This window comes from Hyperolius riggenbachi, chromosome 2, assembly GCF_040937935.1.
Source record: "Hyperolius riggenbachi isolate aHypRig1 chromosome 2, aHypRig1.pri, whole genome shotgun sequence".
NCBI lineage: Eukaryota > Metazoa > Chordata > Amphibia > Anura > Hyperoliidae > Hyperolius > Hyperolius riggenbachi.
The window spans coordinates 18,745,876-18,890,054 of NC_090647.1; the positions used below are offsets into that span (position 1 = coordinate 18,745,876).

General features: G+C 48.2%; 1 protein-coding gene across 2 annotated transcripts; it reads right to left on the bottom strand.

Annotated features, from left to right (window-relative positions):
- Positions 1–10,856: 10,856 nt before the first annotated feature.
- Positions 10,857–101,806, bottom strand: LOC137542537 (ecto-ADP-ribosyltransferase 5-like). 2 transcript variants are annotated; one of them, XM_068264541.1, is made up of 4 exons: positions 101,120–101,806; positions 73,896–73,940; positions 66,787–66,822; positions 10,857–10,971 (listed from the first exon to the last, which is right to left on the bottom strand). In XM_068264541.1, the coding sequence occupies exons 1-4, from the start codon at positions 101,775–101,777 to the stop codon at positions 10,874–10,876; spliced, it is 837 nt and encodes a 278-aa protein (XP_068120642.1). In that variant the 5' UTR covers positions 101,778–101,806; the 3' UTR covers positions 10,857–10,873. The 2 variants fall into 2 exon arrangements, with proteins under 2 accessions (XP_068120642.1, XP_068120651.1); XM_068264550.1 differs by lacking the exon at positions 73,896–73,940.
- Positions 101,807–144,179: the final 42,373 nt, after the last annotated feature.

Below are 144,179 nucleotides of genomic sequence, written 5' to 3' on the forward strand. Positions count from 1 at the left end.
GAGCATGGGGCTGCCTCCTGTGTCCCCTCCCTTCCAGCTATGGTGACGCCATACATGCCTGCAGGGAATGAGGAAGAGAGGCATGGTGGGTAGAAGTCCAGGGTGTAGAGCATGGTGCTGCCTCCTGTGTCCTACCTGGGTCAGGTGAGACCCCAATGTGTGTCCCCTCCCCTCCAGCTATGGTGACCCCATACATGCCTGCAGGGAATGAGGAAGAGAGGCATGGTGGGTAGAAGTCCAGGGTGTAGAGCATGGTGCTGCCTCCTGTGTCCTACCTGGGTCAGGTGAGACCCCAATGTGTGTCCCCTCCCCTCCAGCTATGGTGACCCCATACATGCCTGCAGGAATGAGGAAGAGAGGCGCTATGCCTGTGCAGTACAGTCCGAATGATGTTAGAACGACTGCAAGAGCCGCTCATGCAGGCGCAGTAGATGCCAGCCTGGTGAGGTCGGCATCTGCACCAGAGGGGACCCCCAGGCCACCGAGGGCACAGGACGGCTGGCAGGAGCTGCAGGAAGCCCCAGGTAAGTAGCTCTCTTCGGACATTCCCTCGACCATGCACAGAAGCCGCTGACCTGGCTGGGTTGGTTGCTGCTACGGAGGGGACCCCAAGAAACTGGCTTAGAGCTGGGCTGCAGCAAGAGACACCTAGGCTTCCATGGGCTGGAGGAAGCACCAGGTAAGTAAACCTGAATCTGATTATATTTTATTTTATTTGCCACATGTACCCTTTAACCACTTAAGGACTGCAGTCTTTTCACCCCTTAAGGACCAGAGCCTTTTTTCCCATTCAGACCACTGCAGCTTTAACGGTTTATTGCTCGGTCATACAACCTACCATCTAAATGAATTTTACCTCCTTTTCTTGTCCCTAATACAGCTTTCTTTTGGTGCTATTTGATTGCTGCTGCGATTTTTAGTTTTTATTATATTCATCAAAAAAGACATGAATTTTGTCAAAAAAAATGATTTTTTTAACTTTCTGTGATAAAATTTGTCAAATAAAGTAACATTTCCGTATACATTTTTGTTCAAATTTATTGTGCTACATGTCTTTCATAAAAAAAAAAAAAAAAAAAAAAAAACCATTCAGCGTATATTTATTGGTTTGGGTAGAAGTTATAATGTTTACAAACTATGGTGCCAAAATACTTTTTTGAGCACCTGTCATGTTTCATGAGGTGCTTGAATTCCAGGATAGTATAAATACCCCCCAAATGACCCCCCAATTTTGGAAAGAAAACATCCTAAATTATTCACTAAGAGGCATAGTGAGTTTATAGAATATTTTATTTTTTGTCACAAGTTAGCGGAAAATGACACTTTGTGACAAAAAAAATAAAATAAAAAAAAAGTTTCCATTTCTGCTAACTTGTGACAAAAAAATGAAATCTGCCATGGACTCACCATGCCCCTCTCTGAATACTTTGGGGTGTCTACTTTCCAAAATGGGGTCATTTGTGGGGTGTGTTTACTGTCTTAGCATTTTGGGGGGTGCTAAATTGTAAGCACCCCTGTAAAGCTTAAAAGTGCTCATAGGACTTTGGGCCTCTTAGCGCACCTAGGCTGCAAAAAAGTGTTACACATGTGGTATCGCCGTACTCAGGAGAAATAGTATAATGTGTTTTGGGGTGTATTTTTACACATACCCATGCTGGGTGGGAGAAATATCTCTGTAAATGAGATTTTTTTTTATTTTTTTTTACACACAATTGTCCATTTACAGAGATATTTCTCCCACCCAGCATGGGTATGTGTAAAAATACACCCCAAAACACATTATACTACTTCTCCTGAGTACGGCGATAACACATGTGTGACACTTTTTTTTCAGCCTAGGTGCGCTAAGGGGTCCAACGTCCTATGAGTACCTTTAGGATTTCACAGGTCATTTTGAGGCATTTGGTTTATAGACTACTCCTCACGGTTTAGGGCCCCTACAATGCCAGAGCAGTATAGGAACCCCACAAGTGACCCCATTTTAGAAAGAGGACACCCCAAGGTATTCCGTTAGGTGTATGGTGAGTTCATAGAAGATTTTATTTTTTGTCGCAAGTTAGCGGAAATTGATTTTTATTGTTTTTTTTTCACAGAGTGTCATTTTCCACTAACTTGTGACAAAAAATAAAATCTTCTATGAACTCATTATACACCTAACAGAATACCTTGGGGTGTCTTCTTTTAAAATGGGGTCACTTGTGGGGTTTCTATACTGCCCTGGCATTTTAGGGGCCCAAAAACGTGAGGAGTAGTCTGGAAACCAAATGCCTCAAAATGACTGTTCAGGGGTATAAGCATCTGCAAATTTTGATGACAGGTGGTCTATGGGGGGCCAAATTTTTTGGAACTGGTCATAAGCAGAGTGGCCTCTTAGATGACAGGTCGTATTGGCACTGAAGTGCAGGAAGCGTAGGATGTTTTCAAATCGTGACCTGGACATGGTAGCAGAGAACATGGGCATGTGATGTATTGGGTGCGTAGACCAATAAGACCGTCTGCAATACATTCTTTTTGACTAGACCCATGTTAAGGAGAAGGCCCCAAAAAATGTTACGTTCGGAAACTTGGAGTGGTTTCCACCGAAAAGGCTGGGCATGGTAGCTTCTTGGATTGGCGGTTGCATATTGTGTGGCATAACGGTTGGTCTCAGTCACAATTAAGTCGTAGAGGCCAGCAGTGATCAGAAAAAAAATTCTGTCACTGCGATGGGGCGGGTGAGGGTTTGGCCGGGTGATCAGAAGTCCGCAGGGGGCAGATTAGGGCCTGATCTGATAGGTAGGTGTGCTAGCGGGTGACAGGTGGTGACAGGAGGCGATTTATGGTTGTCTCAGGGTGTGATTAGAGGGGGGAATAGATGCAATCAATGCACTGGGGAGGTGATTGGAAGGGGGTCTGGGGGGGATCTGAGGTTTTGACCGAGTGATCAGGAGCCAAAACGGGGCAAATTAGGGCCTGATCTGATGGGTAGGTATGCTAGCGGGTGACAGGTGGTGACAGGTGGTGATTGATGGGTGTCTCAGGGTGTGATTAGAAGGGGAAATAGATGCAAGCAATGCACTGGGGAGGTGATCAGGGTGGGTCTGAGGGCTATCTGAGGGTGTGGGCGGGTGATTGGGTGCCCACAAGGGGCAGATGAGGGCCTGATGTGATGGGTATGATGGGTAGCAGAGACAGGTGGTGACAGGGGTGATTGATGGGTGATCAGTGGGTGATTATAGGGGAGAACATAAGTAAATAAAGCACTGGAGAGGTGATAGGGGGGGGGTCTGTGGGAAATCTGAGGGTGTGGGCGGGTGTTTGGGTGCCCGCAAGGGGCAGATTAGGGTCTGATCTGATGGGTAGCAGTGACAGATGGTGACAGGGGGTGACAGAGTGATTGATAGGTGATCAGTAGGTGATTACAGGGGCGAACAGATGTAAATAATGCAGTGGGGAGGTGATAAGGGGGGGTCTGAGGGCAATCTGAGGGTGTGGGCAGGAGTTTGGGTGCCCGCAAGGGGCAGATTAGGGTCTGATCTGATGGGTAGCAGTGACAGGTGGTGACCGGTGGGTGACGGGGTGATTGATAGGTGATCAGTAGGTGATTACAGCATAGAATATACGCAAGCAATGCACTGGCGAATTGATAAGGGGGGGGGGGGGGTCTGAGGGCAATCTGAGGGTGTGGGCGGGTGATTGGGTGCCGGCAAGGGGCAGATTAGGGTCTGATCTGATGGGTAGCAGTGACAGATGGTGACAGGGGGTGACAGAGTGATTGATAGGTGATCAGTAGGTGATTACAGGGGAGAACAGATGTAAATAATGCACTGGGGAGGAGATAAGGGGGGCTCTGAGGGCAATCTCAGGGTGTGGGCAGGTGTTTGGGTGCCCGCAAGAGGCAGATTAGGGTCTGATCTGATGGGTAGCAGTGACAGGTGGTGACAGGGGGTGACGGGGTGATTGATAGGTGATCAGTAGGTGATTACAGCTGAGAATATATGCAAGCAATGCACTGGCAAATTGATAAGGGGGGGTCTGAGGGCAATCTGAGGGTGTGGGCGGGTGATTGGGTGCCCGCAAGGGGCAGATTAGGGTCTGATCTGATGGGTAGCAGTGACAGGTGGTGACAGGGGGTGATTGATGGGTGATTGATTGGTGATTAGTGGGTGTTTAGAGGAGAGAACAGATGTAAACAATGCACTGATCTGATGGGTAGCAGTGACAGGGGGTGATTGATGGGTGATTGATAGGTGATCAGTACACTGCTACTGCCTACTGAGTGCGCTCTAGTGGCTGCCTCGCAAGCACTTTGAGTCCGACAGGAGAAAGGCGCTATACAAATACTGCAATTATTATTATTATTGTCAGTGGGTGATTATAGGGGAGGATAGATGCATACAGTACACGGGGGGGGGGGGGGGATCTGGGGAGGATCTGAGGGTGTGGGGGGGGGTGATCAGGAGCCCCCAGGGGGCAGATTAGGACCTGATCTAATAGATAGCGTTGACAGATAGTGACAGAGGGTGATTGATGGGTGATTAGGGGGGTGATTGGATGCAAACAGGGGTCTGAAGGGGTGTTCAGGGGGGGTCTGAGAGGTGCTGTGGGCGATCAGGGGGCAGGGGGGATATCAGTGTGTTTGGGTGCAGGGCAAGATGCAGCCTGTATAATACACTTTGTATACATTACAAAGCATATTATATGCTTTACTTGCGGCAGATCAGGGGTTAAAAACCCGCCGTCGCTTCCAAACGACCGGCGGTTTGACGTTGCGGGTGGGCGGAGCGTATTGCCGGCGGATGCGCACGCACATAGCGCGCGATCCCCGGCCAGCTAGTTCGCAACGAGCCGCTGCCGATGGGCGTATTGCGGTCATTGCGGACACCACTTTGCCACCGCCCATGGGCTGTGGGCGGTCAGCAAGTGGTTAAGTGCAGGAAAAGGAATCCTCTGCTTGGATGTGGCCCTTTAGATGCTCGTTAGAGAACTGAACATGCGGTGCTTAGAGATCTTATGTATGCACCACAGAAAGAAGTTTTGTGGGTAAAATAGAGACATAATATTTGCCTTGACTTACCTGTCTGGGGACCGATGGCTGAGTGCCCAGTGTCTCTGCTAAGGTGCATATATATATATATATATATATAAATATATATATATATATATATATATATATATATATATATATATATATATATATACTGTATATATATATATATACACAGCCGTGGCTCCATTCAGTTTCACTTACAGAAATAATTGACTTTTGTGCAATCTTATCTCACTCCACTATTCTCCAGATGCTGGCCGCACGTAATCTCCACTAACCACACTCTCCTCCTCACCTTTCTCACCCTAGTTCTCATTACCGCATACAAGACTTCTCTCAAATATTCTCACTACTACTTTTTTTTTTCGTGAGAAATAGTTTTACAGGTTTTTTTTGTAAAAAGAAAAAACAGAACAGATACCAAACAACATGACCCTGACAGTCCCCTGCGGTCGGTGAGCCCCCCTCCACTCGTTTCAAAAAGACATGTGTCATTTAGTGGCGTAACTAAGGAGCTCGGGGCCCCAATGCGTGTTTTACATGGGGCCCCAAGCACCACTGGCAGAGCAATAGGCATTGCAGAAGTTGCAACCGCATCGGGGCTCTTTAGCTGGAGGGGCCCTGTAGGGCCCTCCCTCAACTGAAGCATTGGTTATTTATTGGTCCTGTGCTTGTAATAATCACCTCTGTAAATGCTTTGAATGGTAGTAATCATTAATAAATTGTTCCCAATACCCTTTTTGCACCTCTAACCCTGTGGTCAGGGCCGGGCCAAGGCAGAGGCGAGAGAGGCTCCAGCCTCAGGGCGCAGTGTAGGAGGGGCGCAGGCTGGGCTGAGGCAGAGGCGAGAGAGACTCCAGCCTCAGGGCGCAGTGTAGGAGGCGTGCAGGCTGGGCCGAGGCAGAGGCGAGAGAGGCTCCAGCCTCAGGGTGCAGTGTTGGAGGGGCACACAACTCACTCAGTTATCATTCCCCTATTGTGTTTGAAGCAGAGAGAAATAAGAAAAGGGGATACATGGCAGTGACTGCAAGCCAGATACAATGGGATGCGAAAGTTTGGGCAATGTAGTTAATCATCATGATTTTTCCTGTATAAATTGTTGGTTGTTACGATAAAAAATGTCAGTTAAATACAGTATATCATATAGGAGACACACACAGTTATATTTGAGCAGTGAAATTAAGTTTATTGGATTTACAGAAAGTGCGCAATAATTGTTTAAAGGACTACTAGGACTGTAGGGGGGTAGGGGGAAAAAGAGTTGCACAAGGAGATGCTGTATGCAGAGGAAGCCTTTTCTCCGCCCACTGCACAAACTGAGCCACTTGTGGTATGATAAAGCACATTTGGACAAGCCAGCTTCATTTTGGAATAATGTGCTGTGGACTGATGAAACTAAAATTGAGTTATTTGGGCATAACAAGCCCCTTGTTATACATGGAGAAAAAAGAACACAGCATTCCAAGAAAAACACCTGCTACCTACAGTAAAGTATGGTGGTGGTTCCATCATGCTGTGTGGCTATGTGGCCAGTGCAGGGACTGGGAATCTTGTCAAAGTTGAGGGACGCATGGATTCCACTCAGTATGGCCTGGTGCACACCAAAACCCGCTAGCAGATCCGCAAAATGCTAGCAGATTTCGAAACGCTTTTTTTTATTTTTCTATGGCGTTTTGCTAGCGTTTTGCGGATTGCTGCTGCGGTTTTCAGTATAGTAGATTTCATATATTGTTACAGTAAAGCTGTTACTGAACAGCTTCTGTAACAAAAACGCCTGCAAAACCGCTCTGAAGTGCCGTTTTTCAGAGCGGTTTGCGTTTTTCCTATACTTTACATTGGAGGCAGAAACGCCTCCACAATCCAAAAAATGCCTCACCCCGGGAGTATGCGTTCCTGCAAAACGCCTCCCGCTCTGGTGTGCACCACCCCATTGAGATACATTGACCAAGCAGATCCGCAGCCGCAAGCGGATCTGAAAACGCCCAAAAAGCCGCTCGGTGTGCACCAGCCCTATCAGCAGATTCTGGAGACCAATGTTTCGGAATCAGTGACAAAGCTGAAGCTGCAACGGGGCTGGATCTTGCAACAAGACAACGATCCTAAACACTGCTCAAAATCCTTTAAGGCATTTATGCAGAGGAACAAGTACAACATTCTGGACTGGCCATGTCAGTCCCCAGACCAACTGTCTCTGCGTCCCATGACCTGCACTTACTGTGTGTGTGTGTGTATGTGTGTTGTGTTTTGCGCTACTGCGCATGTGCAGGGAGGAACGCAGAGATTGAGGAAAGCTGAGGGAGGACAGGCGGGCTGCGTGCACGCGGCAGACGCGCTCATGTGCGGTGACTGCGCGGGTCATGGGAGAGTGGGACTCGAGCGGAGGGGAGGGGATTCAACACAGACCTAGAGCCTGTTTTGAAACGGGCTTAGGTCTACTTGTATGATATATTTAACTGACATTTTTTATCATAACGACCATTGATTTATACAGGAAAATCATGATGATGAACAAGTTTGCCAAACTATCACATTCCACTGTATGAAATAAAACATACTTCATCAGACAAGACCTCCGTCTTCTAATACTCCATGGTCCATGTCACATGACCAACCATTGCAGGTGCTTTCAGCAGTGGACAGTGGTCGCCATGGCCACTCTGTCTAGGATGCAGCAATGGTCTGTGTGTTCAGTAGCTTCCTCTCATGGCTAGCATTACATACGTCAGCTACTTCCCCAACAGTAGTTCCTCTGCGGGACCAGACAGGTTTGTCTTCACCCCCCGTGAACAGGACCGATTCTGACCATTTTGGCGCCCAAGGCAAGGCAACTGTTGCCTGCCCCCCACCCCTAAAACTTATTAATAGAAGTCTTTGTAGAAAGCAATGACAAATTTTCAAAAACAGACCTGGAATAGGCACAAATTTTTGGGCTCCCTAGACTTCGTACTCCATGAACCCACGAGTCCCCTCCAAAATCGTAAATGCACGTATGCTGGCTGGCCCAGCTGTCACCTCTGCCCAACTTAGTTAGCCACAGGTGCCCCTTAATATTGAGGGTACTTCTGACAACCTAATACTAAGTAGCTAGATGTGCCCTCAACTGTTAGGTAGATAAAGATGCCTCAGGCTGAAAGGAGATCTCATCAGTGGAATGCATTGAGCCGGTAGAGTAACCTCTCATTTTTGCTCTGCTGGGGACTCTGCATAGGGAGGGAGGGAGGCACTAGGGGAGGGGAGTGAGCCGCCTTCCCTTCATCAGGCGCCTGTAGGCACATGCCTACAGTGCCTTATGGAAAATCCCTCTCTGGACAAAAATATTGTTTCTCAAAAAAAGTCTATAAGGATATACTGTACATATTATTAGCAGGCCAGATGAACCTCACTGGGCCAAACTGCTCAACCCACCTATCAAATCCTTCTGTAAATGTTAAGAGAGATGTGTAGCCACTGTTTTGTAAAGCTTGGGTCTGTATAGGCTGGAATATTGCCCTGGAAATCCAGAAGAGTTGCAACAACAGTCAATACAGATCAACTTAAAACAATTACAGTTTGATTAGCTCATGAGCAGTACCAGCCATCCATTGTTATGCTATTGATTGGTAGGTAAATAATGGCGGAATCTGCTGTACAATTCACCCCTGTTGCCCAGTCCCGCTGTCCGTGCACAATGAAGTCAGCATATCTCCGCCCTCCTCCACAGCTCCAACCGATGAGTGGAGTGGAGGAGCGGGACACTACAGGGTCGGACCGCTGAGCCAGGACAGAGGAGCACACAGCAAGGGGAAGTCTCGCTGCACCGCTGTGCCTGATGTTCAGGACATGCCTCAGGGTGGAGTGCGAAACACCCTGAAAAGTACCTGCCACGGTCAGGAATGCCACATATGTGACAGCGGGGGATCTGATCTAGGAAGGCCCTTAGGGCCCTTTTACACTCAATGCGTTGGAATGCGTTAGTACGCGTTAGTCAGTGGCATAGCAATAGGGAGTGCAGAGGTAGCGACCTCATCGGGGCCCTTGGGCTAGAAGGGCCCCGAGGGGCACATTCTCAACCACAGTATTAGTTCTTTATTGGTCCTGTGCTTGTAATAAATCACTTCTATAGATGCTTTGAAAAGTAGTTATCCTTAATACACTGTTTCCCATCCCCCTCTTGCACCGCTGATACTGTGGTTGTCGTTGGCAGGTTTTGGTGCGCCGTATCAATTGTTATGTACTGCATGCTTGGGGGTCACAATGCCAAACTTGCCCATAGATTCTTAGCTATGCCACTGGCGTTAGTATGTTTTTTTTTCTATAGCAGTGCATTGTGAAAAAGATTTCAGTTAAAACCCGTACTGGGCTCAATTCTCTAAGCTGTGATAACTGCTAAGACAGCAGTTATCACGCGATCTGCCGCGTGCAAACCTTTGAAAAGCACACGTGATCGCGCGCAAACCTTTGCTTATCACGCAAAGTAACGATGTTTGCATGCGAACCTTTGCGCGTGGCAGTTCGCGTGAATCTTATCATGGCTTAAAGAATCGAGCCAATAGTGTGAACTCTGCCATAGGAAAACATGGATATTTCTCTGAAAATCAGTTTTATTTCAGTTATAACTGATAGCAACTGATTAAGTGTAAAAGGGGCCTTACAGGCCAGCCTTTACCACCCAAGGCCCTGCCCCATCCACCCACCCTGTCTGACAACAACATTCTCGCCATCATGCTTCCCCTCCCCCAACACTTTTTAACCCCTATCCCCCACCCAAACCCAGGAGGATGGGGGGGTTAACCACTTAAGGACCAGGGGATTTTCGGCTGATCTGTGCTGCGTGGGCTCTCCAGCCCGCAGCACAGATCAGGTTTGCTGCAGGGCGATCAGACTTCCCCCCTTTTTTCCCCACTAGGGGGATGTCCTCCTGGGGGGGGTCTGATCGCCGTTGCTCTGTGTGACCGAGTGGGGGGGGGGGCTCCTCAAAGCCACCCTCCGCAGCGATTTTCCTCCCTCCCTCTCCTTCCCTCCCTCTCCCTCACGCTGTGGGCGGCACAGGACGGCAATCCTTTGCTTTAGCCTATCAGATGCCGGCGATCCCCGGCCAATCAGAGGCTGGGGATCGCCGATCTCCTTTACGGCACAGCAGCGCCGTATTGATGTAAACAGCAGGGATTTCTTCCCTGCGTGTTTACATTTCGCCTGCGAGCCGCGATCGGAGTTTCGCAGGCAGTTCACGGAGACACCCTCCGTGAACTGACATGGAAAGGCCGCTCGAACGAGCGTCCATTTCCATGTAAAACCACTTAACACCTAGGTCCGCCGATCGGCTGACCGTGGTCGTTAAGTGGTTAAAATGTGTTAATGGGGAGGGGATACTGTTGTCCAAAAGGGGGGTGGATGGTGATGGGCCCTGGGTGGTAAAAATCCAGCCTTGTCAGGAACAGAGGAAAAAATGTATTTTATAGAACATTTTACTCTGGGACAGATGTGCAACTAATACATGTGTATTTTAAATTATACATTTTTTTTATAATTTGTTTGCGATAACTGCTAACTTATTAACCATTTAGCAACTGAGTGATTGTAAACCTTTACCACCCATTAGGCACTTTCTATAATAAGAGTATAGTAAACTCTCTGGATGTGACCGGCGGGACATGTGTGTTGAAGATAAGCGAGTTTCCCTCTCCAGTTTAGTTACAGGGAGCAGACTTCAGGAAATGAAACTCACAATTCAGTCCAGTGTAAAATTTCCATTGTCATTTATCAGTATGTGCCTGCGCTGTTTTATCTGTACAGAGGTCACTCCTGGGGACAAAGCTGCCTAGTCACATCTGCTCAAGCTTCAGTCTAATATGATGGTCCTTTTCTTCAGCAAGTCAGAAGATTCATAGCTGAACTGCAGACAATACTGAGCCCCACCAGAAGGGGCGCTGTCACGGCACTGATGGTCTGAAGCCCTCCTGGAGCTGGAAGACAAAACAAAACAAAACAAAAATGTAATAAATGAGTATTCAGAGGGGATCACATGACATTGCTTCTGAGTTCACGATACGAGTCCCACAATCCTCTCTAGGACTCTGCACTAGGGATGGTCTGTGAGATGCAAATAATTTCAAGTTGATGCATAATTATGCAAATGTTGTATGCAAATTTATGCAGCTTGAAAATGGACCAATCGGATTTTACCTCAGCAGGATTTGATTTCCAAGCTGCATATGTTTGCATATAAAATTTGCATAACGCTGCATCAAAACAAAATGATTTCCATCTCATTGACCATCCCTGCTCTGCACAGGCGTGACTCAATCAATGTGCTCTCCTCAATCTCTCTCCCCTGTACATCTCCTCACTAGTCTACAGATGGCAGCCCAACCAAAATCTCAGATCTGCACACAACCTTCTTCTGTCCTCTTCTAGAAATACCTCCCCCCATTCACGTAAACAAGATTTCTCATGTGCTTCACCCTTCCTCTGGAATCCCCTTCCACATCGCATCTGTCACTCTCCAACCTTTGACATCTCTTTTTCAAACAAGAATATACTCTAATTTGGGTCGTCCCCCCCCCCCCCCCCCCCTCAACCTCTGGCCAAGTTGTACTTCTTACTAAATATAACCTAAAAACGCACTGCCCCTAGGTATACATATTGTATACAGGTAGTTCCCGGGTTAAGGAACACCCGACTTACGAACGACCCGCCGTGATGACGTCACGCAGCCAGGGACTACCTCTTCTGCTGCCGTTTTTTTTTCCCCAAATAGTTTTTATTGGATTTTTTTCATGATAATACAGCAGATGAAAATGAGGCAATAAACATTGCAACGCAAACTTTTACAATTGAGTTATTGAGCGGCCATCACAATACACGTGCTTAATTGAAATGTCACATCACATAAGACTGCGTTGACTCTAAATATTGGTTTTGGGTTCTGGTGGATAGGGCATCCCCATGATACACTAATTGTTTATGAAAGTTCAGGTTAAATTTTAGTTATTAAACTTTGTTATTAAACTTATTCTCACCTATGATAGATGTTAAGTGGAGGAGAAAGTATGTATATCCCCATAGGGGCAAAGGCCAACTACCCTGCGGGGGACAGGGTGAGAGGAGCGAAATTATAATATTGGGATCCCGTAGCAGGGGATGGATCCCAACATAATGATCTGATTTATAGGAGAAGTGGCTTAGGTAGGGGGCCTTCTGGAGATGGTCCAGTCCACCAGGCCTTCATAATTAAGAGAAAGGAAATAATTTCTCCCAATAAAGAAGTAAAAGCAAAGGAAAAGGAAAGTAGGTTAATCAGGAAGAAAGAAAAAGAAAAAAGAAAGACAAAAAAAGAGAACAAAAGAAGTGAACCCACTCTTCCTTATTAAGGTTTCAAACTGAAAAACATAGTTTCTTTAGCATGAGGTATTACAATTATACTAAAAAATGAAGTAAACTGCACCGCCTTAGTAATGCACGGTTTAAGTAAATGTTAGGAAAGTTTGTTCTTATAAATAAGTTCCATCTTTTTTTTCATATTAAAGGCTTTATTGAACAGATTATCAATTTTAACATCATCCGATGCCAGTCAAATAGCACATCAATTATACAAGTGATTTGTATAGAGAGTCTAATTAACATAAACTAAAAATAAAATAAAAAAAAACAAACACAAAACAAAAAAACATAAATGCAGCCGGGGAGCTTGGCCCGTAAAAATGGACCATTCAACCTGGGAAATGGGGCACAGGGTACCTCCAGCTGAGATCCCAGGGATTGGTCCTTCTCGAAGATCTCTAAACACAATTAAGTTGCACTCCAGCACCGCACATAAAAAGGAAACAGAACAAAAACCTCAGCTTAACATTATATCCACAGTATACATCTACTAGAAACAGGAGTCCTGAAGTATAAGTTACCTGTATGACTAGTTAAATGCAGTATACGCACATGTCCAGGGGCGACTAAAGATGTCTATGAGCCCTCCAAAGTTCCCAAATAAGATCAAATCTGGTCATGTTCTCAGTACTATGATAATACACTCGATCCATCAACATCATAAGGTCTAGACGTTGGGTAACCAATGCTAAATCAAGGTCAGTGGATTTCCATTTATAAGCAATGGACCATTGAGCAGCCAATAACATGTATCTGTATAATGGCCTAAATTTACCTGGGACATCATCATTCTGTGTATACAATAGGGCCTGGGGAGCGTTTAAGGACATCGGAAAGCCAAACACCTCCTTAGTCATAGATTTCCATGAGTTCCAGAACTGCTGTGCAACGGGGCAATCCCAAAAAACATGTAACAATGTGCCTTCCATACCACAGGCCCGAAAACAGGCCAATGGGACCGAAGGATAGATTTTATGTAATTTAGACGGTGTATAATACCAACGAAACAAAATCTTGTAAGCCGTGTCTTTCACCATGCTTGATTTGATCACCCCAGAGACAGCAGTCCAGACAGAAGACCAATCAGTGCGGTCATATTGGATACCTAAATCCCGCTCCCAAGCTCTCATATATGACATTTTATCATCATGATCACGCCCTAGCAGTAGAGCATAAAGTGTTGAAATGAACCCTTTTCTACGAGAAAAACCAAAAAATAATGATTCAAACATAGTAGGGTCATATACTGGAGATGAGGAAAAGATTGAAGAGAAATAGTGTTTAATTTGGCAAAATCGATATGCTTCTTCCATAGGGGCGTCTCTACTAAATCTGAGCATGTTAAAAGTAATCGGAACATCACTTATCCAAAACCTATTTGCTGTGTGGAGATCTTTATCCCTCCACCAGGAGAAAACCTGCGGGTTCCTAAAAGCAGGAACAAACCGAGGATTACCGAAGATAGAGATCCTGGAGGAGGGAAAAGTCATAAGTTTATATGTGGAAGCTATAGAAATCCAAAGTTTGGCCAATGACGATACAATCCTATTCCTGCCAGCAAGGACTGTCAAATCCTTCTTGGAAACTATCGTGACTAGTGAGTTGAGGTGGAAAGGAAAAACTGAGGTAGATTCCAGCTGATACCATGCCGGAGGCTTTGAATCTATGTTCCAATCTAACATTTGACTAAGTTTGGAGGCAAGGTAATAATGCCATAGGCTCTGCAAGCCAATTCCTCCTTGCAAGAGGGGTCTATAAAGAATCTGTGCCCGGACTCTAGCTGGCTTACCGTCCCAAATAAATTTATTGATTTGTGATTGGATAATAGATATGGATTTTTTGGTTATAGTTATAGGAAGCATACGAAACAGATATAATAATTTGGGAAGGATAATCATCTTACAAGCAACATTTCTGCCCAGCCATGACACCTTATAAGTAGACCAAATCTTCAAGAGTTGTGTAATTAGAATAGTTGTATGTGAAAAATTGGCTCCATATAGGTCCCCAAAGCAAGGTGTAAGAAAGATACCCAAATATTTAAATTTAGTGTGACTCCATTTAAAACTGTAAGTAGAATCTAACCATCTAATCGTATGTGGATATAGATTGATCGGGAGGGCTGTAGATTTGGACGAATTAACTTTAAGCCCCGAAAAATTTGCAAAAGTCTCTAATAATTGGAAAAGATTAGGTAAAGAGGTTAATTGTCTAGTCAGGAATAGGAGAGCATCGTCAGCATATAAAGAAAGCTTGATATTATCAATACCATATCCATAGATATTGGGATGTCGTCTAATCGCCACCGCCAAAGGCTCTAACGCAAGGGTGAACAGCAATGGGGAGAGAGGACACCCCTGACGGGTGCCTCGTTTAAGATGAATGGGAGTGGAAGTTGCCCCAGGGATGCGAATCACGGTAGATGGAGAATCATACAAAGCTAAGACTGCTGTAATGATGGAACCGGTTAGGCCAAAGCTCTCCAGGGCAGTGATCAAATATTGCCAACCCACAGAATCAAATGCTTTACTTATATCAAGACCCAACATCAGAAACTTTGATTTCTTAATCTCTGCATCTTGTAAAATGTTAATTGCCAATCTCACATTATCAGAGCCTTGTCTACCAGGGATAAAACCAGTCTGGGAAGGAGCAACCAAATCACCCACCAAGTTACCTAATCGCGATGCCAAAATTTTAGCAAAGAGTTTGATATCATTATTCAGGATTGAAATTGGTCTAAAACCCGCAGGGGAAGAGTGGTCGGCATCTGGTTTAGGAAGTAGGGTCATGTTCGCCAGGAGCATTTCTGAAGGAAGTTTCTCACCCTGTAGAATAGCGTTAAACATAGAGATCAAGGGGAGTGACAATGTGTCAGCAAATTTTTTATAGTATAGCGGGGAAAACCCATCTGGGCCGGGGGCAGTGGAAGATTTAAGAGATTTTATTGTTGCTATTACTTCTGTAGAGGAAATTGGAGCATTGAGGGATTGTAGTTGTTCTGAAGTCAATGTGGGCAACTGAAGGGAATCCAACCAAGATTTAAAGAGACTCTGTAACAATTTTTTCAGCCTCAGTTCTTGTGTCCTATAAGTTCCTATGCCTGTTCTAATGTGCTGGGGCTTACTGCAGCCTTTCCTAATTACACTGTCTCTGTAATAAATCAATGTATCTTTCCCCTGTCGTGTCTGTCCGGCAAAGGCTTTGAATGTGTGGAATGTGCAGGGCTGCTTGTCATTGGATAGAAGCGATACACACCCTCTGCAGGCCCCCTGCAGGCTCTGAATGACTCACACACTCTGTATATGTGATCCTATTACAAGCTGGTTAGTTTGTTTGTAAACACTGCCTAAAACTGTTAATTACAAGCCAGGATTGCAGCAGAGAGTGGCAGAAACAGCACAGAGGGGCACAGGAGAAAATAAGGAATAGAATGGTATGCTTTTTAGTGTAAGAATATTAGAGTACAGATTCTCTTTAAGCTCAGTAGTATTAGATGTTATCTCTGTCCCTAGAAGGTTTTGATAATATTCCTCAAAGATTTTTAAAACTTTGGGAGGTAACACTTCCTCAATGCCTCTAGTGTTTTTCAATTTATAAACACGTGGGGGTTTATAATGTTGATTAAGCTTGCGAGCAAACTGGGTAGAAGGATTATTTCCACGCAATAAAAATCTAGCTTTAGAAAACTTCAATGCTCTAGCATGCGAATTATCAAGAATAGAATTCAGTTCAGTTCGTTTCAAATTAATCTCATGTAAAATCTCTCTAGAGGTAGTCCCGAAGTGGCGCTTATATAATAGATCCAGCTCAGCCGATAGTGTAAGAATTTTTTGCGATCTCAGTTTTTTAGCCTTAGTAGCCTTTGCAATAAAAATGCCTCTCATGACTGGCTTATGAGCTGCCCATCTTAGAATGGGAGAAGTATTATCTTCATTATTAAAAAAAAAGTATTCCTCCATCTCACCCCTTACTAAAATTCTATCTGATTCCTCCGCTAGGAGGGAGTCATTAAGCCTCCAGTTACCAGGACTAAAGGGCAAGCCAAAGCCTACCAAGGATGATAAAACCATGTGATGGTCTGACCAACTACAGGTGATAATGTCTGAAGTGGAGGAGTTGGATGCGATTATAGGAGATAAATAAATATAGTCTAAGCGGGCATAAGATTGACGGAGATGAGAAAAGAAGGTGTACTGTCTGCAACCAATATTATATGATCTCCATATATCGATAACCTTAAGTCTTGATAGAAGGCTAGTGAGTCTTCTCTGGAAAGTCTGAGCAAAGGGGGACTGAACTGATCTATCTAAGCTGGGGTTAGCTATAGCATTGAAGTCACCTGCTATAATCAAATGCGTAGAAGATAGTCTTTCCAATTGAAAGGCCAATAATTGCAAAAAAGCTGTCTTAGAGGCATTGGGTGCGTAACAATTGACCAACGTAACAGATTTACCCTCCAGGATACCCTTAAGGATCAGAATTCTACCATCGGGGTCTGCATAAGAATCTATAAGTGAGAACGAAATAGAGTTATGAAACACTATGGCCACTCCCCTGGATTTTTTGGTGAATGAGGCATAATAGGACCTGCTATACGATCTATGTAGAAAGGTGGGTGATTTGGACTGTATAAAATGGGTCTCTTGTAGAAACAAAACTGATGCTTTTAAGCTCTGATAATGTTGGAAGGCTTTTCTACGTTTGAATGGTTCATTCAACCCCTGGACATTGTGCGTAATCAAAATAAACTGTCTAGGCATGATAAGAATATGGACTTAATCAGCAAAACTTCGAGATATATCAGTGAATCACGATTTTGACCATTCAGGACTCTTGAGAAAAATAAAAAAAGCAAATAACACAAACAAATAAAACTGTGCATAGTACCAAAAAGAATAGAAGAAAAAAACATCAATGTCAACATTTTGTCTGGGCAACAAACCTCCTCACTGTCCCACAACAAAAAGGCCCAGATACTCTCAGTGGCTCAATTAGGACCACACTGAGAGGGGGGGGGGGGGTAATACCCGTAAAGTTAAATTCACTACGGGAAAGAACAGAAAGAAAACACCTAGGCAGGGAGCTATATCCCAACCTCTTCAGGAGTTAGTGCGCCAGGTGCGAGGGAGCCTATTCAAAGGTTGTTTGCGGTGTGCTTCCAGCTAATCGAGAGTCACCGGCAGGCTCATGCTGTTAAGAAGAGAGATTCCTTGCTCCAATGTAGTAATAGTGTGGAATTTACCATCCCGAGAGAGGAGAAGCTTTGTAGGAAAACCCCATTTATATTGGATCTGCTGCTCCCTGAGGTACGCTGTCAGTGGGGCCAAAGATCTACGCTTTTGTAAGGTAAATTGCGAAAGATCGGTAAAAACTTTGATGCTGCTATAGGGTTCCGGCAGTTTTCCATGCTGTCTCATGAAAAAAGAAAAAGCATCTTTAACGTGATAAAACTGAAAATAAGCTATAGCATCTCTAGGAACTCTTTCTGGCAGATGAGCAGGCTTAGGCAGCCTGTGGGCTCGTTCTATGGTGTATTCAATGTTGGAAAATTGAGGCACCGCTGATTTCACCATATCAATTAAAAATTCCTTAAGCTGTGCGTTATTTACTGTCTCTTCAATACCACGGAATTTAAGGTTGCAACGGCGGTTACGATCTTCTAAGTCTGCAATTTTCAATTGCATCGATTCTTCGTTCGCTTCACAGCGATCCAGCTCAGAAACTCTTTTATTATGCTCGTCTATCAATTTAGCAACACAGTCCTCATTACAAGATACCCGAACTCCCAGATCATCCACTAGTGTTGGGCGAACAGTGTTCGCCACTGTTCGGGTTCTGCAGAACATCACCCTGTTCGGGTGATGTTCGAGTTCGGCCGAACACCTGATGGTGCTCGGCCAAACCGTTCGGCCGCATGGCCGAACTAAGAGCGCATGGCCGAACGTTCCCCGAACGTTCGGCTAGCGCTGTGATTGGCCGAACGGGTCACGTGGTTCGGACCCGAACGCGCTCTGATTGGCCGAACGGTCACGTGATTCGGGTAAATAAATACCCGAACCACGTCATATCTCCGCCATTTGTCTGTGGGTTTAGCTTTGGGTAGGCAGGCAGGGTAGTTCGCTCTCCAGCCACGCTAGCCAGGGTCCCCCCCCAGTCATTGTGTGTCGCTGATGGGAACAGTAGTACACCGCTCGCTCAGCCACACTATATATAGCATTGTTTACTGCCACTGTGTACCTCGCTCAGCCACACTATATATAGCATTGTGTTTACTGCCACTCTGTGTACACGGCTCAGCCAGACTATATAGCATTGTGTGTACTGCCACTCTGTGTACACGGCTCAGCCAGACTAAATAGCATTGTGTGTACTGCCACTGTGTACCTGGCTCAGCCACGCTATATATAGCATTGTGTTTACTGCCACTCTGTGTACACCGCTCAGCCAGACTATATATCATTGTGTGTACTGCCACTCTGTGTACACGGCTCAGCCAGACTATATAGCATTGTGTGTACTGCCACTCTGTGTACACTGCTCAGCCAGACTATATAGCATTGTGTGTACTGCCACTCTGTGTACACCGCTCAGCCAGACTATATAGCATTGTGTGTACTGCCACTCTGTGTACACGGCTCAGCCAGACTATATAGCATTGTGTGTACTGCCACTCTGTGTACACCGCTCAGCCAGACTATATAGCATTGTGTGTACTGCCACTCTGTGTACACCGCTCAGCCAGACTATATAGCATTGTGTGTACTGCCACTCTGTGTACACGGCTCAGCCAGACTATATAGCATTGAGTGTACTGCCACTCTGTGTACACCGCTCAGCCAGACTATATAGCATTGTGTGTACTGCCACTCTGTGTACACGGCTCAGCCAGACTATATAGCATTGTGTGTACTGCCACTGTGTACCTCGCTCAGCCACGCTATATATAGCATTGTGTTTACTGCCACTCTGTGTACACCGCTCAGCCAGACTATATAGCATTGTGTGTACTGCCACTCTGTGTACACGGCTCAGCCAGACTATATAGCATTGTGTGTACTGCCACTCTGTGTACACCGCTCAGCCAGACTATATAGCATTGTGTGTACTGCCACTCTGTGTACACGGCTCAGCCAGACTATATAGCATTGTGTGTACTGCCACTGTGTACCTCGCTCAGCCACGCTATATATAGCATTGTGTTTACTGCCACTCTGTGTACACCGCTCAGCCAGACTATATAGCATTGTGTGTACTGCCACTCTGTGTACACCGCTCAGCCAGACTATATAGCATTGTGTGTACTGCCACTCTGTGTACACGGCTCAGCCAGACTATATAGCATTGTGTGTACTGCCACTCTGTGTACACCGCTCAGCCAGACTATATAGCATTGTGTGTACTGCCACTCTGTGTACACGGCTCAGCCAGACTATATAGCATTGTGTGTACTGCCACTCTGTGTACACCGCTCAGCCAGACTATATAGCATTGTGTGTACTGCCACTCTGTGTACACCGCTCAGCCAGACTATATAGCATTGTGTGTACTGCCACTCTGTGTACACCGCTCAGCCAGACTATATAGCATTGTGTGTACTGCCACTGTGTACCTCGCTCAGCCACGCTATATATAGCATTGTGTTTACAGCCACTCTGTGTACACCGCTCAGCCAGACTATATAGCATTGTGTGTACTGCCACTCTGTGTACACCGCTCAGCCAGACTATATAGCATTGTGTGTACTGCCACTCTGTGTACACGGCTCAGCCAGACTATATAGCATTGTGTGTACTGCCACTCTGTGTACACCGCTCAGCCAGACTATATAGCATTGTGTGTACTGCCACTCTGTGTACACGGCTCAGCCAGACTATATAGCATTGTGTGTACTGCCACTCTGTGTACACCGCTCAGCCAGACTATATAGCATTGTGTGTACTGCCACTCTGTGTACACCGCTCAGCCAGACTATATAGCATTGTGTGTACTGCCACTCTGTGTACACCGCTCAGCCAGACTATATAGCATTGTGTGTACTGCCACTCTGTGTACACGGCTCAGCCAGACTATATAGCATTGTGTGTACTGCCACTCTGTGTACACCGCTCAGCCAGACTATATAGCATTGTGTGTACTGCCACTCTGTGTACACCGCTCAGCCAGACTATATAGCATTGTGTGTACTGCCACTCTGTGTACACCGCTCAGCCAGACTATATAGCATTGTGTGTACTGCCACTCTGTGTACACGGCTCAGCCAGACTATATAGCATTGTGTGTACTGCCACTCTGTGTACACCGCTCAGCCAGACTATATAGCATTGTGTGTACTGCCACTCTGTGTACACGGCTCAGCCAGACTATATAGCATTGTGTGTACTGCCACTCTGTGTACACCGCTCAGCCAGACTATATAGCATTGTGTGTACTGCCACTCTGTGTACACGGCTCAGCCAGACTATATAGCATTGTGTGTACTGCCACTCTGTGTACACCGCTCAGCCAGACTATATAGCATTGTGTGTACTGCCACTCTGTGTACACGGCTCAGCCAGACTATATAGCATTGTGTGTACTGCCACTCTGTGTACACCGCTCAGCCAGACTATATAGCATTGTGTGTACTGCCACTCTGTGTACACCGCTCAGCCAGACTATATAGCATTGTGTGTACTGCCGCTCTGTGTACACCGCTCAGCCAGACTATATAGCATTGTGTGTACTGCCACTGTGTACCTCGCTCAGCCACGCTATATATAGCATTGTGTTTACTGCCACTCTGTATACACGCCTCAGCCAGACTATATAGCATTGTGTGTACTGCCACTGTGTACCTCGCTCAGCCACGCTATATATAGCATTGTGTTTACTGCCACTCTGTGTACACCGCTCAGCCATACTATATAGCATTGTGTGTACTGCTACTCTGTGTACACCGCTCAGCCAGACTATATAGCATTGTTTACTGCCACTCTGTGTCTGCTGGGAACAGTAGTACACCGCTCACCCGCCACTGTATATCATTGTGCTCTGTGTCGCTGCTGGCAATAGTGGTACACCGCTCACCCACCACTGTATAGCATTTCTGTACTGCCACTGTACTGCTGCCAGTCAGCGTGTACTTTAAGGATAAGTGAAATGAGGAAGAAATCCGGTGAAAGAGGGAGGGGCAAGGGAAGAGGTGTTTCCCCTGACGGTTCACGTACAGGCCACAGGGGAGCACCCAAGAAAACCCACTCAATACCGCCCATGTTGTCCAGGAGAACAACCCTCACAGATCCAAAAGAACAGGACCAGATAATTACTTGGATGACCTCTCAAGCGTCCAGCAGTGGGTTAAGCAGCACCAGCACATCACGCACGAGGTCCGAGTCCTCAGCCAGTTACAAGGAGCCAGTGGGCACAAAGCTGACACAACCGGCAGCGACACCACGCACACAACTGCCAGATAACCAGTCCGATGAATTACCTCAGGACACAATGGGGTATTCGCAGGAGCTATTCCCAGGCCAACAAACTTCCACCTTTGAAAGGTCAATGGAGGAACAGCCAGAAATGTTGTGCCCGGATTCACAACCATTAACTGTGGGAAATGCACCGCACACTGAAATGCAAGGCGAGTCCGAGGAGGACTCGGAAACCCAAATCCCAGAGCAAGTTGGGCAGGAGGGGTTGCAATTGCAGGAGGTCGGCCGACAAGATCTGGAAGACGACGTTGGAGTGAGCTGCGCAGAGGTTGTTCTGGGGAGCTCTACTCCACGGCGGCGGCCCCCCACAATGACATATGACGAGTTTGAGGAGATGGAAGAGGAGGGTATGGACAATGTGGACATAGACCCAGATTTTGTTTGTGAACGAGAACATCGCCGTCGTAGCAGCAGCACAGATGAGTCTGTTGAAGAACCCACTGCTGCACGAGTTCGCCTTGTGCCACAAGGTAGGCGGCGCGCAATTTCAGGCACCACAAGCGTGGAAGTTCAAGTGAGAGGCAAAAGAGGAGCAAACAGAAATCGCCAGCAAGGCAGGTGCTCCAAAGTCTGGGCTTTCTTTGAAGACTGCACTGAGGATGTTACCATGGCGATTTGCAAGGTGTGCAAGACCCGCCTGAGCAGGGGGAAAAGTATTAACAACCTCTCCACCACCAGCATGAGCCGCCACATGCTATCCAAACATCCCACTCTGTGGGCAAACGCGGCAGGACAGGGTACCAGCAACACTGCCTCCCTTGGGTTCACCAGACTCACCACCAGACCCGCCTCAGCAGCAGCAGTAGCCCAGCCATTGCGTGGCTCACAACATTCACAAACATCAGACGACGCTGACACTGTCACTTTCCGGACTAGTGCTCTTGAGGTCTCCCAGTGTTCATCAAACACAACAACCAACAGCCCTTCCGTGTGCAGCGCTACGGTTCAGTTGTCTGTGTCGGAGATATTTGAGCGCAAGAGGAAATTTCCAGCAAATGACCCCCGGGCCGTGGCAGTAACAGCCAGCATAGCCAAGCTTCTGGCCTGCGAAATGCTGCCATATCGAGTGGTGGAGACAAACAGCTTCAAGGGCATGATGTCAGTGGCCATCCCACGTTACGTGGTTCCCAGCCGCTACCACTTTGCGCGCTCTGCAGTGCCTGAGTTGCATGAGCACGTGGTCAGCAAAATAACCCGAAGCTTGAAGAATGCCGTTGCCTGCAAGGTTCACCTCACCACTGACACCTGGACGAGTGCGTTCGGCCAGGGTCGATACATCTCCCTTACCGCGCACTGGGTTAACCTTGTGGAGCCTGGCAGTGATTCCTCACCTGCTACGGCGCGGGTGTTGCCCACGCCGCAAACAGCTGCACCGCCGTCCCTCCCACTGGATAACAACAGCAGCACCTACCTCTCTGACTCCTTCTCCTCCAACGCATCTCAAAGCTGTACCTCATCCGGAAACACTAACCCAGCACCAGCAGCAGTAGGATCGTGGAAGCAGTGCAGCACAGCTGTTGGCATGCGTCAGCAAGCGTTGCTGAAGCTGATCTGCCTTGGGGATAAGCAGCACACAGGGGAGGAAATTTGGAGGGGAATAAAGGAACAGACGGATTTGTGGCTGGCACCGCTGGACCTGAAACCGGGCATGGTTGTGTGTGATAATGGGAGTAATCTCATTCGCGCTTTAAGGTTGGCTAAGCTGACACACATCCCTTGCCTGGCGCACGTGATGAACCTAGTAGTTCAGCGGTTCCTGAGGACATACCCAGGCGTGGCCGATCTTCTGTTGAAGGTGCGTCGAGTGGCCAAACATTGTAGAAATTCCAGTACTGCTTCGGGGGCACTCGCCAAGATGCAGGAGCGCTTCAATCTCCCCCACCATCGCTTGCTGTGTGATGTCCCTACGCGCTGGAATTCTACGCTGCACATGCTAGCCCGCTTTTGCGAGCAGAAGAGTGCAGTGGTCCAGTACATGACGGCGCAGTACCGAGCCGCATCCGGACAGCTGCCAAGCTTCTGTGGATCCGATTGGGCCAACATTTTGGACCTCTGCCAAGTCCTCCAAAATTTTGAGCAATCCACGTTGCTTGTGAGCAGTGACAACTCTTCAGTCAGCATTACCATACCACTGCTGTGTTTACTGAAGAGGTCAATGTTGAAAATCAAGGAAACAGCTGTCATGATGCAACTGGGGGAATCTGAAGGAGAAAACGATCAGCGTGATGGTACCAACATCAGGCCATCCGCCTCAGGGAACGCTGGCCCCAGCAGCTATGACGAAGAAGAGGAGGAGGAGGAACAGCTGGAGTTGGAGCAGGAATTTCATGCCACCACTGATGAGGGCCAGAGTGGTGCACCTTGGACTTCCACAATTCAGCGCGAATGGTCAGCAGAAGCAGACCAGGAGGAAGGTGACGACTATGATGCATCACAACAACTATCACAACGCTCACAAGAGGATGATGAGGATTCTGGTAGGACTCTGGCACACATGGCTCAATTCATGCTAGACTGCATTGAACGCGACCCACGCATTGTGCACATTCTGGACAACACCAATTACTGGGTTTATACCCTTCTGGATCCACGGTACAAACACAATGTTCCAAAACTGCTTGAAGAAAGAGTCAGACAGGTCAAAATGGAAGAATACCAGCAGGCCCTTGTGGAGACTTTAGAGAGGAGATTGACATCCTCCCCCTCCTCTAGCCAGTTGTACGCCGACAGACTGACTTCCGCAAACCCAGGACGACCAGGAGGGCAGCAAACAACGCAAGCCGCAGCTAATGCCCAAAAGGGAATGGTATCAGCAGTGTCCTTGGAGTGGGAAAATTTTCTGACACCCATGCAGCAGCAGCCCACTGAACAGCAAGCGTGCAGATCCACCTCCAACACCGATCGCCTGGAGAAGATGGTCAAGGACTACATGTCAGATGACGTAGCTGTGTCGAACAATCCATCTGCACCCTTCAACTATTGGGTATCGAAGCTAGACACCTGGCACAAACTGGCAATGTACGCAATAGAGGTGCTGGCTTGCCCGGCAGCCAGCGTTATGTCGGAACGCTGTTTCAGTGCTGCCGGAGGCATCGTCACAGATCGGCGTATCCGCCTCTCCACAGAAAATGCAGACCGTCTGACTCAAATTAAAATGAATCAATCCTGGATTGGAAACGACTACGCAACACTCCAGGACCCCAACCAAGTAACATGACCAATGAACATCTGGGATGGTTTAGCGTTTCCGGTCCCTGTTTATTGAACCTCTCATCTGTATTACATTTATGACTGCATGGCGGCAAAAAGCATTGCTGCTATATCCGCACGCTTTTTGTCCTCATGCAAGGCCTGGGTTGTTGTGTCTCAAAAAGCATGGCCTTCTCCTCCTGCGCCTGCTCCTGTTCCATCACGTCTGCTGCTGCTGGGTTAGCGTTGCCGCGTGGTCCCTGTTTATTGAACCACTTATCTTTATTACATTTATGACTGCATGGTGGTACAAAGCATGCTATCCGCACGCTTTTTGTCCTCATGCAAGGCCTGGGTTGTTGTGTCTCACAAAGCGTGGCCTTCTCCTCCTGCGCCTCCTCCTGTTCCATCACGTGTGCTGCTGCTGGGTTAGCGTTGCCGTGTGGTCCCTGTTTATTGAACCACTTATCTTTATTACATTTATGACTGCATGGCGGTACAAAGTAAACTATCCGCACGCTTCTTGTACTCATGCAAGGCCTGGGTTGTTGTGTCACAAAGCGTGGCCTTCTCCTCCTGCGCCTCCTCCTGTTCCATCACGTGTGCTGCTGCTGCTGCTGGGGTAGCGTTGACGGTCCCTGTTTATGGAACCTCTTATCTTTATTACATTTATGACTGCATGGCGGTACAAAGCATGCTATCCGCACGCTTCTTGTCCTCATGCAAGGCCTGGGTTGTTGTGTCTCAAAGCGTGGCCTTCTCCTCCTGCGCCTCCTCCTGTTCCATCACGTCTGCTGCTGCTGGTGCTGGGTTAGCGTTACCGGTCCCTTTTCCTGGAACCTCTTCTCTGTATTACATTTATGACTGCATGGCGACAAAAAGCATGTTACCTGTGCAAAGAAACATGACATTTTCCACATTTAAAAGACAGTTTTTCCTTTGAAATTTTACAATCAATTTTCTCAAAAACTATAAGCTCTTTTTCAAATATTTTTTTTTCCTCTTGTACCCACTCCCAAGGTGCACATACCCTGCTAATTTGGGGTATGTAGCATGTAAGGAAGCTTTACAAAGCATGACAGTTCGGGTCCCCATTGACTTCCATTATGTTCGGAGTTCGGCGCGAACACCCAAACATCGCGGCGATGTTCGGCGAACGTTCGCGAATCCGAACATCTAGGTGTTCGCCCAACACTATCATCCACCGATCGCTGCAAGGAGTTAGCTATCGCCACCATTTTGTTAGTCATGGAACGTTCCAGGGCCATGATCATGTCACGTAGAAAGGCTCGGTCTATAGGCAAATTATCATCCTGGGAGGATGGTTGCATGCTGCTAAGCTCTGAGACTGCAGCCAGCTGTGGAGAGGATCCTGCCTGTGAGTCTGTAGGGCCCGAAAGCCTGGGCCTGGATTTAACAGGGCTTAGGAAGGTGGGAGAGGGGGTGCCTGAGTCTGTATCTTCCAAGGCAGATGGGCTGTGAGTTAGGGCTGCGTCAGAGGCCTGTGAGGCAGAAGTGTGGGAGACATCTGTGTCGCTGGATGCGGAATTCTGTACGCATGATGCCTGTTTAAGTGTATGGGATGCGTTCGGCATGCGTACTGGTATGGCGGACTTACGCGTCCCGGCGGTGCCGGCGCCATCTTGCTCACCACGCGGCCCAGGCCTCCGTCTTTTAAAGATGTCAGGGATCCTCTGCGGGCGTTGGGTGTCGGCTCGCTGGGTCCCCGATGTCTCCATGTCCTCCCCCATGGCTGTTGGGATGGTCTCCTCCGGTCCTGGCATGCTTTAAAGTCGCTGTATAAGAAGGCTGGGATCAGGAGCTCTCCTCTATGCAGCCATCCACTCTGCCGGCCCAAATAAGTTCCATCTTAAGGTTGCTTTCCATTGTGGCTTGGATAAGTGTAGGCGTAGGAATTGATGGTGTTCCCCAATTTTGTAAAATTAGTTGTCTGGTTGCACAGAGCATATGCGTTATGTGTTTACGGTGTTTTAAGGGGATCTCTCCAGTCCTATATGTAATAAAGCAAGATGGGGAGAGAGGATAACAGGAGATTGGATTTTGTTAGATATAAATTGGTTAATAATGGTCCAAACTGGAGAGATTAGAGGGCACTCCCATAACAGGTGTTCCAGTGTACCTATATTTTGGTGGCATCTCCAACAAAGAGGACTTTTGAGAGAATCTTGCCAATTTAGATGGAGTTAAGTGCCACCGCAGAATAATTTTTTGGAGAGATTCCCAATGAGAGTTATGAGCGGAGTATAAGTACTGACTCAGAGGCTTTTTTTATAGATTGGAGGCCTATGTTGGGATGGAGAGTCTGGGACCATTGACTAATAAATTTGTTAAATCTTGTTGTATAATTGCTTGTAAGGTGCTCGTACCACTGTGATATTCCCCCTTTAAAGAGAAACTCCGACAAAGAATTGAACTTTATCCCAATCAGTAGCTGATACCTTCTTTTTACATGAGAAATCTATTCCTTTTTACAAACAGACCATCAGGGGGCTCTGTATGGCTGATATTGTGGTGAAACCCCTCCCACGAGAAACGCTGAGGACCATGGTACTCCTGGCAGTTTCCTGTCTGTGAACCTCATTGCATTGTGGGAAATAGCTGTTTACAGCTTTTTCCAACTGCCAAAAAAGCATGCAGCAGCTAGTGTTGGGCGAACACCTAGATGTTCGGGTTCGCGAACGTTCGCCGAACATCGCCGCGATGTTCGGGTGTTCGCGCCGAACTCCGAACATAATGGAAGTCAATGGAGACCCGAACTTTCGTGCTTTGTAAAGCTTCCTTACATGCTACATACCCCAAATTAGCAGGGTATGTGCACCTTGGGAGTGGGTACAAGAGGAAAAAAAATATTTGAAAAAGAGCTTATAGTTTTTGAGAAAATTGATTGTAAAGTTTCAAAGGAAAAACTGTCTTTTAAATGTGGAAAATGTCATGTTTCTTTGCACAGGTAACATGCTTTTTGTCGCCATGCAGTCATAAATGTAATACAGAGAAGAGGTTCCAGGAAAAGGGACCGGTAACGCTAACCCAGCACCAGCAGCAGCACACGTGATGGAACAGGAGGAGGCGCAGGAGGAGAAGGCCACGCTTTGTGAGACACAACAACCCAGGCCTTGCATGAGGACAAGAAGCGTGCGGATAGCATGCTTTATACCGCCATGCAGTCATAAATGTAATAAAGATGAGGAGAGGTTCCATAAACAGGGACCGGCAACGCTAACCCAGCAGCAGCAGCAGCACACGTGATGGAACAGGAGGAAGCGCAGGAGGAGAAGGCCACGCTTTTTGAGACACAACAACCCAGGCCTTGCATGAGGACAAAAAGCGTGCGGATATAGCAATGCTTTTTGCCGCCATGCAGTCATAAGTGTAATACAGATGAGAGGTTCAATAAACAGGGACCGGCAACGCTAACCCAGCAGCAGCAGCAGCACACGTGATGGAACAGGAGGAGGCGCAGGAGGAGAAGGCCACGCTTTGTGAGACACAACAACCCAGGCCTTGCATGAGGACAAGAAGCGTGCGGATATAGCAATGCTTTTTGCCGCCATGCAGTCATAAGTGTAATACAGATGAGAGGTTCAATAAACAGGGACCGGAAACGCTAACCCAGCAGCAGCAGCACACGTGATGGAACAGGAGGAGGCGCAGGAGGAGAAGGCCACGCTTTTTGAGACACAACAACCCAGGCCTTGCATGAGGACAAAAAGCGTGCGGATATAGCAGCAATGCTTTTTGCCGCCATGCAGTCATAAATGTAATACAGATAAGAGGTTCAATAAACAGGGACCGGCAACGCTAACCCAGCAGCAGCAGCAGCAGCACACGTGATGGAACAGGAGCAGGCGCAGGAGGAGAAGGCCACGCTTTGTGAGACACAACAACCCAGGCCTTGCATGAGGACAAAAAGCGTGCGGATATAGCAGCAATGCTTTTTGCCGCCATGCAGTCATAAATGTAATACAGATAAGAGGTTCCATAAACAGGGACCGGCAACGCTAACCCAGCAGCAGCAGCACACGTGATGGAACAGGAGCAGGCGCAGGAGGAGAAGGCCATGCTTTTTGAGACACAACAACCCAGGCCTTGCATGAGGACAAAAAGCGTGCGGATATAGCAGCAATGCTTTTTGCCGCCATGCAGTCATAAATGTAATACAGATGAGAGGTTCAATAAACAGGGACCGGAAACGCTAAACCATCCCAGATGTTCATTGGTCATGTTACTTGGTTGGGGTCCTGGAGTGTTGCGTAGTCGTTTCCAATCCAGGATTGATTCATTTTAATTTGAGTCAGACGGTCTGCATTTTCTGTGGAGAGGCGGATACGCCGATCTGTGACGATGCCTCCGGCAGCACTGAAACAGCGTTCCGACATAACGCTGGCTGCCGGGCAAGCCAGCACCTCTATTGCGTACATTGCCAGTTCGTGCCAGGTGTCTAGCTTCGATACCCAATAGTTGAAGGGTGCAGATGGATTGTTAGACACAGCTACGCCATCTGACATGTAGTCCTTGACCATCTTCTCCAGGCGATCGGTGTTGGAGGTGGATCTGCACGCTTGCTGTTCAGTGGGCTGCTGCTGCATGGGTGTCAGAAAATTTTCCCACTCCAAGGACACTGCCGATACCATTCCCTTTTGGGCACTAGCTGCGGCGTGTGTTGTTTGCTGCCCTCCTGGTCGTCCTGGGTTTGCGGAAGTCAGTCTGTCGGCGTACAACTGGCTAGAGGAGGGGGAGGATGTCAATCTCCTCTCTAAAGTCTCCACAAGGGCCTGCTGGTATTCTTCCATTTTGACCTGTCTGACTATTTCTTCAAGCAGTTTTGGAACATTGGGCTTGATTCACAAAAGAGTGCTAAGTGTTAGCACGGCCGTTTTCGCGTGAATTTTCGCATTGCGCACGATCGCGAATTTTCGCGCGAAACAATAACGGTTTCGCGCGCAAACGCGAATTTTCGCGTGAAAACGATATCGATTTCACGGTAAAATTCGCGTTTGCGCGCAAAACCGTTATCGTTTCGCGCGAAAATTCGCGATCGCGCGCAATGCGAAAATTCGCGAAAAAACGGCCGTGCTAACACTTAGCACTCTTTTGTGAATCAAGCCCATTGTGTTTGTACCGTGGATCCAGAAGGGTATAAACCCAGTAATTGGTGTTGTCCAGAATGCGCACAACGCGTGGGTCGCATTCAATGCAGTCTAGCATGAATTGAGCCATGTGTGCCAGAGTCCTACCAGAATCCTCATCATCCTCTTGTGAGCGTTGTGATAGTTGTTGTGATGCATCATAGTCGTCACCTTCTTCCTGGTCTGCTTCTGCTGACCATTCGCGCTGAATTGTGGAAGTCCAACGTGCACCGCTCTGGCCCTCGTCAGTGGTGGCATGAAATTCCTGCTCCAACTCCAGCTGTTCCTCCTCCTCTTCTTCGTCATAGCTGCTGGGGCCAGCGTTTCCTGAGGTGGATGGCCTGATGTTGGTACCATCACGCTGATCGTTTTCTCCATCAGATTCCCCCAGTTGCATCATGACAGCTGTTTCCTTGATTTTCAACATTGACCTCTTCAGTAAACACAGCAGTGGTATGGTAATGCTGACTGAAGAGTTGTCACTGCTCACAAGCAACGTGGATTGCTCAAAATTTTGGAGGACTTGGCAGAGGTCCAAAATGTTGGCCCAATCGGATCCACAGAAGCTTGGCAGCTGGCCGGATGCGCCTTGGTACTGCGCCGTCATGTACTGGACCACTGCACTCTTCTGCTCGCAAAAGCAGGCTAGCATGTGCAGCGTAGAATTCCAGCGCGTAGGGACATCACACAGCAAGCGATGGTGGGGGAGATTGAAGCGCTCCTGCATCTTGGCGAGTGCCCCCGAAGCAGTACTGGAATTTCTACAATGTTTGGCCACTCGACGCACCTTCAACAGAAGATCGGCCACGCCTGGGTATGTCTTCAGGAACCGCTGAACTACTAGGTTCATCACGTGCGCCAGGCAAGGGATGTGTGTCAGCTTAGCCAACCTTAAAGCGCGAATGAGATTACTCCCATTATCACACACAACCATGCCCGGTTTCAGGTCCAGCGGTGCCAGCCACAAATCCGTCTGTTCCTTTATTCCCCTCCAAATTTCCTCCCCTGTGTGCTGCTTATCCCCAAGGCAGATCAGCTTCAGCAACGCTTGCTGACGCATGCCAACAGCTGTGCTGCACTGCTTCCACGATCCTACTGCTGCTGGTGCTGGGTTAGCGTTTCCGGATGAGGTACAGCTTTGAGATGCGTTGGAGGAGAAGGAGTCAGAGAGGTAGGTGCTGCTGTTGTTATCCAGTGGGAGGGACGGCGGTGCAGCTGTTTGCGGCGTGGGCAACACCCGCGCCGTAGCAGGTGAGGAATCGCTGCCAGGCTCCACAAGGTTCACCCAGTGCGCGGTAAGGGAGATGTATCGACCCTGGCCGAACGCACTCGTCCAGGTGTCAGTGGTGAGGTGAACCTTGCAGGCAACGGCATTCTTCAAGCTTCGGGTTATTTTGCTGACCACGTGCTCATGCAACTCAGGCACTGCAGAGCGCGCAAAGTGGTAGCGGCTGGGAACCACGTAACGTGGGATGGTCACTGACATCATGCCCTTGAAGCTGTTTGTCTCCACCAATCGATATGGCAGCATTCGCAGGCCAGAAGCTTGGCTATGCTGGCTGTTACTGCCACGGCCCGGGGGTCATTTGCTGGCAATTTCCTCTTGCGCTTAAACATCTCCGAGACAGACAACTGAACCAAAGGGCTGCACTCTGAAGGGCTATTGGTTGTTGTGTTTGATGAACACTGGGAGACCTCAAGAGCACTAGTCCGGAAAGTGACAGTGTCAGCGTCGTCTGATGTTTGTGAATGTTGTGAACCACGCAATGGCTGGGCTACTGCTGCTGCTGAGGCGGGTCTGGTGGTGAGTCTGGTGAACCCAAGAGAGGCAGTGTTGCTGGTACCCTGTCCTGCCGCGTTTGCCCACAGAGTGGGATGTTTGGATAGCATGTGGCGGCTCATGCTGGTGGTGGAGAGGTTGTTAATACTTTTCCCCCTGCTCAGGCGGGTCTTGCACACCTTGCAAATCGCCATGGTACCATCCTCAGTGCAGTCTTCAAAGAAAGCCCAGACTTTGGAGCACCTGCCTTGCTGGCGATTTCTGTTTGCGCCTCTTTTGCGTCTCAAAGGAACTTCCACGCTTGTGGTGCCTGAAATTTCGCGCCGCCCACCTTGTGGCTAGTGTTGGGCGAACAGTGTTCGCCACTGTTCGGGTTCTGCAGAACATCACCCTGTTCGGGTGATGTTCGAGTTCGGCCGAACACCTGATGGTGCTCGGCCAAACCGTTCGGCCGCATGGCCGAACTAAGAGCGCATGGCCGAACGTTCCCCGAACGTTCGGCTAGCGCTGTGATTGGCCGAACGGGTCACGTGGTTCGGACCCGAACGCGCTCTGATTGGCCGAACGGTCACGTGGTTCGGGTAAATAAATACCCGAACCACGTCATATCTCCGCCATTTCTCTGTGGGTTTAGCTTTGGGTAGGCAGGCAGGGTAGTTCGCTCTCCAGCCACGCTAGCCAGGGTCCCCCCCAGTCATTGTGTGTCGCTGCTGGGAACAGTAGTACACCGCTCGCTCAGTCACACTATATATAGCATTGTTTACTGCCACTGTGTACCTCGCTCAGCCACACTATATATAGCATTGTTTACTGCCACTCTGTGTACACGGCTCAGCCAGACTATATAGCATTGTGTGTACTGCCACTCTGTGTACACGGCTCAGCCAGACTATATAGCATTGTGTGTACTGCCACTGTGTACCTCGCTCAGCCACGCTATATATAGCATTGTGTTTACTGCCACTCTGTGCACACCGCTCAGCCAGACTATATAGCATTGTGTGTACTGCCACTGTGTACCTCGCTCAGCCACACTATATAGCATTGTGTGTACTGCCACTCCTTGTACACCGCTCAGCCAGACTATATAGCATTGTGTGTACTGCCACTCTGTGTACACCACTCAGCCAGACTATATAGCATTGTTTACTGCCACTCTGTGTACACGGCTCAGCCACACTATATAGCATTGTTTACTGCCACTCTGTGTACACCGCTCAGCCAGACTATATAGCATTGTGTGTACTGCCACTCTGTGTACACCGCTCAGCCAGACTATATAGCATTGTTTACTGCCACTCTGTGTACACGGCTCAGCCAGACTATATAGCATTGTTTACTGCCACTCTGTGTACACGGCTCAGCCACACTATATAGCATTGTTTACTGCCACTCTGTGTACACCGCTCAGCCAGACTATATAGCATTGTGTGTACTGCCACTCTGTGTACACCGCTCAGCCAGACTATATAGCATTGTGTGTACTGCCACTCTGTGTACACCGCTCAGCCACACTATATAGCATTGCGTACTCTGCCAGTCAGTGTGTATATTGCTGGGATCAGTAATACTCCACTCACCGCCAACCACTATATGAGCTCACCATGAGTTCCTCAGAGACCTCCGCTGTGAGCAGCACTCCCAACAACAGCAACAGCCAACGCCCCACGCAAGCTATAACATCCACCCCAGCAGCCAGTGGTCAGCAGCAGCCCTCCCCGGAGGAGAACATTGTGTCCATCGGTCCGTCGCCAGAGCGATTAATGAGGGCTGCCATTGAGGAGATGATGGGGCCTGATGTGGAGGAGGAGGTCTGGCTCAGGCCAGCATCCCAAGTTAATGTTGAGGACGATGAGGGGTCTGTGTCTGGGGATGTTGGGGTGGCAGAGGTGGTGGGTGGGTCAGACTCAGGAGAAGAGTTGTATGATGAGGATGATGATCGGGACCATCTGTATGTGCCTCAGAGTCCGACCCCGGAAAACATGTTGTATCGTGTGTTTAGGTACTAAAATCTGCGTTCCCAGTAGTGTTGGGCGAACAGTGTTCGCCACTGTTCGGGTTCTGCAGAACATCACCCCGTTCGGGGTGACTATATAGCAGACTATATAGCATTGTGTTTACTGCCACTCTGTGTACACGGCTCAGCCACACTATATAGCATTGTGTTTACTGTCTGCTGGGAACAGTAGTACACCGCTCACCCGCCACTGTATAGCATTGTGCTCTGTGTCGCTGCTGGCAATAGTGGTACACCGCTCACCCACCACTGTATAGCATTTCTGTACTGCCACTGTACTGCTGCCAGTCAGCGTGTACTTTAAGGATAAGTGAAATGAGGAAGAAATCCGGTGAAAGAGGGAGGGGCAAGGGAAGAGGTGTTTCCCCTGACGGTTCACGTACAGGCCACAGGGGAGCACCCAAGAAAACCCATTCAATACCGCCCATGTTGTCCAGGACAACCACCCTCACAGATCCAAAACAACAGGACCAGATAATTACTTGGATGACCTCTCAAGCGTCCAGCAGTGGGTTAAGCAGCACCAGCACATCACGCACGAGGTCCGAGTCCTCAGCCAGTTACAAGGAGCCAGTGGGCACAAAGCTGACACAACCGGCAGCGACACCACGCACACAACTGCCAGATAACCAGACGATGTTGAAGTGAGCTGCGCAGAGGTTGTTCTGGGGAGCTCTACTCCACGGCGGCGGCCCCCCACAATGACATATGACGAGTTTGAGGAGATGGAAGAGGAGGGTATGGACAATGTGGACATAGACCCAGATTTTGTTTGTGAACGAGAATATCGCCGTCGTAGCAGCAGCACAGATGAGTCTGTTGAAGAACCCACTGCTGCACGAGTTCGCCTTGTGCCACAAGGTAGGCGGCGCGCAATTTCAGGCACCACAAGCGTGGAAGTTCAAGTGAGAGGCAAAAAAGGCGCAAACAGAAATCGCCAGCAAGGCAGGTGCTCCAAAGTCTGGGCTTTCTTTGAAGACTGCACTGAGGATGTTACCATGGCAATTTGCAAGGTGTGCAAGACCCGCCTGAGCAGGGGGAAAAGTATTAACAACCTCTCCACCACCAGCATGAGCCGCCACATGCTATCCAAACATCCCACTCTGTGGGCAAACGCGGCAGGACAGGGTACCACCAGCAACACTGCCTCCCTTGGGTTCACCAGACTCACCACCAGACCCGCCTCAGCAGCAGCAGTAGCCCAGCCATTGCGTGGTTCACAACATTCACAAACATCAGACGACGCTGACACTGTCACTTTCCGGAGTAGTGCTCTTGAGGTCTCCCAGTGTTCATCAAACACAACAACCAACAGCCCTTCGGTGTGCAGCCCTACGGTTCAGTTGTCTGTCTTGGAGATGTTTGAGCGCAAGAGGAAATTGCCAGCAAATGACCCCCGGGCCGTGGCAGTAACAGCCAGCATAGCCAAGCTTCTGGCCTGCGAAATGCTGCCATATCGAGTGGTGGAGACAAACAGCTTCAAGGGCATGATGTCAGTGGCCATCCCACGTTACGTGGTTCCCAGCCGCTACCACTTTGCGCGCTCTGCAGTGCCTGAGTTGCATGAGCACGTGGTCAGCAAAATAACCCGAAGCTTGAAGAATGCCGTTGCCTGCAAGGTTCACCTCACCACTGACACCTGGACGAGTGCGTTCGGCCAGGGTCGATACATCTCCCTTACCGCGCACTGGGTGAACCTTGTGGAGCCTGGCAGCGATTCCTCACCTGCTACGGCGCGGGTGTTGCCCACGCCGCAAACAGCTGCACCGCCGTCCCTCCCACTGGATAACAACAGCAGCACCTACCTCTCTGACTCCTTCTCCTCCAACGCATCTCAAAGCTGTACCTCATCCGGAAACGCTAACCCAGCACCAGCAGCAGTAGGATCGTGGAAGCAGTGCAGCACAGCTGTTGGCATGCGTCAGCAAGCGTTGCTGAAGCTGATCTGCCTTGGGGATAAGCAGCACACAGGGGAGGAAATTTGGAGGGGAATAAAGGAACAGACGGATTTGTGGCTGGCACCGCTGGACCTGAAACCGGGCATGAAGCTAGACACCTGGCATGAACTGGCAATGTACGCAATAGAGGTGCTGGCTTGCCCGGCAGCCAGCGTTATGTCGGAACGCTGTTTCAGTGCTGCCGGAGGCATCATCACAGATCGGCGTATCCGCCTCTCCACAGAAAATGCAGACCGTCTGACTCAAATTAAAATGAATCAATCCTGAATTGGAAACGACTACGCAACACTCCAGGACCCCAACCAAGTAACATGACCAATGAACATCTGGGATGGTTTAGCGTTTCCGGTCCCTGTTTATTGAACCTCTCATCTGTATTACATTTATGACTGCATGGCGGCAAAAAGCATTGCTGCTATATCCGCACGCTTTTTGTCCTCATGCAAGGCCTGGGTTGTTGTGTCTCAAAAAGCATGGCCTTCTCCTCCTGCGCCTGATCCTGTTCCATCACGTGTGCTGCTGCTGCTGCTTGGTTAGCGTTGCCGGTCCCTGTTTATGGAACCTCTTATCTTTATTACATTTATGACTGCATGGCGGTACAAAGCATGCTATCCGCACGCTTTTTGTCCTCATGCAAGGCCTGGGTTGTTGTGTCTCAAAAAGCATGGCCTTCTCCTCCTGCGCCTGCTCCTGTTCCATCACGTCTGCTGCTGCTGGGTTAGCGTTGCCGCGTGGTCCCTGTGTATTGAACCACTTATCTTTATTACATTTATGACTGCATGGCGGTACAAAGCATGCTATCCGCACGCTTCTTGTCCTCATGCAAGGCCTGGGTTGTTGTGTCTCACAAAGCGTGGCCTTCTCCTCCTGCGCCTCCTCCTGTTCCATCACGTCTGCTGCTGCTGGGTTAGCGTTGCCGCGTGGTCCCTGTTTATTGAACCACTTATCTTTATTACATTTATGACTGCATGGCGGTACAAAGCATGCTATCCGCACGCTTCTTGTCCTCATGCAAGGCCTGGGTTGTTGTGTCTCACAAAGCGTGGCCTTCTCCTCCTGCACCTCCTCCTGTTCCATCACGTCTGCTGCTGCTGGGTTAGCGTTGGCGCGTGGTCCCTGTTTATTGAACCACTTATCTTTATTACATTTATGACTGCATGGCGGTACAAAGCATGCTATCCGCACGCTTCTTGTCCTCATGCAAGGCCTGGGTTGTTGTGTCTCAAAGCGTGGCCTTCTCCTCCTGCGCCTCCTCCTGTTCCATCACGTGTGCTGCTGCTGGTGCTGGGTTAGTGTTACCGGTCCCTTTTCCTGGAACTTCTTCTCTGTATTACATTTATGACTGCATGGCGAAAAAAAGCATGTTACCTGTGCAAAGAAACATGACATTTTCCACATTTAAAAGACAGTTTTTCCTTTGAAACTTTACAATCAATTTTCTCAAAAACTATAAGCTCTTTTTCAAATATTTTTTTTCCTCTTGTACCCACTCCCAAGGTGCACATACCCTGCTAATTTTGGGTATGTAGCATGTAAGGAAGCTTTACAAAGCACGAAAGTTCGGGTCCCCATTGACTTCCATTATGTTCGGAGTTCGGCGCGAACACCCGAACATCGCGGCGATGTTCGGCGAACGTTCGCGAACCCGAACATCTAGGTGTTCGCCCAACACTACTTGTGGCACAAGGCGAACTCGTGCAGCAGTGGGTTCTTCAACAGACTCATCTGTGCTGCTACGACGGCGATGTTCTCCTTCACATACAAAATCTGGGTCTGTGTCCACATTGTCCATACCCTCCTCTTCCATCTCCTCAAACTCGTCATATGTCATTGTGGGGTGCCGCCGCCGTGGAGTAGAGCTCCCCAGAACAACCTCTGCGCAGCTCACTCCAACGTCGTCTTCCAGAGCTTCTCGGCCGACCTCCTGCAATTGCAACCCCTCCTGCCCAACTTGCTCTGGAATTTGGGTTTCAAAGTCCTCGGTCTCGCCTTGTATTTCAGTGCCCGGTGCATTTCCCACAGTTAATGGTTGTGAATCCGGGCACAACATTTCTGGCTGTTCCTCCATTGACCTTTCAAAGGTGGAAGTTTGTTGGCCTGGGAATAGCTCCTGCGAATACCCCATTGTGTCCTGAGGTAATTCATCGGACTGGTTATCTGGCAGTTGTGTGCGTGGTGTCGCTGCCGGTTGTGTCAGCTTTGTGCCCACTGGCTCCTTGTAACTGGCTGAGGACTCGGACCTCGTGCGTGATGTGCTGGTGCTGCTTAACCCACTGCTGGACGCTTAAGAGGTCATCCAAGTAATTATCTGGTCCTGTTCTTTTGGATCTGTGAGGGTTGTTGTCCTGGACAACATGGGCGGTATTGAGTGGGTTTTCTTGGGTGCTCCCCTGTGGCCTGTACGTGAACCGTCAGGGGAAACACCTCTTCCCTTGCCCCTCCCTCTTTCACCGGATTTCTTCCTCATTTCACTTATCCTTAAAGTACACGCTGACTGGCAGCAGTACAGTGGCAGTACAGAAATGCTATACAGTGGTGGGTGAGCGGTGTACCACTATTGCCAGCAGCGACACAGAGCGCAATGCTATAAAGTGGCGGGTGAGCGGTGTACTACTGTTCCCAGCAGACACAGAGTGGCAGAAAACACAATGCTATATAGTGTGGCTGAGCTGTGTACACAGAGTGGCAGTAAACACAATGCTATATAGTGTGGCTGAGCGAGCGGTGTACTACTGTTCCCAGCAGACACAGAGTGGCAGTAAACACAATGCTATATAGTGTGGCTGAGCGGTGTACACAGAGTGGCAGTAAACACAATGCTATATAGTGTGGCTGAGCGAGCGGTGTACTACTGTTCCCAGCAGACACAGAGTGGCAGTAAACACAATGCTATATAGTGTGGCTGAGTCGTGTACACAGAGTGGCAGTAAACACAATGCTATATAGTGTGGCTGAGCGAGCGGTGTACTACTGTTCCCAGCAGACACAGAGTGGCAGTAAACACAATGCTATATAGTCTGGCTGAGCGGTGTACACAGAGTGGCAGTAAACACAATGCTATATAGTGTGGCTGAGCCGTGTACACAGAGTGGCAGTAAACAATGCTATATAGTCTGGCTGAGCCGTGTACACAGAGTGGCAGTAAACACAATGCTATATAGTCTGGCTGAGCGGTGTACACAGAGTGGCAGTAAACACAATGCTATATAGTGTGGCTGAGCGGTGTACACAGAGTGGCAGTAAACAATGCTATATAGTCTGGCTGAGCCGTGTACACAGAGTGGCAGTAAACACAATGCTATATAGTGTGGCTGAGCCGTGTACACAGAGTGGCAGTAAACACAATGCTATATAGTCTGGCTGAGCGGTGTACACAGAGTGGCAGTAAACACAATGCTATATAGTGTGGCTGAGCCGTGTACACAGAGTGGCAGTAAACAATGCTATATAGTCTGGCTGAGCCGTGTACACAGAGTGGCAGTAAACAATGCTATATAGTGTGGCTGAGCGGTGTACACAGAGTGGCAGTAAACACAATGCTATATAGTGTGGCTGAGCCGTGTACACAGAGTGGCAGTAAACACAATGCTATATAGTCTGGCTGAGCGGTGTACACAGAGTGGCAGTAAACACAATGCTATATAGTGTGGCTGAGCGGTGTACACAGAGTGGCAGTAAACACAATGCTATATAGTCTGGCTGAGCGGTGTACACAGAGTGGCAGTAAACACAATGCTATATAGTGTGGCTGAGCCGTGTACACAGAGTGGCAGTAAACACAATGCTATATAGTCTGGCTGAGCGGTGTACACAGAGTGGCAGTAAACACAATGCTATATAGTGTGGCTGAGCCGTGTACACAGAGTGGCAGTAAACAATGCTATATAGTCTGGCTGAGCCCCGTGTACACAGAGTGGCAGTAAACACAATGCTATATAGTCTGGCTGAGCGTGTACACAGAGTGGCAGTAAACACAATGCTATATAGTGTGGCTGAGCGAGCGGTGTACTACTGTTCCCAGCAGCGACACACAATGACTGGGGGGACCCTGGCTAGCCTGGCTGGAGAGAGAACTACCCTGCCTGCCTACCCAAAGCTAAACCCACAGACAAATGGCGGAGATATGACGTGGTTCGGGTATTTATTTACCCGAACCACGTGACCGTTCGGCCAATCAGTGCGCGTTCGGGCCCGAACCACGTGAACCGTTCGGCCAATCAGAGCGCGTTCGGGTCCGAACCACGTGACCTGTTCGGCCAATCACAGCGCTAGCCGAACGTTCGGGGAACGTTCGGCCATGCGCTCTTAGTTCGGCCATGTGGCCGAACGGTTTGGCCGAACACCATCAGGTGTTCGGCCGAACTCGAACATCACCCGAACAGGGTGATGTTCTGCAGAACCCGAACAGTGGCGAACACTGTTCGCCCAACACTAGCAGCAGCTACATCACCTGCCAACAGTAAAAATGTCACCATGTAATAAATGTCAGACTGTAAATCAGGGATTTAAACGATTTTACAATGGGCAAACACTGACTAGATCATTTATACATAATTATTGAAAAATAAAGCACTTTTTTTATTACATTATTTTCACTGGAGTTCCTCTTTAAGGGGCAATCGACTGTTTAAAGAGACACTGAAGCGAAAAAAAAAGGATGATATTATGATTTGTATGTGTAGTACAGCTAAGAAAAAAAACATTAAGATAAGATACATCAGTGTAATTGTTTCCAGTACAGGAAGAGTTGAGAAACTCCAGTTGTTATCTCTATGCAAAAAAGCTATTAAGCTCTCCGACTAACTTGGTCGTGGAGAGGGCTGTTATCTGACTTTTATCTCAACTGTAATTGAACTGTTTACATTTCCTCTGCTAGAGGAGATGTCATTACTTCACAGACTGCTCTGAAAGACTCATTTTGAATGCTGAGTGCTGTGTAATCTGCACATATTATAGGATAATGCAATGTTAGAAAAAAAACTATATACCTGAAAATAAAAGTATGAGAATATTTTCTTTGCTGCTAATCTTCTAGTAATTATTCATAGTACACAACCAATTCACTATATCATATTTTTTTTTCGCTTCAGTGTCTCTTTAAGAAGGAGCATAGGGATCTAGGGAAAGAGGGGAGGAGATGAGATTTATTCCTGTTGAGGTGAGATATTTACAAATATTGGATAGTATTTAGATCTGTGAGATGATATTGTTCCTTTAGGTGTGAGAATGTTTTGGATTTGCCTTGATTGAATAAGTTGTTTATATAATGGATACCTGCATTGCGTCATGTTGTTAAATTCAAGTTGGGGATGACGTGTTGGAGAGCAAGGATAGGGAGTTTAAGCGGGATGGGGTCTTCTAATGAGACATCAGCGGAGCAAGCACACCTCCATGTCTGGATTGTGGTCTTGAGATAAGGGAGAGTTAATTTCCCCTGTTTTGTGGGCATTCCTAGGAGGTCAAGTTCAATATCAACTCAAAGCTTTCGGTCTGTTGATTCCCACCAGTGTTTGCTGGTGTCTAATATACAGGCGTGGCTATATGCTTCAAGGCATGGGATACCAAACCCTCCTAATTTTGGGGGGATCTGCAGGTATTTTATGGCTATTCTGTGTTTTTTGTCTTTCCAGAAGAAATGGGCTAGCGTCTTATATAGATCTGTAAGGAATTTTCTAGGAATAGGGATTTTAACCGTTCTGAATAAATACAAAATTTTAGGAAGCATTTGCATTTTACCCACTTCACCACTGAAGGGTTTTACCCCTTGAGCACAGAGCAATTTTCACCTTTCAGCGCTCCTTCCATTCATTCGTCTATAACTTTATCATTACTTATTACAATGAAATGAACTATATCTTGTTTTTTTCGCCACCAATTAGGCTTTCTTTAGGTGGGACATTATGCCAAGAATTATTTTATTCTAAATGTGTTTTAATGGGAAAATAGGAAAAAATGTGGGAAAAAATTAATTATTTTTCAGTTTTCGGCCTTTATAGTTTTTAACCACTTCCCGGCCGCCTAACGCACAGAGGCGGCCGGGAAGCGGACCCCGCAAAGACCAGCTCATGCCCAAAGGCGGCGGTCCTTGTAGGGGCATGGGCGGAGCGATCGCGTCATCCGTGACACGATCCTCCGCCGGGGATCGATGGCCGGGCATTTTGCCTCCGCTCGCCGGCCACTTAGCAGCGCCGGTGAGCGGAGGAATATTCGGAATCCAACCAATCAGTGCGTATAAGGCACTTTGTTAGGTAAACAAAGTGCCTTATACATGCTTCCTCCTCGCCTCGTGGTCTCATTGTTCCAGAGACCACCAGCGAGGAGGAAGCACTTGCAAGTATACTGCACACAGTTGTTTTTTTTTGTTCACAGCAGCCCTGATCTCCCACCCCAGGCTTCATACCCCCCCGATCACCCCAGCAGACCCCTGCCCAGCACCCTTGCACCCCTCTAAACCCCCCCCCCACCTGCCACTAACTTTTGACGCTATCCCTTAGATTAGGTCCCTAACTGCCCCCTAATCGCCCCTGATTCCCCCCCCCTACCTTTAGATCACACCCAGACCCCCTCCCAGACTACCCCCCTGTATACTGTATACATCTGTATACAGCTAGCTTACCCCCTGATCCCCCTCTGATCCCCCTCTGATCACCTGTCTATCACCTGTCCATCACCCCTCAGCACCCCCACCCATCAGAGCAGACCCTAACTGCCCCGCGGGGGTAACCGATCACCTGCCCAGACCCTCGATTGCCCTCATACCCCCCTCCTGATTACATCCCCTGCGCATTGTTTACATCTGTCCTCCCCAGCAATCACTAACTGATCTGCGATCAGTAACCCCCTGTGTCTGCCTCTCATCAGATAAGGACTCAGTCTGCCCCGTGCGGGCTCCTGATCAACCCCCCACCACCTCAAATCGCCCTCAGACCTCCCCCCTATTCACCGTCCGAGTGCATTGTATTTTACTGTGCTGTGATTGTATTCAATTGTGCTGCGATTGTATTCGATTGTGTTGCGATTGTATTTGATTGTCCCGTGATTGTTTGATTGCCTCTGAGACCCCACTTCCCAACAACCCCCACCCCACCACCACCCCCACCCCCCATCACCTTCCGAGTGCATCAGATTTGATTGTGCGGTGATTGGATCCGATTGTGCTGTAATTGTATTTGATTGTCCCGTGATCTGCTTCGATTGTCCCGTGATTGTTTGATTGCCTCTGAGACCCCACTTCCCGCCACACCCAACCCCCCCCCCCCCCTCCCCCCCCCCCACCACCTCCAACCACCACCTTCCGAGTGCATCAGATTTGCTTGTGCTGTGATTGGATTCGATTGTGCTGTAATTGTATTTGATTGTCTCGTGATCGGCTTCGATTGTCCCGTGATTGTTTGATTGCCTCTGAGACCCCACTTCCCGCCACACCCAACCCCACCCTCCCCCCCACCACACCCAACCCCACCCTCCCCCCCACCACCTCCAACCACCACCTTCCGAGTGCATCAGATTTGCTTGTGCTGTGATTGGATTCGATTGTGCTGTAATTGTATTTGATTGTCCCGTGATCTGCTTCGATTGTCCCGTGATTGTTTGATTGCCTCTGAGACCCCACTTCCCGCCACACCCAACCCCACCCTCCCCCCCACCACCTCCAACCACCACCTTCCGAGTGCATCAGATTTGCTTGTGCTGTGATTGGATTCGATTGTGCTGTAATTGTATTTGATTGTCCCGTGATCGGCTTCGATTGTCCCGTGATTGTTTGATTGCCTCTGAGACCCCACTTCCCGCCACACCCAACCCCACCCTCCCCCCACCACACCCAACCCCACCCTCCCCCCACCACCTCCAACCACCACCTTCCGAGTGCATCAGATTTGCTTGTGCTGTGATTGGAGTCGATTGTGCTGTAATTGTATTTGATTGTCCCATGATTGTTTGATTGCCTCTGAGACCCCACTTCCCACCAACCCCAATACCTCTCAAATACTCCCTTTTGCTAGGTAGGTGCTCTTTTTTTCTGGGTAGTCTTGGAGGAAAACCCCATAAATTTAGCAATCCACAATGGCAAGAAGGGGGCTTTCCGATGACGAGGTATACAGGTACATGGACCAGTCGGATGAGAGCTTTTGGGAAGACTCATCCGACGAATCATCCGGGTCCGAATTTGAACCTGTGGAAAGCAGTGGTTCTCTGACCGAAAGTGATGACGAGGCTTTGGTCCCGGCTAGAGCCAGGCGTACCAGACCCCATGTCGTTAGACCGCAGGTGGCGCAGGATCCGCCTCAAGGGCAGCAGGGTGGTGCTAGCGCTGATGAGAGTTTTCTTGGTGAGGCAGGCACCAGCAGCGCAGCATCTCCTGGACTTAGTACCAGTAGTTCCGTAGACCCTGGTGAAGTGGTGAGCGCCAGCATGGAAGTTGAAACTGGTACGGTGGCAAGTGCAGTAGTACCCCCGTCGCAGCCACCAAGAAGAAGACGGGCCCGTAGTACCCATAGACTCCCAGAGGTGCTGGCACATCCAGATTGGCAATCCCCTGATTCCGCCGCACCCGTAGTGCCCCCTTTCACCGCCCAGTCTGGAGTCCAGGTGGCGACAGCTCATCTAGGAACGGCCCTAGACTTTTTGCAGCTGTTCATCACCCAGGTTCTCTTGGACTTAATTGTGGTTGAGACCAACCGTAAAGCCACACAATTCATCACCGAGCACCCGGAGAGCATCTATGCCCAGCCTTTCCGGTGGAAACCAGTCCAAGTTTCCGACATTAAAATCTTTTTGGCCCTTATCCTTCACTTGGGACTAATGAAACAGAATGTATTGCGGTCGTATTGGTCTACGAACCCAGTACATCATGTTCCCTTGTACCCTGCTGCCATGTCCAGGACACGATTTGAGTCCATCCTGCGCTTCCTGCACTTCAACGACGACAAAACCTGTCATGAAAAGGGCCACCCTGCTTATGACCGGCTCCACAAAATTCGGCCCCTCATAGACCACCTGTCATCAACATTTGCAGATGCTTATATCCCTGAACAGAACATCTGTGTAGACAAGTCCCTCTTACGCTTTACCGGGCGCCTTGGCATCAAACAGTACATCCCAAGCAAGCGCGCTCGGTATGGGGTGAAACTGTATAAGCTCTGTGAAAGTGCCACAGGCTATACATGTCGTTTTAGGGTCTATGAGGGAAAAGACTCAAAATTGGAGCCGGTCGGATGCCCTGACTACCTGGGGAGCAGTGGAAAGGTTGTGTGGGACTTGGTGTCACCCTTGTTCCAGAAGGGGTACCATCTTTATGTGGACAACTATTACACAAGTGTGGCCCTCTATCAGCACTTAAAGTTAGAAGGAATCCGATGCTGTGGCACTGAGCGGCCTAGTGGCCAGGGCTTCCCCCAACGGCTCGTTACCACCAGACTTGAACGGGGGCAGAGGGCCGCCTTGCGTACTAAAGACCTGCTCGCGGTGAAATGGAGGGACAAGAGGGACATTTACTTTCTGTCCACCATTCACACAGACACGACAGTCCAAATTCAACGGGCAACTGCGGTCATTGAAAAGCCCCTTGTCGTCCACGAATATAATGTCAACATGGGAGGGGTGGACTTCAATGACCAGAGGTTAGCGCCCTATTTACTTTCCCGGAAAACAAGACGCTGGTATAAGAAAGTGTCTTTTTATCTGATTCAATTGGCAGTTTACAACAGCTTTGTTCTCTACAGTAAGGCTGGGAGAACTGGATCTTTCCTTCAATTTCAGGAACAGATCATTCTGGACCTCCTGTATCCAGGAGGTGCCAGGCCCCCCCCCCCCCCCCAGATGCAACTAGCCGACTGCATGGAAGGCATTACGCCTATCAGCTTGACCTCACCATTCCCCTCATGGAATACCTTGTTGTGTATTTTTTCCAAAATGGGGTCATTTGTGGGGTTTGTTAACTGTCCTGGCAAGTGGGCGGGGTGCTAAATTTTGAGCACCCCTTTAAAGCCAAAAGGTACTCATTGGACTGTGGGCCCCTTAGCGCAGTTAGGGTGCAAAAAAGTGCCACACATGTGGTATTGCCATACTCGGGAGAAGTAGTATAATGTGTTTTGTGGTGTATTTTTACACATACCCATGCTGGGTGGGAGAAATACCTCTGTAAATGACAATCTTTTGATTTTTTTACACACAATTGTCCATTTACAGAGATATTTCTCCCACCCAGCATGGGTATGCGTAAAAATACACCCCAAAACACATTGTACTACTTCTCCCGAGTACGACGATACCACTTTTTTGTGGCACTTTTTTGCACCCTAACTGCGCTAAGGGGCCCAAAGTCCAATGAGTACCTTTAGGATTTCACAGGTCATTTTGCGGCATTTGATTTCCAGACTACTCCTCACGGTTTAGGGCCCCTAAAATGCCAGGGCAGTATAGGAACCCCACAAATGACCCCATTTTAGAAAGAAGACATACCAAGGTACTCTGTTAGGAGTATAGTGAGTTCATAGAAGATTTTATTTTTTGTCACCAGTTAGCGGAAATTGATTTTTATTGTTTTTTTTCACAAAGTGTCATTTTCTGCTAACTTGTGACAAAAAATAAAATCTTCTATGAACTCACAATACTCCTAATGGAATACCTTGGGGTGTCTTCTTTTTAACCACTTAAGGACTGCAGTCATAAAACCCCTTAAGGACCAGAGCCTTTTTTTCCATTCGGACCACTGCAGCTTTCACGGTTTATTGCTCAGTCATACAACCTACCACCTACATGAATTTTACCTCCTTTTCTTGTCACTAATACAGCTTTCTTTCGGTGCTATTTGATTGCTGCTGCGAGTTTTAGTTTTTATTATATTCATCAAAAAAGACATGAATTTTGTCAAAAAAATGACTTTTTTAACTTTCTGTGCTGACATTTTTCAAATAAAGTAAAATTTCCTATACATTTGAGCGCAAAAGTTATTCTGCTACATGTCTTTGATAAAAAAAAAAACCCATTCAGTGTATATTTATTGGATTGGGTAAAAGTTATAGCGTTTACAAACTATGGTGCCAAAAGTGAATTTTCCCATTTTCAAGCATCTCTGACTTTTCTGCGCACCTGTCAGGTTTCATGAGGGGCTAAAATTCCAGGATAGTACAAATCCCCCCCAAATGACCCCATTTTGGAAAGAAGACATCCCAAAGTATTCAGTGAGAGGCATGGTGAGTTCATAGAAGATTTTATTTTTTGTCACAAGTTAGCGGAAAATGACACTTTGTAACAAAAAAAAAAAAAAAAAAAAGTTTCCATTTCTTCTAACTTGCGACAAAAAAAAATGAAATCTGCCACGGACTCACTATGCTACTCTCTGAATACCTTGAAGTGTCTACTTTCCAAAATGGGGTCATTTGTGGGGTGTGTTCACTGTCCTGGCATTTTGGGGGGTGCCTAATTGTAAGCACCCCTGTAAAGCCTAAAGATGCTCATTGGACTTTGGGCCCCTTAGCGCAGTTAGGCTGCAAAAAAGTGCCACACATGTGGTATTGCCGTACTCAGGAAAAGTAGTATAATGTGTTTTGGGGTGTATTTTTACACATACCCATGCTGGGTGGGAGAAATATCTCCGTAAATGACAATTGTTTTCTTTTTTTAACACACAATTGTCAATTTATAGAGATATTTCTCCCACTCAGCATGGGTATGTGGAAAAATACACCCCAAAACACATTATACTACTTCTCCTGAGTACGGCGATACCACATGTGTGGCACTTTTTTGCACCCTAACTGCGCTAAGGGGCCCAAAGTCCAATGAGTACCTTTAGGATTTCACAGGTCATTTTGAGAAATTTCGTTTCAAGACTGCTCCTCACGGTTTAGGGCCCCTAAAATGCCAGGACAGTATAGGAATCCCACAAATTACCCCATTTTAGAAAGAAGACACCCCAAGGTATTCCATTAGGAGGATGGTGAGTTCATAGAAGATTTTTTTTTTTTTGTCACAAGTTAGCGGAAATTGATTTTAATTGTTTTTTTTCACAAAGTGTCATTTTCTGCTAACTTGTGACAAAAATAAAATCTTCTATGAACTCACCATACTCCTAACGGAATACCTTGGGGTGTCTTCTTTCTAAAATGGGGTCATTTGTGGGGTTCCTATACTGCCCTGGCATTTTAGGGGCCCTAAACCGTGAGGAGTAGTCTTGAAACCAAATGTCGCAAAATGACCTGTGAAATCCTAAAGGTACTCATTGGACTTTGGGCCCCTTAGCGCACTTAGGGTGCAAGAAAGTGCCACACATGTGGTACCGCCGTACTCAGGAGAAGTAGTATAATGTGTTTTGGGGTGTATTTTTACACATACAGATGCTAGGTGGGAGAAATATCTCTGTAAATGACAATTATTTGATTTTTTTTACACACAATTGTCCATTTACAGAGAGATTTCTCCCACCCAGCATGGGTATGTATAAAAATACACCTCAAAACACATTATACTACTTCTTCTGAGTACGGCGATACCACATGTGTGACACTTTTTTGCAACCTAGGTGCGCTAAGGGGCCTAACGTCCTATTCACAGGTCATTTTGAGGCATTTGGATTCTAGACTACTCCTCACGGTTTAGGGTCCCTAAAATGCTAGGGCAGTATAGGAACCCCACAAGTGACCCCATTTTAGAATGAAGACACCCCAAGGTATTCCGTTAGGGGTATGGTGAGTTCATAGAAGATTTTTTTTTTGTCACAAGTTAGCGGAAAATGACACTTTGTGAAAAAAAAAAACAATACATATCAATTTCCGCTAACTTGTGACAAAAAATAAAATCTTCTATGAACTCACCATACTCCTAACGGAATACCTTGGGGTGTCTTCTTTCTAGAATGGGGTCATTTGTGGGGTTCCAATACTGCCCTGGCATTTTAGGGGCCCTAAATCGTGAGTAGTCGTCTTAAACCCAAATGTCTCAAAATGACCTGTGAAATCCTAAAGGTACTCATTGGACTTTGGGCCCCTTAGCACAGTTAGGCTGCAAAAAAGTGTCACACATGTGGTATCGCCGTACTCAGAAGAAGTAGTATAATGTGTTTTGTGGTGTATTTTTACATATAACCATGCTGGGTGGGAGAAATATCTCTGTAAATGACACATTTTTGATTTTTTTTACACACAATTGTCCATTTACAGAGAGATTTCTCCCACCCAGCATGGGTATGTGTAAAAATACACCACAAAACACATTATACTACTTCTCCTGAGTATGGCGATACTACATGTGTGACACTTTTTTGCAGCCTAGGTGCGCTAAGGGGCCTAACGTCCTATTCACAGGTCATTTTGAGGCATTTGTTTTCTAGACTACTCCCCACGGTTTAGGGCCCCTAAAATGCCAGGGCAGTATAGGAACCCCACAAGTGACCCCATTTTAGAAAGACGACACCCCAAGGTATTCCGTTAGGGGTATGGTGAGTTCATAGAAGATTTTTTTTTTGTCACAAGTTAGTGAAAAATGACACTTTGTGAAAAAAACAATAAAAATCCAATTTCCGCTAACTTTTGACAAAAAATAAAATCTTCTATGAACTCATCATACACCTAACAGAATACCTTGGGGTGTCTTCTTTCTAAAATGGGGTCACTTGTGGGGTTCCTATACTGCCCTGGCATTTTACGGGCCCAAAACTGTGAGTAGTGTGGAAACCAAATTTCTCAAAATGACTGTTCAGGGGTATAAGCATCTGCAAATTTTGATGACAGGTGGTCTATGAGAGGGCAAATTTTGTGGAAACGGTCATAAGCAGGGTGGCCTCTTAGATGACAGGATGTATTGGGCCTGATCTGATGGATAGGAGTGCTAGGGGGGTGACAGGAGGTGATTGATGGGTGTCTCAGGGGGCGGTTAGAGGGGAAAATAGATGCAATCAATGCACTGGGGAGGTGATCGGAAGGGGGTCTGAGGGGGATCTGAGGGTTTGGCCGAGTGATCAGGAGCCCACACGGGGCAAATTAGGGCCTGATCTGATGGGTAGGTGTGCTAGGGGGTGACAGGAGGTGATTTATGGGTGTCTCAAGGTGTGATTAGAGGGGGGGAATAGATGCAAGCAATGCACTAGCGAGGTGATCAGGGCTGGGGTCTGAGGGCGTTCTGAGGTGTGGGCGGGTGATTGGGTGCCCGCAAGGGGCAGATTAGGGTCTAATCTGATGGGTAACAGTGACAGGTGGTGATAGGGGGTGATTGATGGGTAATTAGTGGGTGTTTAGAGGAGAGAATAGATGTAAACGATGGATTTGGGAGGTGATCTGATGTCGGATCTGCGGGCGATCTATTGGTGTGGGTGGGTGATCAGATTGCCCGCAAGGGGCAGGTTAGGGGCTGATTGATGGGTGGCAGTGACAGGGGGTGATTGATGGGTGGCAGTGACAGGGGGTGATTGACAGGTGATCAGTGGGTTATTACAGGGAAGAACGGATGTAAATAATGCACTGGCGAATCGATAAGGGGGGGGGGTTGAGGGCAATCTGAGTGTGTGGGCGGGCGATTGGGTGCCCGCAAGGGTCTAATCTGATGGGTAACAGTGACAGGTGGTGATAGGGGGTGATTGATGGGTAATTAGTGGGTGTTTAGAGGAGAGAATAGATGTAAACGATGGATTTGGGAGGTGATCTGATGTCGGATCTGCGGGCGATCTATTGGTGTGGGTGGGTGATCAGATTGCCCGCAAGGGGCAGGTTAGGGGCTGATTGATGGGTGGCAGTGACAGGGGGTGATTGATGGGTGGCAGTGACAGGGGGTGATTGACAGGTGATCAGTGGGATATTACAGGGAAGAACGGATGTAAATAATGCACTGGCGAATCGATAAGGGGGGGGGGGGGGGTTGAGGGCAATCTGAGTGTGTGGGCGGGCGATTGGGTGCCCGCAAGGGTCTAATCTGATGGGTAACAGTGACAGGTGGTGATAGGGGGTGATTGATGGGTGATTGATGGGTAATTAGTGGGTGTTTAGAGGAGAGAATAGATGTAAACGATGGATTTGGGAGGTGATCTGATGTCGGATCTGCGGGCGATCTATTGGTGTGGGTGGGTGATCAGATTGCCCGCAAGGGGCAGGTTAGGGGCTGATTGATGGGTGGCAGTGACAGGGGGTGATTGACGGGTGATTGACAGGTGATTGACAGGTGATTGACAGGTGATTGACAGTTAATCAGGGGGGATAGATGCATACAGTACGCAGGGGGGGGGAGGGTCTGGGGGGGTCTGGGGAGAATCTGAGGGGTGGGGGGGTGATCAGGAGGGAGCAGGGGGCAGTTTAGGGACTAAAAAAAAAAATAGCGTTGACAGATAGTGACAGGGAGTGATTGATGGGTGATTAGGGGGGTGATTGTGTGCAAATGGTGGTCTGGGGGGTGGGCAGGGGGGGGTCTGAGGGGTACTGTGGGCGATCAGGGGGCAGGGGGGGGCAGATCAGTGTGTTTGGGTGCAGACTAGGGTGGCTGCAGCCTGCCCTGGTGGTCCCTCGGACACTGGGACCACCAGGGCAGGAGGCAGCCTGTATAATACACTTTGTATACATTACAAAGTGTATTATACACTTTGTAGCGGCGATCGCGGGGTTAACAACCCGCCGGCGCTTCCGATTGGCCGGCGGGTTGACGTCGCGGGTGGGCGGAGCCTATTGCCGGTGGATGCGCGCGCATCCCAGCGCGCGATCCCCGGCCAGAGAGTGCCCCAGGACCTGACGCCAATCTGCGTTACGTGGTCCTGGGGCTGCCACTTTGCCGCCGCCAATATGAAGTAGGCGGTCGGCAAGTGGTTAAAATGGGGTCATTTGTGGGGTTCCTATACTGCCCTGGCATTTTAGGGGCCCTAAACCGTGAGGAGTAGTCTGGAAATCAAATGCCGCAAAATGACCTGTGAAATCCTAAAGGTACTCATTGGACTTTGGGCCCCTTAGCGCAGTTAGGGTGCAAAAAAGTGCCACACATGAGTGGGAGAAAGATCTCTGTAAATGGACAATTGTGTGTAAAAAAATTTAAAAAATTGTCATTTACAGAGATATTTCTCCCACCCAGCATGGGTATGTGTAAAAATACACCACAAAACACATTATACTACTTCTACTGAGTACGGCAATACCACATGTGTGGCACTTTTTTGCAGCCTAACTACGCTAAGGGGTCCAAAGTCCAATGAGCACCTTTAGGCTTTACAGGGGTGCTTACAATTTAGCACCCCCCAAAATGTCAGGACAGTAAACACACCCCACAAATGACCCCATTTTGGAAAGTAGACACTTCAAGGTATTCAGAGAGGGGCATGGGGAGTTAGTGGCAGATTTCATTTTTTTTTTTGTCTCAAGTTAGAAGAAATGGAAACTTTTTTTTTTTTGTCACAAAGTGTCATTTTCCGCTTCCTTGTGACAAAAAATAATACCTTCTATGAACTCACTATGCCTCTCAGTGAATACTTTGGGATGTCTTCTTTCCAAAATGGGGTCATTTGGGGGGTATTTATACTATCCTGGAATTCTAGCCCCTCATGAAACATGACAGGGGGCCAGAAAAGTCATAGATGTTGGAAAATGGGAAAATTCACTTTTTGCACCATAGTTTGTAAACGCTATAACTTTTACCCAAACCAATAAATATAGGCTGAATAGGTTTTTTTTTATCAAAAACATGTTTGTCCACATTTTTCGCGCTGCATGTATACAGAAATTTTACTTTATTTGAAAAATGTCAGCACAGAAAGTTAAAAAAAAATCATTTTTTTGCCAAAATTCATGTCTTTTTTGATGAATATAATAAAAAGTAAAAATCGCAGCAGCAATCAAATAGCACCAAAAGAAAGCTGTATTAGTGACAAGAAAAGGAGGTAAAATTCATGTAGGTGGTAGGTTGTATGAGCGAGCAATAAACCGTGAAAGCTGCAGTGGTCTGAAAAAAAGTGCCTGGTCCTTAAAGAGACTCCGTAACAAAAATTACAACGTTTTTTCTACCATCCTACAAGTTCCTAAACCTTTTCTAATGTGCTCTGGCTTACTGCAGCACTTTGTACTATCACTGTCTCTGTAATAAATCAATGTATCTTTCCCCTGTCAGACTTGTCGGCCTGTGTCTGGAAGGCTGCCAACTCTTCCGTGCTGGTCTGTGTTATGCACTTCCCCCTCTATGCACACTTCAGTGTGTGAGTTATTTACATAAGCTAGCAGCTTCTCTGCTATCTTATCAGTGATAGAAGAAAAATCCTCCTCTGTTAAGGTGGCCATACACTGGTCGATGTGCCATTAGATCGACCAGCTGACAGATCCCTATCTGATCGAATCTGATCAGAGAGGGATCGTATGGCTGCCTTTACTGCAAACAGATTGTGAATCGATTTCAGCCTGAAACCGATTCACCATCTGCTGAGCTGCTCCTGCCGCCTGTCCCCCCCGTATACATTACCTGACGCTGGCTCCCGGGCATCTTCTCCGCATTGCACGGCTCTGTTCCGGCTCCATTACGGCGCTTCCTGTGTTACTCCGTGACCAGGAAGTTCAAATAGAGCGCCCTCTATTTGAACTTCCTGGTCACTGCAGTGACACAGGAAGCGCCGGGATGGATGGAGCCGGAACAGAGCCGTGCAGCGCGGAGAAGACGCCCGGGAGCCAGCCTCAGGTAATGTATACTTGATCGGATCGGCCGCCGCTAGCGACGCGCACTTTACCCGCGGGCGATCGAGGGTAATTTCCCGCACGGCGCGATCGACGGACCGATCCGATTTCGGGAGGAAATCGGATCGGCGGCTGCGTTTACCGCGAACGATTGGCAGCAGATTCGATCCCAGGATCGAATCTGCTGTCGAAACGGCCGCGAATCGAGCCAGTGTATGGCCTGCTTTAGGCTGTGAAAGTAGCTGGCTGACACATACTGAGGAATTACAAACAGGAAGAAATGATCAGCCTCACAGCCTGTCACTAGTATTCCGTGCATGAGAGCTGAAGGGGACAGAAGGTAAACACACAAGTGATCTCTTGAGATACAAAAGGAAAGCTGTATACAGCCTGCTTGTGTATGGATGTATTTTCTATGTGTGGACATACTGTACATCAACCTACTTCCTGTTTTGGTGGCCATTTTGTTTGTTTATAAACAAACTTTTTAAAACTGTTTTAGACTACTTTTAATGTGGCGGGGAGCGGCAAAATTGTGACAGAGGGGAATAGGAGATGTCCCCTAACGCACTGGTATGTTTACTTTTGTGCGATTTTAACAATACAGATTCTCTTTAAGGGGGGTAAAGCCCACGGTCCTCAAGTGGTTAAATAATGCATGCTACTGTAATTAAAATCCATGAAATTTATTTGCCCATTTGTCCCGGTTATAAAACCGTTTAAATGATGTCCTTATCACGATGTTTGGCGCCAATATTTTATTTGGAAATAAAGGTGCATTTTTTTCAGTTTTGCGTCCATCCCTAATTACAAGCCCATAGTTTATAAAGTAACAGTGTTATACCCTCTTGACATAAATATTTAAAAAGTTCAGTCCCTAAGGTAACTATTTATGTATTTTTTTTTAATTGTATTTTCTTTTTCTTTTTTTTAATTATAAAAAGAAAAAAAATTGGGGAGTGTGGGAGGTAATGAGTTAATTTTTAATGTTTAACTAATGTATTTGTATATGAAAAATGCTTTAGGGTGTAGTTTTACTATTTGGCCACAAGATGGCCACAGTGCGTTTTTGTTTATGCGACCTGCAAGCGTACGGGAAGTACGCTTGCAGGAAGTTCAGGGAAGCTAGGCAACTTTTTTTCACAATGATTACGCTGCTTCTCGTAGAAGCAGCTGATCATTGTGGGGGGCTTAGATCAACGAACGGGAAAGGTTTTTCCCGTTCATCGATCTCCGGGCAAGCGGGCGGCGCAGTGCATGAGCACGGGGGCGCGCGGACGAGCGAGCAGGAGCGCGGACAGTGGCGGGAGCAGCGTCAGGTTCGGATTTCTCTGTCCCTTGGTGGTGACAGGGTGGAAAAAGGGACGGAGAAATCCGTACCGCGGGGGGTAAAGTGGTTAAAGGCTGAAATTCTACCTGCGTGTGATAACTCTACTTTTGATATTGTTTCAGTTTGTTTTAATAAGTAATTAAGTAGTGGTAAGTAGTTGATCTTGTATAAATCTGATATGTTTTGGGGAAGTAAAATACCTAGGTAAGGGATTGAAGAGTTTGTTGCTGGGAAGGGAAATTTGCTTTGGATCTGTTCTAGGGTTATTCTGTAGATATTTTTACACATTAGTAGGGATTTATTTGAATTAAACTTGTAGTATGAGGCTTTGGTAAAAATTTGTAGTGAGTCAACTACTTGAGAGAGGAATGGGATTTGTTAAGGTGAGGATCTCGTCATCGGCCAAAAACCCTATTTTGTGATCATAGTTTTCCACTGTTATACTAGTGATCTTAGGATTGGATCTGACTTGCTCCGCCAATGTCTCCATGACAAGGACGAAAATTAGTGGGGACAGGACAGCCCTGTCTTGTGCCGTTTGTTATACTGAATGGTTTGGATTGAAAACCCGCATGTGATACTGTAGCAGACGGTTTGGTATACAATGACATTATGGCTTGTAAAATATTACCCTGGAAACCAAATTTACGTAGAGCGTGGAGTAAAAATTCCCAGTGCATTCTGTCAAATGCCTTCTCTGCATCCAATGTGAGATACAGAGAAGGCATTCGAATTTTTTTCTGAGTAAGATTAGATCAATGATCCGTCTTGTACTGTCAGCTTTTTGACAACCTTTGGTGAATCCAACTTGGTCAGGGGCAATTAGATTTGGTCGGATGTCCAGAAGTCTATTAGATAAGATTTTTGCAAAGTTTTGTTGTCACTGTTGAGTAGGGATATGGGTCTGTAGTTTGCTGTACAAGACGGATCCCTCCCCGTTTTTGGGATGACTGTTATGGTAGCAGACAGGAATTCAACTGGGGGTTTACCTGATTCAATGATATAGTTATAGAATCTCATCAGCCTGAGAGCCAAGATCGAGGAAAACTCTTTGCAGTATTCATTTTTGTACCGGTCTGGGCCTCGGCTTTATTTTTTTTAAGTTGTTTGAGAGCTTTAAGAGTCTCTTGGACCAAAATAGGAGAATTAAGAGTTGAAAGTTGGGACTCTGTAAGTTTTGGGAGATGTAGAGGCTCTAGGAATTGTCTGATCGTTTGGGATGTCGGTTGAAAAGTGTTAGGATCGGCGAATAGATTATACAGGGATCTGTAGAAATCACTAAAGGCATCAGCGATATCTTTGGGATTTGTTAAAAGTTTATTGTTAAAGGGATGTATAATTTTTTTAATGGTTACTTTGGCTATTTTTTGTTTAATTTTCGGAGCAAGTAGTCTACTAGCTTTGTTGTGACATGCATAGAATAATGATTTAGAATTTTGTAACATCCATTGATATTTATTAAGAAGTTCTGCTCTTAATTCTTGTATCAATTTAAAAAGTGTGATTTGATTTTGGGGAGAGGGGGAGATACTGTCTTGAAGTTCTAATAGTTTGATATCATTTCAGAGTTTATCCATACGTTTTTGAGAGGTTTTTTTTTTTTTTTTTGAATTGCTCTCAGCTTGATGTGAATGCCTCTGGGAAAGGTCTCATGGGCTAACCAAATCGAAGCATTATTACAATTGGGGTGTTCATTAAATTGAAAAAATTCTGTAAGTTGGTCTCTCAGGTGAGATTTGTTTTCAGAAGATTGCAATATTGTATTATTCAGCTTCCAGGGTCTTGGTGGTGAAGAAAGTTGTGTCAGCTCCAAGGTGAGTATGACTGGGACGTAATCAGACCAAGAGATTGGGCCAATAGTGACGTCCGAGGCAAATTGCAAAACATTGCTATTTAATGAGCTTGTAGTTGGCTAGACCAGGTACTGCTGCATTTATGAGCTTGTTCAGGTATTGCTTCAGCTCATCTTGTGATATTTGTTAACTGATGCCTCTAAATTTAAGATTTGACCTTTTATTGCGGTCCTCAGTATCTGCAAGTTTGAGTTTCAACCATTTTATGTCAGTGTCATTTGCTGATAGGGAGTCAACTGTGTTGTTATGTTCCTCTATGACTGCATCAATACAATCTTCATTATGGGAGACTCTGTCCCCTAGTTGTCTATAGAGTGCTGCATTTGGGAGGTTATTGGCATCAGCTCAGCGAGCAAGGAATGTTTAAGAGAGATTAACATCTCTTTCATGTTGACCTGTGTGAGGGAATGCTTCTATGTCAACAGATGATTCATTTAGGGAAACAGACTCCCGTACCTGCGCTGCGGTGAACTCTGCTGACATCCATGGCTTAGTTTTTGCTGGGCTGCCAGAGGAGGGAGAAGCCGATGGGGATGTATCGCTGGAGGAAAGATGTTCTGCAGCTGTACCCGCCAAGGTATGCTGTGAAGAGTGAGAGGTCAGGCCTGCTACTATGGAGCTGGCGCCATCTTGGCTGTTTGAAATCCTATGTCTCCAGTCCACTGGTCAGTGAAGAAATCCGTCACTTTTCTTGGCAGTTTCGGGGCTAATTTACGTTTCCTGGCTGACTCCGTCTCCATATCAGTCTCCTCCGTCGGTGTGGGGTTGTCTGCTGCGGATGGCATAACTTTAAAAGCCGTTTATCTTCTGGCTGGGATCGGAGCTTTTAGTCTAAGCGTCCATGCAGTACTTCCGGCGGACACGCCAACTCCACCCCGCGGCCGTTTTTTAAGCAGAGTAGGCGCAGCAGAGGCCATATCAGGGACATCTCACCTGCTCCATGGTGGTGTAAGGACCCATTGTGTTGCCCGGAAGCTGCGCTGCCTGGATCCATCTGAAAACGGCGCCTGCGAATAATGGCACACGGTGTTGCCGCTAATCCGTTTGCCGCTTATCGCTATTTAACGTTAAAGCCTTATTGTTATTTAACGTTAAAGCCTTATTGTTATTTAGCGTTAACACACAGAACCCGCTCTGTACCTATCCCTAACCCCTTAACCCCCCCTAGTGGTGCCTAACCCTAACCACCCCCCTGGTGGTGCCTAACCCTAAGACCCCCTGGTGGTGCCTAACCCTAAGACCCCCCCTGGTGGTGCCTAACCCTAAGACCCCCCGGTTGGTGCCTAACCCTAAGACCCCCCCGGTTGGTGCCTAACCCTAAGCACCCCCCTGGTGGTGCCTAACCCTAAGCACCCCCCTGGTGGTGCCTAACCCTAAGCACCCCCTGGTGGTGCCTAACCCTAAGACCCCCCTGGTGGTGCCTAACCCTAAGACCCCCCCTGGTGGTGCCTAACCCTAAGACCCCCCTGGTTGGTGCCTAACCCTAAGACCCCCCCCGGTTGGTGCCTAACCCTAAGCACCCCCCTGGTGGTGCCTAACCCTAAGACCCCCCTGGTTGGTGCCTAACCCTAAGACCCCCCCGGTTGGTGCCTAACCCTAAGCACCCCCCTGGTGGTGCCTAACCCTAAGACCCCCCCTGGTGGTGCCTAACCCTAAGACCCCCCCACGGTTGGTGCCTAACCCTAACCACCCCCCTGGTGGTGCCTAACCCTAAGACCCCCCTGATGGTGCCTAACCCTAACCTTGACAGTGTTACATTAAATCCATTCACCATTTTGTAGTTAAATAACGTCTGCAGTTTGGCTTATGTAGGGCACTATTGATAAATAACGTTACTGTGGGCAATAACGTCTGCTGTTTCGCAAATGAACGGCACTATTGATAAATAACGTTAGTGTGTGCCGTTTTTCTTCTTTTTTCCCAGTGCTCCATTATTATGCAGTACTAACGATAAATAGCGATAAGCGTATCTTTTTAATGCGGCGCCATTTTTATGCATCAGCGCTGTGCGCCATTATTCACTGATCTGGCGCGGCCCATCCTCTCTCTCCATTCACTGTCCCCCTCGGTGGCTTCTCATGCATCGTATAATGACGAAATCAGGAGACGTCCCCTAGTGGCGGCTCTTCCTGATGCATCATTATGTGACGCATGAGAAGCCACCGAGGGGCACAGTGAATGGAGAGAGAGGACGGGCCGCGCAGCTTCCGGACAACACACTGGGACCTTACACCACCATGGAGCAGGTGAGATGTCCCTGATATGGCTTCTACTGCACCTACTCTGCTTAAAGAATGGGGGCAAAGGTAGCACATGGGGCACACAAGGAAGCATATTGGAAACACATGGGAGACACGGGGGCCAGAGATGAGCCAGAGGGGGACACTGGAGGCACAAAGGACAGAAATGGCACAGCGTCCCGACTTAAGAACGGATTCAGGTTAAGAACGAACCTACAGTCCCTATCTGAACCTACAGTCCCTATCTCGTTCGTTAACCGAGGACTACCTGTACTGCAGATTGTGTATTACCCAACCTCTTGTTTCCCTCCCTATTCCCCTGTTCCTTTAGATTGTAAGCTCACAAGGGCAGTCCTCTGTCACCCTTTTGTGTCTCGGAATTTTCTATACATTGTGTTCATCTTGTTAGATTTATCACTGTAATTTCTATGTCTTCTAATTCTGTATTATGTACCATTGTCAATGTTTTGTGTACACCATTGTCTGTATTGTTATTTTATTTGATCTATAAAGTGCCAACATATTACGTGGCGCTGTACAAAGTAAGAAACAAACATGAGGTACAAAACAATACAGAAATGGTATACATCAATATACAAAACACAGAATTGTACAAAATACAGAATTAGTTATTAATGTGACAAAAGTAAGATGATGAATGAAATGTGTAACAAATTTCAAGAGCCAACAGTATAGGAGAGCCTTGACCTTGCGAGCTTACAAGCTAAAGGAATGGGGGGGGGGGGGAGGGAACAAGGTAGGGTAGTATACAATATTCATACCTAGAGGCAGTGTGGTTTTAGGTTATCTAGAAAGGCGTACCAGTTGGCCAGAGGTTAGAGTGTATGCTTGTCAAAAAAAATTAGTTTTGAGGGAGCGTTTAAAGATTTCAGAGGTTGAGAGTGAGGGATGTGTTGTGGTAGGGCATTCCAGAGGAGGGGTGAAGCACATGAGAAATCTTGTATACGTGAATGAGAGGAGGTGATTCTAGAGGGAGATAATAGAAGATCATGTGCAAATGTCAGATTGCAGTTGGGTTGGTATCTGGAAACTAGTGATTTCCGGCCATTATCATTTTAAAATAATACGTGCTACTATAATTAAAAAACGCACCTATTTTATTTGTCCCGGTTATTACAACATTTAAAATATTTACCTAGTACAATGTTATGTATGGTGCCAATATTTTATTTGGAAATAAAAGTGCATTTCCCATCACTAATTACAAGCCAATATTTTCAAAAATAACAGTAATATACCCTCTTGACATACATATTAAAAAAGTTCAGTCCCTAAGGTAACTATTTGTGCATTCTTTTAATTGTCATTTTTTATGCTAAAGTTTTTTTGGGGTAACTATGGGTGAGTGTGGGAGGTAAGGGGTTAATTTTAAAGGTATGTGTAGGTCTTTTTATTTTAAAAAAAAAATGTATGTAGGTGTAATTTTACTATTTGGCCACGAGGTGTCCCCACGCATTATCTTCCTGAGCATACTGAGCCATTAAGCTCCACAACTTTCAAAGTCACAGAGAGGGCTGTCTTCTGAAGTTTATTATCTCAGCTGTCAGTGAAGAATTTTCTTTTTCTCTGCCAGGACAGGTTCACAAGGCTGCTCTGAAAAAATCATTTAGAATGCTGAGTAGTGTGCAAACTGCAAATATTAAAGAATGATGCAATGTTATAAAACACACTATATAACTGAAACTAAAAATATGAGAATATTTTCTTTGCTACTAATCTTCTAGTAATTATCCGTACTATACAGCCAATTCATTACATCATTTTTTTTTCTGCTTCAGTGTCTCTTTAAGCAAAGCCTTAGTTTCATAAATGACGTTTTACAGCCACACAACATCTACATATGAGTAAATATCAAACAGCAAAAACAATGGCTAAGTCCTCAGGCACTGACCCCAGCCCCCGCGAATGGCCATTGAGGAGATGGCTACACAAGCTGACAGAAGCATCAACACAATGGTTGCTGGGCCTGGCACTTATACATCCAACTGATACCTGAATGACCTCCCATGGAGGAGGGGTCTCTATACTTGTTGTATCCAGATAAAAGAGAGTTTTTGGGAAGCTCTGTCTCTCTCTCTCTTGCCATGCTGATATAGACTTGAGATGATAATGGATTCAGGGCACAGCTAGCGAATGTGGTGTGCAGGGGCGTTTCTAGGGTCCTTGGAGATCGGGGGCACCAGGTGGGGAGGTATATGGCAAAAAAATGGGCGTGGCCATGAGGTGAGTGGGCGTGGCTATGGGTGGGGCTAAATGCTCATGAACTTAGCAGCGGTGTAAGCTACAGATAACGGGCCTGCCCATCGAAATATTGGACGGAGCCCCCTGTCCTTTATTTAGATAATTTACAATCAGTATAGGCATAGATCAAAGATGTATACGCACATACAATTTTGATTGGTCAATCACTGACCACCAATTTTACCACCCCCGTGCGCTAAGTGGGCCAACAGACAATGAATTTTATGAACAGAGCTAAAATTGGCTAATCAAAATTGTATGTGTGTACCAGGCTTTACAGCTAATACTGTACATACTGAAAGTAGCAGGGATCAGCATACAATACATCTGGTTTACAATCAGTAAAGGCACAGAGTAACACCTTACACTGTACACACTGGAGGTAGATCAGCACACAGTGCAGGCACTAGAGAACAGCGTATACTGTACATACTAGCAATGGTGGGACATTAGATTAGGACAGTGGTGGCGAACCTTTTGGAGGCCGAGTGCCCAAACTGCAACCCAAAAGTCACTTATCTATCGCAAAGTGGCAACAGCAATTTAAACTAAATACTGTAGAAACGTTTTAACTCATACATGAACATTATGGAAAATCCAAGGTGAAAATAAACTGTGAAGATAAACAATTTCATCCATCCTACTCCTGAAAAATGTATTCAATTTTTTAGAACCTCCCAGTTTTATTTTCTGTTTTAAAAAGCTAAAAAAGTAGGTTTAATGCTATTGTCTCATATGATAAGGATTCAGCTTTTCCCATAGTCTCGCAGTTAGCAATCATGTGACCCCCAACAAGACAAATTCAGCAATCATGAGGCCCCCAACAAATCATGAGGCCCCCAACAAGACAAATTCAGAAATCATGAGGCCCCCAACAAGACAAATTCAGCAATCGTGACGCCCCCGACATGACAAATTCAGCAATTGTGACATGACATATTCAGCAATCGTGACCAGTGGCGGCTCCAGCTTCAGATTTTTTGGGGGGGCTCAAAGGGGGCACGAGGGCTGGCAGCCTGGGCTTGGGGGGGGGGGGGGGATTTGCGGCGTGGCGAAAATTTGGGCGTGATCATGATGTCATGTGGGCAGGGCTAACTGTAATGTAGTTGTACCAGCTAACGTAGTTACATGAAAAAAAAAATGAAGTAAACGCACATAATGACAGGTAGCCTTTCACCAGTAAATGCACATAAGAATCAGCTTTTCAGCAGTTAATGCACGTAATGACAGACAGCATTTCCTCATTAAATGCACATAAGAGACAGCTTTTCACCAGTTAATGCACATAATGACAGACTGCGTTTCTGCAGTAAATGCACATAAAGGGACAGCTTTTCACCAGTTAATGCACGTAATGACAGACTGCGTTTCCGCAGTAAATGCAAATAAGAGCCTGCTTTTCACCAGTTAATGCACGTAATGACAGACAGTTTCCCCATTAAGTGCACATAAGAGCCTGCTTTTCACCACTTAATGCATGTAATGACAGACAGTTTCCCCATTAAATGCACATAAGAGACAGCTTTTCACCAGTTAATGCATGTAATGACAGACAGTTTCCCCATTAAATGCACATAAGAGACAGCTTTTCACCAGTTAATTCACATAATGACGGACTGCGTTTCCGCAGTAAATGCACATAAGGGACAGCTTTTCACCAGTTAATGCACATAATGACAGACTGCGTTTCCGCAGTAAATGCACATAAGGGACAACTTTTCACCAGTTCATGCACATAATGACAGACAGCATTTCCCCAGTAAATGCACATAAGAGACAGCTTTTCACCAGTTAATTCACATAATGACAGACTGCGTTTCCGCAGTAAATGCACATAAGGGACAGCTTTTCACCAGTTAATGCACATAATGACAGACAGCATTTCCCCAGTAAATGCACATAAGAGACAGCTTTTCACCAGTTAATTCACATAATGACAGACTGCGTTTCCGCAGTAAATGCACATAAGGGACAACTTTTCACCAGTAAATGCACATAATGACAGACAGACAGTGTCCCCAGCATAGGTAGCCAGGTGTATAGATGTCCCCAGTATATGTAGCCAGGCGTATAGCTGTCCCCAGTATATGTAGTCAGGCTGGTGGTGGTGGTGGGCTGGGGGCCCCAGGGCACCTCAAGCCTGACTGGTGGTGGGCTGGAGGCCTCATGCCTGCGTGGCTGGTGGGCTGGGGTCCCAGGGAAGCTCAGGCCTGGCTAGTGGTGGTGGGCTGGGGGCCCCAGGGCAGCTCAGGCCTGGCTGGTGGTGGTGGGCTGGGGGCCCCAGGGCAGCTCAGGCCTGGCTGGTGGTGGTGGGCTGGGGGCCCCAGGGCAGCTCAGGCCTGGCTGGTGGTGGTGGGCTGGGTGGAAGGGCTCAGGCCTGGCTGGTGGTGGTGGGCTGGGGGCCCCAGGTCAGCTCAAGCCTGGCTGGTGGTGGTGGGCTGGGGGTACACTGGGTGGGGAGGAGGGTACCTGTGGGTGGGGAGGAGGGTGCCACTGGGTGGGGAGGAGGGTGCCAGTGGGTAGGAGGAGGGTGTCAGTGGGTAGAAGGAGGGTGCCAGTGGGTGGGGAGGAGGGTACCTGTGGGTGGAAAGGAGGGTGACACTAGGTGGAGAAGAAAGGTGCCAGTGGGTAGGAGGATAGTCTCAGTGGGTAGGAGGAGGGTGCCAGTGGGTGGGGAAGAGGGTGCCAGTGGGTAGGGGGGTCGTCAGTGGAGGGGGGAGAATGCCCGTGGGTGGGGAGGAAGGTGCCCCTGTGTGTGAGGAGATTGCCCTGGGGAGAGAAGACAGGAAGAAAATGATCGAGGCGCCAGCTGCGCTAATAAGGGATGCGAGAGCCTGCTTTATTCCTCCCTCCCTCCCTCTGAATGCCCCCACCTGCTGTGAATGACTGTCCCCCCCGTAGTAGGCAGTGTGTGCGGAGCAGAGCGGAGCGGTAGGTCCTCTTACCGCAATCCATGCTCACCGGTAACTAGTCTCTTGCTTCCTGTGACGTCATGGTAAACAGGAAGCAAGAGACTAGTTGCCGGTGAGCATGGATTGCGGTAAAAGAGGACCTACCGCTCCGCTCTCCTCCGCACACACTGCCTACGGGGGGGACAGTCATTCACAGCAGGTGGGGGCATTCAGAGGGAGGGAGGGAGGGAGGAATAAAGCAGGCTCTCGCATCCCTTATTAGCGCGGCTGGCTAACAGACTTGTGGTGGCCACGGCCAGCGGGGGGGGCTTTAAGAGGGGCTAGCAAGTTGCCAGCTGGGGCTGAAGCCTGGGCAAGCCCCAGTGTAGCGCCGCCACTGATCGTGACGCCCCCGACATGACAAATTCAGCAATCATGAGGCCCCACGACATGACAAATTCAGAAATCATGAGGCCCCCAACAAGACAAATTCAGAAATCATGAGGCCCCCAACAAGACAAATTCAGCAATCGTGACGCCCCCGACATGACAAATTCAGCAATCGTGACGCCCCCGACATGACATATTCAGCAATCGTGACGCCCCCGACATGACAAATTCAGCAATCATGAGGCCCCCGACATGACAAATTCAGCAATCGTGAGGCCCCCAACAAGACAAATTCAGCAATCATGACGCCCCCGACATGACATATTCAGCAATCGTGACGCCACCGACATGACAAATTCAGCAATCATGAGGCCCCCAACAAATCATGAGGCCCCCAACAAGACAAATTCAGCAATCTTGAGGCCGCCAACAAATCGTAAGGCCCCCAACAAGACAAATTCAGCAGTCATGAGGCACATAAATGGACAGCATTTCACATAAATAGGCAAAATGCCCCCTTAATATGGTAGCCCCCCAAGTTAGGTAGTGAGTGACAGGGAACCCCAGGTTAGCTAGTGAGTGACAGGCACCTCCAGTTAGGTAGTGATTGACAGGGACCCTAGTTAGTGAGTGACAGGGACCCCCGATAGTGAGTGACAGGGACCCCCGATAGTGACAGGGACCCCCGATAGATAGTGACAGGGACCCCAGTTAGTGAGTGACAGGGACCCCAGATAGATAGTGACAGGGACCCCAGTTAGATAGTGAAAGGGACCCCAGTTAGATAGTGACAGGGACCCCAGTTAGCTAGTGAGTGACAGGGACCCCCGATAGTGAGTGACAGGGACCCCGATAGATAGTGAGTGACAGGGACCCCCGATAGCTAGTGAGTGACAGGGACCCCAGTTAGTGAGTAACAGGGACCCCTGATAGTGAGTGACAGGGACCCCCGATAGTGAGTGACAGGGACCCCCGATAGTGAGTGACAGGGACCCTCGATAGATAGTGACAGGGACCCAAGTTAGATAGTGACAGGGACCCCAGTTAGCTAGTGAGTGACAGGGACCCCCGATAGTGAGTGACAGGGACCCCCGATAGATAGTGAGTGACAGGGACCCCAGTTAGTGAGTGACAGAGACCCCAGTTAGTGAGTGACAGGGACCCCCGATAGTGAGTGACAGGGACCCCCGTTAGCTAGTGAGTGACAGGGACCCCCGATAGCTAGTGAGTGACAGGGACCCCCGATAGCTAGTGAGTGACAGGGACCCCCGTTAGGTAGTGAGTGACAGGCGCGCCCCCCCCCCTTACCTCGCAGCCAGCAGACCTCGATCAGTGCCGCGGGCGCCCCGACCAGATAGAGCGGGCGCCGGACGCACCACGCTGTATATGCGGAAGTGATGTCACTTCTGCATATCAGTGGTGTACGCTAGGTCCTAGCGCCCGCTGCGTCTGGTCGCCCGCTGATCGAGGTCTGAAGCTCTGGCCGCGGGGTCAGCCGGGGGGGGCAGCGGCTGCCGGGGAGGCAGCGGCGGCCAGGAGGGGACAGCAGCGGCCAGGAGGGGACAGCGGGCAGTGCCGGGCACCCCTGGGGAGGAGATCCGTGGCACCCCAGGACAGATTGGGGGCACGTGCCCCCCCAAAATAGGGCTAGCAACGCCCCTGGTGGTGTGTAAAGATTGTAAGGTTAGACTAATAATGCTCCTAGTAGTTCTGTACACTGAGCCTGCAATTATGTAATCATATATTTTATATGCTGTAACTTGTACATATGTAAATAAACCCCTTTTATGTAACCCTTTGAAAGGACCTCAAGTGTCTGGTCATTAATATAGAAATAATTAACATAAGCTAGAGTACATTCTATAAGGCCTTAGTGAATTGAGCCTATCGTCTGTACCTGCCACCTGCTCCTGGACCATGATTGCTCGATGCCTTCCCCAATCCTTGAACTGTTAATGGACTTGTCTGTCTCTAACTGCAGATTTTTTACCTTGTCTAGCCTCTAGCAGCCGTCTGTGTCAGTTGACTGCAGTTGTGCCCCAACCTGAGAGATCTGCACATCTAGGAGTGCGCCTGGTTGAGACTCTGGCCAGCAGAACTTTGCCACAGGTGACAGCATGTCACTGAGGTATGTAACCATACTGTACAGTAATAACTAATTGTTATACTAGTATTGCTTGAAAGCTGGTATTAAGGGCAACGTAATACTTTCCCCACTAAATCTCACAGTGTAGTTTCTCTTACCGGAACTGCATAACGGACCGCTGCTTCTTGTCCCACCTGTAATTGCAGAAAGAATAATAGAGAACATTAAGAGAGAGAACAGGAAAACAACTACTGGCTAATACAATCCACTACACACCTATACCTTGGAAATAAGAAACCACAGGGATGAGGGGTACCCGGGGGAGGGTAGATGGGGGCAGGACAGTGCGCAAAGTAGAGGAACTATACTGAAAATAATGTCATGAATAAAATGTATATTTTTAACAATATTGCTTTATAGATTATTTAGTCACCCTGATTTAGATTCTGAAATTTATCACAGGTGGCAACATATCAAGTGCTGTCAGGTGCAGCTCTGCGGAATGTTTGGTTACTCTGTGTTCTGAAGCCAATAGAAATAATATCCCATCTCCCAGAATGTTCTGGTAGGATAATTCCACATAGTTAAACAGACTAGACTGGGACATCACTGTTAGGGCGGGGCTACATACCAATATACAGCAATATATATAGCTTCAAGAAGTATTTCTGATGCTGAGACCAGGATACTTAGCATAAAAGTAACAGGACTTTTCATGAGCTTTCTTATAATGCTAGTACACATAGCCACCCACTGGCAAGAATAGTGTGTGCCTAGCCCACGGTCACAAAAGTGGTCAGATCAATTTTTGCCAATTGTATGAAAGTTTTTGGTCTGTGCTGTGAATATAGAAGTATGCCATGACATCTGATCCAATCAAAAATAGCCAGACTGGTCAATTGTCCTCTTGTGTCTTCAGCTACTTTCAGGGCCGGATTTACCATGATGCACTGTAGGCACGTGCCTACAGGCGCCCGATGATGGAAAGGTGGCTCACTTCTTCCCCCTCTAGTGCCTCCCCCCCTTTTAACCTATGCAGAGTCTGGTGAGAGTGTAAATGAGAGGTTACTTACCTGGTTTTCGGGAATTCTACTAACAAGATCTTCCTATAGTCTGGAGCACCTCTAGTTACTTAATACTGAGGTTCCTCTAGCTACCTAATACTTGGGGGCACCTCCAGCTACCTATGAAGCAGCAAAGAAAAACACTGCGCTGTCTGAACACGCTGATGGACTGGAAGGGATAGGTGGGTGCTGCTCCAATGACTGGGTGGCTCCAGTGGATCTGTTTAAAAAAGGCAAGAAGACAGGAGCGCACCGCTGGAGGAATACATTTTTTACTTTAAAAAAGACACGCTTAAAAATACACTCACAGTGTATAGTAGAGTTAGAGCGCCTGTCAGGCCTGCCGGCAATCCTCTCCTGTCAGTCGCGCTTGGCCAGAGCTGCGGGGACCGATGTAGATGGCGTGGAGCTGGATGCGGTGGGCGGAGTCAGGTCACGGGGATGCCGTCTGACGTCACGACGCGTTTCGGCATTGACCACGCCTTCGTCAGGTCGAAGGCGTGGTCAACGCCGAAACGCGTCGTGACGTCAGACGGCATCCACTGCACTGGCCAAGCGCGGCTGACAGGAGAGGATTGCCGGCAGGCCTGACAGGCGCTCTAACTCTACTATACACTGTGAGTGTATTTTTAAGCGTGTCTTTTTTAAAGTAAAAAATGTATTGCACCAGCGGTGCGCTCCTGTCTTCTTGCCTTTTTTAGCTACCTATGATGGACAGGGGACATAAGGAAAAATTGACAGCTGGGGGAGACTTCGAAAGTCTTTGGGAGCCGAGTCCTCCTGAAGACAGACGGCTCCATACTGCGCACACGTGATTATGCAATAAAGGGCGTTCACGCATGCGCAGTATGGAGCGGCCCGTCTTCGGGAGCCCGAGTGCTCCCAAAGACTTCCAAAACCTCCCTTCGGTAACGGAAGTGGCAGTATTTGACAAAATTGGTCGACTGCTGCTACGGGGGGTCCTGAGCGGGACCGGGCACTGGGAGAGGAGAGGGAAGTCTCATTAGGACTCAGAGCCTTCCCTCTCCTTAGGTGAGTATCTGACTTTTGTTTTTTTAGGACGGGTAATATTGACTTTAACGACAACTTACAACTAAGCACCTCCTGAAATGAGGCCCTCTGCCTTTCTGTGGAAGTTTGATATGGGAATCCTAAAACTAGGAGGTAGTAAAGTAGTACATGTTACAGAGGTGGACCAATAAAAGGAAGTTACATTTTAAGGTGGGGCCATTTGGTGATGTTAGGGAGGGGTTTCAATTTAGGCCCTTTTAAAATATTATTATTATTATTAATGTATAAAGCCCCACCATACTCCTTGGCACTTTACATAATAATGCAAAGTTATAAACAAAGTATAGACAATGGTACAAAATACAGAATTGGTAGCTGTGTGGACGTAAAGAAAAAAAACAACACAGGGACACCGGGACACTGGTGTATTATCTCAGGATAAAATGGTATAATAAATAAGAGTAGTACTACTCACAAGAGTAGGTTGCTTAAAGGAGTTGTAAGGCAAATTTAAATAAAATAAACGCTACTTACCGGGGGCTTCCTCCAGCCCCAAGCTCCCAGGACTTCTCTCGCCGCATCTCTGCGCGCAGCCGTTTGCCGGAGCTCCGACCCGGTCCCCGGCGATGACGTCAGAGCGACCTGGAGGTCGCTCTGTACTGTGCCTGCGCGATCGGTGCTGTCAATCACCGCCACGTGGGCCTGAGCGGCTGCACGCAGAGATGCAGCCAGGGAGGTCCTGGGAGCTTGAGGCTGGGGGAAGCCCCTGGTAAGTAGCGTTTATTTTATTTAAATTTGCCCTGACAGCTCCTTTAAGGAGGCAACCACTCAGCCGTGCATGTGGGAAAGTCCCGTCCCCACTCGGTCTTTTCCTAGGGTTGGTCGCTACTCCTTGAGAACAATTCTTCACTTCCAGTAGGTCGTGAAGGCCCCACGTAGTGGGGAGGTAAACTAGGTTGTAGAAACAGTAGAAGGCACCTTTTGTATTTTAGGTTGTTTTCCGGTTGAGTCTATATATATGAATAACGATGTTCGCCTACCTTATTTAAGGAGACTTCCACTTTTGTAAAAGATATATTTACTTTATTGGTAACAAGCACTTCAGACAACGCGTTTCGCGGCTCAAGCCGCTTCCTCAGGTCAAGTAGGGTGCTTACTAAAGGTATCAGAGCTTATGAGCGCCAAGAACATCGTTATTCATATATATAGACTCAACCGGAAAAACCCTAAAATACAAAGGGCGCCTCCCACTGTTCCTACAACCTAAAATACAGAATTGGCAGACGTACTGTAGCACTTACATTGACAAATGTAACACGATGAATAAAATGTATAACAAATTTCAAAACACAAAAGGGTGAGAAATCCTTGCCCTTGCCAGCTTACAATCTAAAGAATAGCAGGGAAACAAGAGGTAGTATATATAAGTATACCTAGTGGCAGTGTGGGTTTATGTTATCTAGTAAGGAATACAACTTGAAAAGAGGTTGAAGGGGAATGGCCTAAGTTAGAGCGTATGCTTGTCGGAAAAGGGAGTTTTGAGGGAGTGCTTAAGATTTAAAAGGCTGGAAAGTGATGGATTTGTTTTGGAAGGGGATTCCAGAGGAGGGTTTAGGCACATAAGAAATATTGTATATGTGAATGTGAGGAGGTGATTCTAAAGGAGGACAAAAGAAGCTCCTGTGCAGAGCTGAGATTGCGATTTGGTTGGTATCTGGAAACTAGTGAGGAGATGTACAGGGGTCAGAGATTATGGAGAGCTTTGTAGGTTAGGGTTAATAAGAGTTTGAAATGGATCCTTTGGTTAATTGGTAGCCAATGGAGAGCTTGACAGAGAGAAGCAGCAGAGGAAGAGCATACAGAAAATTATTTCCCACCTTGACTACTGCAATGTCCTTCTGTCTGGTCTCCCTATGACCTGAATTGCCCCGCTGCAGTCCATCATGAATGCGGCAGCCAGAATTATCCACTGCTCCCATTGCTCCACCACAGCGGATCCCCCCTATGAATCCCTCCACTGGCTTCCTATCCAGTCCAGAATCAGACTCAAGATACTGTGCCTGACCTACAAATCTGTCCACAAAACCTGTTCAACCTACATTTCTGATCTTACTCAGAGGTACACCCCTAGCCGCTCACTCGGCTCCTCCAATGTACTTCGCCTGACCGCCCCCCCGCATCACCCAGTCCCATACACGCCTCCAGGACTTCTCAAGAGCTGCTCCAACACTATGGAACTCCCTACCTCCTCCCATTAGGGCAGCCCCCTCCTTCAACATCTTCAAGAAGGCCCTCAAAACTCACCTTTTCACTCTGGCCTACCACCCCTCACTAGTGCTCTAAACTAGCAGCTGAACTCTGGTCCCCTACCTTTCAAGTCCCCACCTCTCCTTCTAGATTGTAAGCATTCGGGGAGGGTCCTCCTCCTTTTGTGTCCTACCTGTTCACGCACCTCTATTACCGTACACCCATCCTATGGATCTGAGTGAACTGGAGTTGTCTAATCTCCATGTTCCCATCCACTGACTGACTAAGCATTACCTTGTACTCATACTGTGCTGTGTGATCTCCATGCTCCCATCCAGTGACTAAGCATTACCTTGTACTCATACTGTGCTGTGTGATCTCCATGCTCCCATCCAGTGACTAAGCATTACCTTGTACTCATACTGTGCTGTGTGATCTCCATGCTCCATCCAGTGACTGACTAAGCATTACCTTGTACTCATACTGTGCTGTGTGATCTCCATGCTCCCATCCAGTGACTAAGCATTACCTTGTACTCATACTGTGCTGTGTGATCTCCATGCTCCATCCAGTGACTGACTAAGCATTACCTTGTACTCATACTGTGCTGTGTGATCTCCATGCTCCATCCAGTGACTAAGCATTACCTTGTACTCCTACTGTGCTGTGTGATCTCCATGCTCCCATCCAGTGACTAAGCATTACCTTGTACTCATACTGTGCTGTGTGATCTCCATGCTCCATCCAGTGACTAAGCATTACCTTGTACTCATACTGTGCTGTGTGATCTCCATGCTCCATCCAGTGACTAAGCATTACCTTGTACTCATACTGTGCTGTGTGATCTCCATGCTCCCATCCAGTGACTAAGCATTACCTTGTACTCATACTGTGCTGTGTGATCTCCATGCTCCCATCCAGTGACTAAGCATTACCTTGTACTCATACTGTGCTGTGTGATCTCCATGCTCCATCCAGTGACTAAGCATTACCTTGTACTCATACTGTGCTGTGTGATCTCCATGCTCCCCTCCAGTGACTAAGCATTACCTTGTACTCATACTGTGCTGTGTGATCTCCATGCTCCCTCCAGTGACTAAGCATTACCTTGTACTCATACTGTGCTGTGTGATCTCCATGCTCCCCTCCAGTGACTAAGCATTACCTTGTACTCATACTGTGCTGTGTGATCTCCATGCTCCATCCAGTGACTAAGCATTACCTTGTACTCATACTGTGCTGTGTGATCTCCATGCTCCATCCAGTGACTAAGCATTACCTTGTACTCATACTGTGCTGTGTGATCTCCATGCTCCCCTCCAGTGACTAAGCATTACCTTGTACTCATACTGTGCTGTGTGATCTCCATGCTCCATCCAGTGACTAAGCATTACCTGGTACTCATACTGTGCTGTGTGATCTCCATGCTCCATCCAGTGACTAAGCATTACCTTGTACTCATACTGTGCTGTGTGATCTCCATGCTCTCCTCCAGTGACTAAGCATTACCTTGTACTCATACTGTGCTGTGTGATCTCCATGCTCCATCCAGTGACTAAGCATTACCTTGTACTCATACTGTGCTGTGTGATCTCCATGCTCCATCCAGTGACTAAGCATTACCTTGTACTCATACTGTGCTGTGTGATCTCCATGCTCCCATCCAGTGACTAAGCATTACCTTGTACTCATACTGTGCTGTGTGATCTCCATGCTCCCCTCCAGTGACTAAGCATTACCTTGTACTCATACTGTGCTGTGTGATCTCCATGCTCCATCCAGTGACTAAGCATTACCTGGTACTCATACTGTGCTGTGTGATCTCCATGCTCCATCCAGTGACTAAGCATTACTTTGTACTCATACTGTGCTGTGTGATCTCCATGCTCTCCTCCAGTGACTAAGCATTACCTTGTACTCATACTGTGCTGTGTGATCTCCATGCTCCATCCAGTGACTAAGCATTACCTTGTACTCATACTGTGCTGTGTGATCTCCATGCTCCATCCAGTGACTAAGCATTACCTTGTACTCATACTGTGCTGTGTGATCTCCATGCTCCCATCCAGTGACTAAGCATTACCTTGTACTCATACTGTGCTGTGTGATCTCCATGCTCCCCTCCAGTGACTAAGCATTACCTTGTACTCATACTGTGCTGTGTGATCTCCATGCTCCATCCAGTGACTAAGCATTACCTTGTACTCATACTGTGCTGTGTGATCTGGTCTTTCTTGTATTCCTGTATTGTCATATTGCTGTATGTCACCCCTAAATATTGTCTGTAACCTAAACTAATGTCCAGCGCTGCGTAATATGTTGGCGCTTTATAAATACAATAAATAAATAAATAATATGAAAGATGAATGAGTCAAGCAGCCAAGTCCAGTACAGATTGGAGCGATGCCAGTCTGTTAGTTGGTAGTGCACAAAGTAGTATATTACAATAATCCAAATGAGACATTATAAGAGCATGTACTAATATTTTAGTTGTGACCTGAGTAAGAAAACGTCAGGTGCGAGATATGTTTTTGAGTTGGAGATGATAGGAGCTGGTTAGGGAGTGAATGTGAGGAATACATGAGAGAGGTGGACAGAGATGATGGAAAAATGATTAGTTCCATTCTACTTAAATAAGGAAGCGAGAGGCCTATATCTAATAAATAGACCACCACTGCTCTGATATCTGTTATTTTGGTGGTGTCATCAGAGATGTGACTTGTGGGAGAGCCTTGGGAAAATGGTGGACCACAAACAATTCCAGGTAGATTGTACTCAGCTTGGGATAGAACCGGTCAAAGTCATTAGGAAGTGCCTTTGATAGGCCCAGTTCCAAGTTGCCTACAATCGGGGATTATTTGCCTCTCATTGACCATCTGTAGTCCTGAGGAGAACCTCCTCACATTTATCTATGTAAACATCACTGTGGAATGCATTCCTCTCACCATAACTCTTCTCCAGAGAGCATACAGGAGAACTCCGCTTATTACCTGAAAAAACAGAAACAGGACAAGGAATTAGAGGGAAAACTGAAAACTTTTAAGTGGCTGACAGGACAGGGTGAGTAGTTAAGTTACGAAGTGCCCGAAGTAGCGGGAATTTTTCTAGTGGACCTATAGAAACCTAAACACCACATACGCAGCAAAGTAAAGGGGAATAAATTGTCTTTTTTAACATGTTGACTTCCTGAGCTTTAGACCTGCCCATGGGGATAAAGCTCAGGACATACATCACAGACTTTGTTATTACAGAGTAGTGTTGGGCGAACACCTGGATGTTCGGGTTCGGGCCGAACAGGCCGAACATGGGCCAGATGTTCGGCATGTTCGGCCCGAACGCCGAACTCAATGGGAGTCAATGGGACCCCCGAACATGCCCATTTTGGGGGCCCTATGGGGTCGCAGGCATAAGGGGGGAGCATGCCCCGGTCGCGGGGGGGGTCGGAAATTCCCCCCACCCCCTCCGCTAGCGCTCCCCCCTCTGCCCGCTTCTCCATACAAAAAGTTTGAAACAAGTTCAATAGTACCTGGCTGGTGGCACTGGCTGGCAGTGGAGTGAGGAGGAGGAGGAGTCCGAGTAGCAGAGTGACGTTGAGGCCGGGCAGCGGGCGGTTCAGCGCTAGTACCCTTGTGGTACTTCCGCCCTTTCTCTGACCTCACGTCCTCTGCGTGATGACGCATACGAGGGTACGCGTGATGCGTACCCTCGTATGCAGAGGACGTGAGGTCAGAGAAAGGGCGGAAGTACCACAAGGGTACTAGCGCTGAACCGCCCGCTGCCCGGCCTCAACGTCACTCTGCTACTCGGACTCCTCCTCACTCCACTGCCAGCCAGTGCCACCAGCCAGGTACTATTGAACTTGTTTAAAACTTTTTGTATGGGGAAGCGGGCAGAGGGGGGAGCGCTAGCGGAGGGGGTGGGGGGAATTTCCGACCCCCCCCGCGATCGGGGCATGCTCCCCCCTTATGCCTGCGACCCCATAGGGGGCATAGGGGGGCAGTATTCGGCCGAACAGGGCCCTGTTCGGCCGAACAGGGGCCCTGTTCGGCCATGTTCGGCCATGCATTCTGCAGTTCGGGCGAACCCCGAACAGTTTGGCCGAACACCACCAGGTGTTCGGCCGAACTCGAACATCACCCGAACAGGGTGATGTTCTGCAGAACCCGAACAGTGGCGAACACTGTTCGCCCAACACTATTACAGAGTGGGGACTTCTGTACTTCCCACACACTTTCAGCATTGAAATGTTGTCACCAGACAGGGCAGGTCACCAGCTAGCTGGAGGTCAGATGACCTAATAAAGGATGCAAAGCAGGGCGGCCCTAGACTTTTTGCCATCTGAGGCAAAGTTTGAAAAAATCGCCGCCCCCCCCCCCCTCTCAAGCCGTGGGTGGGGGGCCGGCCAGCTGGAGGGGGTAGCGGGCAGGACAGGGGTATTGGGCAAAGCGGCGGAGAGGGGGGTTGGACCCCCCCTCCCTCGCCTGGGTCCCCCGATCTGCGCTCCCCCTCCAGCTTTAAAAAGTTACGTAGCAGCTGCTTCTAGTAACCTCTTCCGCGTTCCAGCGTGCGCTCCATTGTCGTCACTTCCTGCAACGCCGCCCACTGTATTGTAAGTGGACGGCTTTGCAGGAAGTGACGACAGAGGAGCGCACACTGGAACGTGGAAGAGGTGAGTGATCCCCGCCCGTTGCCTCTTACTAATAGCGGCTGCTACTTAACTTTTTAAAGCTGGAGGGGGAGCGCAGATCTGGGGACCCAGGCGAGGGAGGGGGGTCCGACCCCTCCCCGCCACTTTGCCCAATACCCCCTTCCTGCCCACTACCCCCTCCAGCTCAGCTGCCCCCCACGCCCATGGACAGGCGGGTGCCGCCCCCCCACAAGTGCCGCCTGAGGCATTTGTTTCACACCGCCTCATGGGCGGAACGGCCCTGATGTAGAGGTCAAATTAAAATAAAAAATTCAGTTTTCAGTAGTGTGGGATGTGGTTTGAACCTCTTTTAGATTTCTTTTGCTGTCCTCTGCCCTCACCTGTAAGAATTCCCATTACTTCCTGTTCAGACAAAAGATGGGGAAATCTCTCCAAAAGCAACAGAGAGAGCAACAAAAAAAAAAAAACTTTCTTTAGAGTTTGCTGCTAGTGATGTTCGCCACTGTTCGGGTTCGCCCGGATTTTGGCCTGTTCGGGTTCGGTTCGGCACCCCCCGAACACCTCATGGTGTTCGGGAGGGTGCTCGGGCACGCTGCCCGAACCCGAACAGGCCTTCTTTGTTCGGCCGAACACGGCCGTGTCCGGCCGAACATAGCCCCCTATAGGGTCCCAGCATAAAGTGAGAGCATGCCCCGAGCACGGGGGGGGGGGGGGGGTCGGAAATGCCCCCCACCCCTCCCCGCTAAGCTCTCCCTTCTGCCGGTACCCTATAGCATTAAATTTAAGTGCCCAAAAGTACCTGAGGAGGAGGAGGGCAGGAAGAGGGAAGCCGGAGTTCTTGGGCGCTAGTACCATCTGGTACTTCCGCCCTCTCTTGACGCACTTCCTGTTTACATTTGTAAGTCACGTCAAGAGGGCGCAGAAGTACCGCGATGACACGAACGAGGGTACACGTCATCTACATGATGACACGTACCCTCGTACGCGTCATCGCGGTACTTCTGCGCACTCTTGACGCGTTTCCACCCCCCCCCCCCCCCCCCCCGCGCTCGGGGCATGCTCTCCTTTTATGATGGGACCCTATAGGGACATGTTCGGGTTGGATTCGGGGTTCGGCTCGAACATGCCGAACGTCAGGGGCATGTTCGGCCGAACCACACCGAACCCGAACATCCAGATGACACTATTTGCTGCTCCTCATTTCCTATCCCTGAGATTACCAGTTTCCATGGGACATAAAGTGAGGGAGAATCTCTCACGCGGAAACACAGATAGCAACCACAAACCACAAAAGTTTCTAAACCCTTCCCACACTATTGGAAACTGAAAAATGTTGGTGAGATTGAGCTGTAAAAAGGAACTCCAAGCATCTCATTGCAAATGGCCCCAGGTGCTGCTTCACTCAGTGGCGGCGCTACACTGGGGCTTACCCAGGCTTCAGCCCCAGCTGTCAACCAATCAGCCCCCACTAAAGCCCCCCTGCAGGCCGCCGCCGCCGCCGCAAGTTCAAGGAAGGAGGAGTACTGGCCTGGCTGTCACTCAGATCGGAGTGACTTAACCCCGCCCCACCAGAAGCGCAGCCACGCAGGCACAGAGCGGCCTGCAAGGAACGTCCCTGCCATAAATTTGTGTCACGTGACGATGTCTGTCACGTGACATGCACCGCACGCAGTGTGCAGCGTGCTTACCTCACCTTGCCTCGCCTGGCCCGCCCATCTTCAGAGAGGCTGCCGCTTGCCGCTCCGACGGCCGTTAAGCAGCCAGGCCAGCCAGCACAGCACTGCAGTGCTCACAGTGTGGGGACTCTGCAGCTGGACACCACCAGACCAGAGAGTGACTGCCAGCCAGCGCGCACATACATCCGAGGACTGCCGCAGGAGGAACCTGAAGGACTCAAGGTGGGTGGCACTGGGCAGCCAAGCCAACTTGAGTGATTTTTTTGTTTTGTTTTGTTTGCATTTGATGCTTCTAGCCTGGCACTAGCCAGGTCTGAGCTGCCCTGGGGCCCCCAGCCCACCACACCACTGGCCAGACCTGAGCCACCTAAGGCCTTCAGCCCACCACCTCCAGCCAGGCCTGAGCTGCCCTGGGGCCCCCAACTCACCACCACCAACCAGGTCTGATCTGCCCTGGGGCCCCCAGCCCACCACCACCACCACCAGCCAGGCCTGTGCTGCCCTGGGGCCCCCACCCCACCACCACCAGCCAGGCCTGAGCTGCCCTGGGGCCCCCATCCCACCAGCCAGGCCTCAGCTGCCCTGTGCCCCCAGCCCACCACCACCAGCCAGGCCTGAGCTGCCCTGGGGCCCCCAGCCCACCACACCACTAGCCAGACCTGAGCCGCCTAAGGCCTTCAGCCCACCATCACCAACCAGGCCTGAGCTGCCCTGGGGCCCCCAGCCCACCAACACCAGCCAGGCCTGAGCTGCCCTGGGGCCCCCAGCCCACCACCACCAGCCAGGCCTGAGCTGCCCTGGGGCCCCCAGCCCACCACCACCACCAGCCAGGCCTCAGCTGCCCTGTGCCCCCAGCCCACCACCACCAGCCAGGCCTGAGCTGCCCTGGGTCCCCCAGCCCACTAGCCAGACCTGAGCCGCCTAAGGCCTTCAGCCCACCATCACCAACCAGGCCTAAGCTGCCCTGGGGCCCCCAGCCCACCACCACCAGCCAGGCTTGAGCTGCCCTGGGGCCCCAGCCCACCACCAGCCAGGCCTGAACTGCCCTGGGACCCCAGCCCACCACCAGAAAGGCCTGAACTGCCCTGGGACCCCAGCCCTCCACCACCAGCCAGGCCTGAGGTCTCCAGCCCACCACCAGCCAGGCCTGAGCTGCCCTTGGGCCCCCAGCCCACCACCACCAGCCTGACTGGGGACATCTATACATCTGGCTACCTATACTGGGGACACTGGCTGTTTCTCATTACATGCATTTACTGGGGGAACGATGTCTGTCATTATGTGCATTTACTGGTGAAAAGCTGTCTCTTATGTGCATTTACTGGTGAAAGGCTGTCTGTCATTACATGCATTTACTGGGGAAACGCTGTCTGTCATTATGTGCATTGACTGGTGAAAGGCTGTCTGTCATTATGTGCATTTACTGGTGAAAAGCTGTCTCTTATGTGCATTTTCTGGTGAGGGGCAGTCTCTCATTACATGCAATTACTGTCATTATGTGCATTAACTGGGGAAACGCTGTCTGTCATTATGTGCATTTACCTCATATTTTTTTTTTTTTAAATGTAACTAAATTAGCTGGTACAACTACGTTAGTTAGCCCCGCCCACATGATGTCATGACTACGCCCATTTCTTTGCTGCGGCGCAAAAGTGCCCCCTGTGAGCCCCACCTGCTAACCCTTGTGCCCCCTTTAAGCCCCCCCAAAAAATCTGAAGCTGGAGCCGCCGCTGGCTTCACTCATATATTAAAGTACACCATACCTCCCAACTTTTTGAGATGAGAAAGAGGGACACTTAAGCCACACCCCTGATCACGCCCCCAGCACGCCCCCTAGTCACGCATACCATAAAGATTTTGTATGAAAAATATGTTGTTTTATAATTCAAACCACGCTGGTCCTTTCTATCCTGGTTCATTTTCCTTCATATTAACAATTTCAAATTAGCAATATGTCAAAATAAAGGATGAGAATAAACACTCAAACAATCAAGCACATTTTTTTTAGTAGAGAAATATATATATTTACATAGAAAGAGGAATAAACGAGGAGGAAAGAAGGACAGAGGGACAGCTGGGAGCTATGGCTACACCTGAAGTAAGAGGGATATAGAGGCTGACATAGTTATATCCTATTAGCTGACGCAGCATTGCCCGGGTATGTATTTGGCTGGTGTTGGCTCCGCTTACTTTTCCTAACCCTAACACACAATTACTCACTGACAAAGTTTGTAAGCTTTGCGGTCTTTGGCATCAATTTGCATTAAAATGAAACAAATCTGATTGGCTGTTTGTGGCTCCACCCCCTTTTCTGAATTTGAACCCCAGTCACCCAATGATCAACTGTACTAGGTTTGAGGCTTGTGCCATTAACCTCCCTGGCGGTAAGCCCGTGCTAAGCAACCGTGGAGGATTGCTCAGGCCCTGTTGGGCCGATTTGTACATTTTTTTTTTTGCACGCAGCTAGCACTTTGCTAGCTGCGTGCATAGCTCGCTCACCGCCGATTCGCCAATACCCGCCACGTTAGAGGGCCCCCCGACCCCATGCACAGCCTGGCCAATCAGTGCCAGGCAGCGCTGTGGGGTGGATCGGGACTTCCACTGACGTGATGACGTCATCCCGATCGTCGCTATGGGGAAGCCAAACAGGAAATCCCGTTCTGAACGGGATTTCCAGTTTGCGCTGATCGCTGGAGGTGATCGGCAGGGGTGGGGGGGATGCCGCTGCACAGTGGCTATCATGTAGCTAGCGCTAGGCTAGCTACATGATTGAAAAAAAAAAAGTGCTGCGCTGCCTCCTGGCGGTTTTAACCTCCTGGGGGATACAATTATATCACCCAGGAGGTGGCGCAGCACTATTTTTTAAATTTTTTAATTTTTTAAATCATGTAGCGAGCCCAGGGCTCGCTACATGATAGCCGCTGTGCAGCGGCATCCCCCCACCCCCTCCGATCGCCTCCGGCAATCAAGGCAAACAGGAAATCCTGTTCAGAACGGGATTTCCTGTTTGGCTTCCCCCGTCGCCATGGCGACGATCGGGATGACGTCATCGACGTCAACGACGTTGTGACGTCAGAGGGAGTCGCGATCCACCCCTCAGCGCTGCCTGGCACTGATTGGCCAGGCTGCGCACAGGGTCTTGGGGGGGGGGAGCGGCGCGGCACTGCGGGTAGTGGCAAATCAGCGTGGAGCGGCGGTGATCGGTATATACACGCAGCTAGCAAAGTGCTAGCTGCGTGCAACAAAAAAAAAATTATGCAAATCGGCCCACCAGGGCCTGAGAAATCCTCTGTGGCGGCTTACCCCGAGCTCAGCTCGGGATTATCCCCCAGAGGGTTTTAATAGACCGCCAGGGAGGTTAACAATGCAAGAATAGCAGCAATTAAACATTCACCTTGAGGATCAATAGCTGAATTTTGATTGGCTTTTGTAGGCTCCACCGACTTTTCTGAATATTAATCCCAGTCACCCAGTGGCCACATGTGCAAAGTTTGAGAACCCTACCATTATCAGTGTAAGAATGGCTGCAGGTTACATTTTCCCATTCAAATTCTGGTTGAACTTGATGGACGTATGTCTTTTTTCAACCAAAATAACTATGTAACTATGTAAATTTCTATTTGTCTATGCCCACTTTTTGATTATGGGGATAAAAAGTCTCCTATATGATATTCCAGGTAATGTACTATGTGTGTGCCAAATTTCATTCAAATCCGTTCAGCCATTGTTGCGTGATCGAGTAACAAAGATCCAAACATCCGAACGTTCCCATTTATAAATATCACGCTGGTGCGTGACGAGGTAACGTACAGATAAATACACAACAATAGTACAAGGCGTAGTCTAGATCGGTCAGAACTTGTGCGCAAGTTAACATTATCAAGGTACAGAGTAACTAAGCTAAACCATAGTCAATAATCGAGCAGCGTCATACACGTAAATCAGATGTCAGTCGTATTAAGAGGATCAGGCAGAAACAAAGTCAGGGACAGGCCGAGTCAGTAACGTATATTAGATGGCAACGGTACAGAGGGGCTAGACAAGAGTGAGGTCAAAAGGCAAGCAGAAGGTCGGTACACAGAATAAAACAATCAGATGTTCAATAATAATATTGAAAGAATATACAGTTGGTTGGAAAAGTATTCGGCCCCCTTGAAGTTTTCAACATTTTGTCACATCACTGCCACAAACATGCATCAATTTTATTGGAATTCCACGTGAAAAACCAACACAAAGTGGTGTACATGTGAGAAGTGGAACGTAAATCATACAGGATTCCAAACATTTTTTACAAATCAATTACTGCAAAGTGGGGGGTGCGTAATTATTCGGCCCCCTGAGTCAATACTTTGTAGAACCACCTTTTGCTGCAATTACAGCTGCCAGTCTTTTAGGGTATGTCTCTACCAGCTTTGCACATCTAGGGCTTGATTCACAAAAGAGTGCTAACTGTTAGCACGTCCGTTTTCGCACGAATTTTCGCATTGCGTGTGATAGTGAACTTTCACATGAAACGATAACCTTTTTGCGCGCAAACAATTGATATCGTTTTCGCATGAAAATTTGCATTTGCGCGCATTATCGTTTCGCGCGAAAATTCACGATCGCGCACAATGCGAAAATTTGCGCGAAAACGGCCGTGCTAACAGTTAGCACTCTTTTGTGAATCAGGCCCCTAGAGACTGAAATCCTTGCCCATTCTTCTTTGCAAAACAGCTCCAGCTCAGTCAGATTAGATGGACAGCGTTTGTGAACAGCAGTTTTCAGATCTTGCCACAGATTCTCGATTGGATTTAGATCTGGACTTTGACTGGGCCATTCTAACACATAGATATGTTTTGTTTTAAACCATTCCATTGTTGCCCTGGCTTTATGTTTAGGGTCATTGCCCTGCTGGAAGATGAACCTCTGCCCCAGTCTCAAGTCTTTTGCAGTCTCCAAGAGGTTTTCTTCCAAGTTTGCCCTGTATTTGGCTCCATCCATCTTCCCATCAACTCTGACCAGCTTCCCTGTCCCTGCTGAAGAGATGCACCCCCGGGCATGATGCTGCCACCACCATATTTGACAGTGGGGATGGCGTGTTCAGAGTGATGTACAGTGTTAGTTTTCTGCCACACATAGTGTTTTGCATTTTGGCCAAAAAGTTCAATTTTGGTCTCATCTGACCAGAGCGCCTTCTTCCACATGGTTGTTGTGTCCCCCACATGGCTTGTGGCAAACTGCAAACGGGACTTCTTATGCTTTCTGTTAACAATGCCTTTCTTCTTGTCACTCTTCCATAAAGGCCAACTTTGTACAGTGCATGACTAATAGTTGTCCTATGGAAAGATTCCCCCACCTGAGCTGTAGATCTCTGCAGCTCGTCCAGAGTCACCATGGGCCACTTGACTGCATTTCTGGTCAGCGCTCTCCTTATTCGGCCTGTGAGTTTAGGTGGATGGCCTTGTCTTGGTAGGTTTACAGTTGTGCCATACTCCTTCCATTTCTGAATGATCGCTTGAACAGTGCTCCGTGGGATGTTCAAGGCTTTGGAAATATTTTTGTAGAGTAAACCTGCTTTACATTTCTCAATAACTTTGTCACTGACCTGTCTTGTGTGTTCTTTGGACTTCATGGTGTTGTTGCTCCCAATATTCTCTTAGACAACCTGAGGCCCTCACAGAGCAGCTGTATTTGTACTGGCATTAGATTACACACAGGTGCACTCTATTTAGTCTCTCTATGTCTATAGGCAACTGACTGCACTCAGATCAAAGGGGGCTGAATAATTATGCACACACCACTTTGCAGTTATGTTTCTAGCGACTAGCGTGACAGTTAATAATGGCGCACAGCGCCAGGGGAATAAAAAATGTGCCCCATAGACTTACATTATATAACGCTATTTAGCGTTATAAGTGTTAAAAAATGGCGCAGGCAGTGTGCCTTACACTTATAACGCTAAATAGCGTTATAAGTGTTCAAAAGTGCAGCGGGGGTCGGGGGAGGTGAGAGGCAGCGGAACACTGGAGGGCATAGGCATCGGGGGAGAATGTGCAGAAGCATACGTTACCTTGTCCTGGGCCGGCGATCGCTCCTTCCCTCCACTCCTTCACTTCTTCCATTCGGTTACTGTAGTCCTGCAGCCGGCCAATCACCATGTGGCTTCAGTCTCCGCATGGTAATTGGCCGGCTGCAGGACTACAGCAAACGAATGGAAGGAGCGGAGGGAAGGAGCGATCGCCGGCCCAGGACAAGGTAACGTATGCTTCTGCAAATATCCTCCCCGATGCCTATGCCCTCCAGTGTTCCGCTGCCTCTCTCCCCCAGCCCCCGCTGCCTATACTAGCAGCCCCCTGCATGTTTTTCATGGCGCACCGCTCTGCAATCAATTTATCATAAAACGAAATTTACCGTTTTATTGTATGTACATTAAAACGGTAAATAGCGTTTTATGATACATTTATCGGCAGAACGGTGCGCCATTTTTCTCCCTGCGCCATTTTCAGATGGACCCGTTTCTAGATGTGGTCACTCTCTGAAACAAGTTGCATCTGGGACCAGGTGCATGCAAGCTTAGCAAGCTGGGGACCAGGTTCCCTTCAAAGGAGGGTAGAAGCACAATGGGGTAAGAGGCACCCAATAATCAATAAAACACATTAAAAAAACGTAAAAGAGAAAGGGAAAAGGTGGCTTGCCTCCAATTATGAAAAAAGGTTTCTTTATAAATGCTGGCTAGTGGCTATGTGTTTTGTTTGTCTCTGCCCACTTCCTTAGACCAATAAGTGCCAAGCAAACTGCCCAGCCAGAAGCACTGAGCCCCTCTCAGACAAGGGTACTGAGAGTTTTTCTTTTAAATAAGCATTTGCTCATTTAGTCATTTAAAATGCTGAAGTGTTTTCTTTCCTACTCCACTCAGGCTGCTTTTGATGATGTCATTTTCCTGGCAGGAAGAGATGATGTCAGTTCCTGTACAGAGTGAAGGAGGGTATGCTCAGCAGAAAAGTCAGCATGCAGATTGAGGACATGGGAAGTATGGCAAAACAAAAAAGACACACACACACACACACACGCACGCACGCACGCACGCACGCACACACACACACACACGCTGGGGGAGAAGCATATCAAGTATGTTCCCCTACCGATAACCTAACTTCTCCACCTAGAAGCTTAAAGAAAAACTTAAGTCTAAAAAAAAAAAAGATATTTACTCACCTGGGGCATCCCTCAGCCCCCTGAAGCTGTATGGTGCCCTCGCAGCCCCGCTCCGATCCTCCTGTCCCCGCCGGCGGCTACTTCCGGGTTCGGCGACAGCCGCCGACAGGCTGGGAACGCGGCTGATTCTTCGCGTTCCCAGCCGCTATATCACCCTCTATTCTGCTATAGCGTATATGTTATACGCTATAGCAGCATAGAGGGTGGTATAGCAGCTGGGAAAACGGAAAATCACTTGCGTTCCCAGCCTGTCGGCGGCTGTCGCCGAACCCGGAAGTAGCCGCCGGCGGGGACAGGACGATCGGAGTGGGGCTGCGAGGGCACCATACAGCTTCAGGGGGCTGATGGATGCCCCGGGTGAGTAAATATCTTTTATTTTAGACTTAAAGAGAAACTCCGACCAAGAATTGAACTTTATCCCAATCAGTAGCTGATACCCACTTTTACATGAAAAATATAATGATTTTCACAAACAGACCATCAGGGGGCGCTGTATGACTGATTTTGTGCTGAAACCCCTCCCACAAGAGGCTCTGGTACCGTACGGTACTCTGGGCAAACTGCCACAATGTAACAATGTTCACAGACAGGAAATGGCTGTTTATAGCTGTCTGTTAAAGCCAGAACAGCTACATAATCTGCCCACAGTAACAATGTCACCATGTAATACATGTCAGAATGTGAATCTGGGAGAGGAAAGATTTTACAATGAGCAAACTCTGACTAAATCATGTATACATAATTATTGTAAAAATTAAGCACCTTTTTATATTACATTATTTTCACTGGAGTTCCTCTTTAAAGGAAAACTTAAGTCAAAGCTAAAAAATTAGATTTACTCACCTGGGACTTCCCTCAGCCCCCAGCAGCCGATCGGTGCCCTCGCAGCTCCGCTCCGATGTCCCAGGACCCGCCGGCGAGCACTTCCGGTTTGGCCGTCACCGGCCGACAGGCATGGGAACGCGAGTGATTGTTTGCGTTCCCAGCCTGTATATCGCCCCCTATGCTGCTATTGCGGCCAGGAGGCAGTCTTTTAGGTTTCGCTATTTTCGCGATCAAAATCGTGACAAATGCGATTTCGATTGCGAAAATAACGAAAACTAAAAGGCGTAGGGTGGCGGTTTATGTGTCGTTGGAAAGAGGAGACAGGGCTGGTGCACACCGAGCGGCTTTTTCAGCATTTTCAGATCCGCTTGCGGCTGCGGATACGCTTGGGTAATGTATCTCAATGGGGTGGGGCACACCAGAGCGGGAGGCGTTTTGCAGAAACACATACTCCCGGGGTGAGGCATTTTTTGAATTGCGGATGCGTTTCTGCCTCAATGTTAAGTATAGGAAAAATGCAAACCGCTCTGAAAAACGCCTGTTCAGAGAGGTTTTGCAGGCGTTTTTGTTACAGAAGCTGTTCAGTAACAGCTTTACTGTAACAATATATGAAATCTACTACACCAAAACCGCTGCACAAAACCGCAAAACGCTAGCTGAAACGCTACAGAAAAATAACAAAAAGCGTTTCTAAATCTGCTAGCAAAGAGAGCTTCAAAATGGTATGCATCTTTCCATAGTTTCTGCACTGCTCGGAGTCCCTTTAAAGATTTATAGATTTGTAAAACATTATTTGTAAATGAAATACAAAACAATATTACCGTTTACACCCCGCGCCCTTTTTTCTCGATGCCCTTTTTGTACGGACGCCACTTTGGCACAGGGTGAGCTGAATGACGGCTCCCCCTGCTGCTGAAAACATTTCAGGCGGCGTTAATTACTATTTCCCCTCCAAGTCATAGCAACAAAATACAATGCTGCATGGCCATAGACATAATAACATTATGTCTATGGTGGCTCCTAGTGTTGGGGCGAACAGTGTTCGCCACTGTTCGGGTTCTGCAGAACATCACCCTGTTCGGGTGATGTTCGAGTTCGGCCGAACACCTGACGGTGCTCGGCCAAACCGTTCGGCCCCATGGCCGAACTAAGAGTGCATGGCCGAACGTTCCCCGAACGTTCGGCTAGCGCTGTGATTGGCCGAACGGGTCACGTGGTTCGGGCCCGAACGCGCTCTGATTGGCCGAACGGTCACGTGGTTCGGGTAAATAAATACCCGAACCACGTCATATCTCCGCCATTTCTCTGTGGGTTTAGCTTTGGGTAGGCAGGCAGGGTAGTTCGCTCTCCAGCCACGCTAGCCAGGGTCCCCCCCAGTCATTGTGTGTCGCTGCTGGGAACAGTAGTACACCGCTCGCTCAGCCACACTATATATATAGCATTGTTTACTGCCACTGTGTACCTCGCTCAGCCACGCTATATATAGCATTGTGTTTTCTGACACTCTGTGTACACGGCTTAGCCTGGCTATATAGCATTGTGTGTACTGCCACTGTGCACCTCGCTCAGCCACGCTATATATAGCATTGTGTTTTCTGACACTCTGTGTACACGGCTTAGCCTGACTATATAGCATTGTGTGTACTGCCACTGTGCACCTCGCTCAGCCACGCTATATATAGCATTGTGTTTTCTGACACTCTGTGTACACGGCTCAGCCTGACTATATAGCATTGTGTGTACTGCCACTGTGCACCTCGCTCAGCCACGCTATATATAGCATTGTGTTTACTGCCACTCTGTGTACACCGCTCAGCCAGACTATATACCATTGTTTACTGACACTCTGTGTACACCGCTCAGCCAGACTATATACCATTGTTTACTGACACTCTGTGTACACGGCTCAGCCTGACTATATAGCATTGTGTGTACTGCCACTGTGCACCTCGCTCAGCCACGCTATATATAGCATTGTGTTTACTGCCACTCTGTGTACACGGCTTAGCCTGACTATATAGCATTGTGTGTACTGCCACTGTGCACCTCGCTCAGCCACGCTATATATAGCATTGTGTTTACTGCCACTCTGTGTACACCGCTCAGCCAGACTATATACCATTGTTTACTGACACTCTGTGTACACCGCTCAGCCAGACTATATACCATTGTTTACTGACACTCTGTGTACACGGCTCAGCCTGACTATATAGCATTGTGTGTACTGCCACTGTGCACCTCGCTCAGCCACGCTATATATAGCATTGTGTTTACTGCCACTCTGTGTACACCGCTCAGCCAGACTATATACCATTGTTTACTGACACTCTGTGTACACCGCTCAGCCAGACTATATACCATTGTTTACTGACACTCTGTGTACACGGCTCAGCCTGACTATATAGCATTGTGTGTACTGCCACTGTGTACCTCGCTCAGCCACGCTATACATAGCATTGTTTACTGACACTCTGTGTACACCGCTCAGCCAGACTATATAGCATTGTGTGTACTGCCACTCTGTGTACACGGCTCAGCCAGACTATATATCATTGTGTGTACTGCCACTCTGTGTACACCGCTCAGCCAGACTATATAGCATTGTGTGTACTGCCACTCTGTGTACACCGCTCAGCCAGACTATATACCATTGTTTACTGACACTCTGTGTACACCGCTCAGCCAGACTATATACCATTGTTTACTGACACTGTGTGTACACCGCTCAGCCAGACTATATAGCATTGTGTGTACTGCCACTGTGTACCTCGCTCAGCCACGCTATATATAGCATTGTTTACTGACACTCTGTGTACACGGCTCAGCCAGACTATATAGCATTGTGTACTGCCACTCTGTGTACACCGCTCAGCCAGACTATATAGCATTGTGTGTACTGCCACTCTGTGTACACCGCTCAGCCAGACTATATAGCATTGTGTTTACTTCCACTCTGTGTCTGCTGGGCCTGGGAACAGTAGTACACCGCTCACCTGCCACTGTATAGCATTGTGCTCTGTGTCGCTGCTGGGAATAGTGGTACACCGCTCACCCGCCACTGTATAGCATTGTGCTCTGTGTCGCTGCTGGGAATAGTGGTACTGTATAGCATTTCTGTACTGCCACTGTACTGCTGCCAGTCAGCGTGTACTGTAAGGATAAGTGAAATGAGGAAGAAATCCGGTGAAAGAGGAAGGGGCAAGGGAAGAGGTGTTTCCCCTGACGGTTCACGTACAGGCCACAGGGGAGCACCCAAGAAAACCCACTCAATACCGCCCATGTTATCCAGGACAACAACCCTCACAGATCCAAAAGAACAGAACTAGATAATTACTTGGATGACTTCTCAAGCGTCCAGCAGTGGGTTAAGCAGCACCAGCACATCACGCACGAGGTCCGAGTCCTCAGCCAGTTACAAGGAGCCAGTGGGCACAAAGCTGACACAACCGGCAGCGACACCACGCACACAACTGCCAGATAACCAGTCCGATGAATTACCTCAGGACACAATGGGGTATTCGCAGGAGCTATTCCCAGCCCAACAAACTTCCACCTTTCAAAGGTCAATGGAGGAACAGCCAGAAATGTTGTGCCCGGATTCACAACCATTAACTGTGGGAAATGCACCGCGCACTGAAATTAGTGTTGGGCGAACATCTAGATGTTCGGGTTCGGGCCGAACAGGCCGAACATGGCCGCGATGTTCGGGTGTTCGACCCGAACTCCGAACATAATGGAAGTCAATGGGGACCCGAACTGTTGTGGTTTGTAAAGCCTCCTTACATGCTACATACCCCAAATTTACAGGGTATGTGCACCTTGGGAGTGGGTACAAGAGGAAAAAAATTTTAGCAAAAAGAGCTTATAGTTTTTGAGAAAATCGATTTTAAAGTTTCAAAGGGAAAACTGTCTTTTAAATGCGGGAAATGTCTGTTTTCTTTGCACAGGTAACATGCTTTTTGTCGGCATGCAGTCATAAATGTAATACATATAAGAGGTTCCAGGAAAAGGGACCGGTAATGCTAACCCAGCAGCAGCACACGTGATGGAACAGGAGGAGGCGCAGGAGGAGAAGGCCACGCTTTGAGACACAACAACCCAGGCCTTGCATGAGGACAAGAAGCGTGCGGATAGCATGCTTTGTACCACCATGCAGTCATAAATGTAATAAAGATAAGTGGTTCAATAAACAGGGACCACGCGGCAACGCTAACCCAGCAGCAGCACACGTGATGGAACAGGAGGAGGCGCAGGAGGAGAAGGCCACGCTTTGTGAGACACAACAACCCAGGCCTTGCATGAGGACAAAAAGCGTGCGGATAGCATGCTTTGTACCGCCATGTAGTCATAAATGTAATAAAGATAAGAGGTTCCATAAACAGGGACCGGCAACGGTAACCCACCAGCAGCAGCAGCAGCAGCACACGTGATGGAACAGGAGGAGGCGCAGGAGGAGAAGGCCACGCTTTGTGAGACACAACAACCCAGGCCTTGCATGAGGACAAAAAGCGTGCGGATAGCATGCTTTGTACCGCCATGCAGTCATAAATGTAATAAAGATAAGAGGTTCCATAAACAGGGACCGGCAACGCTAACCCAGCAGCAGCAGCACACGTGATGGAACAGGAGGAGGCGCAGGAGGAGAAGGCCACGCTTTGTGAGACACAACAACCCAGGCCTTGCATGAGGACAAAAAGCGTGCGGATAGCATGCTTTGTACCGCCATGTAGTCATAAATGTAATAAAGATAAGAGGTTCCATAAAAAGGGACCGGCAACGGTAACCCACCAGCAGCAGCAGCAGCAGCACACGTGATGGAACAGGAGGAGGCGCAGGAGGAGAAGGCCACGCTTTGTGAGACACAACAACCCAGGCCTTGCATGAGGACAAAAAGCGTGCGGATAGCATGCTTTGTACCGCCATGCAGTCATAAATGTAATAAAGATAAGAGGTTCCATAAACAGGGACCGGCAACGCTAACCCAGCAGCAGCAGCAGCAGCACACGTGATGGAACAGGAGGAGGCGCAGGAGGAGAAGGCCACGCTTTGTGGGACACAACAACCCAGGCCTTGCATGAGGACAAAAAGCGTGCGGATAGCATGCTTTGTACCGCCATGTAGTCATAAATGTAATAAAGATAAGAGGTTCCATAAACAGGGACCGGCAACGGTAACCCAGCAGCAGCAGCAGCAGCAGCACACGTGATGGAACAGGAGGAGGCGCAGGAGGAGAAGGCCACGCTTTGTGAGACACAACAACCCAGGCCTTGCATGAGGACAAAAAGCGTGCGGATATAGCAGCAATGCTTTTTGCCGCCATGCAGTCATAAATGTAATACAGATGAGAGGTTCAATAAACAGGGACCGGAAACGCTAAACCATCCCAGATGTTCATCGGTCATGTTACTTGGTTGGGGTCCTGGAGTGTTGCGTAGTCGTTTCCAATCCAGGATTGATTCATTTTAATTTGAGTCAGACGGTCTGCATTTTCTGTGGAGAGGCGGATACGCCGATCTGTGACGATGCCTCCGGCAGCACTGAAACAGCGTTCCGACATAACGCTGGCTGCCGGGCAAGCCAGCACCTCTATTGCGTACATTGCCAGTTCGTGCCAGGTGTCTAGCTTCATGCCCGGTTTCAGGTCCAGCGGTGCCAGCCACAAATCCGTCTGTTCCTTTATTCCCCTCCAAATTTCCTCCCCTGTGTGCTGCTTATCCCCAAGGCAGATCAGCTTCAGCAACGCTTGCTGACGCATGCCAACAGCTGTGCTGCACTGCTTCCACGATCCTACTGCTGCTGGTGCTGGGTTAGCATTTCCGGATGAGGTACAGCTTTGAGATGCGTTGGAGGAGAAGGAGTCAGAGAGGTAGGTGCTGCTGTTGTTATCCAGTGGGAGGGACGGCGGTGCAGCTGTTTGCGGCGTGGGCAACACCCGCGCCGTAGCAGGTGAGGAATCGCTGCCAGGCTCCACAAGGTTCACCCAGTGCGCGTTAAGGGAGATGTATCGACCCTGGCCGAACGCACTCGTCCAGGTGTCAGTGGTGAGGTGAACCTTGCAGGCAATGGCATTCTTCAAGCTTCGGGTTATTTAGCTGACCACGTGCTCATGCAACTCAGGCACTGCAGAGCGCGCAAAGTGGTAGCGGCTGGGAACCACGTAACGTGGGATGGCCACTGACATCATGCCCTTGAAGCTGTTTGTCTCCACCACTCGATATGGCAGCATTTCGCAGGCCAGAAGCTTGGCTATGCTGGCTGGCTGTTACTGCCACGGCCCGGGGGTCATTTGCTGGCAATTTCCTCTTGCGCTCAAACATCTCAGAGACAGACAACTCAACCATAGCGCTGCACACCGAAGGGCTGTTGGTTGTTGTGTTTGATGAACACTGGGAGACCTCAAGAGCATTAGTCCGGAAAGTGACAGTGTCAGCATCGTCTGATGTTTGTGAATGTTGTGAACCACGCAATGGCTGGGCTACTGCTGCTGCTGAGGCGGGTCTGGTGGTGAGTCTGGTGAACCCAAGGGAGGCAGTGTTGCTGGTGGTACCCTGTCCTGCCGCGTTTGCCCACAGAGTGGGATGTTTGGATAGAATGTGGCGGCTCATGCTGGTGGTGGAGAGGTTGTTAATACTTTTCCCCCTGCTCAGGCGGGTCTTGCACACCTTGCAAATCGCCATGGTAACATCCTCAGTGCAGTCTTCAAAGAAAGCCCAGACTTTAACTGGCTGAGGACTCGGACCTCGTGCGTGATGTGCTGGTGCTGCTTAACCCACTGCTGGACGCTTGAGAGGTCATCCAAGTAATTATCTGGTCCTGTTCTTTTGGATCTGTGAGGGTTGTTGTCCTGGACAACATGGGCGGTATTGAGTGTGTTTTCTTGGGTGCTCCCCTGTGGCCTGTACGTGAACCGTCAGGGGAAACACCTCTTCCCTTGCCCCTCCCTCTTTCACCGGATTTCTTCCTCATTTCACTTATCCTTAAAGTACACGCTGACTGGCAGCAGTACAGTGGCAGTACAGAAATGCTATACAGTGGTGGGTGAGCGGTGTACCACTATTGTCAGCAGCGACACAGAGCACAATGCTATACAGTGGCGGGTGAGCGGTGTACTACTGTTCCCAGCAGACACAGAGTGGAAGTAAACACAATGCTATATAGTGTGGCTGAGCCGTGTACACAGAGTGGCATTAAACACAATGCTATATAGTCTGCTATATAGTCACCCCGAACAGGGTGATGTTCTGCAGAACCCGAACAGTGGCAAACACTGTTCGCCCAACACTACTGGGAGGGAACGCAGATTTTAGTACCTAAACACACGATACAACATGTTTTCCGGGGTCGGACTCTGAGGCACATACAGATGGTCCCGATCATCATCCTCATCATACAACTCTTCTCCTGAGTCTGACCCACCCACCACCTCTGCCACCCCAACATCCCCAGACACAGACCCCTCATCGTCCTCAACATTAACTTGGGATGCTGGCCTGAGCCAGACCTCCTCCTCCACATCAGGCCCCATCATCTCCTCAATGGCAGCCCTCATTAATCGCTCTGGCGACGGACCGATGGACACAACGTTCTCCTCCAGGGAGGGCTGCTGCTGACCACTGGCTGCTGGGGTGGATGTTTTGCGTGGGGCGTTGGCTGTTGCTGTTGTTGGGAGTGCTGCTCACAGCGGAGGTCTCTGGGGAACTCATGTTGAGCTCATATAGTGGTTGACGGTGAGTGGAGTATTACTGATCCCAGCAATATACACACTGACTGGCAGAGTACGCAATGCTATATAGTGTGGCTGAGCGGTGTACACAGAGTGGCAGTAAACGCAATGCTATATAGTCTGGCTGAGCGAGCGGTGTACTACTGTTCCCAGCAGAATCAGAGTGTCAGTAAACAATGGTATATAGTCTGGCTGAGCGGTGTACACAGAGTGTCAGTAAACAATGGTATATAGTCTGGCTGAGCGGTGTACACAGAGTGTCAGTAAACAATGGTATATAGTCTGGCTGAGCGGTGTACACAGAGTGTCAGTAAACAATGGTATATAGTCTGGCTGAGCGGTGTACACAGAGTGGCAGTAAACACAATGCTATATAGTCTGGCTGAGCGAGCGGTGTACTACTGTTCCCAGCAGAATCAGAGTGGCAGTAAACAATGGTATATAGTCTGGCTGAGCGGTGTACACAGAGTGTCAGTAAACAATAGTATATAGTCTGGCTGAGCGGTGTACACAGAGTGTCAGTAAACAATGGTATATAGTCTGGCTGAGCGGTGTACACAGAGTGTCAGTAAACAATGGTATATAGTCTGGCTGAGCGGTGTACACAGAGTGGCAGTAAACACAATGCTATATAGTCTGGCTGAGCGAGCGGTGTACTACTGTTCCCAGCAGAATCAGAGTGGCAGTAAACAATGGTATATAGTCTGGCTGAGCGGTGTACACAGAGTGACAGTAAACAATGGTATATAGTCTGGCTGAGCGGTGTACACAGAGTGTCAGTAAACAATGGTATATAGTCTGGCTGAGCGGTGTACACAGAGTGGCAGTAAACACAATGCTATATAGTCTGGCTGAGCGAGCGGTGTACTACTGTTCCCAGCAGACACAGAACAGTAAACAGAATGCTATATAGTGTGGCTGAGCGAGCGGTGTACCACTATTCCCAGCAGACACAGAACAGTGAACAGAATGCTATATAATGTGGCTGAGCGAGGTACACAGAGTGGCAGTAAACAGAATGCTATATAGTGTGGCTGAGCGAGCGGTGTACTACTATTCCCAGCAGACACAGAACAGTAAACAGAATGCTATATAGTGTGGCTGAGCGAGCGGTGTACCACTATTCCCAGCAGACACAGAACAGTAAACAGAATGCTATATAGTGTGGCTGAGCGAGCGGTGTACCACTATTCCCAGCAGACACAGAACAGTAAAAAGAATGCTATATAGTGTGGCTGAGCGAGCGGTGTACCACTATTCCCAGCAGACACAGAACAGTGAACAGAATGCTATATAATGTGGCTGAGCGAGGTACACAGAGTGGCAGTAAACAGAATGCTATATAGTGTGGCTGAGCGAGTGGTGTACTACTATTCCCAGCAGACACAGAACAGTAAACAGAATGCTATATAATGTGGCTGAGCGAGTGGTGTACTACTATTCCCAGCAGACACAGAACAGTAAACAGAATGCTATATAGTGTGGCTGAGCGAGCGGTGTACTACTATTCCCAGCAGGCAGCGACACAATGACAGGGGGGACCCTGGCTAGCGTGGCTGGAGCGCGAACTACCCTGCCTGCCTACCCAAAGCTAAACCCACAGACAAATGGCGGAGATATGACGTGGTTCGGGTATTTATTTACCCGAACCACGTGACAGTTCGGCCAATCAGAGCGCGTTCGGGTCCGAACCACGTGACCCGTTCGGCCAATCACAGCGCTAGCCGAACGTTCGGGGAACGTTCGGCCATGCGCTCTTTGTTCGGCCATGTGGCCGAACGGTTTGGCCGAGCACCGTCAGGTGTTCGGCCGAACTCGAACATCACCCGAACAGGGTGATGTTCTGCAGAACCCGAACAGTGGCGAACACTGTTCGCCCAACACTAACTGAAATACAAGGCGAGTCCGAGGAGGACTCGGAAACCCAAATCCCAGAGCAAGTTGGGCAGGAGGGGTTGCAATTGCAGGAGGTCGGCCGACAAGATCTGGAAGACGACGTTGGAGTGAGCTGCGCAGAGGTTGTTCTGGGGAGCTCTACTCCACGGCGGCGGCCCCCCACAATGACATATGACGAGTTTGAGGAGATGGAAGAGGAGGGTATGGACAATGTGGACATAGACCCAGATTTTGTTTGTGAACGAGAACATCGCCGTCGTAGCAGCAGCACAGATGAGTCTGTTGAAGAACCCACTGCTGCACGAGTTCGCCTTGTGCCACAAGGTAGGCGGCGCGCAATTTCAGGCACCACAAGCGTGGAAGTTCAAGTGAGAGGCAAAAGAGGAGCAAACAGAAATCGCCAGCAAGGAGGCAGGTGCTCCAAAGTCTGGGCTTTCTTTGAAGACTGCACTGAGGATGTTACCATGGCGATTTGCAAGGTGTGCAAGACCCGCCTGAGCAGGGGGAAAAGTATTAACAACCTCTCCACCACCAGCATGAGCCGCCACATGCTATCCAAACATCCCACTCTGTGGGCAAACGCGGCAGGACAGGGTACCAGCAACACTGCCTCCCTTGGGTTCACCAGACTCACCACCAGACCCGCCTCAGCAGCAGCAGTAGCCCAGCCATTGCGTGGTTCACAACATTCACAAACATCAGACGACGCTGACACTGTCACTTTCCGGAGTAGTGCTCTTGAGGTCTCCCAGTGTTCATCAAACACAACAACCAACAGCCCTTCCGTGTGCAGCGCTACGGTTCAGTTGTCTGTGTCGGAGATGTTTGAGCGCAAGAGTAAATTGCCAGCAAATGACCCCCGGGCCGTGGCAGTAACAGCCAGCATAGCCAAGCTTCTGGCCTGCGAAATGCTGCCATATCGAGTGGTGGAGACAAACAGCTTCAAGGGCATGATGTCAGTGGCCATCCCACGTTACGTGGTTCCCAGCCGCTACCACTTTGCGTGCTCTGCAGTGCCTGAGTTGCATGAGCACGTGGTCAGCAAAATAACCCGAAGCTTGAAGAATGCCGTTGCCTGCAAGGTTCACCTCACCACTGACACTTGGACGAGTGCGTTCGGACAGGGTCGATACATCTCCCTTACCGCGCACTGGGTGAACCTTGTGGAGCCTGGCAGCGATTCCTCACCTGCTACGGCGCGGGTGTTGCCCACGCCGCAAACAGCTGCACCGCCGTCCCTCCCACTGGATAACAACAGCAGCACCTACCTCTCTGACTCCTTCTCCTCCAATGCATCTCAAAGCTGTACCTCATCCGGAAACGCTAACCCAGCAGTAGTAGGATCGTGGAAGCAGTGCAGCACAGCTGTTGGCATGCGTCAGCAAGCGTGGCTGAAGCTGATCTGCCTTGGGGATAAGCAGCACACAGGGGAGGAAATTTGGAAGGGAATAAAGGAACAGACGGATTTGTGGCTGGCACCGCTGGACCTGAAACCGGGCATGGTTGTGTGTGATAATGGGAGTAATCTCATTCGCGCTTTAAGGTTGGCTAAGCTGACACACATCCCTTGCCTGGCGCACGTGATGAACCTAGTAGTTCAGCGGTTCCTGAGGACATACCCAGGCGTGGCCGATCTTCTGTTGAAGGTGCGTCGAGTGGCCAAACATTGTAGAAATTCCAGTACTGCTTCGGGGCACTCGCCAAGATGCAGGAGCGCTTCAATCTCCCCCACCATCGCTTGCTGTGTGATGTCCCTACGCGCTGGAATTCTACGCTGCACATGCTAGCACGCTTTTGTGAGCAGAAGAGTGCAGTGGTCCAGTACATGACGGCGCAGTACCGAGGCGCATCCGGACAGCTGCCAAGCTTCTGTGGATCCGATTGGGCCAACATGTTGGACCTCTGCCAAGTCCTCCAAAATTTTGAGCAATCCACGTTGCTTGTGAGCAGTGACAACTCTTCAGTCAGCATTACCATACCACTGCTGTGTTTACTGAAGAGGTCAATGTTGAAAATCAAGGAAACAGCTGTCATGATGCAACTGGGGGAATCTGAAGGAGAAAACGATCAGCGTGATGGTACCAACATCAGGCCATCCGCCTCAGGGAACGCTGGCCCCAGCAGCTATGACGAAGAAGAGGAGGAGGAACAGCTGGAGTTGGAGCAGGAATTTCATGCCACCACTGACGAGGGCCAGAGCGGTGCACGTTGGACTTCCACAATTCAGCGCGAATGGTCAGCAGAAGCAGACCAGGAGGAAGGTGACGACTATGATGCATCACAACAACTATTACAACGCTCACAAGAGGATGATGAGGATTCTGGTAGGACTCTGGCACACATGGCTCAATTCATGCTAGACTGCATTGAACGCGACCCACGCATTGTGCGCATTCTGGACAACACCAATTACTGGGTTTGTACCCTTCTGGATCCACGGTACAAACACAATGTTCCAAAACTGCTTGAAGAAAGAGTCAGACAGGTCAAAATGGAAGAATACCAGCAGGCCCTTGTGGAGACTTTAGAGAGGAGATTGACATCCTCCCCCTCCTCTAGCCAGTTGTACGCCGACAGACTGACTTCCGCAAACCCAGGACGACCAGGAGGGCAGCAAACAACGCAAGCCGCAGCTAGTGCCCAAAAGGGAATGGTATCGGCAGTGTCCTTGTAGTGGGAAAATTTTCTGACACCCATGCAGCAGCAGCCCACTGAACAGCAAGCGTGCAGATCCACCTCCAACACCGATCGCCTGGAGAAGATGGTCAAGGACTACATGTCAGATGACGTAGCTGTGTCGAACAATCCATCTGCACCCTTCAACTATTGGGTATCGAAGCTAGACACCTGGCACGAACTGGCAATGTACGCAATAGAGGTGCTGGCTTGCCCGGCAGCCAGCGTTATGTCGGAACGCTGTTTCAGTGCTGCCGGAGGCATCGTCACAGATCGGCGTATCCGCCTCTCCACAGAAAATGCAGACCGTCTGACTCAAATTAAAATGAATCAATCCTGGATTGGAAATGACTACGCAACACTCCAGGACCCCAACCAAGTAACATGACCAATGAACATCTGGGATGGTGTAGCGTTTCCGGTCCCTGTTTATTGAACCTCTCATCTGTATTACATTTATGACTGCATGGCGGCAAAAAGCATTGCTGCTATATCCGCACGCTTTTTGTCCTCATGCAAGGCCTGGGTTGTTGTGTCTCAAAAAGCATGGCCTTCTCCTCCTGTGCCTCCTCCTGTTCCATCACGTCTGCTGCTGCTGGGTTAGCGTTGCCGCGTGGTCCCTGTTTATTGAACCACTTATCTTTATTACATTTATGACTGCATGGCGGTACAAAGCATGCTATCCGCACGCTTTTTGTCCTCATGCAAGGCCTGGGTTGTTGTGTCTCAAAAAGCATGGCCTTCTCCTCCTGCGCCTGCTCCTGTTCCATCACGTGTGCTGCTGCTGCTGCTGGGTTAGCGTTGCCGGTCCCTGTTTATGGAACCTCTTATCTTTATTACATTTATGACTGCATGGCGGTACAAAGCATGCTATCCGCACGCTTCTTGTCCTCATGCAAGGCCTGGGTTGTTGTGTCTCACAAAGCGTGGCCTTCTCCTCCTGCGCCTCCTCCTGTTCCATCACGTCTGCTGCTGCTGGGTTAGCGTTGCCGCGTGGTCCCTGTTTATTGAACCACTTATCTTTATTACATTTATGACTGCATGGCGGTACAAAGCATGCTATCCGCACGCTTCTTGTCCTCATGCAAGGCCTGGGTTGTTGTGTCTCACAAAGCGTGGCCTTCTCCTCCTGCGCCTCCTCCTGTTCCATCACGTCTGCTGCTGCTGGGTTAGCGTTGCCGCGTGGTCCCTGTTTATTGAACCACTTATCTTTATTACATTTATGACTGCATGGCGGTACCTCATGCAAGGCCTGGGTTGTTGTGTCTCACAAAGCGTGGCCTTCTCCTCCTGCGCCTCCTCCTGTTCCATCACGTCTGCTGCTGCAGGGTTAGCGTTGCCGCGTGGTCCCTGTTTATTGAACCACTTATCTTTATTACATTTATGACTGCATGGCGGTACCTCATGCAAGGCCTGGGTTGTTGTGTCTCACAAAGCGTGGCCTTCTCCTCCTGCGCCTCCTCCTGTTCCATCACGTCTGCTGCTGCTGGGTTAGCGTTGCCGCGTGGTCCCTGTTTATTGAACCACTTATCTTTATTACATTTATGACTGCATGGCGGTACAAAGCATGCTATCCGCACGCTTCTTGTCCTCATGCAAGGCCTGGGTTGTTGTGTCTCACAAAGCGTGGCCTTCTCCTCCTGCGCCTCCTCCTGTTCCATCACGTCTGCTGCTGCTGGGTTAGCGTTGCCGCGTGGTCCCTGTTTATTGAACCACTTATCTTTATTACATTTATGACTGCATGGCGGTACAAAGCATGCTATCCGCACGCTTCTTGTCCTCATGCAAGGCCTGGGTTGTTGTGTCTCACAAAGCGTGGCCTTCTCCTCCTGCGCCTCCTCCTGTTCCATCACGTCTGCTGCTGCTGGGTTAGCGTTGCCGCGTGGTCCCTGTTTATTGAACCACTTATCTTTATTACATTTATGACTGCATGGCGGTACAAAGCATGCTATCCGCACGCTTCTTGTCCTCATGCAAGGCCTGGGTTGTTGTGTCTCACAAAGCGTGGCCTTCTCCTCCTGCGCCACCCTCCTCCTGTTCCATCACGTGTGCTGCTGCTGGGTTAGCGTTACCGGTCCCTTTTCCTGGAACCTCTTATATGTATTACATTTATGACTGCATGCCGACGAAAAGCATGTTACCTGTGCAAAGAAAACAGACATTTCCCGCATTTAAAAGACAGTTTTCCCTTTGAAATTTTAAAATCGATTTTCTCAAACACTATAAGCTCTTTTTGCTAAAAAAAAATTTCCTCTTGTACCCACTCCCAAGGTGCACATACCCTGTAAATTTGGGGTATGTAGCATGTAAGGAGGCTTTACAAAGCACAAAAGTTCGGGTCCCCATTGACTTCCATTATGTTCGGAGTTCGGGTCGAACACCCGAACATCGCGGCCATGTTCGGCCTGTTCGGCCCGAACCCGAACATCTAGATGTTCGCCCAACACTAGTGGCTCCCAGGTCAGGTGCAGCGTGGGGAAGAGCAAGCCAAAATTACCTGCTTCACTTTGCTGATGTCATGATCATACAACTTTTTAGGGTTAAGGAGGTTGTAGGCAGGGCGGGAGCTACCATAGGAAAAAATGGGCAATTGCCCCAGGGCCCCAGAGCCTGTAGAGGCCCCCATGTTGTCCCTCCCCATCTTAACTGTTGCTCCCCAGGGACTCTGTAGAGTCTGTTAAGTTGGGGGGTTATTGGGGAGGGTCAGCAGCCATCTCAGGGGCCCAGGAGGGAAATGTAGCTGCAATAAAGGGCCTCTAATGATGCTTTTTGATCGGGGGTGTCGGTTGGGGGGCCCCCAGGCTAATTTTGCCCTAGGGCCCAATTGTTACTTGAACCGGCCCTGGTTGTAGGGGGGAATCTATACCACCAAATACTTTAGACTTCATTCTGCTCATTTGTGATGCCTGGCCTGTGTATTTGCTGATATGTCTACTGAACATTCTTCAGGCCTTTGGTGTTTTAAAGAAAAATAATATCTGTTCTTTATAGAATTCCTTATTCTTCAGTAAAGACTAACTGGAACTGGAAATGCAGGCACTTCAGAGGTCCGCTAAAATAAAAACTGACACTTACCTGGGGCTTCCTCCAGCCTATCGTAGCCTGCAAGGTCCTTCAGCGTCTTCTGGGTCCCCTCCGTGGTCCCGTTGGCGGCCTCGTTAGTGTGGCGACTTTGACCGAAGTCAGCCGCAACTGCACATGAGCGGGGTGGCCGTGCCCCCGGCTCAATAATGCGTGCATCGGCGTAAGCAGTGTTAGAAATACTGAACTGCACATGCACAGGAGGCATACAGTGACAGGCACGTGATTGAGCCGAGAGCACCGTCAGGCTGCACATGCGCAGTTGGGCACAACTTCGGTCAAAGTCACCACACTAACGAGGCCGCCAGCTGGACCACTGAGGGGACCCAGAGGACGCTGAGGGATCTCGCAGGCTATGGGAGGCTGGTTGAAGCCCCAGTTAAATGCCAATTTTGATTTTAATAGACTGCTCAGAGTCCCTTTAAATGTTGGCTCATTTGTACTCACATCCAAAGTAGGCACAGTTGAAGGAACTGCAGAGTTTGCCGGTGCTCTTCAGAGTGTATGTTGTTTCTGACTGGCTGACTTTGTTAAATGTTTCTCCAACAGGAATGAGGAACTCTAGCTCCATAATAAATTTAGAATATTTACTAATGTCCACACCGTAACATGTTGAGATGACGAAAAAGGGGTTCTGTCCAAATCGTTGAGCCTTCACTTTACTCAAAGATAATGCAAACCGATCGAATTGCATTTCATTGGTGACGTTCACAGGACCTATCCTGGTCCCCCTGTAGACCTGAGTTAAGTTACCACAGCCACTTCTCAGCACCTGCAAGGCTCGGGTCAGGTAGAAATGAAGAGCTTTGAAATGGAAATGGTCCATGTAATAATCTCTAGACTGTCCAGCAATGGAGACATTACTGTTCAGGTGCCTGTAGATCGGGTATGGACTTTCCATTGTGTACAACACGATTGCAATCCCGTATTCATCTTTAAAATCCTCAGGGAGATTGAATTTACTTCTGTTCCATTCTTGTCTTGACTTGTTCCACATTGTGGCAAACTGGTCATCCCTCATCTCGTCTTCCAGTATCTTTGGCATCGCTGCCTCCATTTTGTCTGCACAGCCGATGTACTGATCATCAAACTTATTGGGTATCATGTCCAAAACCACCACTTCTTTTTGAAAGCCCATCTATGAAAAAGCATGAAAATACAATTATTACCAAACAAGCTTTGTAAAGGCAGGCTTATTCTGTATATAATCTCTGCAAAATATTGATATGGTTGCCCTTCCTCCCCCTGTAGTGAAAGGGCTTAGGTGAATTGATTGTTCTTCCTATTCTGGTCTGCAGTTTGGTACCAAATTAAGCTTGTGTCGTTAACAAAAGAGGTTCAGAGATGAATACAACTAAAGATGTTTTACTTACTCGGGGCTTCCTCCAGCCCCATAAGCACGGATGCGTCCCTCGCTGTCCTCCCGCGGTTTCCCATTCAGCCGCGATCAGCCCCAGTAACCGGCTCAGTGGCATCATTCTGGGTTTACTGCACATGCGCAGTAGGTCCGCACATGTGCAGAAGACCCAGACTGGACATGACTGAGTCTGTTACCGGGCTGATCGCAGCTGAATGGGAGACAGCAGGTGGACGGCGAGGGACGTATTCGTGCTTATGGGGCTGGAGGAAGCCCCCAGTAAGTAAAACATCTTTAGTTATCTTCATCTTTGAGTCTCTTTAAAGTACCCCTGAACAAGGTTTTGAACAATATACTTTTCATACCGTTTTATTTCTGGTTCAGAGACATACTGTATGTCACAGCATCATCCTTCTCCCCTTCCAGTGACCCCTGTGTCCCCCACTCTGCCAGAACGTCGATTATGAGTAGGGAGAAAGTGGCAGTTCTTCCTCCTCTCTTAGTTCCTTAGTTCCTCCCCTTTTATTTAGGCTTGTGGTGATTGAGGTCAGAACAATAGTGTAGTAAGACAGCTATTAGTACGCTATTTTTCTAACTTCAGTTACCACAAGTCATTGCATGGAGCCCGAAGGTGAGTTTTTACTAAGACCCCCCCTTTCCGCTGCCAGACATTTCTACAATTGAGGGGAAAGCATAAAGGGGGTCCTCAGGAGAGGGAGGTGCAGGGCCGGTTCTCTCATGAAGCAAGGTGAAACATTTGCATCAGGCGCGAAGATTTCAGGGGCAGCATTTTTGTACTGTGTGTACCTTCCTGAGGAGGAATGGAGTGGGTGAGCAGTGTGTTTGTCACAGACTCACAGCCAGCCAGTGTGTTATTGTGTTGAGCTGCAGCATGTCATGTGAGAACATTAAATGAAGAAGAGTAAATTGTCGGGGGCTGTGCGATCATTCCAAATGGGGGGTGGGGGCGCATCCTCACAAGTTTGGCTCAGGCAGTAAACAGTCTAAAACCAGCCCTGGGGAGGTGCCCCTACTCCCTCCTCCTTCACTGCACCCCCTCCCTCATGGCACCCCAGGCGGACACCCGCCTGGCCCACCCCTAGAAACGTCTGTCCTGGTACATAAACCTCCAGCATCCCTGTCACAGTTTGTCTACAGTCTATTCTTCCTTAGTTTGTATATGTGGCTCTGATTTTTGAGTTGTGAGCACCCTTGTCTGTATATACTCAGGCATTTCCTCTCTCAATGGTTTATTTCACATGTGTGAAGGCAGTTTATAGTCTCCCTCTCTTTCTCGCTCTTCATTTCTTCTGCTGGTTGTTTATCCCGCTTTTTCTTCACCTTGCTATCACAAACCCTTTCATTCCTTTGCTTTACAAACCTGGGGCTCATTCTAGACAAAACAAGACACATAACATTTATATCGCGCTTTTCTCCTTGTGGACTCAAAGCTCTTGAGCTGAAGCCACTAGGGGAGGCTCTACAGGCAGTAGAAGCAGTAGGCAGTAGTAGTGTTATGGAGTCTTGCCCAAGGCTGAGCATTTAACCATTACATTACACCATCCCACCATCCATCCACTCTATTCTATGCACATTCTTGCTGTGTTCAGACAAGCACACATGTTCTAGTAAATAATAACGTGACATAAACATCTGTTTTACTGCTCAGGAATGTTTAGGGAAAAAAATATGTCACTTACAAATTTGCTTATGAGTCTTAAAAAGCTGCAGGCAAAGCAGAACAACCTAAGGGTGTGTTCACACCTGAGCGGGAATCGTGGTAGCCCCATCCGTATAGGTAGCCGGGGAGACCATCAGTATAGGTAGCCTGAAGGACCCACAATAGGAGTAGCCAGTTAAAACTCCCTTCTCCCCATGCAGAGTAGTAACATCAGAGCATATGAGATCACCTACTATTAGAGCGCCCTCTTTCATCACGTGAACAGAGTAACCAAGCAGCTCAGGGTGACCCAAACTACTAGCAATGTATAGGGGGATAAAAGGGACCAAAAAGCCCTCCTACTAAAAAAAAAGCAAAGCTTGGTGTATTTGCCTTCTTAAAACAGAAGGAAATCTGCAATAATTCAGCTATAAGTGAACATTTGTGGTTACCCACAATGCACCACTACTGAATATGCAAATTATCTCTTTTCGCCCTTGGTAAGCCAAGCAAGCATCCAGAACTGCTGGTATATACCAAGCCTATAGCTTTAAATTTTACACAGCCACATCAAACCCACATGTAGACAGCCTGTTTTGGACTTTTGGTCCTCATCAGTACATGACAGGGATTGATAAGGCTGTATGAGATCATGGGAAGAGACAGGATGCTGTAGTCCATGAAGATGGGAACGCCTGGAGACCATAGTTCATCGGTGGAGCTAGGAGAGGTGAGTCACTTCTCCTATGTCCTGCTGCCACTACTCTGCACACCAAGGGGCCTGCCGTAGCCCCCTGTAACTGCAAATGCCTACAGGCCCCCAGTGGCCACAGGGCCCATAGCAGCTGCTATGGTAATTCATCATACACCACTGCCTCACACCCTGGAGGCCAACCTGCTAAGGGCCATATAACAGTGCATCTACCATAAATTCCCCGATTTCTAAGAACTGTGGTCACAGCAACAGATGTTCTAGAAGGGGCCCTGCATCGAAGGGAGAGATAATAAAAAACTAGGCCCGGTTCACATTGGGGGAAAAAATGGTTCATTTGGTGCCAGTGGACCACAACAGAATGGATCCTAACAGAGGTAAACGGATCCAATGTTAATTGATAGGATCTGTTCACATTGCTCCGTTTAAACTGACCTGTTTGGCCCGTTCTGCTGAATGAACCGCAAACTTTGGTCTGCTGCGATTTTTCTGGACCGACCGATGTGTTGCTTTGACCACACCCCAATGGGAAAGAGGGTCATAGATGGAAAACTGATGCCTTTAAAAACTGGTCCCAGTGGCATACCAATAGGGGGTGCAGAGGTTGCAATCCAGAGGGGCCCTCCTTAACCACAGTATTAGCACTCTGTTGGTCCTTTGCTGGTAGTAATCACTTCTATAGATGCTTTGAATGGTAGTAATCATTAACAAACTGTCCCTTATCCCCTTCTTACACCTCTGACACATTTTGTTTGCCCTTGGCAGGTTTTGGAGTATCGTATCAATTATTCTGTACAGAATGCTTGGAGGCAGGGGTGTAGCAATAGGGGGTGCAGAGGTAGCGACCGCATCGGGGCCCTTGGGCCAGAGGGACCCCCAGGAGCCCTCCCTCAACTACAGTTTTAGCTCTTTATTGGTCCTGTGCTCATAATAATCACTTCTATAGAAGCTTTGAATAGTGGTAATCATTAACAAGCTGTTCCCCATCCCCTTCTTGCACCTCTGGCACTGTAGTTGCCATTGGCAGGGATTGCTATGTATAGAGTGCTTGGGGGTAATCAGTAACAAGCTGCTCCCCATCCCCTTCTTGCACCTCTGACACTGTAGTTGCCATTGGCAGGGATTGCTATGTATAGAGTGCTTGGGGGTAATCAGTAACAAGCTGCTCCCCATCCCCTTCTTGCACCTCTGACACTGTAGTTGCCATTGGCAGGGATTGCTATGTATAGAGTGCTTGGGGGTAATCAGTAACAAGCTACTCCCCATCCCCTTCTTGCACCTCTGACACTGTAGTTGCCATTGACAGGGATTGCTATGTATAGAGTGCTTGGGGGTAATCAGTAACAAGCTGCTCCCCATCCCCTTCTTGCACCTCTGACACTGTAGTTGCCATTGGCAGGGATTGCTATGTATAGAGTGCTTGAGGGTAATCAGTAACAAGCTGCTCTCCATCCCCTTCTTGCTCCTCTGACACTGTAGTTGCCATTGGCAGGGATTGCTATGTATAGAGTGCTTGGGGGTAATCAGTAACAAGCTGCTCCCCATCCCCTTCTTGCACCTCTGACACTGTAGTTGCCATTGGCAGGGATTGCTATGTATAGAGTGCTTGGGGGTAATCAGTAACAAGCTGCTCCCCATCCCCTTCTTGCACCTCTGACACTGTAGTTGCCATTGGCAGGGATTGCTATGTATAGAGTGCTTGGGGGTAATCAGTAACAAGCTGCTCCCCATCCCCTTCTTGCACCTCTGACACTGTAGTTGCCATTGGCAGGGATTGCTATGTATAGAGTGCTTGGGGGTAATCAGTAACAAGCTGCTCTCCATCCCCTTCTTGCTCCTCTGACACTGTAGTTGCCATTGGCAGGGATTGCTATGTATAGAGTGCTTGGGGGTAATCAGTAACAAGCTGCTCCCCATCCCCTTCTTGCTCCTCTGACACTGTAGTTGCCATTGGCAGGGATTGCTATGTATAGAGTGCTTGGGGGTAATCAGTAACAAGCTGCTCCCCATCCCCTTCTTGCACCTCTGACACTGTAGTTGCCATTGGCAGGGATTGCTATGTATAGAGTGCTTGGGGGTAATCAGTAACAAGCTGCTCCCCATCCCCTTCTTGCACCTCTGACACTGTAGTTGCCATTGGCAGGGATTGCTATGTATAGAGTGCTTGGGGGTAATCAGTAACAAGCTGCTCCCCATCCCCTTCTTGCACCTCTGACACTGTAGTTGCCATTGGCAGGGATTGCTATGTATAGAGTGCTTGGGGGTAATCATTAACAAGCTGTTCCCCATCCCCTTCTTGCACCTCTGGCACTGTAGTTGCCATTGGCAGGGATTGCTATGTATAGAGTGCTTGGGGGTAATCAGTAACAAGCTGCTCCCCATCCCCTTCTTGCACCTCTGACACTGTAGTTGCCATTGGCAGGGATTGCTATGTATAGAGTGCTTGGGGGTAATCAGTAACAAGCTGCTCCCCATCCCCTTCTTGCACCTCTGACACTGTAGTTGCCATTGGCAGGGATTGCTATGTATAGAGTGCTTGGGGGTAATCAGTAACAAGCTGCTCTCCATCCCCTTCTTGCTCCTCTGACACTGTAGTTGCCATTGGCAGGGATTGCTATGTATAGAGTGCTTGGGGGTAATCAGTAACAAGCTGCTCCCCATCCCCTTCTTGCACCTCTGACACTGTAGTTGCCATTGGCAGGGATTGCTATGTATAGAGTGCTTGGGGGTAATCAGTAACAAGCTGCTCCCCATCCCCTTCTTGCACCTCTGACACTGTAGTTGCCATTGGCAGGGATTGCTATGTATAGAGTTCTTGGGGGTAATCAGTAACAAGCTGCTCCCCATCCCCTTCTTGCACCTCTGACACTGTAGTTGCCATTGGCAGGGATTGCTATGTATAGAGTGCTTGGGGGTAATCAGTAACAAGCTGTTCCCCATCCCCTTCTTGCACCTCTGGCACTGTAGTTGCCATTGGCAGGGATTGCTATGTATAGAGTGCTTGGGGGTAATCAGTAACAAGCTGCTCCCCATCCCCTTCTTGCACCTCTGACACTGTAGTTGCCATTGGCAGGGATTGCTATGTATAGAGTGCTTGGGGGTAATCAGTAACAAGCTGCTCCCCATCCCCTTCTTGCACCTCTGACACTGTAGTTGCCATTGGCAGGGATTGCTATGTATAGAGTGCTTGGGGGTAATCAGTAACAAGCTACTCCCCATCCCCTTCTTGCACCTCTGACACTGTAGTTGCCATTGGCAGGGATTGCTATGTATAGAGTGCTTGAGGGTAATCAGTAACAAGCTGCTCTCCATCCCCTTCTTGCTCCTCTGACACTGTAGTTGCCATTGGCAGGGATTGCTATGTATAGAGTGCTTGGGGGTAATCAGTAACAAGCTGCTCCCCATCCCCTTCTTGCACCTCTGACACTGTAGTTGCCATTGGCAGGGATTGCTATGTATAGAGTGCTTGGGGGTAATCAGTAACAAGCTGCTCCCCATCCCCTTCTTGCACCTCTGACACTGTAGTTGCCATTGGCAGGGATTGCTATGTATAGAGTGCTTGGGGGTAATCAGTAACAAGCTGCTCTCCATCCCCTTCTTGCACCTCCGACACTGTAGTTGCCATTGGCAGGGATTGCTATGTATAGAGTGCTTGGGGGTAATCAGTAGTGTTGGGCGAACATCTAGATGTTCGGGTTCGGGCCGAACAGGCCGAACATGGCCGCGATGTTCGGGTGTTCGACCCGAACTCCGAACATAATGGAAGTCAATGGGGACCCGAACTTTTGTGGTTTGTAAAGCCTCCTTACATGCTACATACCCCAAATTTACAGGGTATGTGCACCTTGGGAGTGGGTACAAAAGGAAAAAATTTTTTAGCAAAAAGAGCTTATAGTTTTTGAGAAAATCGATTTTAAAGTTTCAAAGGGAAAACTGTCTTTTAAATGCGGGAAATGTCTGTTTTCTTTGCACAGGTAACATGCTTTTTGTCGGCATGCAGTCATAAATGTAATACATATAAGAGGTTCCAGGAAAAGGGACCGGTAATGCTAACCCAGCAGCAGCACACGTGATGGAACAGGAGGAGGGTGGCGCAGGAGGAGAAGGCCACGCTTTGAGACACAACAACCCAGGCCTTGCATGAGGACAAGAAGCGTGCGGATAGCATGCTTTGTACCACCATGCAGTCATAAATGTAATAAAGATAAGTGGTTCAATAAACAGGGACCACGCGGCAACGCTAACCCAGCAGCAGCACACGTGATGGAACAGGAGGAGGCGCAGGAGGAGAAGGCCACGCTTTGTGAGACACAACAACCCAGGCCTTGCATGAGGACAAAAAGCGTGCGGATAGCATGCTTTGTACCGCCATGTAGTCATAAATGTAATAAAGATAAGAGGTTCAATAAACAGGGACCACGCGGCAACGCTAACCCAGCAGCAGCAGCAGCAGCAGCACACGTGATGGAACAGGAGGAGGCGCAGGAGGAGAAGGCCACGCTTTGTGAGACACAACAACCCAGGCCTTGCATGAGGACAAAAAGCGTGCGGATAGCATGCTTTGTACCGCCATGTAGTCATAAATGTAATAAAGATAAGAGGTTCCATAAACAGGGACCGGCAACGGTAACCCAGCAGCAGCAGCAGCAGCAGCAGCAGCACACGTGATGGAACAGGAGGAGGTGCAGGAGGAGAAGGCCACGCTTTGTGAGACACAACAACCCAGGCCTTGCATGAGGACAAAAAGCGTGCGGATATAGCAGCAATGCTTTTTGCCGCCATGCAGTCATAAATGTAATACAGATGAGAGGTTCAATAAACAGGGACCGGAAACGCTAAACCATCCCAGATGTTCATCGGTCATGTTACTTGGTTGGGGTCCAGGAGTGTTGCGTAGTCGTTTCCAATCCAGGATTGATTCATTTTAATTTGAGTCAGACGGTCTGCATTTTCTGTGGAGAGGCGGATACGCCGATCTGTGATGATGCCTCCGGCAGCACTGAAACAGCGTTCCGACATAACGCTGGCTGCCGGGCAAGCCAGCACCTCTATTGCGTACATTGCCAGTTCGTGCCAGGTGTCTAGCTTCATGCCCGGTTTCAGGTCCAGCGGTGCCAGCCACAAATCCGTCTGTTCCTTTATTCCCCTCCAAATTTCCTCCCCTGTGTGCTGCTTATCCCCAAGGCAGATCAGCTTCAGCAACGCTTGCTGACGCATGCCAACAGCTGTGCTGCACTGCTTCCATGATCCTACTGCTGCTGGTGCTGGGTTAGCATTTCCGGATGAGGTACAGCTTTGAGATGCGTTGGAGGAGAAGGAGTCAGAGAGGTAGGTGCTGCTGTTGTTATCCAGCTGTTTGCGGCGTGGGCAACACCCGCGCCGTAGCAGGTGAGGAATCGCTGCCAGGCTCCACAAGGTTCACCCAGTGCGCGGTAAGGGAGATGTATCGACCCTGGCCGAACGCACTCGTCCAGGTGTCAGTGGTGAGGTGAACCTTGCAGGCAACGGCATTCTTCAAGCTTCGGGTTATTTAGCTGACCACGTGCTCATGCAACTCAGGCACTGCAGAGCGCGCAAAGTGGTAGCGGCTGGGAACCACGTAACGTGGGATGGCCACTGACATCATGCCCTTGAAGCTGTTTGTCTCCACCACTCGATATGGCAGCATTTCGCAGGCCAGAAGCTTGGCTATGCTGGCTGGCTGTTACTGCCACGGCCCGGGGGTCATTTGCTGGCAATTTCCTCTTGTGCTCAAACATCTCAGAGACAGACAACTCAACCGTAGCGCTGCACACCGAAGGGCTGTTGGTTGTTGTGTTTGATGAACACTGGGAGACCTCAAGAGCACTAGTCCGGAAAGTGACAGTGTCAGCATCGTCTGATGTTTGTGAATGTTGTGAACCACGCAATGGCTGGGCTACTGCTGCTGCTGAGGCGGGTCTGGTGGTGAGTCTGGTGAACCCAAGGGAGGCAGTGTTGCTGGTGGTACCCTGTCCTGCCGCGTTTGCCCACAGAGTGGGATGTTTGGATAGAATGTGGCGGCTCATGCTGGTGGTGGAGAGGTTGTTAATACTTTTCCCCCTGCTCAGGCGGGTCTTGCACACCTTGCAAATAGCCATGGTAACATCCTCAGTGCAGTCTTCAAAGAAAGCCCAGACTTTAACTGGCTGAGGACTCGGACCTCGTGCGTGATGTGCTGGTGCTGCTTAACCCACTGCTGGACGCTTGAGAGGTCATCCAAGTAATTATCTGGTCCTGTTCTTTTGGATCTGTGAGGGTTGTTGTCCTGGACAACATGGGCAGTATTGAGTGGGTTTTCTTGGGTGCTCCCCTGTGGCCTGTACGTGAACCGTCAGGGGAAACACCTCTTCCCTTGCCCCTCCCTCTTTCACCGGATTTCTTCCTCATTTCACTTATCCTTAAAGTACACGCTGACTGGCAGCAGTACAGTGGCAGTACAGAAATGCTATACAGTGGTGGGTGAGCGGTGTACCACTATTGTCAGCAGTGACACAGAGCACAATGCTATACAGTGGCGGGTGAGCGGTGTACTACTGTTCCCAGCAGACACAGAGTGGAAGTAAACACAATGCTATATAGTGTGGCTGAGCCGTGTACACAGAGTGGCATTAAACACAATGCTATATAGTCTGCTATATAGTCACCCCGAACAGGGTGATGTTCTGCAGAACCCGAACAGTGGCAAACACTGTTCGCCCAACACTACTGGGAGGGAACGCAGATTTTAGTACCTAAACACACGATACAACATGTTTTCCGGGGTCGGACTCTGAGGCACATACAGATGGTCCCGATCATCATCCTCATCATACAACTCTTCTCCTGAGTCTGACCCACCCACCACCTCTGCCACCCCAACATCCCCAGACACAGACCCCTCATCGTCCTCAACATTAACTTGGGATGCTGGCCTGAGCCAGACCTCCTCCTCCACATCAGGCCCCATCATCTCCTCAATGGCAGCCCTCATTAATCGCTCTGGCGACGGACTGATGGACACAACGTTCTCCTCCGGGGAGGGCTGCTGCTGACCACTGGCTGCTGGGGTGGATGTTATAGCTTGCGTGGGGCGTTGGCTGTTGCTGTTGTTGGGAGTGCTGCTCACAGCGGAGGTCTCTGGGGAACTCATGTTGAGCTCATATAGTGGTTGACGGTGAGTGGAGTATTACTGATCCCAGCAATATACACACTGACTGGCAGAGTACGCAATGCTATATAGTGTGGCTGAGCGGTGTACACAGAGTGGCAGTAAACACAATGCTATATAGTCTGGCTGAGCGAGCGGTGTACTACTGTCCCCAGCAGAATCAGAGTGGCAGTAAACAATGGTATATAGTCTGGCTGAGCGGTGTACACAGAGTGTCAGTAAACAATGGTATATAGTCTGGCTGAGCGAGCGGTGTACTACTGTTCCCAGCAGAATCAGAGTGGCAGTAAACAATGGTATATAGTCTGGCTGAGCGGTGTACACACAATGCTATATAGTCTGCTATATAGTGTCAGTAAACAATGGTATATAGTCTGGCTGAGCGAGCGGTGTACTACTGTTCCCAGCAGAATCAGAGTGGCAGTAAACAATGGTATATAGTCTGGCTGAGCGGTGTACACAGAGTGTCAGTAAACAATGGTATATAGTCTGGCTGAGCGGTGTACACAGAGTGTCAGTAAACAATGGTATATAGTCTGGCTGAGCGGTGTACACACAATGCTATATAGTCTGCTATATAGTGTCAGTAAACAATGGTATATAGTCTGGCTGAGCGAGCGGTGTACTACTGTTCCCAGCAGAATCAGAGTGGCAGTAAACAATGGTATATAGTCTGGCTGAGCGGTGTACACAGAGTTTCAGTAAACAATGGTATATAGTCTGGCTGAGCGGTGTACACAGAGTGTCAGTAAACAATGGTATATAGTCTGGCTGAGCGGTGTACACACAATGCTATATAGTCTGCTATATAGTGTCAGTAAACAATGGTATATAGTCTGGCTGAGCGAGCGGTGTACTACTGTTCCCAGCAGAATCAGAGTGGCAGTAAACAATGGTATATAGTCTGGCTGAGCGGTGTACACAGAGTGTCAGTAAACAATGGTATATAGTCTGGCTGAGCGGTGTACACAGAGTGTCAGTAAACAATGGTATATAGTCTGGCTGAGCGGTGTACACAGAGTGGCAGTAAACACAATGCTATATAGTCTGGCTGAGCGAGCGGTGTACTACTGTTCCCAGCAGAATCAGAGTGGCAGTAAACAATGGTATATAGTCTGGCTGAGCGGTGTACACAGAGTGTCAGTAAACAATGGTATATAGTCTGGCTGAGCGGTGTACACAGAGTGTCAGTAAACAATGGTATATAGTCTGGCTGAGCGGTGTACACAGAGTGGCAGTAAACACAATGCTATATACTCTGGCTGAGCGAGCGGTGTACTACTGTTCCCAGCAGACACAGAACAGTAAACAGAATGCTATATAGTGTGGCTGAGCGAGCGGTGTACCACTATTCCCAGCAGACACAGAACAGTGAACAGAATGCTATATAGTGTGGATGAGCGAGCGGTGTACCACTATTCCCAGCAGACACAGAACAGTAAACAGAATGCTATATAGTGTGGCTGAGCGAGCGGTGTACCACTATTCCCAGCAGACACAGAACAGTGAACAGAATGCTATATAGTGTGGCTGAGCGAGCGGTGTACCACTATTCCCAGCAGACACAGAACAGTGAACAGAATGCTATATAGTGTGGCTGAGCGAGCGGTGTACCACTATTCCCAGCAGACACAGAACAGTAAACAGAATGCTATATAGTGTGGCTGAGCGAGCGGTGTACCACTATTCCCAGCAGACACAGAACAGTAAACAGAATGCTATATAGTGTGGCTGAGCGAGCGGTGTACCACTATTCCAAGCAGACACAGAACAGTGAACAGAATGCTATATAGTGTGGCTGAGCGAGCGGTGTACCACTATTCCCAGCAGACACAGAGTGGCAGTAAACAGAATGCTATATAGTGTGGCTGAGCGAGGTACACAGAGTGGCAGTAAACAGAATGCTATATAGTGTGGCTGAGCAAGCGGTGTACTACTATTCCCAGCAGACACAGAGTGGCAGTAAACAGAATGCTATATAGTGTGGCTGAGCGAGGTACACAGAGTGGCAGTAAACAGAATGCTATATAGTGTGGCTGAGCAAGCGGTGTACTACTGTTCCCAGCAGTGACACAATGACAGGGGGGACCCTGGCTAGCGTGGCTGGAGCGCGAACTACCCTGCCTGCCTACCCAAAGCTAAACCCACAGACAAATGGCGGAGATATGACGTGGTTCGGGTATTTATTTACCCGAACCACGTGACCGTTCGGCCAATCAGAGCGCGTTCGGGTCCGAACCACGTGACCCGTTCGGCCAATCACAGCGCTAGCCGAACGTTCGGGGAACGTTCGGCCATGCGCTCTTAGTTCGGCCATATGGCCGAACGGTTTGGCCGAGCACCGTCAGGTGTTCGGCCGAACTCGAACATCACCCGAACAGGGTGATGTTCTGCAGAACCCGAACAGTGGCGAACACTGTTCGCCCAACACTAGTAATCAGTAACAAGCTGCTCCCCATCCCCTTCCAGCACCTCTGACACTGTAGTTGCCATTGGCAGGGATTGCTATGTATAGAGTGCTTGGGGGTAATCAGTAACAAGCTGCTCCCCATCCCCTTCTTGCACCTCTGACACTGTAGTTGCCATTGGCAGGGATTGGTGCACCTCATAAATTTCTATGTATAGAGTGCTTGGGGGGGCCCCCTTGTAAAACTTGCATCGGGGCCCAGAGCTCCTTAGCTACGCCACTGCTTGGAGGGGCCATATGTAAAAATCGCACCAGGGCCCACAGCTCCTTAGTTACGCCACTGGCTGGTCCGTTCCACGGGTCCGTTTTTACACAGATCAGTTTTACATCCGTGCAGGCCCGGTTTTACATCACAGGAGCCTACAGGCACAGATGTCCTGGCACCTTAGACTTCACCTACACACCTCAACCCAAACTGCACCACACGTGTGCTGGCTGTCCCAGCTGTCACTTCTCCCTTACTCCCCTTGCCCGTCATAGGTCGCTACAGGTGCCCCTTAGCATTAGGTAGCCAGAAGTAACCTCAGTATTCAGTAGCTAGAGGTGCCCTCAAGTATTAGGTGGCTAGAGGAACCTCCGTATTAAGTAGCTAGAAGCACCCCTGACTGAAGGGAGATCTGGTCAGTGGAATGCAGAAAGCAGGGTGAGTAACCTTTCGTATACACTTTGCTCGGGACTCTGCTTAGGTTAGCCGGGAGGGAGGCACTTGAGAAAGGTAGTGAATCGCCTTTCTATCATCAGGCGCCTGTAGGCAAGTGCCTACAGTGCGTTATGGTAAACCGCCCTGCATCCGTGCAAGTGTGAACTGGGCCTTAGAGTTTTTGACTGCAGGGGCTTTTCCCACTGCTATTATGTTAATAAGCAGGTGTGATTTAAAGAGAACCCGAGGTGGCTTTGTATAACGTTAGTGGGGCACAGAGGCTGGTTGGTCACACTAACACCAGCCTCTGTTGCCCCATCGTGTGTCTCAAAGACCCCCCTGCTCGCCGCTATCCTCCCCGCAGTGCTGGCGACACGCAGCGCGTCGCCAGCACAATGTTTACCCTAGCGCTGTCTGTCAGCGCCGCTCCCCCATCTCCTCCGCATCGCCGCTACCCGCCCTCGTCCCTTCCCTCCAATCAGGGGGCGGGTAGCGGCGATGCGGAGGAGGCGGGGGAGCGGCGCTGACAGACAGCGCTAGGGTAAACATTGTGCTGGCGACGCGCTGCGTGTCGCCAGCACTGCGGGGGGTATAGCGGCGCACAGGGGGTCTTTGAGACACACGATGGGGCAACAGAGGCTGGTGTTAGTGTGCCCAACCAGCCTCTGTGCCCCACTAACGTTATACAAAGCCACCTCGGGTTCTCTTTAAGAATATGTACATATAGCAATGTGGAGAGACACATAGATTGGGTTTACCTGTATAGATGAGAGCAGCTGCAGAACACACAGCATTGGGAATAATTCCAGCATCATCATGATCTATAAACACAAAAACACACAGAGCTCTGAGGTGACTTATGTACTCTGCTGTCCACCAGTCCAGTTCTCTATGACCTCGTCTTCTTTATTATTCAAACTCAAACCTTGCCCTTATTTGCTACCTTAGTAAGCATTTGCTGCCTTCTGATGCCATCGTCATCTTTTAAAAATTGCCCATGTTCTTGGCCTGTGCTTGGCCTACAAATCAGTGCACAAGACCTGCCCAACCTACATCTCTGATCTGGTCCACAGGCACATACCAGCCCGCCCCCTCCGATCCTCCAATGACCTGCGCCTAGTCGCACCACGCATAACTCAGTCACACGCACGATTGCAGGACTTCACCAGGGCTGCCCCTACTCTCTGGAACTCGCTACCACCAGCCGTCAGACTCGCCCCCACCTTTAATACCTTCAAACAAGCTCTCAAGACTCACCTCTTCACGCTCGCATACCCCCCTACACCAGCACCATAATATGTTCTGTTAGACACCCTCTCAAAAGATGCACCTATTGTCTCCACCTTCACCCTTCCCTTTAGATTGTTAGGCCCGGTTCACATTAGCGGCTGCTATCCGGAATCGTCGTGCCGGAGCCGTGCCGGAGCCGGACCGCATGCGGACCGGACGAAACGGACGCACGGCATAGCAATGAAAGTCTATGCGACCGTTCACATGCGTCCGTTTCATCCGGACCGGAGCCGGACCGGATCCGGACTCCGGCGTCCGTTCCAACATGCGCTATTTTTTGGTCCGGCTGACGTATCCGGACCGGAGCCGGAATGTTGCATCCGGCCAATGGAAACCAATGAGAACCGGAGAGCGCACAACACACTGGCTATAAAAACCGGATGTTGTACCACACTTCCTATGCTGACTCTATGGTATGGTGGCCATTTTGGATGGGGACCACATGGCACCAGCGTTCACAGAGTGGAGCAGCAGTGACTTCATGCTGGAGCTCTTTGGCAGCAATATGGAGCAGGATCTGTCTGATAGCGAGGGGGTGAGGCCCTACACATCAGAAGACCTCATCCTACAGGTGCAGCAGGTACCAGCCCTTTGGGACAAGGGGGATGCGGACCACAGCAACATCAAAAAATGCAGAGGCCTGTGGAAAAAAATTGCCAAGCTGTATGTGGAGGACTTTGAGAACTTGAGCAAGAGACAGCAAGGCACAGAGGGTATGTTGACTAGAAGTTTTTGGGGGGGGCTTGTGGCTTAAGCTTGTGATGTATTCCACTTTTGCTATGGATTTGTGTCACCCACGTGTTGCCCACCCACCTGTTCCCCACCCACCTGTACCCCACCTGTGATGTATCCCACCCACCTGTACCCCACCTGTGATGTACCCCACCTGTGCTGTATCCCACCCACCTGTGATGTATCCCACCCACCTGTACCCCACCTGTGATGTATCCCACCCACCTGTGATGTCTCCCACCCACCTGTGATGTATCCCACCCACCTGTACCCCACCTGTGATGTATCCCACCCACCTGTACCCCACCTGTGATGTATCCCACCCACCTGTACCCCACCTGTGATGTATCCCACCCACCTCTACCCCACCTGTGATGTATCCCACCTGTGATGTATCCCACCCACCTGTACCCCACCTGTGATGTATCCCACCTGTGATGTATCCCACCCACCTGTGATGTATCCCACCCACCTGTACCCCACCTGTGATGTATCCCACCCACCTGTACCCCACCTGTGATGTATCCCACCCACCTGTACCCCACCTGTGATGTATCCCACCCACCTGTACCCCACCTGTGATGTATCCCACCCACCTGTACCCCACCTGTGATGTATCCCACCCACCTGTGATGTATCCCACCCACCTGTGATGTATCCCACCCACCTGCGATGTACCCCACCTGTGCACATAAAACATACACAATGACCAATTATTATACATCAATTTATTGTAAAAAATAAATACATTTAAAATCACTCAAAAACTTGAAACTCCAAAATAAACACATTTCAACAAAACATATTAAAAACCAAACATTCACCCTCGTCCTTGTGGTGTGGTAAAATAAAGTCTCAGTTGGTCCCTGTTCCGCAGTGACACTACCCTTGGCCTGGTTGCATACCTCCGCAGGGGCATTAGTGGAAGCACATTCGGGGGTTCCGGAGTCTCTCTTTCCTCCTGCCGCACAAAGTTGTGGAGGATGCATGCTGCCTTCACCACGACAACTGCGTTGCCCGGTTTCAGCAGCATGGGCGTGTGGAACACCCTCCACTTTGACACCAGGATCCCAAATGTGCACTCCACCATTCTCCTTGCACGGCTCAACCGAGCATTGAAGTGTAGCTGGCTGGCATCAAGTCCCCTGTCTGGGTACGGACGCATTACATGGTCGGACAGGGCGAAGGCCTCGTCCCCCACAAACACATAGGGGTAGGCCGGTGCCCTTGTCCCAGGCCAGGCTCTGTCACGGGGGAGACGCAGTCTGCCTTCCTCCATCAGCCGGCAAAGGGTCGTACGCTGGAAAATTCCAGAGTCATTGGAACTACCGTACGACCCCACATCCACGTACACAAACTTGTAGTCCGCATCTGCCACTGCCATTAGAACAATGCTGAAGTATTTTTTATAGTTGAAATAATGGCTGCCACTCCCCACAGGTTTCTGAATCCGGATGTGTTTCCCATCCAGTGCGCCAACACAATTAGGAAACTTGCACTCGGTCCAGAAGCCCTGGGCGATCTCCTCCCATTTCGTGGTGTCCGGCACAGGCATGTATCTGGCCCTCAGTCGCGTCCAAAGGATCCTCGAAGTCCTCACGACGATGCCTGCCACCGTGCTCTTCCCAATACGAAATGTGACATGTAGCGATGTATATGTTTGTCCAGTTGCGATGTACCTACAAGAGAAATAATCGAAATCAATTTTTCATGTCGTTACAGGAGAAAGGTTCAAGACAAGGTGGCGCAATATACGGGATGCATACGTGAAATGGCTACGGAAGAAAAAACTTGCCGAACGAAGTGGCAGTGGCGGGGGAAGGCGACAAAAAGACTACCAATTTGCCAAGCAATTGTCTTTCATCAATGCAAGCCTGGAACCTAGACTGTAAGTACCACTACTGTGGGCAGGAACTGAGAGCTCATTTACCATGACTTCGGCCATGTATTGCTATGGCCTCAATTCCCATGGCTAGCGAACTTTTCTCACAAGCTTTATCAACCGTTTCTACCCAACATTTGATAAAGTGATTGCTAGTGTTTGCTAGCTCTGTGAATTGACGCCACATGCTGTTTGGCACACCAATAAATATTGTTTTTATCTACAGGACTGAAGACAATTTGGAGCAAGAGGAACCGACCCAGGAGGCACGGTTCAGCAGTGAGGAGAGCTTGGTGGATGATGACGTCGCCGATGTAACCTATTGCCCCGAGGAGAGGAGTAGGAGGAGGGAGTCCTTAATCCCAACTCTCTCCTTTGATGATGACTTGGCAGCAGAGAGCTTGGATGTTGAGGTTGCAGGACCGAGTGTGGAAGAAGCTGAACCTCCACAATCGACTGCTATGGAAGCTCCAGGGGAACAAGAACAAAGTGAGGAGCACCGAGAGACTGCAGCACAACCAGCGCGCAGGGCCACCCCGACACAGGCCAGAGGACGGGAAGATGCTGCCACACCAGTGAGGCGTCGAGGTACCCTCCCCCCAACAAGGAGAGAGACAGAGTCCGAGATGTCCGGGGCTGTCTCCGGACTTCTCGGGATTCTTCAGAGCCACCAAACTCTCATAACCCGGCAGTTGCAAGATGAGGACAGGGGCCATATCATGGAGCAGTACAAGTCCCACATCACTTCACTGCAATGTGAGCTCGACGCTGTACATGGGCACTACAGGGACGAGCTTAAAATGGTGCATGAGATGCACAGAGGAGAAATCGACCAACTGCGTGCGCAGCATCATCAGTCGGTGGGCCAGCTGCAGAACATGATGCAGCAAATGCATCAACAAAGCAAGGAACTACTGAAATTGCAGGCACACCCGTGTTTTCACACTGTGATGTCTCTAATACCATATCTGGAAAAGGTGCCTTCCCAAAACCTGATGGCGTGCCATTCCAATTTGCTGGAGGTGATTAAACAGCACATGGACACGCCATTATTGCAACCACCAATTTTTAGACCCCCACAACCAACAGCGGTGCCCACCTGGCAATCATCACAGATGTACACCGGCTACAGAGGCAGTCAATATGGGCCACCGCTGTCAGGGTCCAGCTCATCCACGACCAGCACCCAAGAGAGTCCAGATTTCCAGGCAGCAACTCCCACCTTTTCTAGTAGTGGTGCCGATACAATTTGAAAAAAAAAGTCAAATTGTTCCTGGACATGCTCCTCTGAATACCTCCGATCCTCGGAGGAAGGATACCATCACAGGGCTTTTTAACTTTTGTTTTTGCTGGACTTGAACTTTAGGGTCTGGTGTCCCCGAAAGACACTACCTGGGTCACAACCTTGTGCCTGTTGCACTGCACCTGTAGTCCTGCACCTGTGCCTTTGATTCCTCTTGTTCCTTACTTTGTTGATCCTAATCACTTGCACAAGACCCTTGGAGCCATGGGTGAAGGACACCTTCACTGGTCGGTGAGAGGCCTAGCCTTTTCACTGACCTGTGTCCTTCATCCATGGCTCAGAGGGTCCTGTGCCAGTGGTTAGGTTTTAGAAGCACTAATAATTTAGGGCCTGGTGTCCCCGAAAGACACTACCTGGGTCACAACCTTGTGCCTGTTGCACTGCACCTGTAGTCCGGCTCCTGTGCCTTTGATTCCTCTTGTTCCTTACTTTGTTGATCCTAATCACTTGCACAAGACCCTTGGAGCCATGGGTGAAGGACACCTTGACTGGTCGGTGAGAGGCCTAGCCTTTTCACTGACCTGTGTCCTTCATCCATGGCTCAGAGGGTCATGTGCCAGTGGTTAGGTTTTTGAAGCACTTCAATTTTAGGGCCTGGTGTCCCTGAAAGACACTACCTGGGTCACAACCTTGTGCCTGTTGCACTGCACCTGTAGTCATGCACCTCTGCCATCGGTTCCTCTTGCTCCTCACTTTGTTCTTGTTCCTAACCACTTGCACAAGACCCTTTGAACCATGGATGAAGGACACCTTGACTGGTCGGTGAGAGGCCTAGCCTTTTCACTGACCTGTGTCCTTCACCCATGGCTCAGAGGGTCCTGTGCCAGTGGTTAGGTTTTTGAAGCACTTCAATTTTAGGGCCTGGTGTCCCCGAAAGACACTACCTGGGTCACAACCTTGTGCCTGTTGCACTGCACCTGTAGTCATGCACCTCTGCCATCGGTTCCTCTTGCTCCTCACTTTGTTCTTGTTCCTAACCACTTGCACAAGACCCTTTGAACCATGGATGAAGGACACCTTGACTGGTCGGTGAGAGGCCTAGCCTTTTCACTGACCTGTGTCCTTCACCCATGGCTCAGAGGGTCCTGTGCCAGTGGTTAGGTTTTTGAAGCACTTCAATTTTAGGGCCTGGTGTCCCCGAAAGACACTACCTGGGTCACAACCTTGTGCCTGTTGCACTGCACCTGTAGTCATGCACCTCTGCCATCGGTTCCTCTTGCTCCTCACTTTTTTCTTGTTCCTAACCACTTGCACAAGACCCTTGAAACCATGGATGAAGGACACCTACACTGGTCGGTGAGAGGCCTAGCCTTTTCACTGACCTGTGTCCTTCATCCATGGCTCAGAGGGTCCTGTGCCAGTGGTTAGGTTTTTGAAGCAATTCAATTTTAGGGCCTGGTGTCCCCGAAAGACACTACCTGGGTCACAACCTTGTGCCTGTTGCACTGCACCTGTAGTCATGCACCTCTGCCATCAGTTCCTCTTGCTCCTCACTTTGTTCTTGTTCCTAACCACTTGCACAAGACCCTTTGAACCATGGATGAAGGACACCTTGACTGGTCGATGAGAGGCCTAGCCTTTTCACTGACCTGTGTCCTTCACCCATGGCTCAGAGGGTCCTGTGCCAGTGGTTAGGTTTTTGAAGCACTTCAATTTTAGGGCCTGGTGTCCCCGAAAGACACTACCTGGGTCACAACCTTGTGCCTGTTGCACTGCACCTGTAGTCATGCACCTCTGCCATCGGTTCCTCTTGCTCCTCACTTTTTTCTTGTTCCTAACCACTTGCACAAGACCCTTGAAACCATGGATGAAGGACACCTACACTGGTCGGTGAGAGGCCTAGCCTTTTCACTGACCTGTGTCCTTCATCCATGGCTCAGAGGGTCCTGTGCCAGTGGTTAGGTTTTTGAAGCACTTCAATTTATTAGGGCCTGGTGTCCCCGAAAGACACTTGGGCAGCTATGCCCTACAACTCTTCCAGCACAAAGTTGGTGGTTGGTGTTCCTTAAAACTGACCGGGCTATACCATAGATATGTTATTTTTTTGTCTTCCATGTTGGAAGAATGTTTCCATGTTGGAAAGTGGTTGTTTTTGCAATAAAAAAATTTGTTTTTACATACCTCAGTGTGATGAGTAGTTGTTCTTGTGGTGTGACTGCTCTCCTGAACGTGGTATCCTTCTTCCTAAGGTCATCCTTCACCATCTCCAAAAGGGTATCAAACCTGTCAGGAGATGGAAAGGAAGAAGCTGTAAAGTATGTTGTGGGACAAGGTGTTGGGTGGAGGATGGGGGAGGTGTGTTTACAGAGGTTTGGGAGTGTTGTGGAGGGTGGGGGTGTACTGTATAGCTAGGTATACAGGGGTGTGGGGGTCAGGGTGGTGTGTTTAGCTAGGTATACAGGGATGAGGTGTTGTGGGGGTGAGGGTGGGGTGTTTAGGAATGGTGGGGGTTGGTGTATTTAGGCCTATATACTTACAGGGGAATAGACATCCGAGTGTAGCTGTAGAACTTCTGTGGGTGTCGTCTGAGGTCCCGGTAGAGGGCCTGGAACTCTGCCTCCTGGCTAGTAGAGGGTGCACCCACCATCTCCTGCGAGGAGCACGCCTTCTCCCCACATAGTAGTAGGTAAACAACAGGAAGGAGAGAATTCCCAGGTAATAAGCGTAAAAAATGACTGGATCCATGGTCCCAACTGCTGTCTCTGTATCCAAGGATGGTCTCCACACGTCCAGCTGTCTCCAATAATAACCCCAGAGCTTCTGCTGACCTCCCAGAACCCCAGGTATTTATACAGGTTGTTATCTCTTTAAGAATCCGGATCCGGACCGGAACCGTGTTCATACCGCACGGAAACCGTATGCAACCGGACCGGATCCGGACCGGATCCGGACAGGAACCGTACGGTTCAGGTCCGATCCGGCTCCGGTGCGGTCCGGACATCCGGTGCGGTTTTTGCAAAACCGCAAGTGTGAACGGGGCCTAAGCCTCTGGCAGGGCCCTCCTCCCTAATGTATCCAGCTTGATTATGCAATCTTACTCACAACCACCCCTCTTGTGGACTCGAACAGTCTCTATTTTGACCCATGACACCGTATTGTTATCAAATAATTTGCATGAACTTGTTTTGTTGTGAGTTTCCGTATGTTCTACCTGTATGTTAACCCATTTATCTATTGTGCAGCGCTGCGTAATATGTTGGCGCTTTATAAATACAATAAATAATAATAATAATAATAATGTTGAATCTGTATGGATTCAGAGAATCTTTATAAACAGATGCAGAATGGTAAAAAATGAAAAACGATTCACTAACATTTAAAAAAAGACATCTTAAGTGGCAAATGTTTCTGTATTACAAATGTGGTGGGGGTGAAATCAGAGAATTATTGAAAAATGATGCATTCTTTTGGTAACCTAAATATGCAGTCATGGGTCACATCAGAACACAGGCAGGGCTGAGAAAAGGTTAGGAAGCATGGCCGGCCTTTGACCTGAGCGACCGGAGCGGTCGCTCAGGGCGCCAGCTTGCAAGGGCGCACGGGCGGCACGCCGCGCACAAGTACAGTGTCGCCGCTCCGCCGACCGCTCTGTCTCTCCCCGACGTCTCTCTGTAATTAGAGGGAATGGTGTAGGGCCCATAGGGCGCAGCGCTCCGGGTATAGCCATGCCTGGGGATGCCGCCGCGGCCCGCGGTCATGCTGCACTGGAGGAAACTGGGGCTACTGCAGTGTGTTACTGGCAGGTGTTAACGCTGCCCACCTCTTCCTCTCCCGGCGCTCCGACTGCTGCCAGGGCTACCCATGCATTAACCTTCCACTGCAGTTAGATATCATCAGCATGGCCCGTAGTGATGAGCGTGCGGGGACCAATGACAACGCTGTACTCTTCACTTCCTGTAAGTATACAGCACTGTCATTGGTCACCGCTTGTCTCACTCATCACTGCGGGCCACGCTGTTGCCTGCAAGTTTGAATTAATGAATAAAGCCCGGGCAGTGGAGCGATGGGGAACGATGTGCAAGTGCCAGGGGAGAGGAAGCCATGGGCAGCGCTAGAACCTGTGTGGCAGCCGAGTGATAGGAAACTTGCCACCCTAAGAAGCAGGTGAGACATTGCTCAGCCCAACAGACGGAGGGAGGGGGGGGGGGTGATTGGCCTTGAATGCATATACAATGGGCCACCTAGGCTCCTATACATAAGGGGTGGGGGCCTCTGACTACTTGGGGGGGGGGCTGCCTATACTTAAGGGGGGGCATCTGAAAACACAAGAGGAAATGGGGAAGCCACCTATACCAAAGGAGGGGGGGCATCTGACTATTTTGGGGTGGCTTCCTATACTTGGGGGGGGATCTGGCTACATATTGAAAGGGGAGAAGCCACCTATGCTAAAGGAGGCTCTCCTATATTTAAATAAGTCATCAGGCTAAAATAAAACAAAAAAAAGCTTTACTCACCTGGGGCTTTCTCCAGCCCCTTGCAGCCGACTGTCCTCCGCTGTCACCTCCGCTCCCCACCGCTCTCGGGGTCGGCTTTACTGCGCTTGCGTGAATCACTGCTGTCAATCATGGCCACGGCGAACTGCGCAGCGGCCTCTGCACCGTGCGGTGAGAGCGGGACAGTGGCAGGAAGTGGAGGTGACAGCGTGGGACAGTCGGCTGCAAGGGGCTGGAGAAAGCCCCAGGTGAGTGAAGCTTTTTTTTTTTTTATTTTAGCCTGATGACTGATTGTGACTGTATATATGATGTGTACACAGGAATCTCTTATATATACTAAATAACATCTATGCTGTAAGAATAAAGCCTGATGTGTAGCTGTGTCACTAATAGAGATGGTCAATGAGATGGAAATAATTCTGTGTTGATGCTGATTTATGCAAATGTATGCACTCCCTTTGCTCATGAAATCAAATAATTTGATATGTTGTTAAAATTTGGTTTGGTGACTACAAATTAAAGGGTACCTGAGACGGATGAAAAGTAAAGTTTTATACATACCTGGGGCTTCCTCCAGCCCCCTTCAGGCTAATCAGTTCCTCGCTGTCCTCCTCCACCACCTGGATCTTCTGCTATGAGTCCTGGTAATTCAGCCAGTCAGCGCAGTCCGGCCACATGCCGCTTCCACAGCAATAGCGCTGCGCAGGTGTAGTACGCTCCCGGCGGCGGAGTGTGTGCATGCGCACTACGCCAGACTGGCTCAAGTACCTGGACTCATAGCAGAAGATCCAGGTGGCGGAAAAGGACAGCGAGGGACTAATTAGCCTGAAGGGGGCTAGAGGAAGCCCCAGGTATGTATACAACTTTAATTTCATCTGTCTCAGGTTTACTTTGTTACACATTAGTACTATACTCTACATATGCACTCTCCACAGAGCTGCAGGGAATCCACTGAGAATGTTGTGCACATTGAACACAGAGGTGTTGTCTATTACCCATAAACCTGGTTCAGATTGTGCATGAAGAATGTGTAATAGAGGAAGAATCTCCTTATTCCCCTGCAGAGTACCTGCACATCACTCTTACATGTACCCACAGTTACATTGCCTAGGGCCTGATAGATGTTCTTTGTTCCGGTCTGTACCTTTTACAAGTACTCTTACCAAGGACTAGTTTTAGTCTATGACTAAAGGGAATAAATATGGCAGTCTCCATATCCTTCTCACTTCAGTTGTCTTTTAAAATTCCTAAGCGTTGGCAGTTAAGAGACGAATTTCATATTACATACTTTCAATCAACAAGATTTTAATATGCAAATTAGAGGAGTCGGAGTCGGAGGAATTCTAAACTGAGGAGTCGGAGTTGGTGGATTTTTGTACCGACTACACAGCCCTGGCACCTATAGCTGGCTTCCTATACTGAGGGCACCTACACATGGCTACCTATACTGAGGGGGCCTACACCTGACTTCATATACTGGGGGCACCTATAGCTGGCTTCCAATACTGAGGGCACCTACACCTGGGTACCTATACTGAGGGCACCCATGCCTGGCTACCTATACTGAGGGCACCAAAACCTGGCCACCTATACTGGAGACACCTATGCCTGGCTACCTATGGGGGGACCTATAGCTAACTTCCTGTACTGGGGGCACCTATGCTTGGCTACCTATATTTAGGACACCTAAACATAAGATCCTATGCTAAGGGCTCCTATAGCTGGTTACCTGCCTATACTGAGTCTGAGGGCATTTTTTTTTGGGGGGGGGGGGGAACAGACCACAGCTATAATGCACGGTGCAAAGTGCGTGTGTGTGTGGGGGGCACCAAATTCAGGTTTCGCTCAGGGCGCTGTGAAACCTAAGGCCGGCCCTGTTAGGAAGATAATAGTTTTACACATGCACAGTTAGATTGTTTTTAAATTAATACTGGAATTATTGAATACTACGCTCTCACTACAGTTGCATGTACACTCACCTAAAGGATTATTAGGAACACCTGTTCAATTTCTCATTAATGCAGTTATGTAATCAACCAATCACATGGCCGTTGCTTCAATGCATTTAGGGGAGTGGTCCTGGTCAAGACAATCTCCTGAACTCCAAACTGAATGTCAGAATGGGAAAGAAAGGTGATTTAAGAAATTTTTAGCGTGGCATGGTTGTTGGTGCCAGATGGTCCAGTCTGAGTATTTCACAATCTGCTCAGTTACTGGAATTTTCACACACAACCGTTTCTAGGTTTTACAAAGAATGGTGTGAAAAGGGAAAAACATCCAGTCTTGTTGATGCTAGAGGTCAGAGGAGAATGGGCCGACTGATTCAAGCTGATAGAAGAGCAACGTTGACTGAAATAACCCCTCATTACAACCGAGGTATGCAGAAAAGCATTTGTGAAGCCACAACATGCACAACCTTAAGGCTGATGGGCTACAACAGCAGAAGACCCCACCGGGTACCCCTCATCTCCACTACAAATAGGAAAAAGAGGCTACAATTTGCACAAGCTCACCGAAATTGGACAGTTGAAGACTGGAAAAATGTTGCCTGGTCTGATGAGTCTCGATAGTCAGAATTTGGCGTAAACAGAATGAGAACATGGATCCATCATGCCTTGTTACCACTGTACAGGCTGCTGGTGGTGGTGTAATGGTGTGGGGGATGTTTTCTTGGCACACTTTAGGACCCTTAGGGCCAATTAAGCATCATTTAAATGCCACGGGCTACCTGAGCATTGTTTCTGACCATGTCCATCCCTTCATGACCACCATGTACCCATCCTCTGATGGCTACTTCCAGCAGGATAATGCACCATGTCAATGTCACAAAGCTCGAATCATTTCAAATTGGTTTCTTGAACATGACAATGAGTTCACTACACTAAAATGCCCCCACAGTCACCAGATCTCAACCCAATAGAGCATCTTTGGGATGTGATGGAACGGGAGCTTCGTGCCCTGGATGTGCATCCCACAAATCTCCATCCACTGCAAGATGCTATCCTATCAATATGGGCCAACATTTCTAAAGAATGCTTTCAGCACCTTGTTCAATCAATGCCATGTAGAATTAAGGCAATTCTGAAGGCGAAAGGGGGTCAAACACCATATTAGTATGGTGTTCCTAATAAGCCTTTAGGTGAGTGTATAATACTGCAGTCGCACTACTTATAATCCACTAGGTTCTGATATGATCCATGTAAGGGTTTTCAGCTATTATAAGACATTTTTTCAATGTAGGCCAGATGTGATAGATCACTTACTGTATGTTCATCTGTTCCAGAGAATCTTGATTCTATTACGATAAAAAAAAACAACATAGAAACGTTTTTATGTTTGCACTTGATTTGGGATACAGTTTTGCAGTAAGCAGTGATTATCATTAATATATCTTTTTGTTTAACTCTGATTTAGCAAGGAACACAGGAGAGTATAAGCGATGCAGCAAACGGTGGCAGAAGGTTACAGCAGAAGTATGACAAATCCAGGACAGCCTTCATTTATAATATAAAAAAAAGTTGTCACACAAACTGTTATCCATATCCACCTTTTAGCAGTCTTTGCTATATTCTGATATGACACAGGTGAGATTCACAAACTTTTGCCAAATAATAGGAAATACTTCTTCCTAGATTAAAGGACACCTGATGTGAAAATAAATGAATGAAATAAACTATAGTATCTATCCTCCTTCTCCTAAAAATGACTTTTTAAGATATTACACAGTTTTATATTATATTTAAATCTACTTTTTAAGTTTCTACTGTTTTATTGTTTTTGCTCAATGACACATTCATTGACGTATGTCAGAGCTAAAATCTATGAACTATTGAACCTTTGTATCTCTTTTCTGCTCTTAGAAGCCATTTTATGCTAGGAAAGTGTTTTATAGTTGGACTTTCTTATCAGTGAATGTCACACTGTAGTCTGACCCAGTCCTGACAAAAACTGCCAATTACATACCTGATGTTTAACTCTCTTAGGCAGAGAAAGAAAAAAAGAAACACCACAGCATAGTAATTTGCATGATAGCCACTGTACATACACATACAACCAAAATTAAAAAAAAAGTTCCCCACAGTATACATATAAATAGACTGTAGTCTATAAATAATTCAACCACTTGGCCTTTATCATATGAATAATATTATTTTTATTGAGGACAAAAAATTGATATAAAAGCAGTTAAAAACATCAAGTACCCCCCAGTGGGCAAGCAAGCAAAGGATGTTTACAAAAATAATCATGCAATCCTTATAAGAGTCACAAAAAGACATACTGTCATGAATATCGAGAAAACGTGATAATCAGAGATGGTATAATTCATGTAGGTCATTTCGATATTCATGACAGTATGTGTTTTTTTGTGACACTTATAAGGATTGTGTTATTATTCTTGTACACATCCCTTGCTTGCCCACTGGGGGGTACTTGATGACCCCATTTTATATCGATTTTTTTGTCTTCAGTAAAGAGAATATTATTCATATGATAAAGGCCAAGTGGTGGAATTATTTATAGACTACAGTATGTATAACAGTCCAAGGTTGGTTAGCACACCAAAGAAGTTATCAACTGCGTTTTATTCCTTAGTGCATTTGCCAGGACAGTGTGGGACAATTGTTTCGGGGCCACATGTGTCTGCCACTTTCTGATGAAGGGGACCCTCCGTGGCCCCGAAAAAAACCTACCTTGGACTGTTATATTGGATTGGATGTGGCTTTCCAACCTGGTTGAGCACCCAGAGCATACACGGTAAGCTGTGCCATCTCCAAACCTACTTCTATATTTATATGTATAGTGTGGGGAACACTTTTTTCTTTTGGTTGTGTAATACTCTAATTAGGGATCGTAAGACCCACTTTCCCACCATTGGGTCCTAGACATTGAATAGTGGACCTCCCTTATTATGCTCATCTTTGTTTGTGTTGTAACTAGGCACTGTAGATACACATGTCTATCTCATCATGTCACATGTGGCAGCACCCAGATTCTGTGGGGATCACTAGCCCTGGAGCATTTACAGACTCAATGCATTCATTCATTTATTGTCCCAAAATGCTAGCAATGCAAAATGCTGATCCACTTCTACCCTGTTCCCTGCAGTCTTTCCCATCTTCATAGCGTGCATGCACTCACTGACCTCATGTGCCAAAAAATACAGAAGTCCAGGCGATGATCAAACATTACCCTCAGCCTGCTGCTACAGAAGTGCACATGCAATGCCTAGTGTTAAGGCCCATACACACGTCGGATTTTTGCGAACGACCCGTCGTTTGAACGTTCCGTCGTTCCGTCGTTCGCACGTCAAATCCGGCGTGTGTACAGACTATCGTTCGGGTGATAAGACTGGTTTTCAGCGATCCGCCGGGCGTGTGTATGGGCCTTTAAGGTGGCCACACACTAGACAATAAAATGATCTGATTTTATGGAAATCAATAAAAAAGATCACATTTCAAATGACTGTTTTAAAGATTTTACTTTCAAGATACTTGCCGTGTGTATTTAGGATGTAATAAAGATTCATGTTTTAGATTGTGCTGATCCATAGGAACTGATAAAGTTACATGTTACCAGTTGCCCAAAGGATCCAGTTTAAACTTCTCACACTTGCATACAAAGCTCTACACAAGCTGTCGCCTCCATACATTTCCTCTTTAATCTCCAGATACCTCCCCGCTCGGACCCTCCGTTCCTCACAGGAGACCCTTTTGTCCTCCAGCCTAGTCACCTCCTCTCACTCTCGCATCCAAGACTTCTCACGGGCGGTCCCTCTCCTTTGGAACTCTCTCCCTCAGCCGGTTCGTCATGCCACGAGTCTGGAAACCTTCAAACGTACTCTGAAAACACACCTGTTCAGAAAAGCCTATAATTTGCTATAGGCAGCACTGAAGTCACACTGGCTCACCCACTAATCCTGGTGTTTCCTTCCCCTTTGTTTCCTCCCCACTACCCTCTAGATTGTAAGCTCGCAAGGGCAGGGATCTCCTCCTAGTGTTTCTCATACTGATGTAATTTTAACATATGTATATGTACCAACTACATATCAACTATGTATGTATCTGTATTTATTCTATTCAATGTCATGACTGTACAGTGTCTTGTATTTCTTATGTATATTTGTTCCCCATTATTTGTTTGTACTATGTACAGCGCTACGGAAGATGTTGGCGCTATATAAATAAAAAATAATAATAATAATAAAACTAATAATACATGCAAGTAGGGATGAGCAGAAATTACGATTATGCATAATTACGCATCGTAATTCGCATTTACGCATCATAATCATAATGCAAAATTTCGGGGAAAATCGTATTTAATTTCATATGTAATTGTAAGCATTTGTAATTACGCAGACGTTTTATTGACGACAAGTTTGAAGATATCTCCTAGGAGAAAAGGTCAAGGGCCTGTTTCCACTACACGCAGATTGGATGCAGAATGGATGCAGAAAGACTGACTCCAATGAATGCCTATGGGAAAATCTGCATCAGAAAAATTGCGTCTAGTGGAAACAGGCCCATAGGCATTCATTGGAGTCAGTTTTTCTGCATCCATTCTGCATCCAATCTGCGTGTAGTGGAAACAGGCCTTTATTGCACATGGGCTCATGAGTGAATAAAACTATTCGTCTGACTACATTAGTGTAACCCATATCTCCCAACTTTTCTAGACTAGAAAGAGGGACACTTAAGCCACTCCCCTGTCACACCTAATAATGCCCCTGACACGCCCCTTGCCATGCATACCATAAAGATTCCATGACAAAAACAAGCCGTTTTATCATTCAAACCACACAGGTCCTTTCTATTTGGGCTCATATTAATTCATAATAATATTTTAAAATACAAAAGATTTAAAGGATGGGAATAAAATTTAGAGTCAGTTTAACACATTTTTAGTAGAAAAATAGATATATTTACCCAGATCTGTACATCAGTCCTGAAAGAGGGACAAATGAGGAAGAAAGGGGGACAGAGGGATTGGAATCCCAAAGAGGGACTGTCCCTCAGAAAAAAGGACAGTTAGGAGCTATGTGTAACCTGTTACAGGGCCGGTTCAAGTAACAATTGGGCCCCAGGGCAAAATTAGCATGGGGGCCCCCCAACAGACACCCCGACCAAAAAGCGCCATTAGAGGCCCTTTGTTGCAGCCAAATTTCCCTCCTGGATCCCTGAGCTGGCTGCTGACCTTCCCCCAAAAACCTCCCAACTTAACAGACTCTGCAGGGTCCCTGGGGAGCAACAGTTAGGATGGGGGAGGGACACCTGGGGACCCTGCAGGCTCTGGGGCCCTGGGGCAATTGCCCATTTTTTCCTATGGTAGCTCCGGCTCTGACCTGTTATACTCAGATGCTTGCTTCTGTATTCCCACCCAGTGCTTTCTTCCTCTCTGACCCTTCCTACAGATTAAGCATTTGTAAGTGCCTTACCTGTCTGCAGATCAGTGACCGAGTGCCCTGTAGCTTTTTCCCAGAGCTTTATATAGAAGTCATTACTTTCACTTTCTTTTAATGTGCAAATTCAAGAATTTTACACATGTTCATACATGTGTCCAGTGTAATAGAAAATTCTGCTTTTGCTGAGAAAATCTCAAGGTTTTCATTGTGGACCTACAGTGCATATTTCTAAGGACAAATGGCAAGCATTCATTCAACCTGGCTACCTTGTTTTTTATGTTCATCTAACACATAAGCATTCCAAGGAACTTCTAAGGCAGGGGTCAAACTAATTTATTTACTGTATTTATAAAGCGCCAACATATTACGCAGAGCTGGACATTAGTTTAGGTTACAGACAATATTTAGGGGCGACATACAGCAATAGGACAATACAGGAATACAAGAAAACCAGATCACGCAGCACAGTATGAGTACCAGGTAATGCTTAGTCACTGGAGGGGAGCATGGAGATCACACAGCACAGTATGAGTACAAGGTAATGCTTAGTCACTGGATGGAGCATGGAGATCACACAGCACAGTATGAGTACAAGGTAATGCTTAGTCACTGGATGGAGCATGGAGATCACAAAGCACAGTATGCGTACAAGGTAATGCTTAGTCACTGGATGGAGCATGGAGATCACACAGCACAGTATGAGTACAAGGTAATGCTTAGTCACTGGATGGAGCATGGAGATTACACAGCACAGTATGAGTACAAGGTAATGCTTAGTCACTGGATGGAGCATGGAGATCACACAGCACAGTATGAGTACAAGGTAATGCTTAGTCACTGGATGGGAGCATGGAGATCACAGAGCACAGTATGAGTACAAGGTAATGCTTAGTCACTGGATGGAGCATGGAGATCACACAGCACAGTATGAGTACAAGGTAATGCTTAGTCACTGCATGGAGCATGGAGATCACACAGCACAGTATGAGTACCAGGTGATGCTTAGTCACTGGATGGGAGCATGGAGATCACACAGCACAGTAGAGTACAAGGTAATGCTTAGTCAGTCACTGGATGGGAGCATGGAGATCACACAGCACAGTATGAGTACAAGGTAATGCTTAGTCACTGCATGGAGCATGGAGATCACACAGCACAGTATGAGTACAAGGTAATGCTTAGTCACTGGATGGGAGCATGGAGATCACACAGCACAGTATGATTACAAGGTAATGCTTAGTCACTGGAGGGGAGCATGGAGATCACACAGCACAGTATGAGCACAAGGTAATGCTTAGTCAGTCACTGGAGGGGAGCATGGAGATTAGGCAAGTCGAATTTACTCAGATTCATAGGATGGGTGTATGGAAATGGAGGCGTGTGATCGGGTAGGAGACAACTTAGGAGGACCCTGCCCAAAGGATTAAAATCTAGAGCATACATGTCAAACTCCGGCCCACGGGCCAAATTTGGCCCTCAGAGCCATTAAATTTGGCCCTCAACTGGTTTTCCCACTTTGCATTATGTATAGCCCACTCCGGCACCAGGGAAGCTATATTGGAGGTGAAGCCCTAGAACACCAGGAAAGCCATATGGGGGAGGGAGGGGGAAAGCACTAGACACCAAGGAACTGTATAGGGGAGGGTGGGGGCCACTAGACACCAGGGAACTGTATAGGGGAGGGAGGACCACTAGACACCCGAAAACCTTATAAGGGAGGAAGGTGACCAGTAGACATTGATGTTGGACTGTGACTAGGTCCCAGTGTAAAATTTCGGCCCGCAACTAGGTTCTGAGTATACAATTTTGGCCCACTTTATATTTGAGTTTGACACCCCTGATCTAATGGGAGAGGTAGGGACACGAAAAGGTAGAAGACCAGAGTTCAGCTGCAGGTTTAGAGCTCCAGTGAGCTCTAAACCCACAGTAGGCCAGAGTGAAAAGGTGAGTTTTAAGGGCCTTCTCGAAAAAGTTGAAGGAGGGGGCTGCCCTAATGGGTGGAGGTAGGGAGTTCCATAGTGTTGGAGCAGCTCTTGAGAAGTCTTGGAGGCGTGCATTGGACTGGGTGATGCGGGGGGCGGTTAGGCAAAGTTCATTGGAAGAGCAGAGTAAGCGGCTAGGTGTGTACCTCTGAGAAAGATGGGAAATGTAGGTTGGGCAGGTTTTGTGGACAGATTTGTAGGCCAGACACAGTACCTTGAATATGATTCTGGACTGGATAGGAAGCGAGTGGAGGGATTCACGGAGGGGATCCGCCGTGGTGGAGCAATGGGAGGAGTGCATAATTTTGGCTGCCATATTCATGACGGACTGCAACAGGGCAATTCGGGTCATAGGGAGACCAGACAGCAGGGCATTGCAGTAAGCAAGGCGGGAAATTATGAGGGCATGGATGAGGAGTTCGGTGGTGGCAGAGGTCAGGAAAGGGCAGATCTTACAGATGTTATAACAAGTAACTTGTCTATATATCTTATAGTTACATAGTTACTTTGGTTGAAAAAAGACATACGTCCATCGAGTTCAACCAGTACAAAGTACAACTCCAGCCTGCTCCCTCACATATCCCTGTTGATCATAAAATCCCTGGATTAACATCATTGGCATTACCTAGTAATTGTAGCCATGGATGTCATTCAACGCAAGGAAAGCATCTAAGCCCCCTTTAAATGCAGGTATAGAGTTTGCCATAACGACTTCCTGTGGCAATGCATTCCACATCTTAATCACTCTTACTGTAAAGAACCCTTTCCTAAATAAATGGCTAAAACGTTTTTCCTCCATGCGCAGATCATGTCCTCTAGTCCTTTGAGAAGGCCTAGGGACAAAAAGCTCATCCGCCAAGCTATTATATTGCCCTCTGATGTATTTATACATGTTAATTAGATCTCCTCTAAGGCGTCTTTTCTCTAGACTAAATAAACCCAGTTTATCTAACCTTTCTTGGTAAGTGAGACCTTCCATCCCACGTATCAATTTTGTTGCTCGTCTCTGCACCTGCTCTAAAACTGCAATATCTTTTTTGTAATGTTATGGAGGTGGAAGTTGCAGGACTTTGTTAGGTTTTGGATGTGGGGAGTGAAGGAGAGTGCGGAGTCCAGAGTGACACCCAGACAGCGGGCTTGAGAGGTAGGGCGAATGGTAGTGTGGTTAACAGTGACATTCACATCTGGGAGGTTCAGGGATTACCGGGGTGGGAAGATCATAAATTCCGTTTTGTCCAGGTTTAGTTTCAGGAACCTAGCGGACATCCAGACCAGGAGGAGATGGCTGATAGGCAGGAGGAGACCTTGTCCATGGTAGTGGTGGATATGTCGGGTGTGGAGGTAGATCTGGGCGTCATCTGCATACAGATGATAGTTAAAACCCATGAAGTAGATACCTTGCCAATGGAGGATGTGTATAGGGAGAACAGTAGGGGGCCAAGGACCAAACCTTGGGGGACTCCCACCGAGAGGAGGTTGGGGATGCATGAGGACTCATTGAAGGAGGTTGTGAAGAAGCCATTGATAGGTAGGATGAGAGCCAGGCCAGGGGAGGTCATGCATGTCCATGAACTGGAGGAACTGAAGGAGTAGGGGATGCCTGGTGTACTGTGTTAAAAGCTGCTGACAGGTCAAGGAGGAGGAGAATGAAGTACCAGTATATGCCTTCAGCTTTAGCTAAGGAAATGGAGTGCGGCACGGGTGTCTTGGCATCCTGTAGGAAAAAGGCACAGGAGACAAAAACGGGAGCCCAATAGTGTAATATGTCAAAAGTGGGTGAAATGGGTGAATATAATAAAATACTACTCAAAAAGGAGGGTTGCAAGGGGCAACCGACCACAGGAAGCAGGTGGAGACAGCTAACCCGACTCCACTCGTGGTGGTCCGATCCAGGACCCGGATGCGGTCGCTCTCTTGAAGAAAAGGGCAAAAGATGGTCACAGTGGTGGGACCACGGATGGTCTGTCGCCACCCCTCAGACAGAGTGCGTGTTAGGGTAAACTAAGCACAATAGGTTAAGAGGCGCCCTGGTAGAATAAAAACATCTAAAAACAGCTTAAAATCGGAAAACACCACCCGTTCCCTGCCCTTATTTACAACTGGCCAAGTCTCTATGGAACATCCTCATATCCAATTATTTTTATCAGCTATTTAATTTTTACATGATCTTTCTATCTGACCCTTGTTTGTTGTTTATTTATTATTGATGTATATATATATATATATACTGTATATACACATATATATATTATTATGGATCTAATGCATAGGCAATTTGAATCATGTTATACTATGGGCCTGATTCACAAAGCGGTGCAAACTTTTTCGCGGACTTTTGCGCACGCAAAGTGCCGCGATTCGCGCGATCGCGGCAAATTGCGCGCGCAAAAGTCCGCAAAAAAGTTTGCACCGCTTTGTGAATCAGGCCCTATATGTCCCCCAATATATTTGCCCCCCATAGAATTAATAGCGTTTTTTAACATAGTCAGTGCAGTTTAGGTACTTTACTTTGACCACCATATCCTATTGATCCGCTAGCAGACGATACTAAATCTTACCTGTAGCATATTCTAAATGAGAACAGAATCATGTTAATAAGCGTTAAGCAGATTTTATAAGACCTGATATTTAATCAATCAATTATCTATTAATGTTTATGTTTTTATGCATTTATTTTACCCACTGTGGTTATATATTTGTACTGAGGAGCTCTTCTTGCTATTGTAGGCACTGTTACTGGCCTGAGGAAGCGGGCATAGACCCGCGAAACGCGTTGCCTGTGCTAAATAAAAATCTTATGTAAAATTACAAAGATTTTGTCATTGAGGTAAGACACCTCGTTTTTTTCCGATTTTAGGCTGTTTTTAGATGCTTTTATTCTACCAGGGCGCCCCTTAACCTATTGTGCTTAGCTAAGGCAAGGTCATTGACCACTTTGGTGAGAGCAGTTTCGGTTGAGTGGGCAGGCCGAAATCCAGATTGCAGTGGGTCTAGCAATGAGTTGGCATTGAGGTACTGGGTCAGGTGTTTGTGAACCAGACGCTCAAGGAGTTTTGAGGCAAAGGGGAGGAGGGAGATAGGGCGGTAGTTGGAGGGTAGTGAGGGGTGGAGGGAGGGTTTCTTGAGGGGGAGTAGTACATTGGCCTGCTTGTAGACTGAGTGGAAGGTGTCTGTGGATAGGGAGAGGTGGGGCCAAATCCAGGAAGTGAGGATGGAGTAAGTCAGAAGGGACGGGCTCAAGGGGTGAGGTAGTGGAATGAGAAGTCTGCAGTAGGAGTGAAGGAGTGGTAGTAGTAGTGAAAGAGGTGAGGGGAGGGTGGAGGAGGAGCTGGATGGGAGTTGAGGATTGAAAGCTGGATATTTCCTGACGGATGGAGACAATTTTGTTGGGTAAATGGGTGGCTAAATCTGTGGCAAAGAGGGAGGAAATGGAGGGGGTGGACACTTGTCTGTCAGTTTCTTGCATACATGTTTTTCAGCATGCCTTTCCTGCACACCATAGCCCATATGCAATTTAGAGCTAGTTCACACCAAAATCGCAATTGCACACGCTGGCGCTTAGCAATTACAATTTTGTAAAGCGATTTTCAGACCGATTCTTGAAAGAATGACCGTTTTTGCACATTCATTCAAGCTGAATTGCTCAAAAAATGCTACATGCAGCGTGTTTGTGATTTTTAAAAATCGCAACACTGCTTTGGGAACACCCTCATAGGGTTACAGTAGCCAAGCGCTTTTTGAAAAGCACTCAGAAGCACTGATATGCAATTAACTCTTTCTCCGAAGTTTTTTTCTAGGAAATCATTTTTCATCTTCCATCTAAAATGACTTTCCAGCACTTTTCCACTGAAAAATTCCCAAAAACTAGGTGCAAAAGTACTATGAAGATTATTATGAGTATTTTTTTTTGTTGTTGTTTTTTGTTTGTTTGTTTTGCTTCCTGGTGGCTTAAATGCATTTTATGACTAGTTTAAAAATATCACCTAGGAGAAAACACAGCAGAAAAAGTGAATTGCATATGTGTTCACCAGCCCTAACTTTTTCTCCTGAGTTATCTCCTGGGAGATAATTTTCATCTTCTCTTTAAAATAACTCTTCAGCATTGTACAAATGAAAAAAGTGAAAAGCACTATTACAATTATTTTGAGTATTGAGTATATCTTGCTTGCTGGTGATTTAAAATGTATTCTATGACAAGGTGTGAAAATATCACTGACACCTACATGAAAAGTCAGTATGGACCTATAGCCAGGGCCGGGCCGAGGCATAGGCTGGAGAGGCTCCAGCCTCAGGGCGCAGTGTAGGAGGGGCGCACAATTCATTCAGCTGTCATTCCTAATTGTGTTTGAAGCAGAAAGAAATAAGAAAAGGGGACACATGGCAGTGACTGCAAGCCAGATAACTAAATATTAAGGTGTTGGGGAGGTTGTGGGCCCTGGGATGCCTCTTAGTCTAATAGCAATCAGTGTGTGACAGTTGGGGTGGCAGGGATGGAGGGGCGCACTTTGGTGTCTCAGCCTTGGGTGCTGGAGGACCTTGTCCCGACTCTGCTATAGCCCATAGGAAATGCACACAGTGCTGCACGGCTGTCAGTTTTTTTCTGCATGGGAAAAATGCACTGCATTCAAGTGTGAACAAGCACATTGGTTCTCAGTTTTTGTGTGAAGAGAACGTGAATGACAGCTCACCAGTGTGACCCCTGCCTCACAGAACTGTCACAGTTTGCTGCCAGTCACTAGATTAGTGCAGAAATTGAGAATGAGTATGTCAGCCTCCTGCGTTGTGCAGCTAATGATTCCTGTACCCAGGTGAGAATTTCTGTCCATTCCCATGGCACTAGTGTCAGGATCTGTGCCTCTGTTGTCCTGCTGGTGGCATCATTAGTGAACTTTGCTGTGAACTTCCACTGTCAACCAGCAGATGTCTCACTTGTTGCTGAGAACTGTGCAGTTCCCCGGATCACCAGCAAGTGGAACTATGTCAGGATCTGTGCCTCTGTTATTCTACTGGTGACATCACTAGTGAACTTCCACTGTCGACCAGCAGATGTCTCCCTTGTTGCTGAGATCTGTGCAATTCCCCGGATCACCAGCAGATGGAACTATGTGAACTTTCTGAGAGATCACCTGATAAATGTGCTGCTATTTAAAGAGAATCTGTACTCTAAAATTCTTACAATAAAAAGCATACCATTCTATTCATTATGTTCTCCTGGGCCCCTCTGTGCTGTTTCTGCCACTCCCTGCTGCAATCCTGGCTTGTAATTGCAATTTTTATCCAGTGTTTACAAACAAAAGACATAGCAAGTCATACGCTGAGAAGAGCTGAGTGTGTGAGTCCTACAGAGTGTGCAGGGGGCCTGGAGAGGGTGTGTATAGCTTCTAGCCAATCACAAGCAGCACAGCACATTCCACACATTCCAGCCTCAGCCCGACAGAGGAGAGAAGATTAGATCATATAACAGAGATAATACAGCCACTGTACAAATAGGAAAGGCTGCAGTTAGACAGAGCACATTAGAACAGGTATAGGAACTTATAGGATAGAAGAAATAAGGATGAACATTTTGTTACAGAGTCTCTTTAAGACCAGACTTCCTAGCAGCTCATTGCTAGGTCATTCTGTTTGCTTGTGTAGTATTGTGACTCTGGCCATTGATCCTGTGTTCCCTGTTTCCTGCCTTGCCTTATTACTCTGAATTCCCGGTATCGATCCTTGCTAGCCTGACCTTTCTCTGCCTGATGTTATTGCCTGATCCTGATTTCCTGGTTTGACTCTTGCTTGTATAACCTCCCTTTGTGTATACTGAGTTGGATTATTCATTGTTGTATATATTCTGATATTTTGTGTGTTGCTGTATATATTCTGTATAGATAGATAGATAGTTAGGGGTTCTGGTATTGTGCTGCACCATGTATTGTTTGATTGTATGTGCATGGTGGATGTATATTTGAATTGCTGCACCTTTGTAAATAAACACATTTTTCACCTTCAAATCCAACCTGTGCAGACCTCAGTATTTTCATATAAGGGATTTCTTTCTCTTGTAATGTCTTGATAAGAGTCTGCATGTGCAGATCCTTACAACTAGTACTCCAAACCAGTGCTGGGCCGAAATTACGCATTAGCGTAATTATGCATCGTAATTCACTACAAATGCACCGTAAGCGTTACGTGTAAGGTTACGGTATTACGCGTAATTAATTACGCGTAGACCGTGGGTTACGTTTTTACGCGTAACAAATTACGCGTAAGACAGTAAACGCCCATTTAAATTACACAGTCTGCCGTAATCGCGTAATATTACGCTCCCGTATAATATAAAAAAGCCGCCGACTTTAAGGGTTAATAGCAAAGCCCCCTTAAATGCTAAGAGCCTCAAATTTGGAGACTATATTAAGGAGATCAGAAGGAATAAGAGGAAAAAAATTTTTTCAAAAAGACCTTATAGTTTTTGAGAAAATCGATGTTAAAGTTTCAAAGGAAAAATATATACATTTAAAAACCTGCCGACTTTAACGGTTAATAGCAAAGCCTGCTTAAAGTTTAGAGAAGAAATTGAGGCAGTGGATAGCCTCAGGTGCGATCAGGCCACCCACTCTCGGCTTGGGCTGCTCCCGATTGCCACTAGAACAATGAAGAGAAAGAAAAGAGGGGCGCTCTAAGCCTTCGAGTAACAACAGTTAAGCACACTTCTAGGACAGGTCTCACCTAATTCCAGTTTGGCCAGCACAGCGTACTAGGCCACGGTCAGCGTTTGTCCCTCTCTGCCGAGCCGGGGACCAAGCTCTCCTAGTCGGATGGGGTGGATATGACGTCACTCTCCCGCGCACTTCCTAGTGGTGGCTATGGATACGGGGACGCACGCTCGCATCACAGTGCTACTGCGAGCGGCGTCTATGTATTGGGAGTTGCGGTGGTCTGACGCAAGGAAACCGCCACCGGAGGGCAATTGGGACTAAAAAGTTTTTATTTAAAACAGACAACGCGTTTCCCGGAGGATCAGCCTCCGCTTTTTCAAGGAGACTAGAAGTGTGCTTAACTGTTGTTACTCGAAGGCTTAGAGCGCCCCTCTTTTCTTTCTCTTCATTGCTTAAAATTTAGGAACACCAAATTCACAGGGTATATTAAGGGGATCAGTGGGAATAAGAGGAAAATTTTTTCAAAAAGACCTTATAGTTTTTGAGAAAATCGATTTTTAAGTTTCAAGGGCAAAAATGTCTTTTAAATGCGGAAAATGTCAGTTTTTTTTTTTGCACAGGTAACAATAGTGTATTATTTTCATAGATTCCCCCAAGTGGGAAGGGTTTTACTTACTTCGTTCTGAGTGTACGAAATATTAAAAAAAAACAATGTGGGGTCCCCCCTCCCAGACCTTCCTTCTTTTCAAATCAGAAGGAACCCCATTGGTCTGCTAAGGACCAATCGGGCTCCTTGGAGCCCAAATACAAAGATGCTTTCGAGAGCTCTGAGCTATATAGCTCAGAGCTCTGTGGTCCGTTCAGGACGCTAAGTCCCGCCGGCTCTCGCTGCCCTCCCTGCCTCTCCCACATGTCACCTATATACATGCTGGCACCCATGGGTAAGGAAATGGGTAAGGGGTACAAGTACCATACTCATGGGAGGGGGAGTGGGCATCTGGGGGACTCCCAGATGCCACCATGAACCCCCCCCCCCAGGAAATCGCGGCCTCCACCTCCACCGCCCATCGGAGGTGGAGAAGAGCCCCTTGTCCTTGGATTGGACAAGGGCTCGGAGGGGGAGGAGAAAGCTTGGCTGCCCCTCCCCTTCCGAGACCCCCCAATCCATGGACCATGCGGGCTGGTATAGTCAGGGTGCGGAGCCCCACGCGGCCGGTGCTCCGCATTCTGGCTATCCCAGTCTGCATGGGGGACAAGGGGTTAAAGAGGTCTGGGAGGGGGGACCCCACGTCGTTTTTTTTAATATTTCCCACACTCAGAACGAAGTAAGTAGAACTCTTCCCACTTGGGGGAATCTATGAAAATAAAACACTATTGTTACCTGTGCAAAAAAAACTGACATTTTCCGCATTTAAAAGACATTTTTGCCCTTGAAACTTAAAAATCGATTTTCTCAAAAACTATAAGGTCTTTTTGAAAAAAAATTTTTCCTCTTATTCCCACTGATCCCCTTAATATACCCTGTGAATTTGGTGTTCCTAAATTTTAAGCAGGCTTTACTATTTACCGTTAAAGTCGGCGGGTTTTTAAATGTATATATTTTTCCTTTGAAACTTTAACATCGATTTTCTCAAAAACTATAAGGTCTTTTTGAAAAAAAAATTTTTCCTCTTATTCCTTCTGATCTCCTTAATATATTCTCCAAACTTGAGGCTCTTAGCACTTAAGGGGGCTTTGCTATTAACCCTTAAAGTCGGCGGCTACCTAACATTGATCCATGCGTCAACTTTTCCGCTTGGCAGCATGACCTTACGCATTAATTGCTAATAGGAATTTACGCATAAGGCAATAACGTAACAACCTGCATTACGGTATTCTTACGCGTAATTGCATAAGGGCTATGCGTAATTACAGACATGTACCGTAAATGAATGTCTACGCCATAAGCGTAATTCCGTAATGCGTAATAGCGTAAAATTACGCGTAATGATCCGTAAGCGTAGTTTTTTCCATTACGCCCAGCACTGCTCCAAACAGAGTATAAGGAGAGCTGTTGCTAAGGTTCCAAAGAAAAGCACTTGAGGCCTGGGGCCAACTAGAGTGATTTCAGCTGCGATTTTTGGGGATTGCTGATGATCCTCATTGGCCAAATAGCTAATGTGGGTCCTGTAGCATTTTTTGAGAACATTTTTGCAAACTCACTTTAACCAGCTGAGCGGTCTGGACGAGCTCAGCTCGTCCAGTACCGCCGGAGCCTGCCGCTCAGGCCCTGCTGGGCCGATTTGGCTCAAATAAAAAGCAGCACACGCAGCCGGCACTTTGCCAGCCGCGTGTGCTGCCTGATCGCCGCTGCAGTGCGGCAATCCGCCGCATGCAGCGGCGAAAGAGGGTCCCCCCAGCCGCCTGAGCCCAGTGTAGCCGGAACAAAAAGTTCCGGCCATGGCGACGAGGTAAGCGAAACACGGAAGGCCGCTCATTGCGGCCTTCCGTGTTATTTCTGGCCGCCGGAGGCGATCAGAAGATCGCCTCCGGAGCGCCCTCTAGTGGGCTTTCATGCAGCCAACTTTCAGTTGGCTGCATGAAATAGTTTTTTTTTTATTAAAAAAAAACCCTCCCGCAGCCTCCCTGGCGATCTTAATAGAACGCCAGGGTGGTTAATAGCTGTTCAAAAGTGATGTCGCAGTGACTTTGTGGACAATTTTCTAGTTTGAAATAAAATGTAAAATACCTGCCTGGTCTATGGAGGTTCATTTCCCCCCCAGCTTCCAGCGTGTAACTCTGCTACTGTACACAAAAGGTCACAGGCACGTTACTATCTCCAAATAGAGAAGCGCCCATGACCCTTTGTGCACAGGGGTGGAACTACATGCCGGAAGCCATCAGAAATGAACCTCAAAAACAATCCTTTAACTCAGAAACAAAAAGACATGTGCAAGGGGATTTTCCTTTTAAAAAAAAATATATTACATGTTCATAAATACCATCTGTTTTTATTTTATATACCGCTGCCCATTACTAACTCAGCCTTCTCACTCCCCTCTACCACTCCCCCCTTTTTATCCCACTTCCTCCCTTTTATTCGTTCCCCTCTAATCCTTTCCAACATTCCTTCTCCTCCACATTCTTTTTTCTTCTCCCATCTAAACTCTCCCTCCCATTTTTATTATTTGCTTCCATTCCCAAATCCACATTGTTCCATTTCTGAGATTATGTGGGTGTGTTTACTTATTGAGTACAATGAAATAATGCTGTAGATTGTCGTGGCTAAAGGTACGTACACACATCCAACTTTTTCGACCAACTTGCCTTTGATTTGAATGACAAGTTATACGTGTGTACACATTGTCGAGCGACTGATAACAGCCGGCTTGCCCGATCCGCTTAGCGGATTTATTGGACAAACTGTTGTTCAAACGACTGTCAGGTCCATACATGTTTACAAGCGACTTCTAGTTGTTTGTCCAACTAATAGACGTTCAAACATACAGTCGTTTGATTAGTCGTTAATCTAGTCCATTGTTCTATCCAGTCCGTTGTCTATTATCAAGTTAAATGAAAAAGACATGTAAATTAGGATATCAGCCGCTTTATTGGTCCGTGTGCACAGGATGTTTGAACGACTTGTTGTTTGCACTTTAAGTCGTTCAAGCAACCAGTTTATGACAATCAGGTGTAAAGTTGGACGCGTGTACGCAGCTTTAACCGTGAGATGTGATCACATACTTATTTCCGTTTGTAAAACAATTGATATTGGAACATGTAAGTACACTTTTTTTTACTATGTCACATGTTCACCAACAGCTTTCCAGAACACACTGACACTCACCAAAGATCACAC

Bases quoted from the DNA above. Each gene is read 5' to 3' on its own strand.
- LOC137542537 (XM_068264541.1), bottom strand. From the start codon at position 101,777: ATGATACCCAATAAGTTTGATGATCAGTACATCGGCTGTGCAGACAAA. The intron at 73,941-101,119 runs GTGAGTACAAAT...CTGTTTTTTCAG, and splicing joins CAACTGTGCCTACTTTGGAT to GTAATAAGCGGAGTTCTCCT. The intron at 10,972-66,786 runs GTAAGAGAAACT...TTTGTCTTCCAG, and splicing joins CGGTCCGTTATGCAGTTCCG to CTCCAGGAGGGCTTCAGACC.